Source organism: Cetorhinus maximus, chromosome 9 (genome assembly GCF_964194155.1).
Source record: "Cetorhinus maximus chromosome 9, sCetMax3.hap1.1, whole genome shotgun sequence".
Lineage (NCBI taxonomy): Eukaryota > Metazoa > Chordata > Chondrichthyes > Lamniformes > Cetorhinidae > Cetorhinus > Cetorhinus maximus.
The window spans coordinates 56,855,818-56,999,996 of NC_135887.1; the positions used below are offsets into that span (position 1 = coordinate 56,855,818).

Sequence of the window (144,179 nt, forward strand, 5' to 3'; positions counted from 1 at the left end):
TTTGCTGAACCATGGAGCATTTGGACTGCACACTTTGTACAATCTCCTCGCCAACACTGGCCATGTAGCAATCACTGCTGGAGGCGCTCATAGCCCCTTGCAACCTCAGCATCCTGGTTTGGGCCAGTGTCCCCCATGTCGCAGGTTGAAAGGGCAGCCATGCAGCTGTTGTGGGGAATTTTCAGTCAGGGAACATGGTTCCTTGGCTGTGTGGCGGTCCCCCCGACATTAGCTGGACGGAAAGGTGCTCGGACCCCTGCTGCTCATGAGCCAACCTGGGTCAGTTGAGAACAAAGGTAATAGGCTGAGCTAGTTAATAATGTAAATCTGTGTAAGATAGGTACATATGTTGACATGGGTTGTATGTGTATTTTGTGTGTTTAAAATAATTGGAATAACTGGGCATTGTGAACACCCATAACCTTATTACAGGAGGGCAGTTAAAGAGAGATGGATGTCTGTAAGTAGACAATAGTAGACTATGAATATTCATCAAAGTTCACCTCCGTTCGTGAACAGGCTATCAATAGTTATCAGAGTTTACCTCCGGCTGCATTGTAACATGAACTTGACTGTGTACAATCGTTAATATGAAATGGGAAGCAATCTCCACGTATTGCTTACTATCTTCACTGTATTGTTAGCCACAGCAATGAATTAAACTGTCTTATTATAAAAACTTGTATTCGTTAGATGTGACTCTGGTGTAGTCCACATCTCTCGTTGCAGCGATAATAAAATCAACTGTGTCTTCGCCTCCAGCCGGGGTCTCGTAGCTTTCTCTTGTTTTCTCTTGGCCACACTAATTCGACAGGAAGCCCTCAGCAAATTAACAAACCCAAAGAAGTGTAACTAAGAAATCCCCCAACAAATTGGCGTAGTCGGCAGGATTGTCCAGTTCCTGGTGAAGGCCTCGAGTGTCGTCTGGACCGAACTAACGGTGAGTACTCACTACCGTCAGTATCGGACAGAAGCATAAGAGGGACGGGAGCCGGCGATTTAAAGTCCTGTGTGACAGAACAAAAATCTGGACTGGATGTGGAGGCACAGGGGATTTGGCGCGTGCAAGAGGAACCAATTGGGGTGCGCTGGTTTTGCCAGTTGGGGCAGTTCGCTGCCTGTTTACCAGTGGGTGCTATGGGGGGTATAACCGTAGTGCAGTAACCACGGCTGGGAAGGGGAAACTTTACCTGAGGAAACCTGTACAAGAAGGACGGGTTGCATCTAAACTGGAGGGGCACCAATATCCTGGCTGCGAGGTTTGTTCGTGTCACTCAGGAGGGTTTAAACTAGTATGGCAGCGGGGTGGGAACCAGAGCAATAGGGTCAGCAATAAATGACTGGGAACTAGTGAATGTGGCCAGTAGGACTAAGAGGAAGAGCAGGCAGGGAGAAATTACTGAACATAGTGGGACCGGGGGTTTGAAATACATTTGTTTCAATGTGAGAAGTATAACTGGCAAGGCAGATGAGCTTAGAGCTTGGGTTAGTACTTGGGACTATGATGTTATTGCTATTACAGAGACTTGGCTGAAGGATGGACAGGATTGGCAGATAAACGTTCCAGGATTTAGATGTTTCAGGCAGGATAGAGAGGGATGTAGAAGAGGTGGGGGAGTTGCACTGCTGGTTAAGGAGAATATCACAGCTGTACGACAGGAGGACACTTCGGAGGGCTCATGCAGCGAGGCAATATGGGTAGAGCTCTGGAATAGGAAGGGTGCAGTTACAATGTTGGGAGTTTACTGTGGGCCTCCCAGTTGCCGGCGGGAGATTGAGGAACAGTTATGTAGGCAGATTTTGGAAAGATGTAAAAGCAATAGGGTTGTTGTGGTGGGTGATTTTAACTTTCGCTATATTGACTGGGAATCACTTAGTGCTAGGGATTTGGATGGTGCAGAATTTGTAAGGTGCATCCAGGAGGGCTTTCTGAGACAATATGTAGATAGTCCAACTAGGGAAGGGGCAATACTGGACCTGGTATTAGGAAATGAACCCAGCCAGGTGGTCGAAGTTTCAGTAGGAGAGCATTTCGGTAAAAGTGACTATAATTCAGTAAGTTTCAAGGTACTGGTGGATAAAGATAACAGCAGTCCTCGGGTTAAGGCGCTTAATTGGGGGAAGTCTAATTATAACAATATTAGGCAGGAACTGAGGAATCTAGACTGGAGGCGGATGTTTGAGGGCAAATCAACAACTGACATGTGGGGGGCTTTCAAACGTCAGTTGATAAGAATTCAGGACCGGCAGGTTCCTGCTAGGATGAAGGATAAGCATGGCAAGTTTCAGGAACCTTGGATAACGAAGGATATTGTGAGATTAGTCAAAAAGAAAAGGGAAGCATTCGTAAGGGCTAGAAGGCTGGGAACAGATGAAGCCCGTGGACAATATAAAGAATGTAGGAAGAAACTTAAGCAAGGAGTCAGGAGGGCTAAAAGGGGTCATGAAAAGTCATTGGCAACCAGGATTAAGGATAATCCCAAGGCCTTTTATACATATGTAAAAAGCAAGAGGGTAGCCAGGGAAAGGGTAGGTCCACTCAGGGACAGAGGTAGGAATCTGTGTGTGCAGCCAGAAGAAATGGAAGAGATACTAAATGAGTACTTCTCATCAATATTCACCAAAGAGAAGGACTTAGCGGTCGATTTGTCTAGGTAAGAGTGTGTAGACAGCCTGGATCATGTTGAGATCAAAAAAGAGGAGGTGTTAGGCATCTTGAAGAATATTAAGGTGGATAAGCCCCCAGGGCCAGATGGGATCTACCCCAGAGTACTGAGGGAGGCAAGGGAGGAGATTGCTGGGGCCTTGACAGAAATCTTTGTATCCTCACTGGCTACGGGTGAGGTCCCAGAGGACTGGAGAATGGCCAATGTTGTTCCATTGCTTAAGAAGGGTAGCAGAGATAATCCAGGAAATTACAGGCCGGTGAGCCTTACATCAGTGGTAGGGATATTATTGGAGAAAATTCTTCATGACAGGATTTACCACCATTTGGAAGCAAATGGGCATATTAGTGAGAGGCAGCATGGTTTTGTGAAGGGGAGGCCGTGTCTCACTAACTTGATCGAGTTTTTCGAGGAAGTGACAAAGGTGATCGATGATGGAAGGGCAGTGGATGTTATCTACATGGATTTTAGTAAGGCCTTTGACAAGGTCCCTCATGGCAGACTGGTACAGAAGGTAAAGTCGCATAGGATCAGAGGTGAGCTGGCAAGATGGATACAGAATTGGCTTGGTCATAGAAGACAGAGGGTAGCAGTGGAAGGGTGCTTTTCTGTATGGAGAGCTGTGATGAGTGGTGTTCCACAGGGATCAGTGCTGGGAACTTTGCTGTTTGTAGTATACGTAAATGATTTGGAAGAAAATGTAACTGGGCTAATTAGTAAGTTTGCAGATGACACTAAGGTTGGAGGAATTGCAGATAATGAAGAGGATTGTCAAAGGATACAACGGGATATAGATCGGTTGGAGACTTGGGCGGAGAAATGGCAGATGGAGTTTAATCCGGACAAATGCGAAATGGCAGATGGAGCTAAATCCGGACAAATGCGAGGTAATGCATTTTGGAAGGTCTAATACAGGTAGGAATTATACAGTAAATGGCAGAAACCTTAAGTGCATTGACGGGCAGAGGGATCTGGGTGTACAGGTCCACAGGTCACTGAAAGTGGCAACGCAGGTGGATAAGGTAGTCAGGAAGGCATATGGCATGCTTGCCTTCATTGGCAGGGGTATTGAGTATAAAAGCTGGGAAGTATTGCTGCAGCTGTATAGAACCTTGGTTAGGCCACACTTGGAATATTGCATGCACTTCTGGTCGCCACATTACCAGAAGGATATGGAGGCGTTGGAGAGGGTGCAGAGGAGGTTTACCAGGATGCTGCCTGGTCTGGAGGTTATTAGCTATGAGGAGAGGTTGGAGAAACTTGGATTGTTCTCACTAGAGCGATGGAGATTGAGGGGCAACTTGAAAGAAGTTTATAAAATTATGAGCGGCATGGACAGAGTAGATAGTCAGAAGCTTTTTCCCAGGGCGGAAGAGTCAATTACTAGGGGACATAGATTTAAGGTGAGAGGAGAAAACTTTAGAGGAGATGTGCGGGGCAAGTTTTTTACACAGAGGGTAGTGAGTGTCTGGAATTCACTACCAGAGGAGGTGGTGGAAGCAGGTACGATAGTGGGGTTTAAGAGGCAGCTTGACAAATACATGAATAGGATGGGAATAGAGGGATATGGACCAGGAAGTGCAAAATGTTTTAGTTTGACAGGCAATATGATCGGTGCAGGCTTGGAGGGCCGAAGGGCCTGTTCCTGTGCTGTACTTTGTTCTTTGTTCTTTGAAAGCTGCAGTGCTGAGGCTTAGGCAAGCGAGTGTAGCAGACGGAGGGTTAGTCTGCGGGATGCAGTGTGCTACGGGAGCGTCTGTGGTCTTTTAGCACAGTAACCGAATCACTGCGGAACACGGGATGTCTGACGAGACCTCGAGAAGGGCGGTTCGCTGTCCGGGAATGAATTGGGGACTGTCAGGCTTCTTAACCAAACATATTGGGGATAAATACGCTAAATTAATAGAGAAAATGTTACAGGGCGGCTGGGACCCCGAGGGCCCCAGTTCGTCACAAAGAGAGTGGGTGGGAGCAGCAAAGAAGGAAGAGTGATTTAAAGGCGCTAAGTCATCTTAGTGCACAAATGTGTAGAGGGGAAAGAATTGGAGGCGGCCCGAGCTCACCTTGAGAGTGTGCGGGACCCTTAGGTCCCAAACCACCTCCCGCCTACAGCGAGGCATCTGCACACCCCCCTCCCCCGCCCCCGTTCTCAGAACAGGGCCATAGATACTTTAGTGGGGATGCCTTCGATATGGCCCCGCTGAGAACATCTATGGCAGCGGGACCTAATGGAGCCACTGCCCATAAATACCAGGCCTTTCCAACACTGGAAAAACAAACTGTCTTGAAAGACCTCCCTGCCCTAAAAGAGAAACATGCCAATGTTTCTGGACTAAATTAAAGGAATTGTACGACATGATTGGGCTCCATGAAAGGGATGTACACCTCCCTGTCTGGGCGAAATGTCCCAAGCGCACATGGGACGGGCTAGCGGACAATTTTAAGAACGGGACGTGGACACCCAACATTAATGCTGCCCCAGACGCAAGGAGCAGATAATGACTTTAGGCAGGCAGCTGAGGCAAGGTTAGGAAAACCAGCACCCAACTGGAATTCTATAAAGATAAAAACAAAAAGCTAAAAGCTACTGCGGATGCTGGAAATCCAAAACAAAATAAAAACAGAATTACCTGGAAAAACTCAGCAAGTCTGGCAGCATCGGCGGAGAAGAAATCAGTCAACGTTTCGAGCCCTCATGGCCCTTCAGCAGAACTGAAGCATAGTTTCAACAAGGGAGAAATATAAATTGGTTTAAGGTGGGTGGGGGGGAAGAGTCACATTGAGGGTGTGGTGTGAGCAGATAATCAAAAGATGTCAGAGACAAAAGGGTCAAAGAGGTGTTGAAGGTGGTGGTCTTTGTCTGAGAAAAGTGCTAATTAAGAATGCAAGACAGGATATTCAAAGTACAGCTCTAGTGGGGGTGGGGTGGAAAGACTAAAGGTTTTAGTTTTAGATTTAAAAATAATGGAAATAGGTGGGGAAAGAAGAAACTATATAAATTATTGAAAAAAAAGGCGGGTGGGGGGGGAAAAGAAACGGGGTGGGGATGGGGGGAGGGGGGTTTAAGATCTAAAGTTGTTGAATTCAATATTCAGCCCAGAAGGCTGTAAAGTGCCTAGTCGGAAGATGAGGTGCTGTTCCTCCAGTTTGCGTTGGGCTTCACTGGAACAATGCAGCAAGCCAAGGACAGACATGTGGGCAAGAGAACAGGGTGGAGTGTTAAAATGGCAAGCGACAGGGAGGTTTGGGTCTTTCTTGCGGACAGACCGCAGGTGTTCCGCAAAACGGTCGCCCAGTTTGCGTTTGGTCTCTCCAATGTAGAGGAGACCGCATTGGGAGCAACGAATGCAGTAGACTAAGTTAGGGGAAATGCAAGTGAAATGCTGCTTCACTTGAAAGGAGTGTTTGGGCCCTTGGGCCCTCCTCACCGTCCAAGGGCCCAAACACTCCTTTCAAGTGAAGCAGCATTTCACTTGCATTTCCCCTAACTTAGTCTACTGCATTCGTTGCTCCCAATGCGGTCTCCTCTACATTGGAGAGCCCAAACGCAAACTGGAGGAACAGCACCTCATCTTCCGACTAGGCACTTTACAGCCTTCCGGACTGAATATTGAATTCAACAACTTTAGATCTTAAACCCCCCTCCCCCCATCCCCACCCCGTTTCTTTTCCCCCCCCACCCGGAATTCTATAAAGCTGGTTAAGGGGGAGAATAGACACGAGTACGGCGAACGACTATGGGCCCGGTACCGGGAGTATTCAGGACAGGATAACCCCCCCCCCCCCCCCCCCCCCAAAGGATGATTCCCCATTTTTGAAAATCCTCAAAGATGGGCTCTCCAAAAAACACCAGGATATTTTAGCAATGGGGGTCGTTGTAGCGGACACCTACGAGGCCCCGCTAAACTGGTCTTGTCAGGTGGACAATGACACCCAGGTTCCCCCCCCCACCCCCCGAACATTCTGCACAGCTGGCAGTGTGGGCTGTGAGACATGGCACAATCGGGTGTTACAATTGCCAGGGCATGGGCCCCTGCGCCCGGCGATTGTGGGACATGGGGTGGAGGGGTAAAGGGGGGAAGCAAAGGAGCTGAACTCCCGGAGGGAACTAGAAAAGCTCCCCAGGGAAGAATGACTCCAGGCCATTCAGCCCCTCGCGAATGAATGATGGTTCGCGGCCCCCTTTAAACAGGACTCCTGAATGTACGTACCCGCAGTGCGAGGGGGCCACCATTGCAACGTACTCCTGTTCACCGGGGCGTCCGTGTCCCTTCCGGACCTTCCTTTGCCCGTAACCCCCACTACAGCGACTATTGAGGGGGTCGGGCGGGGGTGGGTTTATGGTAACGCACCTCAGCGAGGTCGTGTCCCTGGAAATCGCACAGGTAGAAGTGCCCGTCCAGCTCTGGGTCACAAACCGAGGGGAGGGAGCGAATCCTCGGTATTGACTTGCTACAACGGTTGGGAGGAGCTGGTACATCCCCAGCTGATCTGGTCCCACCTGATAACATGCCATAGGCCTATACCCGGGCATGTTCACCGCCTCCATAGGCAGGGAAAGCCGACCCGCGGGCACTGTTCAATTACTAATGCGGGACTGGGGAAGTTATCCCCGTCCATGGACCAATGTGTTCCCTACATACGGAGGTTTGGGCAGCCTGACTGCGGGAGGGTCCAGATCCCACCCCTGATCATCCCGGGACCGCTGCACAAACCCTCCCGCCAGTGCCCCACACATGCAGAGGCCATGGTTGTGGTGAGGGGGGTTGTGAAAGGTCTCCAAGCAGGCGGCATAGTGCGGGAGGCTGCAACCAACTCCCCAGCTTGGCCGGCCCGCAAACCGGACGGGTCCAACTGGTTGACCATCGATTATACCGCCCTCAATAGGGTCAACCCCCCCACCGAATCCACCCCATCGTCACCAGCCCAGCGACCATATTAAACAACCTCAAACCACAACACAGGGTCTTTACTGCCCTGGGTATTGCGAATGGTTCCTGGTCCCTCCCGCCGGCTGAGAGCTGCCAAGATAAATCGGCTTTTACCGTGGGTGGCGGTCAGGGCACCCGGACACGGCGGACATGGCGGTCAGGACACCCGGACACGGCGGACACGGCGGACAGGGCACCCGGACACGGCGGACACGGCGGACAGGGCACCCGGACACGGCGGACACGGCGGACAGGGCACCCGGACACGGCGGACACGGCGGTCAGGACACCCGGACACGGCGGACAGGACACCCGGACACGGCGGTCAGGACACCCGGACACGGCGGACAGGACACCCGGACACGGCGGTCAGGGCACCCGGACACGGCGGACACGGCGGTCAGGACACCCGGACATGGCGGACACGGCGGTCAGGACACCCGGACACGGCGGACAGGACACCCGGACACGGCGGACAGGACACCCGGACACGGCGGTCAGGACACCCGGACACGGCGGTCAGGACACCCGGACACGGCGGTCAGGGCACCCGGACACGGCGGACACGGCGGTCAGGACACCCGGACATGGCGGACACGGCGGTCAGGACACCCGGACACGGCGGACAGGACACCCGGACACGGCGGTCAGGACACCCGGACACGGCGGACAGGACACCCGGACACGGCAGTCAGGGCACCCGGACACGGCGGTCAGGGCACCCGGACACGGCGGACACGGCGGTCAGGACACCCGGACACGGCGGACACGGCGGTCAGGACACCCGGACACGGCGGACAGGACACCCGGACACGGCGGTCAGGACACCCGGACACGGCGGACAGGACACCCGGACACGGCGGTCAGGACACCCGGACACGGCGGTCAGGGCACCCGGACACGGCGGACACGGCGGTCAGGACACCCGGACACGGCGGACACGGCGGACAGGGCACCCGGACACGGCGGACACGGCGGTCAGGACACCCGGACACGGCGGACACGGCGGTCAGGACACCCGGACACGGCGGACAGGACACCCGGACACGGCGGTCAGGACACCCGGACACGGCGGTCAGGGCACCCGGACACGGCGGTCAGGGCACCCGGACACGGCGGACACGGCGGTCAGGACACCCGGACACGGCGGACACGGCGGTCAGGACACCCGGACACGGCGGACACGGCGGTCAGGACACCCGGACACGGCGGACAGGACACCCGGACACGGCGGTCAGGACACCCGGACACGGCGGTCAGGGCACCCGGACACGGCGGACACGGCGGTCAGGACACCCGGACACGGCGGACACGGCGGACAGGGCACCCGGACACGGCGGACAGGGCACCCGGACACGGCGACCGCAGGGTTTTCACAACAGCCCTGCCATATTTCACCGGGAAATGCACAATACCCGAGACCTTCTGGACCCACGGCCGTTTCGGAGAACAGTCATTCAGTACTTAGACCACCTCCTCCTGGTGTCCGAGACGGACAGAGGGGGTGCCTGTGCCGGTGCCTGTGCTGGTACCGGTGCCGGTACCTGTGCCTGTGCCGGTACCTGTGCCTGTGCCGGTACCTGTGCCGGTACCGGTGCTGGTAGCGGTGCCGGTACCTGTGCCGGTGCTTGTGCCTGTGCCGGTGCTGGTACCTGTGCCAGTGCCGGTGCTGGTACCTGTGCCAGTGCCGGTGCCGGTACCTGTGCCGGTGCCTGTGCCGGTGCTGGTACCTGTGCCAGTGCCGGTGCCGGTACCTGTGCCGGTGCCTGTGCCGGTGCTGGTACCTGTGCCAGTGCCGGTGCCGGTACCTGTGCCAGTGCCTGTGCCGGTACCTTAGTCGCCCTCCTTGAACGCCTCGCGCTCGCCGGGTTTAAAGCGAACCCCACAAAAGCCCAGGTAGCACAAAGGGAGGCCCAGTGCTTGGGGCAGGTAATCTCGCAGGGCACTAAGGGTTTAGCTGTAAACCGGAGCGAAGCCATTGGCAACATGCCCCGACCGACTAACATCAGAGGAGTCCGCCAGGTAATGGGGTTCTTTAATTACTGTAGACACTTTATTCCCAACTTTTCCACCCTGGCGGCCCCTTTAAATGACCTTTTAAAGGTGGGGGGGGAAGCGTCACTAACACCCATTGTCTGGGACGGGGACCAAGAGCAGGTTTTCACCAAACTAAAAGCAGCGTTAATGTCCGCACCAGCCCCTGGGGCTGGCAAATTCATCTAAGCCCTTCCACCTCTATTGCCACCACGATGGCAACACCTACAACGCTGTAACTCTTTCGAGTACATTCACAGTTCTTGACTTTTTTTTTGTTCAAAGTCCTGGAGTGGGACATGAACCCACAACCTTCTGACTCAAAGGTGAGGGTGCTATGAACTGAGCCACAGCTGACACCTCCCTACAATGCTGTAGCTGCACAAACTCACAGCGACACCCTACAACCGGTCGCTTACTACTCAACCAAGCGATCCCTGGTTTCAATGGGGTTCAGTGACTGACTGGGAGCCCCAGACTGTGCAGCCTGGGCTGTTCAGGTAAGCGAGCCACAGGAATGACGGGCGAGGTCATACTACATAACCGCCACACTTTAGATCAGATGCTGAACACGGGCAAACTCCGCTCGATATCAAACATCAGGAGTAGCCAGTGGGAGACTGTCTTCTACCAAAGGACAGCTCCATTAAGATCATCCGTAAAACTGGACACAACTTAAACAAAGTCCTCCTCCTGTTGACCAGTAAGTGGGCGATGTGATGTACACCCTCTGTTTGAATTTACAGGTACCGGAGCAGCATGCCAACTGCGAACACCATCTCGGTCTTCATTCTCAGCATTGTAGCTCGGGGTCTACAGAGAGAGACCAGCGAACACCCAGCGGCTCGGGAAGATCACTGTGAGCGGGGATTCCGCCGACTATCTCCCGGATTGGGCATACATGGAAGGCCACTGGCCGGACAAGAGTGTAAAAGAAATGGTGACCTACAAACAGCAGCGGGAGCCGGAGATGGGTGGTTAGGGGTTAAGCCGGGGCGGGTGGGAGGACGTGTGACGGTGACATGCGATCCTGGGGACCGGCTGGTGCGAAGCGAATATAAGATCCCTGCAAATAGGTGGGTGTGGTCAGCCCCTAATGGTGAGGGGGTCAGTCACGGTCCAGAGTGCGATCCGGCCGTTGTTTACCGGCTTCCCAAGCTAACTGCGGTGCGGATGCGCTCGGGTGTCCTGCTCCTGGTGGGGGCAGCGCCTTTCGTCTACTTCTGGGGATGGGGAGGGAGATCGACCCCCACTCCCCCAGCCCGTAGCACAATACCATGGGTCCACCCTCACTACCCGGGACAAGACCCAGGACCCGAGAGCGGCTTGGTGCTGGGGGCAGCTGACAACGCCGTGTACTAAATGTACAGTATGAGGTCGTGCCGACCATAATTAATGTGGGGGATTTAGGAACACTCCGTGATTGCCCACCACCCAGACAGACCCTCTACCGCCCCATGGCACTCTGACCACCCAGCCAGACCCTCTACCGCCCCATGGCACATCTGACCACCCAGACAGACCCTCTACCGCCCCATGGCACTCTGACCACCCAGCCAGACCCTCTACCGCCCCATGGCACTCTGACCACCCAGCCAGACCCTCTACCGCCCCATGGCACTCTGACCACCCAGCCAGACCCTCTACCGTCCCATGGCACATCTGACCACCCAGCCAGACCCTCTACCGTCCCATGGCACATCTGACCACCCAGCCAGACCCTCTACCGCCCCATGGCACTCTGACCACCCAGACAGACCCTCTACCGCCCCATGGCACATCTGACCACCCAGCCAGACCCTCTACCGTCCCATGGCACTCTGACCACCCAGCCAGACCCTCTACCGCCCCATGGCACTCTGACCACCCAGCCAGACCCTCTACCGCCCCATGGCACATCTGACCACCCAGCCAGGCCCTCTACCGCCCCATGGCACATCTGACCACCCAGCCAGACCCTCTACCGCCCCATGGCACTCTGACCACCCAGCCAGACCCTCTACCGCCCCATGGCACTCTGACCACCCAGCCAGACCCTCTACCGTCCCATGGCACATCTGACCACCCAGCCAGACCCTCTACCGCCCCATGGCACTCTGACCACCCAGCCAGACCCTCTACCGCCCCATGGCACTCTGACCACCCAGCCAGACCCTCTACCGCCCCATGGCACTCTGACCACCCAGCCAGACCCTCTACCGCCCCATGGCACTCTGAACACCCAGCCAGACCCTCTACCGTCCCATGGCACTCTGACCACCCAGCCAGACCCTCTACCGTCCCATGGCACATCTGACCACCCAGCCAGACCCTCTACCGCCCCATGGCACTCTGACCACCCAGCCAGACCCTCTACCGCCCCATGGCACATCTGACCACCCAGCCAGACCCTCTACCGCCCCATGGCACTCTGACCACCCAGCCAGACCCTCTACCGCCCCATGGCACTCTGACCACCCAGCCAGACCCTCTACCGCCCCATGGCACATCTGACCACCCAGCCAGACCCTCTACCGCCCCATGGCACTCTGAACACCCAGCCAGACCCTCTACCGCCCCATGGCACATCTGACCACCCAGACAGACCCTCTACCGCCCCATGGCACTCTGACCACCCAGCCAGACCCTCTACCGCCCCATGGCACATCTGACCACCCAGCCAGGCCCTCTACCGCCCCATGGCACATCTGACCACCCAGCCAGACCCTCTACCGCCCCATGGCACTCTGACCACCCAGCCAGACCCTCTACCGCCCCATGGCACTCTGACCACCCAGCCAGACCCTCTACCGCCCCATGGCACTCTGACCACCCAGCCAGACCCTCTACCGCCCCATGGCACTCTGACCACCCAGCCAGACCCTCTACCGCCCCATGGCACTCTGACCACCCAGCCAGGCCCTCTACCGCCCCATGGCACTCTGACCACCCAGCCAGACCCTCTACCGCCCCATGGCACTCTGACCACCCAGCCAGACCCTCTACCGCCCCATGGCACTCTGACCACCCAGCCAGACCCTCTACCGCCCCATGGCACTCTGACCACCCAGCCAGACCCTCTACCGCCCCATGGCACTCTGACCACCCAGCCAGACCCTCTACCGCCCCATGGCACTCTGACCACCCAGCCAGGCCCTCTACCGCCCCATGGCACTCTGACCACCCAGCCAGACCCTCTACCGCCCCATGGCACTCTGACCACCCAGCCAGACCCTCTACCGCCCCATGGCACTCTGACCACCCAGCCAGACCCTCTACCGCCCCATGGCACTCTGACCACCCAGCCAGACCCTCTACCGCCCCATGGCACTCTGACCACCCAGCCAGACCCTCTACCGCCCCATGGCACATCTGACCAGGCAGACAGACCTTCACCCCTCACAGAAATCCCGACGGGCCCTGCCAGCGGCGGAAACGGTCAACACTGAACAACCTGCTGACTGGGGTCAACACTGGGACGTCGGTGGTTAATTCGCTAGACATAGGCACTGTCCCGACGGGCAGGACAAACTAAAATCAGGTCCTTCAGCGGCTTCACAGGGGCAAGGCAGCCGGATTGCCCAGACAGCCAGACAAGGAGGGGATCCGGATCTGGACCATACAGGGGCAGGCAGGCTAAGAGCCTGAATCAGCTGATTGATGGAGAAGGAGACAGTGAAAGGGACAGTCTGTCACAGTTTAGGTGCATGTGCCCCACAGTCAGTTGAAGACAGGGCTGGAGCAGATTAACCGGGGCTGGATTAGCCCTGAGACGGGTGGGACAGCCCCCTGGTACACTCGCCCCCTGCACCTTCAGGGGGTTGTCTCACACAGTCCCGGTGGTAGAAGGTGCCCGGTGAATGATAGCCTGGTGGTAGGGGTCATCCTAATGCTTCCAGCATGGGACTAATACGAGGGGAGACCCTACCCCCTGTATGAAGTGGAAAATATCGGAGTTTGACTGGATAAGGTTACTATTCGCTACCACCCCGCCCCAGCCGAAGCAATATTCAAGCAAGGGGTCTTGGTGAGGGTGAGCACCAAGGGGTGCTGCTGGTCTGGCACCCTGCTAGCATGCCCACACCCACTAACCCTCGCCGAACAAAGCCAGTGTGGATTAAACTGCATCACGGGGTGCACCGCGGAAATATCTCCGGCCGTGACCTCTCCCACCAGGGATGCCCACAAGGGAGGGGGCACCTACTGCGTGACAACGGGACAGCCCGTAACGCAGTGCGGAAGAGTGACCTGCCCCATGCATAATGGTCCCTTTGGTTCAGCCCACATGTACCCGCACGTATCGCATCAGCACATATTATAGAAATTCACCCGCGGAACAGACACTGTTGATGCCGCAGAAGCCTTTGCTGTCAGCATCTCCTGGTACCAGCATGATGTGCTGCCGCCCATCCCTCAAGTACCCGAGCAATTCAGAGATCTAGAAGCATTTAAAAGACAGCTTGACCAGACTCAGGGAAATTACTTCGGAAGCAGAAACCCTTAATAAAGACATTGCCAATGCGCTCCAGGTGGAGCCTTGGTACAAGGCTGTGTGGAACTGGGGGTTTAATGTTCAAATCCACCCGTGGCTTGGGATCATATCTCATTTATTGGTAGTGATTCAGCTAATGATTATACTAGCTTTGTGCATCACTGCATGTAAGAAGCAGCGACAGCGGCTGAGGCTGCAGGGGGCCCGAGTTCTGCACCATAAAACCATAGAACCATAGAAAAGTTACAGCGCAGAAGGAGGCCGTTCGGCCCATTTTGTCCATGTCAGCCCGAGGACACCCAGGTGCCCTTTCTAATCCCACCTTCCTGCACCCGGCCCATAGCCCTGCAGCTTACAGCACTTTAGGTGCAGATCCAGGTACTTTTTAAAAGAGTTTAAAGTTTCTGCCTCTACCATCAACTTGGGCAGCAAATTCCAACGCCCACTACCCTCTACGTAAAAAAGTTCTTCCTCATGTGCCCCCTACGCCTTTTGCCACTTATCTTGAATCTATGTCCCCTGGTTCTAGAATTCTCCATCAAGGGAAGCAATTTTATCCTGTCCACTCTATCTATTCCTCTCATAATTTTGTATGCCTTCTTTACAACCTTGTCTACATGAACTGCTGCCTTCAGGGACCTGTGTACTTGTACACCAAGATCTCTCACTTCATCTACCCCTCTTAGTATATTCCCATTTATTGTGTAACCCCTGTAACTGTTTGACCTCCCTAAATGTATGACTTCACACTTCTTTATGTTAAAATCCATCTGCCACTTTACAGCCCACTCCACCAACCCATCTATATGGTTTTGGAGATTATGGCTATCCTCTACACTATCCACTACTTGGCCAATCTTTGTGTCATCTGCAAATTTCCCAATCGTGCCCCCCATGTTCATGTCCAAATCATTAATATATAACACAAACAGCAAGGGTCCCAACACTGAGCCCTGTGGAACACTTGAGACAAATTTCCATTCGCAAGGGCATCCATCGACCATTACCCTATGTTTCCTGTTGCAAAGCCAACCTTTTATCCAGTTTGCCACGTTACCCTGAATCCCATGGACTTTTACTTTCCTGACCAATTTGCCATGTGGGACCTTGTCAAATACCAGGAGCGGAGGGCAATGATAGGTGAGACAGGTATATGAATTACCCAATGGGGGAACCGTGTGTCCCCCTATGGGCAACAGGAGGGATTGTTGTGGGGAATTTTCAGTCAGGGAACATAGTTCCTTGGCTGTGTGGTGGTCCCCCCTGCCATTAACTAGATGAATAGGTATGTAGGGACAACTCCTAGGTGCCGGTGCTCGGACCCCTGCTGCTCGTGAGCCAACCTGGGTCAGTTGAGAACAAAGGTAATAGGCTGAGCTAGTTAATAATGTAAATCTGTGTAAAATAGGGACAGACGTTGACATGGGTTGTATGTGTATTTTGTGTGTTTAAAATAATCAGAATCATCTGGGCATTGTGAACACCCATAATCTTGTTACAGGAGGGCAGTTAAAGAGAAATAGATGTCTGTAAGTAGGCAATAGTAGACTATCAGACTGGGTGACCGCTTTGCGGAACACCTTCGGTCTGTCCGCAAGCATGACCCAGACCTCCCTGTCGCTTGCCATTTCAACACACCACTCTGCTCTCATGCCCACATGTCCATCCTTGGCCTGCTGCAATGTTCCAGTGAAGCTCAACGCAAACTGGAGGAACAGCGCCTCATCTTCCGACTAGGCACTTTACAGTCTTCTGGATTTAATATTGAGTTCAACAATTTCAGATCATGAACTCTGTCCTCCATCCCCACCCCCTTTCTGATCCCCCTTTTTCCAATAATTTATAATTTTTTTACAACTATATTTTTTTCTTTTCCCTCCTATTTTAAAATTTATTTCAATCTATTGTTTCATCTCCACCTTTTAGCCCATTTCGATCCCTTCCCCCCACTTGACCCGCACTAGGGCCATCTGCCACTAGCTTGCTTCCCTTAATGTCACCATTAGCACATCTTTTAGATAATATCACCACCATCAACATCTCTTTGTCCTTTTGTCTATGACATCTTTGGCAGTCTCTTCTTGGCCTCCACATATCACTGGCCCTCTATCGAGCTCTCCTGTCCCACCCCCTTCTACCAGCATATATTTCATCTCATTTCTATATGTCTTAGTTCTGATGAAAGGTCATACGGACTCGAAACATTAACTGTATTCCTCTCCGCAGATGCTGTCAGACCTGCTGAGTTTTTCCAGGTATTTTTGTTTTTGTTCTAGATTTCCAGCATCCACAGTATTTTGCTTTTATTATAGTAGACTATCAATATTCATCGGAGTTCACCTCCGATCGGGAACAGGCTATCAATAGTTATCAGAGTTTACCTCTGGCTGCATTGTAACATGAACTTGATGGTGTGCAGTCATTAGTATGAAATGGGAAGCAATCTCCGCGTATTGTTTACTATCTTCACTGTATTGTTAGCCATAGCAATGAATGAAACTGCCTTACTATAAAAACTGGATACATGCTTGTATTCATTAGATGTGACTCTGGTGTAGTCCACATCTCTCGTTGCAACGATAATAAAATCAACTGTGCCTTCGCCTCCAGCCGGGGTCTTGTAGCTTTCTCTTGTTTTCTCTAGGCCACACTAATTCGACAGGAAGCCCTCAGCAAATTAATAGGCCCCAAGAAGTGTAATTGAGAAATCCCCCAACACAGCGCTCTCATCTCTGGCCATCTGAGGGGTGACCAGCACTCTCCGGTAAGCATTAAGGGGAGGTCATACTGAGCAAGGAAAGGTGCTAAGTACAGCCATGATAACCACGTCTCTCTCCCTTTCATGCTGCAGGAGGATCACGTCAGGATCATGGATCCTGGTGACCTAACTGTATGCCTGATGGTCTACAGAGATGGTAGAAGACGGGGGAGAGAGTGACTGAGACACCTGGCTGTGCAAAGGCAGGAGCAGCAACCACATGCTGTCCAGGAGCGACAGTGAGCCGTAGCTGGTTGGCGCCTAGCGACACTCAGGGTCTATAGACGCCACCTCCCATTCCTGCAGATGACTGAGAACCAGTGTCGCCGATGACTGCGCATATCTGCAGACCTGGTCACTCAAACCTGCCACTTACTGCAGGACTTGGCACCAAGGGGACATAGAGGGCATCCACTGCCAGTGGCTGTGAAAGTGACGGTGTGCTCAATTTCTATGCCAGCGGCTCCTTTCAGGGCTCCACAGGTGACCTTTGTGGGATTTCACAATCTGCCATCCACAAATGCTTCCATGAGGTCACGGATGCCATCTTCTCCATGGCACACAACTTTGTGCATTTTGCTCGGGACCAGGACAGCCAAGATACAAGGGCCATTGGATTCACCCTGATCTCGGGATTCCCACAGGTGCAGGGTGCGATTAACTGCACTCATTTGGCGCTCAGGTCTCTGTTGCTACACACGGTGAATTACATCAGTGGCAAGGGCTTCCACTCACTAAACGTTCAGCTGGTGTGCAAGCACCAGAAACACATCCTGTAGGTGTGTGCACGGGTCCAGGGAGTGTGCATGATGCCTACATCCTGAGTTGCTCGCAGGTCCCTGATGCCTTCCAGGGTCCACAGAAGCTGCAGGGTTGGCTCCTCGGGGACAAGGGCTACCTGCAGAGGCCGTGGCTGATGACACCCGTGCAGCAGCCTCAGACTGCAGCAGAGCGATGCTATAATGAGGCTCATGCTGCAGCTCACAACTTGGAGGAGCAGACCATTGGGATGCTGAAGATGCGGTTCTGGTGCCTGGACCGGTCTGGTGGAGCCCTGCAATACAGTCCACAGAGGGTGTCACACATCGTCATCATCTGCTGTGCCCTTTACAACCTGGCACTGCAACGGGGAGAGGAGCTGGCTGAAGAGGAGATGGAGGAGCTGCATGTCTCCTCTGATGAGGAGGACACTGACGGGGATGAGGGTGAGGGGGTCCTCGGTGGTGACGACGACGGGGATGAGGCTCTCGCACTGGCTAGATGGGGTAGGCGCACTCGGGAGACCCTCATAGCTGCCAGATTTGTGGAGGATGATGACGACATGCAGTGAGGTGTCCCATAGATCCTCACATTGCATCTGTGAACGTTTGACTCCAGTCTGGCTTATGGCAGCGCCAATACCCTCTGTGAGAATGCTCCTGTCATGGAGACGCAATGGAGGCCCTAATCATTGCTAGATTCCAGGAGGATGATGATGAAATGCAGTGAGGACACTCCATAGATCTTCACATTGCCTCTGAAAATGTCTGACTCCTGTTTGGCCGAGGGCAGCTCGCTTGCGCTCTGTGATCAGGGCCATCTCAGAGATGCAGTCATGAAACATAAGACATACCTGATGCTGTGCCCGCCTTCAGCACCTGAACCCTTCAGAAGCTGGTGCACAGCATCACTGGTCGCAGATGCTGGTGTGATGGGGGCCAACCTCACTGTAAAGGTGCTGAGAGCACACAGAGAGAATGAGAGAGAGAAGGCACTACTGCTGCGCAGGACAGGGAGGCCAGGAGGCAAAAGATTGTCGTTTTAACATCCTAGGTGGGTGTCTGGACTTTTGTTCAGTGCAGGTGCAGAGAACTGTGTGTTTTGTACGGGGAGGGCAGAAGATTTGTTCAAGAGACTTGGGGGGAGAAAGTGTGTGTGTGTTGTTTAACATCCTGCCACCACCACCCCACCCAACCCCTCCTTGCTTGAGACAGGTCCAAGCCCAGGTAGCTGGTGCTGCCTGGTCAAGAGGGACAGGGCTACCTCCTGTGTGCCAGGCAGTACCGGCTGCCTGGTGAAGAGGGACAGGGCTGACCCGTGTGCCAGGCAGTTCCGGCTGCCTGGTGAAGAGGGACAGGGCTGACCCGTGTGCCAGGCAGTACCGGCTGCCTGGTGAATAGGGACAGGGCTGACCCATGTGCCAGGCAGTTCCGGCTGCCTTGTGAAGAGGTACAGGGCTGACCCATGTGCCAGGCAGTTCTGGCTGCCTGGTGAATAGGGACAGGGCTGACCCATGTGCCAGGCAGTTCCGGCTGCCTGGTGAAGACATCACCTTGCCCCTACTGGAAGATCATCAAGGCCCCACCCACACTGCATTCCAATGAGAGACACCCACCTGCATCTTCCCCTTTCCCTCCTATGTCTCCCTGTCCTTTACCCCTCTCCCTCCTCTCCTCTCTGCTTGTTATCATCCCTGACGGGGAGGTTACATCATCTTTCCCCCTCTCCCTGGGGTGGGATATTAATACCAATATTTCTCAGGGTGGATGTGTCTCAGCCCCTATGGCTGCAACAGTGTTGCCTGTAGCCCGGTCTTCCTGGGCGATGGTGTAGGCGGTGCCAATGCCAGGGGCAAGGGCCAACTCTGAGGGCGGTGCCGTCGCCGAGGGCAGTGCCGTCGCTGGGAGGGACGGTGCTAACGCCAGGGGCAGGGCTCTCCAAGAAAACCTATGCGGGAGCAGCATCACCCTTCCGTCTCTTCACCACGTCCCTGGGCGTGAAGAGCTGCACCCACCCTGAAATGACGATCGTGGTGTGCGTCAGGGCTGTGGCCGGGCTTGTCGGCCCCTTAGCCATAGTGGCTGAAGGGTTCTCAAAATTCCCCCATTTTTCATATCATCAACAAGGATATGACTTTTGGACTTTTATGACAGAGGACCCAACTGCTGAGTTAAGTGTAGAACCCTGCAGACAGGAGGCTAGGACGAGAGGAGACAGAAATCGCATTCTTCCCTTTAAAACAATCAACCCAGAGAAAGACTTCATCTTACACAAAACGAAAGCCCATCAAAATCTTAAATAAATAATCACTACTAACTACTAAGGCAGGAAGGCCGCAATCAATGCAATTATGCGAACCCATCAATACTCCACATATACAATGGCTTTCAGTTCAAAACTAGTTACGGGGAAAGGAAGACAACCATAAACATCATGCGAGCCTATTAAAAACAACAAGACAACAATCATCTGGAGAAGCCCACCAAAATCAAACAAAGAACTAGCCTTGATTTGGTTTGAGATAAGAAATTCGAAAAAACAGTATAACTGGGCCACCAGTTACGAAAGGGAGCAGATCTGAAGGGTGAGCAGTTTTTGGAGTGGTTGAAGCAGAGTTTTAAGCAGGGAGCTGAGCCAAGTGGAGGAAGGAGATCTGGAGGTTTGCAGGCCCACAGGCAACATTCAGGCGAGGGGCACGGGGTGGCAGGCTCAACCGAAGATACAAAGACAACAAAGCCACAAGCGCAGCCCTCCACGAAGATCGACCACCCACAACCACGCCCTCGACCCAACTGAAGAACCTTCGCAGATTCCACAGACCAGGACCACGTGGGGACGGCAGGCCCTAGAGGACACAAAGAGTGTACCCCAAAACTGCAACCGGCTTACCTGGCTGGATTTTGAACTGTCAAGGAACCCTGGTTGGTGAGCATGATCCCTGACCTCTCCTAGTTCAATTCAGTTAGGTTTAGGGGGTAGGACAAGGGTAAGGGGATTAGTAGTGTGATTTTCCCTCGTTATGCCATGTGTTCCCCATTCTTAACTAAGTGTACTTTGTAGGTCTGTATAATCTCAGTGTAATCCTAATGTTATAAGTTCATTTGTGACTTCAATAAACCCAGTTTTTTTTTCTTGTACCAAAACCAGTTGTCTGCTGCACTTTGTCACAACCCCCAAATAAGTCCAAAGTCTAGAACCCAGGGAGTGGGAGCGATTCGGACTGCTCAGAAGTCAAAGGTGAAGCTGACACACACCACCACCCCCTACATGGCCACCTTGAAAATGGATGGCAAAGCCCTGAGCGGGCGGTGTTCCTGGCCCTGCAAAAGGGGCTCACTGTGGGCAGGAGTTTTCCGGCTGTGGACCCCCGCGCTGTCAGAAGGCGCAGAGAAAAACCGCCACCTGGGGGCAGCCCCAAGACTCCCCATACCCCCCAAAATGACCCTGAACATCAGATCCCTGAAGACACCGGCTCGGGGGAAACAGAAACATCCAGCCCCAGTGTTGTGTCCACGTGTGCTCCCGGGCCCGTGTGCGCCTCAGCGCCATGTGCTGGGCTTGGCGTCATCCCCACACGGGTTCCTGAGGCTGGCAGGGGTGGGGCGCATGACCCTGAACCGGTTGTCCTTTTAAAAATGGTGGACCTGCACAAACCCCAGAGGGCGGAGTGTCCGGGAGGGCTGGACGAGGCAGAGGGGGCCTCATAGATGGAGATCTCCCCAATCCCCAGCCTAACCTAGAAGAGACATCACCCCTCAGAGAGGGAGGACACCGACCGATGAGGTTGGATATGTCCCTTCCCCCAGTGAAGAGGTTGTGGCATCTCCTCCCTGTAAGTCCTTGCTCTGCCCCCGGAGGGGGGGCGGGGTGGGGGGGGGGGGTGGGGGTTGCCCAGTCACCCCTGTTTCCCCTGCTCCCTTGCTGCAGTCTCCTGAGCAGGGCCCCTCAGGGGTCGGTGAGGGTATCTCCCTTGTGGTGGTGCCCCATCCCGACCCACCTTATCCCATCTGGCCCACCAGGGGACTGCAGCAGCCCCTTTTTGGCCCCCATAACTGGGTCATTGGGGGGCGGTGATAAGAAGGCCTCCCTGCTCCATCATTCATCCTTTTGCAGCACTGGATAGCTATCCTCCTCTGCAGGGCATTTGTGCTGACCACCGCTGCCACAGCCTCGCAAGCCAGGTTGGTGACATTGCTGGCCATCCTGCGGCCAGAGTGGGGGTAGAGCAAATCCTGGCGGCCTCCATGGCATCCAGCAGTCGCTCGAGGGACCTGCCAATGAAGCAGGGGGCTGCAGTCTTTTTTCCTTTGCTGGCCATGTCTCCCGGGCAGCGGTGGTGAGCTGGTGACGATGAGCGCTTTGCTGGTGGCTGCCTTTTAAAGATGGTAGCTGGCATGATGCAACAGTGGGGTGATGGCAAGTAGGCGAATGAGAGCCCGCCCACCATGGAAACAGCGTGTTTCACAGGAGTGAATATATAATGAGGTGGGCTCAGGAAGATATGGCATGAAAATCCACCATTTTCATCGGTGGGCAGGACTCCATTTTACCTGCCCGCTAACGCACTGAGTGCAATTCTGGAAAAATTCAGCCCATTATCAAATGCCTTCTGGAAATCCAAGTACAGTACATCTATAGGCTCCCCTTTATCCACTGCGCATGTTACTCCTTCAAAAAACTCCAATAAATTGGTTAAACATGATTTTCCTTTCACATAACCATGCTAACTCCTCAGGATTGCCTTGAGCTCCTCCAAGTGCCCAGCTTTAGCTCTCTAATGACCGATTTTAATAACTTCCCCACAACAGACGTCAAGCTAACTGGCCTATAGTTTCCTATTTTCTGCCTCCCTCCCTTCTTGAATAGAGGGGTTATATTTTCTACTTTCCAGTCTGATGGAACCTTTCCAAAATCTAGTTAAATTTTGAAAATTAACACCATCGCATTGACTACTCATTAGCCATCTCTTTTAAGACTGCTACCAACAACTGCTTCTTGGCATCCCTGAGCCCCTCCTGCCAAGTCTCCAACAGACAACCACTGCTTACAGGCTTTTTGTTTCCCAACTGCTGGATTGCTATCATACAGTTTTCCTTCAGCTCCACTGAGCTGGTAAGTGCCCCAGGGCTTTCCCAAGCTCCAAATGTCCAACAGCGTTCGGAAGCTGAGAGGAACCAGACCTGCTTGGGAGCACCTCAGATTGAGAGCGGATAAATATAGGATGAGGCTTGGGGCTTCACTTACCTTTTGGAGATGAGGAACCGGACCTGCGTGGGAGCACCTTGAATCAGGAACCTACAGGAGCTGCGTTAGTTTGAAAAAAAAAATCTAACCGTGACATCACAGGAAAACGGTAATTTATTTGGAATTGGTTGGTGAGTAACTGTGGTTAGGGACGGTCTGCAAAAAGCTGAAATTTTTAAAAAATAGTAAAGGCTGCTACAAGAAATTACTTAAGTGACACAAGCAAAAGGCATGGCAGGGCAACTCAGCTATGTGGAATGCCCATCCTGTAACTAGTGGAAAATTGTGGGCACTTCCTGTGGCCTGGATGGCCATGTGTGCAGCAAGTGTCACCAGCTGCAGAAACTTGAACTCTGGGTTTCGGAACATGAGCAATGCCTGTAATCACTGTGGTGCATCTGCAAGGCGAGATCTACATGGGCAGCATGCTTAGGGAGGTCACTGATGCAATATGCCTTTAAGGGTATTAGCATAACATCACTGGGTAATGTGATCCAGTCTTAGTTTCACTTTTGCTTTGAACAGGGTGCACAGACACAGCTCTGGTGTCTTCAAGCTTTATATCTATGTATAATGGTTCTCATGTCCCCAGTTTTAATAATTTAACCCATCACATGTTTGCCCAATCCCTTATGAGCAAATGGTGTCTTGTGTCTTATACAGAAATAAACCCAAGGTATTATATCATTATAATAACATGGCATGGTGGCAGCGGTGGTAAGACAGGTGGCATTGATATTAGGTACAGGTACAACATGATGCACAGTTTTAGATCATGTTATATGGCATAAGAAAATTCTTGATGTTTTGCTCAGAATGTAACAAAGTTGCAGCATTGGAGAGTGTTGAAAACACAGTATGTTGACTGTGAAGAAAAGCTTCGGAAACCCAGTGCCAAGCCAGTGGGGGTAATCAGACAGATCCCTTGTAGTGAGATTGCAGTGCACTTCGGGATGGCCTGTCAGTCAGCGAGTGGGATAGTGTGTTAGGAAGACCAGCACCAGGTTAGCTCAATCGGGAAAGGCAAGTGACCAGTGTCTGGGCCGGATTGACAGTGAGTGAGGGAGAGTCAAACAAAAAAAAAAACCAAGTCATACTAATTGGGGCAGAGAAGGTTGCAATTATAATGGGCAGCTTCGGGAGGTGCTGAACAATAAATTGAATAAAAAGCAAGGACACCATTACTCTGTGGCGTGTTCCTGCCACAACTCATCTTCATGAGCAGAGCTTCGGAAAAGCGCGTGAAAGTGGCTATGGCAACACTCATTCCAGATACTAAAGGAGAAGGAAGGTCAAGGAGATATTGTCAGAATGTCCACAAAATTCCCCAGTTTGAATTGGGATGCAGCTGACCTACTATCCAATAGTAGGATTCAAAATGCTCAAATAACATACAGAACTATGATTTCTTGATTCAGGTGTGTCTGAACCAGACAAGCAAGCCAGAAAAATTTGCCTAGCAATTGGGAATGCACGGCTGAACATGTCAGGAACATGTTTCTTCCTTCCTATAAGAGCTAAAGGATTACCAAAAGATATGGATGACATTGGAAGACTGGTCCAGAATCAGGTTAAACTCACGTATTCATCAGCTTGAGTTCATGTCATTTTGACAACAGCCTGCAGAATCCATAGACCGCTTCACCAGCAGAGGCAGAGGAAAGGGTACGCGCTATGATTTTTCAAACGCAGAACTAGTAGATAGAATTGCTGAGTTGGTGATCACATCCACTCCCATAAAAGCAACCCAGAATGATCTGCAACACAAACTTAAAACGTATAGCATCAAAGAGCCACTCAAGGATGGATGTAAATTTGAAGTGATCCTCACAGGTCCACAAAGTTTACAGGTCCGAGGTACAACCCTAATTGTTGATGCGCTCACAAGAACAGCCAAACCTAGCAAGACATGTGAAAGGTGTTGACTTATGCAGGCATCAAGGAAATGCCCAGCTTTTCATCAATTCTGTAAGGCATGTGGCAGAAAGGGCTTATTGGCAGGGGCAGTGCCAATGCAAGAAGGATGGATCATTGACAGTATGCCTTGATCAACGACATTTAAACGCAGCTTTGAAATGTTGTCCTTTCAAATTACCCACATTAGAAGAGTTAAATCTGAGATTTGCAGGTACAAAATTCTTCTTGAATCTTGATGTCAAGCATGGCTACCGGTCAGGACACTGCAGAGAAGTTGCAAGAGCATAGTGCATTCCACATTCCATTCAGGTGATACTGTTTTCAATGAGTTTCTTTTGGGCTTTCTGTTAGGCAGGGTCTCTTTCAAGCTCACATGGACCACATTACATGCACTGGATACATCTGTATCCTAAATGACACAGCTGTTGTGGGGACAACAAAGCAAAAACATGACCATAATCTACACTTATTGATGCATAATGAAGAGTTGGTGTTCAACAGTCTGAAATGCAACATACATGTGCAGCAGATCAATTTCTTCAGTTCTATTTATTCCAGTGTTGTCATATGTCCTGATCCAAGTAAAATAGAGGATATTAAGGCTACTCCAATGCCTCAAGATAAGGACGATCTTTGAAGATGTCTAAGTCTCTTTAATTTCTTATCTCCATGAATTCAAAATTTTGCTCTTTTACTCTTCATTGCCACAGGAATTGTTGAGAAAGGATGTACCTTTCCTGTGGCAACAATACCTCTTCGAAGCACTGAAACAGGCATCATCAGAAGCATCGATATTGCAACTTTACAATCCTAGGGAGATAACTACCCTGGAGATAGATGCCTCACAGAAAGGTTTGGGAGAATGCATACTACAAAAAGGCAAAAATCTCCATCTGCAACACAATCCAGCTCCTCCAACATCGAGTGGAAAACATTAGCTTCAGAGACTGACCACAAACCACTGGAGATGATCTGACAAAAACCACTGACCAGTGCACCACTACAATTGCAACATCTCTTGATAAAAATCCAAGGTTACGACTGAGAAATTAGATACAAATCAGGTAGCTTGATCACATCAGATACACTTAGCAGATTGTCCAACCTAGCAAACACAGAAGATATATCCTTAGATCTATAAGTTGACTTCATTGACATGAAGATTTACTCCAAATTGATCTGTTAAATTTTACACAATGCAAATGCCAGCAGCTGAAAGAAGATTCTACCCTACAGAAACTGAAAAACCATCATTGAGGGGTGGTCTGCTTCAATTCAGCATGTCCACCAAAACGTGGGACCATTTTGGCATTATCAGGACGAGCTGAGCATCTCCCAGGGAGTCATATTTAAAGGCAGGCAGGTCATCACACCAGAATCTTTGTGACCTGACATTCTTCAACAACTTCATCACTCACACATGAGGATAGATCGGACGAGAAGACATGCAAAAGAGACAGTCTAATGGCCGGGTATGGGTTAATTCAAGGAATCTGGTTACTGCCATTCCTGGAAAAGACAGCATTTTACAAGGAAAGGTAAATAAGTAGTTTTAAAGAAGCTAGAAACCTCTTGACCCTGGTTGGGACAACAAATTCGCACCCAGCATCGCACAGAAAGTATGTGGCAACCAGCCAAAGTGACAAGGATTTGTTCAGAACCAAAGCCCTATGAAGTCATTACACATAAAGGCGCATCGATTAGGTGTAACTGAAGACAAATCAGGTCTATTCCAGCTCCTCAGCCACTGTGCAGTCCTATTGCATGCAGGACAAGATCACAAATGCAACAAGGAACAACATCCAAGAATGATGATGATAACCCCATGGATCACTGTGAGCAATTAAAGAAACCCCTAGACAAGGTTACCATCACAAGATCTGGGAGTACCAGCAGATTACCTTTACACTTTAGAGACTCATAGTTTCATCAGTCCTATATAGTTATGTAATGAACATGTATTGTAAATAGTTATACTTCTTTGGAAGAGGGATAGTATCTTGAAAAAGAAAGGGGGATGTCGTAATATGCCTTTAAGGAGTATTAGCATGGTATCACTAGGAGGAAAATGCCATGTGATCAGTCTTAGATTCACTTTTGCTTTGAGCGGAGCATACACACACAGCCCTGATGTCTTCAAGCTTTATATCTATGTATAAATGTTCTCATGTGCCTAGTCTTAATAAATGAAACTGCAACGTGTTTACCCAATCCCTTATGAATGATTCGTGCCTTCTGTCTTATACAGTAAATAAGTCCAAAGTATTATATCATATATTGTATTACATTATAGGGTGAGGTGGTGGCATAGTGGTGTTGTCAGTGGACTGGTAATGCAGAGATCCATGGTAATGCTCTCAGGATCTGGGTTCGAATCCCCCCACAGCAGATAGTGGAATTTGAATCCAATAAAAGTCTGGAATTAAAAGTCTAATGATGACCATGATTGTTGTAAAAACCCATGTAGTTCTCTAATGGAAGGAAATCTGCTGTCCTCACCTGGTCTGGCCTACATGTGACTCCAGTTACACAGTAATGCCTAGCAAACCACTCAGTTGTATCAAACCACTACAAACTCAATAAAAAGGAATGAAACTGGACAGACCATCCAGCATCAACCTAGGCACCAGAAATGGCAATGGAAAACCCAGCCCTTTAATCCTGCAAAGTCCTTCTAACTAACATCTGGGGCTTGTGCCAAAATGGGGAGAGCTGTCTCACAGACTAGTCAAGCAGCAGCCTGACATAGTCATCCTTACAGATAATGTCTCAGACATCACCATCCCTGGGTATGTCCTGTCCCACTCACAGGACAGGCCCAGCAGAGGTGGGGGCAGTGGGAGGGAATTGCCCTGGGGGTCCTCAACATTGACTCTGGCCCCCTTGAAGTCTCATGGCATCAGGCCAAACATGGGCAAGGAAACCTCCTGCTGCTTACCACATACCACCCTCCCTCAGCTGATGAATCAGTGCTCCTCCATGTTGAACACCACCTTAGAGGAAGTGCTGAGGGTGGCAAGGGCACAGAATGTATTCTGGGTGGGGGACTTCAATGTCCATCGGTACCACCACCACAGACCAATCTGGCCAAGTCCTAAAGGACATAGCTGTTAGACTGGGTCTGTGGCAGGTGGTGAGGGAAAAACATACTTATCCTCACCAACCTGCCTGCTGCAGGTGCATCTGTCCATGACAGTATCGGTAGGAGTGACCACTGCAGTCCTTATTGAGATGAAGACCTATCTTCACATTGAGGATTCCTTCCATCATGTTGTGTGGCACTACCACCATGTTAAATGGGATAGGTTTCAAACAGATCTAGCAACTCAAGTCTGGGCAACCATGAGACACTGTGGGCTATAACAGCAGCAGAATTGTACTTGAACACAATCTGTAACCTCATTGGCCAGCATACCCCCAACTCTACCATTACCACCAAGCCAGGGGATCAACCCTGGTTTAATGAAAAGTGCAGGAGGGTATGCCAGGAGCAGCACCAGGCATACCTAAAAATGAGGTGTCAACCTGGTGAAGCTATGACACAGGACTGCTTGCGTGCCAAACAGTATAAGCAGCAAGTGATAGACAGGGTTAAGTGATTCCACAACCAACGGATCAGATCTAAGCTCTGCAGTCCTGCCACATCCAATTGTGAATGGTGGTGGACAATTCAACTCGCTGGAGGAGGAGGCTCCACAAATGTCCCCAACCTCGATGATGGGGAAGCCCAGTGCATCAGTGCAAAAGATAAGGCTGAAGCATTTGCTCCAATCTTCAGCCAGAAGTGCTGTGTGGATGATCCATTTCAGCCTCCTCCGGAGGTCCCCAGCATCACAGATGCCAGTCTTCAGCCAATTCAGTTCACTCCACGTGATGTCAAGAAACAGCTGAAGGCACTGGATACTGCAAAGGCTATGGGCCCTGACAATATTCTGGCAATAGTACAGAAGACTTGTGCTCCAGAACTTGCAGAACCCCTAGCCAAGCTGTTCCAGTACAACTATAACACTGGCATCTACCTGGCTTTGTGGAAAATTGACCATGTATAACCTGTACACAAAAAGCAGGACAAATCCAACCCAGCCAATCAGTGTTGAAGGAAGGCTGGTAGGGATAAACCAGGGAACTATAGGCCAGTGAGTCTAACATCAATGGTATGGAAACTTTTGGAAAAATTCTGAGGGGCAGAATTAATCTCCACTTGGAAAGGCAAAGATTAATCAAGGATAGTCAGCATGGATTTGTCAGGGGAGATCATGTCTAACAAATTTGCTTGAATTTTTCTAGGAGGTGACTAGGTGTGTAGATGAGGGTAGTACAGTTGATGTAGTCTACATGGACTTTAGTAAGGCTTTTGACAAGGGAGGTTATAATGGAGCTGTGTAAAACGTTAGTTAGGCCACATCTGGAGAATTATATGCAGTTCTGGTCGCCACACTATAGGAAGGATGTGATTGCACTAGATTGGATGCAGAGGAGGTTCACTAAGATGTTGCCTGGGTTGGAAAGTTTCAGCTATGAAGAGAGATGAGGTAGGCTAGGGTTGTTTCCTTAGAGCAGAGAAGGCTGAGGGGGGTACCTAATTGAGGTGTACAATTATGAGGGACATAGATTGGGTAGACTGGAAGAAACTTTTCCCCTTAGTGGAGCAGTCAATAATCAGGGGGCATCGATTTAAGGTAAGGGGCCAAGAGATTTAGAGGGGATTTGGGGAAAAATGTTTTCACCCAGAGGGTGGGGGGTGTCTGGAATTTACTGCCTGGAAGGGTCATAGAGGCGGGAACCTTCACAACATTTAAGAAGTATTTAGATGAACACTTGAAATACCACAGCATACAGGGCTATGGGCCAAGTGCTGGAAAAGGGGATCAGAGTAAATAGGGGTTTGATGACCAAAGGGCCTCTTTCTGTGCTGTAAAACTCTATGACTCTGTTTGACGAGCCTGTTAGAGTTTTTTGAGGATGTTACTCGCAGAACAGATAAGGTGGATGTGGTGTATTTGGCTTTTCAGAAGGTTTTCGAGAAGGTCCGCACAGGGGGTTAGTGAACAGAATAAGAACACATGGGATGGAGGTAATATACTGTTATGGACTGAGGATTGGTTAATAGACAGAAAAGAGTAGAAATAAATGGATCATTCTCAGGTTGGCCGGCTGTTACTAGTTGGGTACTACAAGGATCAGTAATTGGGCCCCAGCTGTTCACAATATATATCAATGATTTGGATGTCAGGCACCAGTTGTAATATTTCCAAGTTTGTGGATGACACAAAACTAGGTGGTAAAGTAAATTGTGAGGAGGATGCAAAGAGACAGTTTTTATAGCCAGTTGTCCCCCTCAATTTCTTTTTTTTTGGCTGTTCATTGGTTGGTAAGTAACTGCTAGTTTGAACTACCTATTCTAAGTTGATATCAGATTAAAGGTGACTACTGGGGCCCAGGATCGGAGGCCTAACACTTCAGCTTCAACTCAGCAGAGAGAGCGAGTTCCAGTTGATTTTAAAAAGTGTATTTTGAATCTCTATTCTAACTTGCTTTCAGATTAAAGGTAAATAGGAGAAATATTTTACAGATTGATAAACAAAAGGCCAGTAGGAAATTTAAAAACAAATTGAAAAACTAGTTAAATAAAATAGAGATGCAGGGCCAGGTGATGTATTGTAGCTGCACAATGTGGGAGCTGGTGACCACATCTGTTGCAAATGTTGGCTGCTCGAGGAACTCTGGCTCAGAGTTGATGAGCTGGAGTCTGAGTTTCAGACACTGCGACACATCAGGGAGGGGGAGAGTTACCTGGATGCTGTGTTTCAGGGGGCAGTCACACGCCTTAGATTAACTACCTTAAATTCAGCCAGTGATCAGGGACAAGGGGGTGTGACTATGAGTGAGGCTGGTAGAGGGATCCAGGAAGTAGCACTGCAGGAGCCCCAGCCCTTATCCAACAGGTTCGAGATTCTTGCTCCCTGTGTGGATGAGAGCAGGGTCTGTAGGGAGGATGAGCAAACTGACCATAGCACCATGGGACAGGGAGCCATTCAAGTGGGAGGAGAAAAGAGAAATGTAGTTGTAATCGAGGATAGTATAGTTAGGGGGATAGATACTGTTCTCTGTAGCCAGGATCGAGAGTCCCGAAGGCTGTGTTGCCTACCTGGTGCCAGGGTTAAGGATATCTCATCTGGGCTGTAGAGGAACTTGGAATAGAAACATAGAAACTATGAGCAGGAGTAGGCCATTCGGCCCTTCGAGCCTGCTCCGCCATTCATTATGATCAAGGCTGATCATCCAACTCAATAGCCTGCTCCTGCTTTCTCCCTATACCTTTTGATCCCTTTTGCCCCAAGAGCTATATCTAACTCCTTCTTGAAAGCATACAATATTTTGGTCTCAACTACTTTCTGTGGTAACGAATTCCACAGGCTCATCACTCTCTGGGTGAAAAGATTTCTCCTCATCTTAGTTCTAAATGGTCTACCCCATACCCTCAGACTGTGACCCTTGGTTCTGGACTTACCCCACCATCGGGAACATCCTTCCTGCATCTATCCTGTCTAGTCCTGTTAGAGTTTTATAGGAATGGGAGGGGAAAGATCCAGTTGTTGTGGTCCACATAGGTACCAACGATATAGGTAGAACAAGGAAAGAGGTTCTGCTGAGGGAATACGAGCAGCTAGGGGCTAAATTATAAAGCAGAACCAAAAAGGTAATAATCTCCAGATTACTACCTGAGCCACGAGCTAATTGGCACAGGGTCAATAAGTTAAAGAGGTAAATGTGCGGCTCAAAGATTGGTGTGGGAGAAATGGATTTGAATTCATGGGACATTGGCACCAGCACTGGAGAAAGAGGGAGCTATTCCGTTCGGATGGGCTCCACTTGAATCATGCTGGGACCAGTGTCCTGGCAAATCGCATAACTAGCGTTGTAGATAGGGCTTTAAACTAAATAGTTGGGGGTGGTGGGGAGGGTTCAGTTGCATGGAAATATAAAAAATCAAAGTTTAAGGAGAGGGTAAGGGTGCAGGTTAGTGACGAGGCTGATTGTTACCAAAAAGTAAAAGGAAAGGGACAGAGTGTGTGAACGCCATATTGCACCAAAAAATCATATAAGAGTAGGGAAAATCGACAATAGGGCAAAATTAAAGGCTTTGTATCTGAATGCATGCAGCATCCGGAATAAAACTAATGAGTTAACAGCGCAAATAGCGATAAATAGATATGGTTTGGTAGCAATTACTGAGGCATGGTAACAGGGAGAACAGGTTTGGGAGTTGAATATCCAAGGGTACTCAGTGTTTCGGAAGGATAGGCAGGAAAGAAAAGGAGGTGGTGTAGCTTTGTTAGTAAAGGAAGAGATCAGGGCTATAGTGAGGAATAATATAGGCACTGGACAGCAAGACGTAGTCAGTCTGGGTAGAAATAAGAAATAGCAAGGGAAAGAAGTCCCTGGTGGGAGTAATCTATAGGTCCCCAAACAGTAGTTCAGCAGTAGGGCACAGTATAAGCCAGGAAATACTGGTAAGTACATAAGAAAGGCACGGCAATAATCATGAGTGATTCGCCGCCCCGCCCCGCCCCCCGCGCAGCCCCCGCGCCCCGCCCCCCGCGCAGCCCCCACGCCCCGCCCCCCACGCCCCGCCCCCCGCGCAGCCCCCGCCCCCCGCGCAGCCCCCGCGCCCCGCCCCCCGCGCCGCGCCCCGGGTTCGCTGGCGGCGCCTGCGCACTGAGGGTTGGAGGCTGCGCGTGGAATGTTGCTGGGGAGAGAAACTGGAATCTGGTTCCTGACCCTAACCGTCACCGTGAGCGTGTTGGTGAGGGAAGGGGGAGCGGATCCGGATCTGGAAGGTTAGAGAGAGGGAGGGGGGAGAGGAGGGGGGGGGGGAGGGGGGAGGAGGGGGGGGGGTGGAGAGAGGAGGGGGGAGGAGGGAGGGGGGAGGAGGGGGGGGGGTGGAGAGAGGAGGGGGGGGAGAGGAGGGGGGGGAGAGAAGGGGGGGGGGAGGGGGGGGGAGAGGAGGGGGGGGGAGAGAAGGGGGGGGGGAGGGGGAGGAGGGGGGGCGTGGAGGGGGAGGGGGGGGGTGGAGAGAGGAGGAGGGGGGAGAGGAGGGGGGGGGAGGGGGGAGGAGGGGGGGGTGGAGGGGGGAGGAGGGGGGGGGTGGAGGGGGGAGGAGGGGGGGGAGAGAGGAGGGGGGAGAGAGGAGGGGGGGGTGGAGGGGGGAGGAGGGGGGGGGTGGAGGGGGGAGGAGGGGGGGAGAGAGGAGGGGGGAGAGAGGAGGGGGGGGGAGAGGAGGGGGGAGGGGGGAGGGGGGGAGGGGGGAGGGGGGGAGGGGGGGGGGAGGGGGGGGAGGGAGAGGTGGGCGTAGGGGGATTCCCATCAGTGAGACTAAACTGATGCATAGCATTGCATTGCTGGGCTTATCTTTACTTTATCTTTACTTTATCGTTACTTTGTTGAACAAGTGTATTTACTTCCATGAGCCATAATGTTTTCTGTTCAGTGATAAAAACAAAAAACTACTGCGGATGCTGGAAATCACTGGAACAATGCAGCAAGCCAAGGACAGACTTGCCCACATGCAACAATACTATCACGCGCTTATATCCATTAGGCAATGTCTGTTTTATTGTCTTCCTTATCATTCTTATTGTTGCTTTCATATTTATAACTTGTGTTTCTGCCTTTTAGATCGTATAGTGGTGAAGCTGCCTGGTGGCCATGTTTCACATGGGCACTGCGGAAGCCGATGCCAGAGATGGAGAAGCTCCGATCCGAAAAGTGACTGTAAAACCATTTGCATTAAATCAGCATCCAGTCACCAACGCAGAATTTAGGTTAGACCAAAAAATGGTTGGCTTTAAAAGCTGTTGCTTTAAATAATTTCTAGATAAGTAATTATTGTTGTCTATTGTAGCAGCATTGTGTGGTTTGAGTGCTTGAACATGTTGGTGCTGCATGTGAGGATTAGTTTTTTCAGTCAAGTCAATCCCCCGATGATTGATCAAGGAAGCAAAAACAAAATACCACATTCCCGGCATCAGTTATGTGTTTTTGCACCTTCCCCCTTTGCATTGGTGTTTTTCCCTGTCTGCCGAAAGTGATAAGTTCGGGATGGAGCAGATACTGAAATGACAGATGTGTGACTGTTGTTAATGTGTTAACCCAGACAATGAGTGTCTTGGAGCGTCACAGCTGAACCTAAATCTTTCCTCATCCATCAGCCACAAGCACCTATTAGTAGCAGGGTTTGTGGGATAGTGGGTGCCCAGGCTGATCATTCAGTCCCGAATCCAGGGAATGAGGGTCAACCATGGCTCCACAATAAGAAGCAGCACAGATAGAAATTAAAATAGAGACCTTGTTGCCAACTAACTCCAACTTGAAAAAAATGAGCCACTGGGGGAAAAACGAAGCGGAATGTTGCTGTATGTTAGTGTCACGTTTACTGAGGAACAGCACAGCAGAATACCAGTGTGTGTTAGTGTCAGATTTACTGAGGAACAGCACAGCAGAATACCAGTGTGTGTTAGTGTCAGATTTACTGAGGAACAACACAGCAGAATACCAGTGTGTGTTAGTGTCACATTTACTGAGGAACAGCACAGCAGAATACCAGTGTGTGTTAGTGTCAGATTTACTGAGGAACAACACAGCAGAATACCAGTGTGTGTTAGTGTCACATTTACTGAGGAACAGCACAGCAGAATACCAGTGTGTGTTAGTGGTGATGTTGGGAATGGTATTAAACAGGAAATTATAGAGATGCATGCAATAAAGGAACATCTATAATTATGGGTGACTTTAATATTGGGCAAATCAAATTAGTAACAATACCGTAGGGGAGGAATTCCTGGAGTGTGTACGGGATGGTTTTCTGGACCAATACGTTGAGGAACCAACCAGAGAACAGGCCATCCTAGACTGGGTATTGTGTAATGAGAAAGGAATAATTGGCAATCTAGTTGTGCGAGGCCTCTTGGGGATGAGCGACCATAATATGATAGAATTCTTCATCAAGGTGGAGAGTGACGTAGTTGATTCTGAGACCAGGGTCCTGAACCTTAATAAAGGAAACTACGATGGTATGAGACGCGAGTTGGTTATGATGGATTGGGAAACGTTACTTCAATGGATGACGGTGGACAAACAATGTTTCTAGGTCACATTTACTGAGGAACAGCACAGCAGAATACCAGTGTGTGCTAATGATACATTTACTGAGGAATACACAACAGCATACCAGTGTGTGTTAGTGTCACATTTACTGAGGGATAGCAGAACAGAATACCGGTGTGTGTTAGTGTCACATTTACTGAGGAACAGCACAGCAGAATACCAGTGTGTGTTAGTGTCACGTTTACTGAGGGATAGCAGAACAGAATACCGGTGTGTGTTAGTGTCACATTTACTGAGGAACAGCACAGCAGAATACCAGTGTGTGTTAGTGTCACGTTTACTGAGGAACAGCACAGCAGAATACCAGTGTGTGTTAGTGTCACGTTTACTGAGGAACAGCACAGCAGAATACCAGTGTGTGTTAGTGTCACGTTTACTGAGGATAGCACTGCAGAATACCAGTGCGTGGTAGTGTTGTATTTTCTGGTGAATAGCACAGCATGATACCAGTGTGTGTTAGGGTCACATTATTTCATTTGACTTTTTCCAATATGTTTCAGAGAATTTATCAGATCGAAGAAGTACAAAACGGAAGCAGAGTCATTTGGTTGGAGTTTTGTATTTGAAGACTTTGTATCAGAAGAATTGAAAAGCAAAGTGACACGAAGAATTGAGGTACAATTACTTCTGTTTTCTGAAACTGGCCTTTAATATTGCACTTAAAAAGGAGAATGTTGTAAAGAGGTATCTCATTGTTTAAGGGAGTTGGATTAAGTGTGGGGGTGGGGTGGGGTGGGGTGGGGTAGGAATCTGCACAGAATCTGCCAGCTAAAGGAGTGATGACAGGTGATATTTCCTCAGTCGGACCCCGGTCTTTATTGATCAATATAAAGAATCTGGATGCACAAAACATTGAAAGCTAGTAATATTCATTGACAGTAGCAAGCTTGGATTGGGCAGTAGAGCCTGATGAAGCAGCCAAGGAGTTAAAGAAAGACCTTGATGATAAATGCATGTTGACTGAATTGTGGCAGATGAAATTCAATGTAGAAATTTGTAAAATATTGAAGGAAAAGCTGGGAACATACTACATGAATGGTATAAAGTTTAACAAGGGAAGAACCAGGAAGACATCTGGCCTTGATAATAGTCTCAACACTTAGCGTATCCAACTATTGCAGAGCTCGCATTCAGCAAAGGAAACCAAGTTCTCAACCACTGTTCCAATGCAGTGGAATGCAAACCTGAGACGTTTGTGCTGAAGCTGTACCGCAATGATTACTTCTGGCTATTGAACAGATATGTTATGAACAGATAGAATAGGCTGTACCTGATGCCTATTTCACGTTGAATCATGATTGAGCCCACTGGCTGCATTTGAAGAGAGGTAAATTCAAAGCTAATCTGTGGAGGCAGTGCTTCAGTGAGTGAGACATCGGTCTCTGGAACAGGTTCCTGAGAGAAATAGTGGAAGCAGGGGATGTTGATTTATTCAAATGCAAATTTGATAGATTTCTTTGAGAATGCAACATTTTGGGATACAGTTTATGAATATTTTTGGCCATGATGTGGTGAGTGAAGCTATGATTCTCAAAGTTCTCCGTCACTGGGAATTTTTCTTATCTTAGGGTTGGCCTGTTGTCGTCGCATTGTTGGAGATTGATTAGGCAGGAACTGCATTATCATTGTTTAATGCGACTACCAGGATGGTAGAATGTGACTTAGATGGACCTTGGTCTTTTCTCATCTAACAATGTCAGCTGTAATCATAGAATCATTGAATGGCTGCCTCCTGTGCTGCAACCACAGGTGGCCTGTCATCCATCTTGCTGCAAGAACAATTCAGCTACTCTCACACCAAGCCCTTTTCCCATAACCCTGCAAATTTTTATCTAGAAGTGTTTATCCAATTCCCTTCTGAAAGCCACAATTCTACCTGCCTTCACCACACTCTCAGATCCTAACCATTCGCTGCATAAAAAGTGTTTTCACGTTATCACCTTTGGTTTTTGACTCCTCTGCCAATGGGAACAGTTTCTCTTTATCTACTTTGTTTAGACCCTTCATGATTTTGAATACTTCTATCAAATCTGTCAAGCTTCTCTTCTCTCAGGAGAACAACTCCAGCTTCTCCGATCTATCCTCGTAATTGAAGTTCCTCATCCCTGGAACCATTCTCATAATCCTTTTCTACACCCTCTGTAATACCTTCAATGTCTTTCTAAAGTACAGTTCCTAGAATTGGACATAATACTTCAGTTGAGGCCAAACCAATGTTCTATAAAGGTTCATCATAACTTCCTTGCTTTTGTACTTTATACCTCGATTTATAAAGCCTAGGATCCCAAATGCCCTTTTAATCACTTGCTCAACTTGCCCTGTCACCTTCAACAATCTGTGCACATGTGCCCCCAAAGTGTCTCTTTTCCTGCATCTGATTTCAAATCCTACCCTTCAGTTTATATTTACTTTTCTCATTCTTCCTACCAAAAGGCAGCATTTCTCTATTAAATTTTATATGCCACATGTCCACTCATCCCACCTGCCTATTTTTAGCCTCTTGAAGTCTACCACTATCCTCTTCACAGTTGATAATACTTCAAAGTTTTGTGTCAACTGCAAATTTTGAAATTGTGCCTTGTCTAAGTCATTAATACAGATCAAGAAAAGCAGTGGCCCAAGTACCAACCCCTGGGGAACCCATTATACCTTCCTCCAGTTTGAAAACCAATTGTTCACCACTGCTCTTGTTTCCTGTCACTCAGCCACCTGTGTATCCATGCTGCCACTGTTCCTTTTATTCCATGGGCCTCAACCTTCCTGACAAGCCTGCTTTGTGGCACTTTACCAAACACCTTTTGGAAGTCCATGTACACCTCTTACCTTCAATATTGTTTGTTAAACATTATTTGTCTTTAACAAATCCATGCTGACTGTTCTTAATTAATACAACCTTGTCTAAGTGAATGTTAATTTAGTCCTGGATCATCATTTCTATAATCTTTCCCACCAGCTCGGTTAAACTGACTGGCCCGTAGCTGCTGGACTTTTCCTGAAAACCATATTCGAACATTTGCATTCCTCCGGTCCTCTGGCACAACCCGTTATATCTAAGCAGGATTGGAAGTTTATGACCAGCACCTATGTAATATCCACCCTTACATCCAAGGATGCTAAGGGAAGAATTCCATCCAGTCCTGGTGAATTATCAACTTTTAAGTACAGCCAGCCTTCCTAATACCTATAAGTTCACGATGACTTTGGCATCATTTTCTTCCTTGATAAAGACAGATGCAAAGTACACATTTAGTGTCTCAGCAATGCTCTCTGCCTCTAAAGATCTCCTTTTTTGGTCCCAAGTCCTCCTCTTACTACCTTTTACTATTTATATGCCTGTAGAAAACTTTTGAATTCCTCTTTATGTTACTTACCAGTCTCTTCTCATACACTCTTTTCTTTTCTTTCTGCTCTGAACTCTCCATATTCAGCCTGGTTCCTACTTGTATTATCAACCTGACATTGTCATGCATACCCTTTTTCTGCTTCATCTTACTCTCTATCTCTTTTGACATCCAGGGAGCTCTGGTTTTGGTTGCCCTACCTTTCCTGCTCATGGGGATGGATCTTAACTGTACCTGAACCATCTTCTCTTTAAAGGCAGCCCATTGTTCTGCTACAGTCTTACCTGCCAATCTTTGATTCCAGTTTACCCATGATAGGTCTGTTCTCAACCCACTTAAATTGGCTTTTTGCGAATTAAATATTTTCAAGTGTCGATTGCTCCTTGCCTTTTTGCATAGCTAATCTAAACTTAATGATAACAAGATCACTGTTCCCTAAATGTTCCCCTACTGGCACTTGATCCACCTCATTCCCAAGAATCAGGTCAAACAATGCAGTCCTCATTGGACTGGAAACATACTGATCTAGAAAACTGTCCTGCACACACTCAAGAAACTCTTGCCTATCCCAGTCTATATTCAAATAAAATCCTCTATTATCACTATTCTATAGTTTTTGCACATCTCTGTAATATCCTTGCAAATGTGTGAAGTAGTTTTCCCCCTGCTGCTTATTGATTTCAATATTGCTTGGGCTCTTTGTTGCCACACTCGGTCAAATGCTGCCTTGATGTCAAGGGCAGTCACTCTCATCTCACCTCTGGAATTCAGCTCTTTTGTTCACGTTTGGACTCCTGTAATAAGGTCAGAAGTCGAATGGCCCAGATGGAATCCAAACTGAGTGTCAGTGAGCAGGTTATTGCTGTGTAAGTGCTGTTTGATAGCACTGTTGATGACACCTTTCATCACTTTGCTGATGAATGAGAGTAGACTAATGGGGCAGTAAATGCCTGGATGGATTTGTTCTGCTTTTTGTAGGCAGACAATATTAGGGAAATCTTCCACATTGTCAGGTAGATTTCAGTGTTGTAGCTGTTTTAATAGTTAACATGAAACCCAGGATGGAAAGTTGGGCGGTCGGCATTTTAATCGGAATAAGGAAGTGGTTCTTGTGGACGAGTTCAGCTTGGAGAGGGCATGTGGGAGGAGAGGAGAGAAACTAAAGAAAGATGTTAGTTTAGGGCTATGGTTGGCGGGGTTCCTGGAGAAAATCTTGACTTCACTATATGGGTTAGGGAAACTGCAGAGGCAGCTGAATGAGTGGTCTCAGTCTTAGTGACAGTAGTCCATGAACTCCTCGCGTTCCTTGTTAAAGGTAAGACTGTAGGTGGCAGAAGAGAAGTATTTCTGGGATTGGCTGATAGTAAAGACGCTTTACTTGCTAAGATAACGCTGGAGTAGTGCTTGATATAGTCCAGCCAGATCTGTCAATGAATGGCTAAACCAGTTGTGATCCTTGGACTTAAGGCATAATAAATGAAATTCTAAATGTGGCGGGAGGAAGGAGGACCCGGAGACAGACAGCAGCACTGAAAAGAGCGGGAAATAGGGGGACCCGGAGACAGACAACAGCACCGAAAAGAGCGGGAAATAGGGGGACCTGGAGACAGACAACAGCACCGAAAAGAGCGGGAAATAGGGGGACCCGGAGACAGACAGCAGCACCGAAAAGAGCGGGAGAGAGGAGGACCCGGAGACGGACAGCAGCACCTAAAAGAGCGGGAGAGAGGAGGACCCGGAGATAGACAGCAGCATCGAAAAGAGTGGGAGAGGAGCACCTGGAGACTGACTGCAGCCTGAAGGGAAGAATTACCATAATATGATAACATTTTAGATTCAGTTTGAAAGTGATGTAGTTCTACCCAAAACTGGGATCTTAAATCTAAACAAAGGAAAGTACGAGGGTATGAGGGGAAAATTGGCTGTGGTAGATTGGGGGAAAAAAGGATGGTAGGCAGGCAATGACTAGCATTTCAAAAAAATTAATACATGGCTTCTGACAAAGTTACACTCCCTTGAGGCACAAAATCCCAGCAGGAAAGATGATCCAATCATGGCTAACGAGAAGTTAAAAATTGTTCTATCAAATCAAAGGAAGAGGTTTATAAAGTTACCAAAAAGGTAATAAGCCTGAAAAGTGGGAGCATTTTAGAATTCAGCAGAGGAGGATCGAGAATCAGATTCTAAATAAAAAGAGAAAATAAAATATGAAAGTAAACTGGCAAGAAACATAAAAATGGACTGTAAAAACCATGTTAAAAGGAAAAGATAAGCAAAGTCAAATTTGGGCCACTGCAGGCAGAGACAGGAGGATTTATAATGGAGGACAAAGGGAATTGCAGTGAAACTAAACAAATACCTTGTGTCTGTCTTTATGGAGGAAGATACAAAAAACCTGCCAGGAATACTAGAGAACTAAAGCACTAGTGAGAATGAGGAACTGAAAAAAATTAGAATTAGTAAAAAAGTAGTGCTGGAGAAATTAATGGGACTGAAATTGATAAATCCCCTGGACCTGATGACCTTCATCCCAGAGTGTTGAAAGAGGGGCTGCAGAGATAGTGGATACATTGGTGGCCATCTTCCAAGATTCTATAGATTTTGGAGTAGTTCCTGCAGGCTGGAAGGTAGCAACAGTAAGCCCACTATTTAACAAAGGAGGGAGAGAATAAAGGGGGAACTACAGACCTGTCAGTCTGACATCAATAGGGAAAATGCGAGAATCTATTATAAAGGTAACTAGACACTTCGAAAATAATGGTAGGATTGGGCAGAGTCAGCATGGATTTATGAATTGAAAACCATGTTTAACAAATCTGTTGGGGATTTTTTGAGGATGTAAATAGCAGAATAGATAAAGGAGATAAAGGGACCAGCGGATGTGGTGTATTTGGATTTTCACAAAGCTTTCAGTAAGGACCACTCAGGAGCTTAGTAAGCAAAATTAGAGTGAATCATATTCGGGGTAATACATTGGCATGGATTGAGAATTGGTTAATGGACAGAAAACAGTGGAAATAAATGGGTCATTTTCAGATTGGCAGGCTGTATGGAGTAGGGCACCGTAAGGATCAGTGCTTGGGCCCCAGCTATTTACAACCGAGATCAATGGTTTGGATGTGGGGACCAAATGCAATATTTCCAAGTTTGCTGATGACACAAAACTAGGTAGGGATGTGAGTTGTAAGGGGGATGCAAAGAGGCTTCAAGGAGATTTAGACAGGCTAAGTGAGTGGCAAGAACATGGCAGATGGAATATAATGCAGAAAAATGTGAAGTTATCCACTACAGAAACGTAGACCATTTCTTAAATGGTGAGAGGTTGGGAAGTGTTGATGTCAAAAGGGACTTGGGTGTCCTTGTTCATAATTTACTAAAAGCTAGCATGCAGATGCAGCAAGCAATTAGGAAGGCAAATTGTATTTTAGCTTTTATCGCAAGGGGATTTGAGCACAGGAGTGAAGATATCTAGCTGTAATTGTTTAGAGCCTTAGTGAGACCAGTTTTGGTCTCCTTATCTAAGGAAGGATATACTTGCTGTGGAAGGAATGCAATGAAAGTTCACCAGACTGATCCCTTGGATGGCAGTCCAATGAGGGGAGGTTGAGGAGACTAGGCCGACATTCTCTAGAATTTCGAAGAATGAGAGGTGATATATTGAAGCATACAAAATTCTAACAGGGGCTTGACAGGGTAGATGCAGAAAGGATCTTTCCCTTGGCTGGGTTGGGGGAGGGGTCTAGAACCAGGGGACACAGTCTCAGAATAAGAGGTAGACCATTTAGGACTGAGATGAGGAGGAATTTCTTCACTCTGAGTGTGATGAATCTTTGGTGGAGGCTTAGTCATTGAAATTCTAGATATTAAAGATAAAGGGATATGGGGATAGTGTGGGAAAATGGCATTGAGGTAGAAGATCAATAATGTTCTAGTTGAATGGCGGAGCAGGCTTGAGGGACTGAATACCCTACTCCTGTTCCTATTTCCTATGTTTCTAAACAGGCTGGGAGAGAGCAAGGGGACAAGAGCATCAAAGAACATAAGAACCCAAGAAAGCAAAGATGAGGAAGTGATTGTGCAGATCAGCAGCTGTGGAAGTATTGTGGTGCATGGAGAACCAAAGTCTAGACAGTTGGGAATTTGAAAGTGTGTTTGTAAGTGAATTGGGAGGGAGCTTTTTCCAGGAGAGGACGTAGATGGAAGTGGCGTTGGGAGGGTAGAGAGGGAAGTGTGAAAGTGAATGAGGAGTGATATGTTAGCCATGGCTCAGAGAAGTATCACACTCACTTCTGAGTTAGAAGCTTGTGGATTCAAGTCCCACTGCAGAGTCTTAAATACAAAAATTTCACTTGACGCTCCCAGTGCAGTACTGCAGGAAACCACTGTCAGAGGGTGGCATCTTTCAGATGAGAGCCCACCTTCATTGGTGGACATAAAGATCCCAGGGCACAATTCTGAAGAGCAATGGGAGAATTATGCCGGGGTCTTGACCAATATTTATTCCTGAATCAACGTTAGCAAAACAGATTTTCTGGCCATCATCGTGTTGCTGTTAGTGAGAGTCTGTTGTGTGCAAATTTTTAAAATTCATTCATGAGATGTGAGTGTCGTTGGCTAGGCCAGCATTTATTGCCCACCTCTAGTTGCCCTTGAGAAGGTGGTGGTGAGTTGCCTTCTTGAACTGCTGCAGTCCATGTGGTGTAGGTACAACCACAGTGCTGTTAAGAAGGGAGTTCTATGATTTTGACCCAGCGACAGTTAAGGAATGGCGATATATTTCCAAGTCAGGATGGTGAGTGACTTGGAGGGGAACTTCCAAGTGGTTATGTTCCCATGTGTCTGCTGCCCTTGTTGTTTTAGATGGTAATAGTCGTGAGTTTGGAAGGTGCTGTCTAAGGAGGTGAGTTCCTGCAGTGCATCTTGTAGATGGTATGACTGTGTGTCAGTGTTGGAGGGACTGAATGATTGTGGAAGGGGTGCCAATCAAATGGGCTGCTTTGTCCTGGATGGTGTCGAGCTTCTTGAGTGTTGTTGGAGCTGCACTCATCCAGGCAAGTGGAGAGCATTCCATCACACTCCTGATTTGTGCCTTGCACTTGCTGGATAGGCTTTGGGGAGCCAGGCGATGAGTTACTCGCTGCAGGATTCCAATTTTTTGACCTGTTCTCGTAGCCACAGTATTTATATGGCTAGTCCAGTCCAGCTTCTGTACAATGGTAACCCCCACGATGTTGATAGTGGTGGATTCAGTGGTGATAATGCCATTGAATGTCAAGGGGCAATGGGTAGATTCCCTCTTGTTGGAGATGGTCATTGCCTGGCACTTGCATGGTGTGAATGTTACTTGCCAGTTGTCAGCCCAAGCCTGGATATTGTCCAGGCCTTGCTGCGTTTGGACATGGGCTACTTCAGTATCTGAGGAGCTGTGAATGGTGCTGAACATTGTGCAATCATCAATGAACATCCCCACTTCTGACCTTGTGATGGTAGGAAGGTCATTGATGAAGCAGCTGAAGATGGTTGGGTTGAGGACACTACCCTGAGGGACTCCTGCAGTGACGCCCTGGAACTGAGATGATTGACCTCCAACAACCACAACCATCTTCCTTTGTGCTAGGTATGACTACAACCAGAGGAGAGATTTCCCCCTGATTCCCATTGACTCCAGTTTTGCTCGGGCTCTTTGATGCCACACTTGGGTCAAATGCTGCCTTGATGTCAAGGGGCAGTCGCTCTCACCTCACCTCTGGAGTTCAGCTCTTTTGTCCATGTTTGAACCAAAGCTGTAATGAGGTCAGGAGCTGAGTGGCCCTGGTGGAACCCAAACTGAGCATCAGTGATGTTAGAATCATGTCTCTCAAGGCTGAAGTTTTCTTTTACGAAATGGAAGGACATGGCATAATCTGGATGCTAACTTGGGATATTTTTAAAAAGGTCATAAGTTCACCTTGGAACTGTAAACAAGAAATCACCTGGCCTGTATGGTGCTTGAGAAGGTGCTTGTTTGTTTGTGTTGAACTGTAGAGAACTTTAATTAATGAAAAGCTGGGAGACAAAAAGGCAGTCACATGGCAGAGAGGAAAAAAACTTCAGTTGTGAGCCTGCTTGTTTGGAAGGCAGTCTTGTTGGAGTACAAGCTGAGAAAGGAAGGCTACTTTGACTGGCTCCCTCTCTCTACCTTGCCTAAAATTGTGTGTGGCTATCAACCTGTTGCCAGAGAACCCACATCTGAATGTAACCAGTCTGATTTGGACCTGCAAGCTGAGACCAGTGGTGGGAACTTCCAGGCATCCACACAAGAGAACTCCAGGCCGACAGTGTCGAGACCCTGCAGACTTCATCCTCTATTTTATAACGCTTATCTCTGCAGAGAGACCCTGTTTGTCCTGTGTGTGTGTCCATGTGTGTCTGTCTATGTCTGTGTGTGTGTGCGCGCGCTGGGGGAATTCTTTAGGAAGAGATAGATAGTTATACTTCCTGATTACAATTGTGTGTTAACCACTACTTGCAACTTGTTAAAAGAAGTTTAGTTTTAAAATAAATTAATCATTGAGTTTTTGAAAGAAGCCTGGTCAGAGTCTCTTTCATTCTGGGTACTAAAGGCATAGGTATTGGCAATTTCGGTGAGAATACTAAACATTTAAATTAATGGTACAGCCTGCTGAGTAGTGGGACTTGATAATTTGTGCACTCCTCCCGGACCATTCGTAGCAGTGAAATGATTATTGTTAAGCAAGTACTGCTTGATAGTGGCATTGATGACTTCTTCCATCACTCCACTGATGATCGTGAGTACACTGTTGGAGCAATAATTGGCTGGGTTGGATTTGTCCTGCTTTTTGTGTACAGGCCATACCTGGGCAATTTTCCTCGTTGCCGGTAGATGCCAGAGTTGTAGCTGTACTGGAACAGCTTGACTAGAGACGCAACATGTTCTGGAGCACAAGTCTTCAGTACTGTTGCCGGAATATTTTCAGGGCCCATAGCCTTTGCAGTATCTAGTGTCTTCAGCCATTTCTTGATATCACGTGAATATTCCGGCAACAGTACTGAAGACTTGTGCTCAGATTGGCTAAAGACTGGCACCTCTTATTCGTCATTTGTATAAACGACATTGATGACTATGTAGGGAGTAGGATTAGTAAGTTTGTGGATGACACAAAGTCTAGGGGTGGTTAACAGTGAGGTTGAGTGTCTTGGGCTACAGGAAGATATAGACGGGATGGTCAAATGGGCAGATAAGTGGCAGATGGAATTTAACCCTGAAAAGTGTGAGGTGATACACTTTGGAAGGAGTAATTTGACAAGGAAGTATTCAATGAACGGCATGACATTAGGAAGTTCTGAGGAACAAAGGGACCTTGGCATGTGTGTCCATAGATCTCTGAAGGCAGAGGGGCATGTTAGTGGGGTGGTGAAAAAGGCATATGGGACACTTGCCTTTATCAATCGAGGCATAGCTTACAAAAGTAGGGAGGTCATGTTGGAGTTGTATAGAACCTTAGTGAGGCCACAGCTGGAGTACTGTGTGCAGTTCTGGTCGCCGCATTATAGGAAGGATGTGATTTCACTGGAGGGGGTGCAGAGGAGATTCACCAGGATGTTGCCTGGGATGAAACATTTAAGTTATGAAGAGAGGTTGGATAGACTTGGGTTGTTTTCGTTGGAGCAGAGAAGACTGAGGGGCGACCTGATCAAGGTGTATAAGATTATGAGGGGCATGGGCAGTGTGGATAGGGAGCAGCTGTTCCCCTTAGTTGAAGGGTCAGTCACGAGGAGACATAAGTTCAAGGTGAGGGGCAGGAGGTTTGGTGGGGGGGGATGTGAGGAAGAACTTTTTTATCCAGAGGGTGGTGACGGTCTGGAATGCGCTGGCTGGGAGAGTGGTGGAGGTGGGTTGCCTCACATCCTTTAAAAAGTACCTGGATGAGCACTTGGCATGTCATAACATTCGAGGCTATGGGCCAAGTGCTGGTAAATGGGATTAAGTAGGTAGGTCAGGTGTTTCTCACGTGTCGGTGCAGACCCGATGGGCCGAAGGGCCTCTTCTGCACTGTGCTTCTGTGTTTCTTTGTAATCTGAGAATAAACATAGGACTTGGGAGCTAGAGGAGCCCATTCGGCCTTTCGAGCCTGCTCTACTATTCAGTAAGATCATGGTTGATCTGGTTGTGGACTCAGCTCCACTTTGTTTGCTCCCCATAACCCTTGACCCCCTTACCTAACAAAAATCTATCTAACTCAGCCTTGAATATATTCAGTGATCCAGCTGTCACTGATTTCTAGGGAAGAGAATTCCATACTCTAACGATCCTCTTGAATGAACAAAAATTTTCCCCATCGTTGTCTTTAAAGGGAGACCTCTTATTCTTAAACCATGTCCCTGAGTTCCAGTTTCCTCCACAAGAGGAAAATCCCAATATCCATCCTACCCAGTCCCCTCAACATCTTATACGTTTCACTAAGATCACACTCTTTCTTCTAAACTCCAATTGGTATAGGCCACCTGCTTAACCTTTCTTCATAAGATACCCCTCATCCCATGGATGTGTTGAATGAACTTTCTCTGAATTGCTTCTAAAGCAACTATATCTTTTTTTCAAATAAGGAGACCAAAACTGTACACAGTATTCCAGAACAAAATAAAAACAGAATTACCTGGAAAAACTCAGCAAGTCTGGCAGCATCGGTGGAGAAGAAATCAGTCAACGTTTCGAGCCCTCATGGCCCTTCAGCAGAACACCGATGCTGCCAGACTTGCTGAGTTTTTCCAGGTAATTCTGTTTTTATTTTGTTTTGGATTTCCAGCATCCGCAGTAGCTTTTAGCTTTTTGTTTTTATCACAGTATTCCAGATGTGGTCTCACCAATGCCCTACACAGCTGCAGTAAAGCTTCCCTACTTTTATATTCATTCCCCTTGCAGTAAACACCAACATTCCACTTGCCTTCCTAATCATTTGCTGCACCCGCATACAAACCTTTTGTGATTCATGTACCAGGATACCCAGATCCCTCTGTACCTCAAGAGTTCTGCAATCGCTCTCCATTTAACCAGCATACTGCCTTTACCTGCCAAAATGGACAAGTTCACATTTACCTACTTTATACTTCATCTGCCAAATCTTTGCCCACTCACTTAACCTGTCTATATCCCTTTGCAGACTCTCTACCTCTTGACAACTTAATCTCCTACCTATCTTAATGTCATCAGCAAATTTAGCTACCGTATATTTGGTCCCTTCATCCAAATCATTGATATAGATCATAAAGAGTTGCGGCCCCAGCACTGATTCCTGTGGCACACCACCAGTTGCAGCTTGTCAACCTGAAAAGACCCACTTATCCCTACACTCTGCTTCCTGTCAGCTAGCAAATCCTATATCCATGCTAATCTCCTATACCCCCTTACACCGTGTGCTCTTATCTTGCGTAGTAACCTTTGATGTGGAAACAACAATTGAAATGTGCTGTGCGGGCAAGTTCATTTTATGTGTTGTTCTCACTCCATCGATCACTATAGGACCACAAAAAGTAGGGTCAAGGGTGGGGTGAATAAAAGCTTGTTACAAAACTCAGCAGGTCAGGCAGCATCTGTGGAAAGAGAAACAGTGTTAAATTTCAGGTCGATGACCTTTCATTAGAGCTGTATATCTGTTTCCTCTCACTCTGCAATTGTGTATCATCTTGGCTGCTGTAGTACTGAGTCCTTATTACTGTGTGATTGGAAGTCAATGTTTGCGAGCACACACTTTCTAGTGAAAATTTTGATTGCCCTCGACAACACGTTGATAACATTTATATTATATGCAATGTTTTTGAAAGTGGGAAATATTCATGAACTTTGAAATCCAGAGTAAAGTTGACTAATGCTGCAGTGAAATGTCAAAAATTATATTTTTATGCACTGTAACATTATTTGGAAGAATGACTTGCTGACATATTGTTGTTTCAGTCTGCTCCTTGGTGGCTACCTATTGAAAGAGCATTTTGGAGACAGGTGAGTCTTATAGAATGAAAGACTAGTTTTTTTTTGCATTTTGTTTCACAGCTGTATACTTAAAGAAAAGTAAAATATATGTAATGAATATTTTGTTGTCAGGCATCTAAGAAAGAGTAACTTCTGTTCATGGCTGGGTTGTAGACCTTAATGTTACTCTGATGTTCAACGAACTGTCAATGTCAATGTACAAGACCGGCATCTCCAAACACATCAAATTCATCCTAGTACCTTCATTTAAAAGCAAAGTGTTTTGTTCCCTATTGATGAATCCATTTGGAATGAAATGCAAAGGATTTTTGAGGTCTAAAGGACAATTTCCTGATGAATATTGGAAATGAGGCATATGTTATATATTCTAATCTAGATAGCAGAGATTTTTGTTACACACCCATATATTTGAAATTGTTTACTATATTTATATGAATTCATAATGTAAACAGTTATTGCATTACCTACCGATATATTGTCTGATTGTCAAACCATTGGGTTTGATGCTTAATTAAATTTAAATTTCTGATCACTTGGCAAGTTTTTTGACCATGACCCTGAAACTCCTGGGGTAGGGGAACAAGATGTATGCTGACAGAGCAAACCCGAGAGAGTGGGGGGGGCGGTGACTGACAGAGCAAATCCAAGGGGTGGGGGGCGTGGGGACTAGCAGAACAAACCCGAGGGGGAGGGGGCGGCACAGAGAAAGCCTGAGAGGGAGGGGTGCACACTGTCAACCCGGGGACGGGTGGGGCCAACACTAGCAGAGGAAACCTGAGGGCGAGGGTGAGCACTGGCAGAGTAAACCCGAGGGCGAGGGTGAACACTGGCGGAGCAAACCCGAGGGCGAGGGTGAACACTGGCGGAGCAAACCCGAGGGCGAGGGTGAACACTGGCAGAGCAAACCCCAGGGCGAGGGTGAACACTGGCAGAGCAAACCCGAGGGCGAGGGTGAGCACTGGCAGAGCAAACCCGAGGGCGAGGGTGAACACTGGCAGAGCAAACCCGAGGGCGAGGGTGAACACTGGCAGAGCAAACCCGAGGGCGAGGGTGAACACTGGCAGAGCAAACCCGAGGGCGAGGGTGAACACTGGCAGAGCAAACCCGAGGGCGAGGGTGAACACTGGCAGCGCAAACCCGAGGGCGAGGGTGAACACTGGCAGAGCAAACCCGAGGGCGAGGGTGAACACTGGCAGAGCAAACCCGAGGGCGAGGGTGAACACTGGCAGAGCAAACCCGAGGGCGAGGGTGAACACTGGCAGAGCAAACCCGAGGGCGAGGGTGAACACTGGCAGAGCAAACCCGAGGGCGAGGGTGAACACTGGCAGAGCAAACCCGAGGGCGAGGGTGAACACTGGCAGAGCAAACCCGAGGGCGAGGGTGAACACTGGCAGCGCAAACCCGAGGGCGAGGGTGAACACTGGCACAGCAAACCCGAGGGCGAGGGTGAACACTGGCAGGTGGTCTGGAGTGTGAGGTGGAAGGCAGCCAGAGTGGAGCCCAGATGGACCGGAGCAGAGCGCGCGACAGGAGACTGTGTGAGGGAGCGAGAGCACTGACCTCTCTCTCCTCATGGGTGGGTAGCGGAGAGGGAATGTTAGGTGAGAGGGGGAGAGGGAGTGAGCTCGAGACGGGGAGAGGGGGAGAGGGACAGAGCGCGAGATTGGGAGAGGGGGAGAGGGACAGAGCGCGAGATTGGGAGAGGGGGAGAGGAACAGAGCACGAGACGGGGAGAGGGGGAGAGGGACGGGGCGCGAGACGGGGAGGGGGACGGGGCGCGAGACGGGACGGGGCGCGGGACGGGGAGGGGGACGGGGCGCGGGACGGGGAGGGGGACGGGGGGACAGGGCGCGAGACGGGGAGAGGGACGGGGGGACAGGGCGCGAGACGGGGAGAGGGACGGGGGGACAGGGCGCGAGGCGGGGAGAGGGACGGGAGGACATGGCGCGAGACGGGGAGAGGGACGGGGGGACAGGGCGCGAGGCGGGGAGAGGGACGGGGGGACAGGGCGCGAGGCGGGGAGAGGGACGGGGGGACAGGGCGCGAGGCGGGGAGAGGGACGGGGGGACAGGGCGCGAGGCGGGGAGAGGGTCGGGGGGACAGGGCGCGAGGCGGGGAGAGGGACGGGGGGACAGGGCGCGAGGCGGGGAGAGGGACGGGGGGACAGGGCGCGAGGCGGGGAGAGGGACGGGGGTACAGGGCGCGAGGCGGGGTGAGGGACGGGGGGACAGGGCGCGAGGCGGGGAGAGGGACGGGGGGACAGGGCGCGAGGCGGGGAGAGGGACGGGGGGACAGGGCGCGAGGCGGGGAGAGGGACGGGGGGGACGGCGCGAGGCGGGAAGGGGGACGGGGACAGGGCGCGAGACGGGGAGGGGGACGGGGACAGGGCGCGAAACGGGGACGGGGACGGCGCGAGACGGGGAGGGGGGAGGGGGAGAAGAGCGAGTGTGTGTGAAGGGGGTGCGAGAGGGAGGGGGAGAAGAGCGAGTCTGTGTGGGGGGGCGAGAGGGAAGGGGAGAAGAGCGTGTGTGTGTGAAGGGGGTGCGAGAGGGAGGGGGAGAAGAGCGAGTGTGTGTGAAGGGGTGCGAGAAGGAGGGGGAGAAGAGCGAGTGTGTGTGAAGGGGTGCGAGAAGGAGGGAGAGAAGAGCAAGTGTGTGTGAGGGGGGGCGAGACTGAGGGTGAGAAGAGCAAGTGTGTGTGAAGGGGGGCGAGAGGTTGAGTGAGAGTGAGGGGTGAGAAGGCGCGTGTGTGTGAGTGGCGCGTGTGCGCATAAGTCCAGCTCATTATCAGGGTTCTCAATCACCCTCACCCTCACTCACCTACACGCACTCATCCACTCTGACAGCGGGTGAGAGTGAATGAGTGAGCACCTGGCTTGGGAGTGAGCCGGGCAAACACACACACCTTATCGCTCTCTAATATACGTCTTTATTTATAACTCATTGCCTGTTTTCTCAGCTGGTTGTTTCTTTTCACACCACAGTTTGTTTAAAAAAAATCATGTTCAATATTGTGGCAAACTTTATCTTTCTGAAATTTGCTCATTGGCCCCTTAAGTGAGAAAAAAGTTGAAATGTGGCCCCTCCCCCCATGCGAAAAGGTTGGACAAGCCTCCCTTAAACCTTGGAAACACTCAGCTTGTCTAACAGCATCTATGGAGAGAAAAACAGTGTTAACGTTTCAAGTCCATACGACCCTTCTTCAGACTTGAAACATTAACTCTGTTTTTCTCTCCACAGATGCTGATAGACCTGCTGAGTTTTTCCAGCATTTTCTGTTTTTGTTTCAGATTTCCAGCATCTGCGGTATTTGGCTTTTATCTGACTTAAACCTTGCCTTCCTGCCCTCTCCATCCTTAACCTGTAGCAGCAAGTGCAAGGCACTCATGGACTTCTTTGTCACTAAGATTGAGATCATTTGATCAGCTGCCTCTGCTGGTTTTCTCCCTTCCACTTGACCCAAGGCCAATCTTCCTCTTGTGCTTCCCTTCCGACCTAGCCCGAAGTCATAATTTCCTCTAGTTTCTCTTCCTTCCTGCCCTCTCTGAGCTTGTCTTGTCCATGAGACTCACCTCTTGTTCCCTCGACCCAATTCCCACTAAACTGATCACCCAACTTTCCGTCCTCGTCCTGATGTTGTAAACGGTTTCTCTTTTTGGATGTTGCCCCGTTCTCCTCTAAGTCGTCCATCATCTTTTCCCCAAAATCCCTTGACCCGCATTGTCTTTGAAAATTATTGTCCCATCCCCAACCTCACTTTCCTCTCCCAAATCCTTGAACACATTGTCACCTTCAAAAATCTGTTCCCACCTTTCCCAGAACTCCATGTTTGAATGCTCAATCAGGTTTCTGTCCCTGCCACTGTACCGAAACGGCTCTTATCAAAGTCAGAGGTGAGATCCTATGTGAGTGTGACAAAGGCCCATCTCAACCTGTCTACAGCCTTTCAACGGTTGACCACACCAAACGCCTCCAATGCATCTCCATTTTCATCCAGTTGGATTGGACTGCTTTCAGCTGGTTCCATCCTTACCTATATAATTGTAACACGACGATCACTTGAAATTACTTCTCTTCCTGCTCCTGCACTGTTTAACTCTGGTGTTCTGGAAGGATCTATCCTTGGCCCCCTCCTACTTCTTTTGCTCCTGCTATTTTTCATCTACATGCCACTCCTCGATGACATCATCTGAAAGCACAACTTTACATTGTATGCTTATGGCACTGAGCTCTACCTCCTCTTTCAACTCCTATACTTTTGCTAAATTATCAGACTGCTTATCTGAGACACAGTACTGGATAAGCAGAAATATTCTCAATTAAATATTGGGAAGACTGAAGCAATTGTTTTCAGTCCCTACTCCAACTCCATTCCCTAGCTTTCAACTCCATCCTTTTCCCTGGGAATAGTCTGAGATTAAATCGGCCTGTTCGCACCCTTGATGTCACATTTGACCCCAGGCTGAGCTTACAACCTCATTCGTGCCATCACTAGGATAGCCTATTTCCATCTCCATATGAACAAGGAGCAGGAGTAGGCCATTCCGCCCCTTAAGCATGCTCATGGCTCATCTGACAGTAACCTGAAATCTGCATCCTGCCTACCCCTGATAACCTATCACCCCATTGCTTACCAAGAGTCTATCCATCTCTGCCTTAAAAATATCCAAAGACTCTGCTTCTACCACCTTTTCAGGAAGAGAGTTCCAAAGACTCATGACCCTCTGAGTGAAAAAATTTCACCTCACCTTTGTTTTAAATGGGCGACCCCTTATTTTTAAACAGTGACCTCTAGTTCTAACTTCTCTCACAAGAGGAAACGCCCTCTCCAAATCCACCCTGTAAAGATCCCACAAAGATCTTATATATTTCAATCAAGTTGCCTCTTACTCTTCTAAACTCCAGTGGATACAAGCGTAGTCCGTCCAACCTCTCCTCATAAGACAACCCACCCATCCCAGGTATTAGTCTGGTAAACCTTCTCTGAACAACTTCCAATATATTTACATCCTTCCTTAAATAAGGTGACCACTACTGTACACAATACTCCAAATGTGGTCTCACTAGTGCCCTGTACAATTGAAGCATAACTTCTCTACTTTTGTAATCAATTCCCCTCGCAATAAATGATAACATCTATTAGCTTTCCTAATTACTTGCTGTACCTGCATACTAGTCTTTTGTGATTCATGCACTAGCACACCCAGATCCCTCTGCACCTCGGAGCTCTGCAATCTCACCATTTAGATAATATGCTCCTCTTTTATTCTTCCTGCCAAAATAGACAATTTCACATTTTCCCCATCTGTCAGATCTTTGCCCACTCACTAAAACTATCTATATATTTTTGTAGCCTCCTTATGTCCTCTTCACAACTTACTTTTCTACCTATCTTTGTGTCATCAGCAAATTTGGCAACCTCCCATCCATCCCTTCATCCAAGTCATTTATATAAATTGTAACAGTTGAGGTCCCAGCACTGCTTCCTGTGGCATACCACTCGTTACATCTTGCCAACCTGAAAAAGACCCATTTGTGCCTACTCTCTGCTTCCTGTTAGCCAGCCAATCTTCTATCCATGCCAATATGTTATCCCCTACACCAGGAGTTTTTATTTCCACAATAACTTTTGATGTGGCATTTTGTCAAATGCCTACTGGAAATATAAGTATAGTACATCCACCGGTTCCCCTTTATCTACAGCACATCTTTCTTCCTCAAAGAACTCCAAACAGTTGGTTAAACACGATTTCCCTTTCATAAAACCATGTTGACTCTGCCCTGATGACCTTGAGCTTATCCAAGTGCCCTGCTATAACTTCTTTAATAATAGCTTCTAACATTTTCCCTGTGACAGATGTTAAGCTAACTGGCCTGTAGTTTCCCACTTTCTGTCTCCCTCCCTTTTTCAATAATGGAGTTACGTTTGCTATCTTCTAATCTAATGGGACCTTCCCCGAATCTAGGGAATTTAGGAAAATTAAAATCAGTGCATCAACTATCTCACTAGACACTTCTTTTAAGACCCCAGGATGAAATCCATCACGCCCAGGCACTTATCAGTCTGCAGTTCCAACAATTTACTCAGAACCACTTCTCTGGTAATTGTGATTTTCCTGACTTCCTCCCTCCCTCCCTTCCATTTCCTGGTTTATAGCTGCTTCTGGGATGTTGCTTACATCCTCTATAGTGAAAACTGATGCAAAATACCTGTTCAATTCATCTGCCATCTTCTTGTTTTATATTATCCATAACATTATTTCATTATATTGCCCAACTTCACCCCTATCTCAGCTCATCTGCTGCTGAAACCATCTTCCATGGCTTTGTTACCTCTAGACTTGACTGTTCCAAACTATTCCTGGTTGGTGTCCCACATTCTGTAATGTCTGTAAAACTTGAAGTTATCCAAAACCCTGGTGCTTGTGTCTTAACTGTGCATGCTGACCCTTTGAAATCCAAACAACTCCTTCATTTATATAAAGATGCAAATTTCCCTCACACCTTATATGCTCAGACAGCCTCCAAGTTTACTCATTAGCATTTCAAGTACCCTTCTCCACCTAACTTCTTTTGATAATTTCAAGCTTGCAGTCTATCTAATTCCAATGTAATTAAATCATGCAGACAGAACCATCTACACTCACACTCATAATCTACTTTACAGTAAACACAAATAATATTATGAAAATTATTATACATCCGTAAGTTGTTGTCGCAGTCTTTGGCTGGGTCAGGTGGTGATTTGAAATAGCAGCAAGCTATTGAGGAAATTGTTCATGTTTTCGGAGGGGTACTCTAGTTAGACTGAAAATAGACCCCAGCCCCCACCAATTATCTCCCCTGGGATGTGGACAGGGTCTGAACAGCAGCCTAGCATATCTAAACTGACTCAATTATAAATAGTTACTCATTTCACATCGTGTCAATGTCACAGACTATGCAAACTAGAAATACCAGAGCAGTCGTTGTTGAAGGGCGCGGGAGGAATTTTCCTGGAGAATCAGAGGCAGGCAGGATGTCAGATTTGTGTCAAACTGTGGGCAGGAGGAAGCAGACTAAGCATTTCCCGTTCCACTTCCCTCACCCCGCCAGAAATCATAAAATCCAGCCCTGTGTTACAGATGAAGGATATTTAATGGGTACCAGTAAAAAATGTCAACGGCTGCTGCCTTACCATCTCCCAGCCATACCATTGTATACGGAATTCTTGGAGACAGAGGTCTCAAATGGGTCTCAAGGTCTCAGCCTTGCAGTGGGCCTCGCTGTACTGAGCTCTGGAATCTGAATTGGATGGTGAATGCTGAAGTAATGAGCGGGATCCAAACCTGGAGGTGTTCCCAATGCTCTCAACGAAGTTGTCTATTATTATCATCTTAAGCACTGACTTGCTCATGGAATGAATTTTAAGATTGACAACAGTTCACCCATTTGTACACATCAGACTGTTTTGAATCAAGCAGCTGGTGGTGAAAGTCAGCTTCAGAAACGTAGAGCAAGTGTTAGCACATGTGAGCCTTGCACACTATTTCCTGCTGCCACCCATGCTGAGTAGAGGTTGGACACTTGTTACAAGAAGGGAGAGTTGAGAACACTTACTATGATGCAGCTCTGGCAGTGACCTGCTTTATCAGGTACCACAAGTTACCCAAGGGAGGGAATGGGTCAACCTGAGATTTCTCTGTACCCTTGGTTAACCTTAGCTGCTCCACCTCTGTGTACTTAGAGGGGTTGCTTGCTGTATTCTGGTTGTTCTTCATTAAAAATTGTTAGGTTTAGATTTTCAGCACACACAAATAACCAACTGTAACACAATGGTGGTTTTGGGATGTGCAATTAGACATTACAATTTTAATATTTAACAGATTTTGTGATTTTACAGGATGTTCATAAATTGAAAGCTTAATTTGCAACTAAACCATGTGAATAATCAAACTATATTATGATTGCTTTAAGCCAGCAGGCCCTGGCTCTGGAATTAAAGGGAAACTGCAGTACCCAGTGGTGCAGGTGAGCTGGATTGATGCCAAAGCCTTCTGTGAGTGGAAGGGGATGCGATTGCCCACTGAGGAAGAGTGGGAGTTTGCTGCTCGAGGGGGTCTGGAAGGTATGATCGCACGCCATTAACATTGTTGTTACGTGGAGTTTCAGTTCATAATTTTTTCAGATACATCAGTGATCAGATGACAATGTTGAAATGCATATCTTTATGTTCAGCTAATTATGATAATTCAGATCATGGAATCATACAGCACTGGAGACTACCATTTGGCCCAAGCACTATCGAATTAGATCCACTGCCCTACGTTTCTCAGCTGCCCTGCAAAGTTCACCATTTCAGGTACTAATAAGGAGGTGGTATCGGATAGGCTGCCTGTACTTAATGCTGATGAGGCACCAGGACCAGATGAGATGCTGAGGGGGTGTGTGGAAATTACAGAGGCATTGGTCATCATTTTCCAGCCTTCCTTGGACTTGGGGGTGGTGCCAGAGGACAGGAGAATTGCAGTGTTACACCCTCGTTCAAAAAGTTATAAAGATAAGCTCAGCAACTATGGGCCAGACAGTTTAACCTGAGTGGTAGGGAGGCTTCTAAAAATGAAAATTTGGGACAAAATTAGAAGTCACTTGGGAAAATGTGGAAAGTCAATATGGATTTGTTAAGGGCAAATCATGTTTAACTAATTTGCTGGAGTTTTTTGTTGAGGTAGCAGAGAGGGTTGATGAGGGTAATGTTGTTGATGTGTGTACAAAAACTTACAGAAGGCATTTGATAAAGTACCACACAACAGATTTGTGAGCAAAGTTATAGCTCAAGGAATAAAAGAGGCAGTAGCAACATGAATACGAAATTGGCTGAGTGACAGGAAACAACGAGTAGTAGTCAATGGGTGTTTTTTGGAGTGGAGGAATGTTTGTAGTGGAGTTCCCCAGGAGTTAGTGTTGGGACCCCTGCTGCTCTTGATATATATTACTGACCTAAACCTTGGTGTATAGGGCACAGTTTCAAAATTTGTGGATGATGCAAAACATGCAACAATGAGTTCACTTGCTAACCAATCAGCACTCTCTTCTCATGCTGTATAAATTGTTGTTCCCTTTACAATTGGTATTCTTGAGAATCTGTCCTGTTGAGTGCCAGACAGCATGCCTCTTTTTTTTCAGCAAAACTCAAGTTCTGTACTACCAAATGACTAATCATAACAGTTACAGAAATTATGATATGGTTACATAATAGATTACAAAAGTAGGGAGATCATGTTGGAGTTGTATAGAACCTTGGTGAGGCCACAGCTGGAGTACTGTGTGCAGTTCTGGTCGCCACATTATAGGAAGGATGTGATTTCACTGGACGGGGTGCAGAGGAGATTCACCAGGATGTTGCCTGGGATGAAACATTTAAGTTATGAAGAGAGGTTGGATAGACTTGGGTTGTTTTCGTTGGAGCAGAGAAGACTGAGGGGCGACCTGATTGAGGTGTTCAAGATTATGAGGGACATGGACAGTGTGGATAGGGAGCAGCTGTTCCCCTTAGTTGAAGGGTCAGTCACAAGGGAGCATAAGTTCAAGGTGAGGGGCAGGAGGTTTAGGGGGGGATGTGAGGAAAAGCTTTTTTACCCAGAGGGTGGTGACGGTCTGGAATGCACAGCCTGGGAGGGCGGTGGAGACGGGTTGCCTCACATCCTTTAAAAAGTACCTGGACGAGCACTTGGCACATCATAACATTCAAGGCTATGGGCTAAGTGCTGGTAAATGGGATTAGGTAGGTAGGTCAGGTGTTTCTCACGTGTCGGTGCAGACTCGATGGGCCGAAGGGCCTCTTGTGCACTGTGAGATTCTGTGATTCTGTTACAGCACAGAAGGAAACCCTTCAGCCTGTCATTTTTTGTGCTGGCCCTCTGATGGATCATATCACCAGTGCCATTCCTCTGTCTTACCTGTAGCCCTGCAAATTTTTCCTTTTCAATTAATGATCCAATTCGCTTTTTAAAGCCTCAATTGAACCTGCATCCAACACTTTCAGGTACTCTTGGAAGCCCTTGAAATACTTTTGAAGTGTAGACACTGTTGTAATATTGGAAATGCAGCAGCTAATTTACACACAGGCTCCCACAAACAGCAATGGGATAATGATCAGATAATCTGTTTTTGTGATGTTGATTTTAAAATTCTCATCCTTGTTTTCAGGTTCCTCTGGCCAAGCCCTCTTCTTATCCCTATAATCTCCTCTAGCCCTACAACCCTCCGAGATATCTGGACTCCTCTAATTCTGGCCTCCTCTAATTCTGGCCTCCTGTGCATTCCCAATTATAACTGCTTCATTAGTGGTCATGCCCTCAGTTTCCTTGCTCCGAAGCACTGGATTTCCCTCCCTACACCTGTCCACCTTGCTTTTCTCCTTTTGACTTAGCTGGCTTGGTGTCATACTTTGTTTTATAATGCTCTTGTGAAGTGCTTTGGGAGACTTCATTACATTAAAGGTGCTATATAAATATAAGTTGTTGTTGATTGAGGGATAATATTGATCGAGAAACTGTGGAAATTTACCTGCTCTTGTTTGAAATAATATCATGGGATCTTTTACGTCCATTGACAGGGCAGATGGGCCCTCGCTTTAATTTTTTTTCTGGATGACAACACCTCTGACAGTGCAGCACCCCCTCAGTACTGCACCGGGGTGTCGGCCTTGTCCTCGGGTGGGACGTGAACACATAACCTTCTGTCTTAGAGGCAAGAGTGCTTCCTGCTGAGCCATGACTGAGAGCCTAGTCTGCGAATGTTGAAGGCATCCCAACTAATTTTAATCCCTTTCTCTGTCACCATCCGTGACACCCACTTTCATGCAAGTGTGATACCTGGACTATGTTCCAGTGCTGCAATAGAGTCAGTTACCCGCACTGCATTCCAAATGCTTTTTATCCCCGTTATCCATCCTAACTCTTTGTAAACTGGGATGTTTAGCTCCCAACCTGCTTTAGATTAAGCTATGTTACTTCTAATGCTACTTTACCAAATCCTCAAAGTGAGGTGGTCCACCTAGATCACCAATTTTATTCATAGTACACAAAACATCCTCTGTTTTACAATCTCATTCCTTTAAGACATTCCTCCTCCTGATCTGTTTTTCTACTATCTACATTTTCTTTCCAATTCAACCTGTAACAATCCCCTCCTCCTACCTAGCCTCCTACCTGCTCCACCTTCCTCTCTCTTTCATGACATTCTTCCTTTCCCCTCTGCCCTTGCCCTATTCTACCTCCTCGCTACACCCCACCTACAAACCCCCAGCGTCCTCCTAACCCCACTTCATTTGAAGAGTATAATTGGCCTGGACTCCCCATGCATAGTTTCACAAGGGACTGATATGTATGCATAATTCTCAATTACATTTTAATAAGTAGGGAGGGAAAGTTAGTTTCTTTTTTACTGGTTCCAGAGAGATTTTCCCAGCAACAGAAAATGCCACCCACTATTGATCTCAGGATTTGTCTATTATAGCTCGACAAGATCAGCAGCAACGCCTTATGGTCTAATTGGGGCCATAATAGTGACCACTGGTAGGTTAACCAATTGTCCACCAACAGCACAATAATTTTACATGAAACTGCTTGGCATAGCCAGTCTGTGTGGAGTCTATCCTCCACGTGAGCAGCTGCCCAGATCTCAAATGCTGAACTGTTTCCATATCGTTCATCTCTCCCTTTCCTTCAACCTTGGACTGCACTATGTAACATCCTCTCCTGATAAAACTGTGTAGCAACAAGGAACTCCTGTTAGTTTTACTCTATAATTTAAAATATTTTTTCTCCTTTCTGCTTTCAGGTAGAATATATCCTTGGGGAAACAAGTTTCAGCCAAATCGCACAAACCTCTGGCAGGTAGTGTGTTTTAAACAATTTTGATTGTAGTGGGCAAGTGCATTTTATGACCTGTAGCATATCAAGCTTCGAAGATTATTGAGCAAAGCTATAGGTGCAGACAGATAGAACACCAGCTTCTTTCCTGAAGTTGGGGCTCCAGCAGCGTCCAGTCCCTTAGCCAAGCTGCTATTTGTTCTATATGGGTCGAGGTGATGAGCAATATCAAGCTACCTGATTGAGGAGAGGATCACAGCTGACCTCAATCCTGTGCATGCATTTCCCAAGGGCATTGTTGGATATCCTCCTGGAGTGTGAACCCCGGTTGATTTTTTTGCTCTCCTCTCAAGAATAGTGAAGCCAATCGTAGCACCCAGCACATCAGCTAACTATACAGATTGGAATCCACAGCAAGCTGTGCATTTCCTTTGAGTGACCAGGAGAGTGGGTGAAAAGGGGACCCGGAGGCAGTAACTACCACCTAGTAGAACGAGTGAAAAGAGGACCCTGAGACAGTAACCACCACCTCGCAGAGCGGGTGAAAACAGGATCCTGAGGCAGTAACCACCACCTAGAAGAGCTATCCAATCCAGTCCAATCTGTGTCTCCAGAGTGATGTGGCCATGTCCTGAGAGTGAGAGAGGCCAAATTGGGCCAGCACAGGAAAACAGGTAAGTGATTGGTTGGTGAATATTTTGCATATTTGTCTTTAAAACTCATGTAATTTATTAGTAATTGTAAGGTTTTATTAGATGTAGCAAGGTTGTTGGGAGTAGCAGTGTTTATTAATTATAAATTGATGAAGAATAAATGAATTAATAATAAACATGATAGAGCAGATGACATGTTGTGACTACAGAATGTAGGACTCCCTGGATTCCTCGGTGATCCAGGACAAACATGTCTGCAGTAAGTGCCTGTGGCTTGAGGAGCTTTGAGTCATTGAGCTGGAGGCCGAGCTGCAGACACTGCAATGCATCAGGGAGGGGAAAAGTTACCTGGACACTTTGTACCAGGAGGCAGTCACATCCCTTAGGATAGGGTTTTCTGATTTAATCAGTGATCAGGGACAGGATGGTATGACTGCAAATGAGGCAGGAATGGGGACCCAGAAAGTAGAAGTGCAGGAGCATTAGCCTTGGCAATTGTCCAACAGGTTCAAGATTCTTGCAGTGTATGGATGAAAGTAGTGGTTGCAGGGTTGATGAGCAAACTGACCATGCCACCATGGTCTAAGAAATTATTCAAGCAGGGAGAGTTAATAGGAATGTAGTGGTAGTTGGGAACAATATAGTCAGGGGTATAGACACAGTTCTCTGCAGCTGAGAGCCGGAGTCCAGATGGCTGTGTTGCCTGCCCGGTGCAGGATTCAGGACCTTTGCTCTGGGCTGGAGAGGAACTTGCAGTGGGAGGGAGAGGATGCAGTGGTTGTGGTCCACATAGGCACCAAAGACATAGGTAGAACTAGGAAAGAGGTTCTGCTGTGGGAGTATGAGAAGCTCGGAGCTAAATTAAAAGGCAGAATCTCAAAGGTAATAATCTCTGGATTACTACCTGAGCTACGAGCAAATTGGCATAGGGTGAATCAGGTTAGAAAGCTGAATGCGTGGCTCAAAGATTGATGTGGGAGAAATAGGTTTCGATTCATGGGGCATTGACATCAGTACTGGGGAAAGTGGGAGCTGTATCATTGGGATTGTTTTCACCTGAACCTTGCTGGGACTAGTATTCTGGCTAGTCATATAACTGGGGCAGTAGAGAGGGCTTTAAACTAAATAGTGGAGGTAAGGGATCAAGTTTGAGAAGATGTGATAAATTAAATAGAGAAGACGAGGCAAAAGAGTAAGGTAGTAATAAGGGAAATGACAAGCAGAGCATGGCAGAAAGAGGCAGAGTGTTCAAACCTAAGAGTGCACCAGCAGACAAGGCTAGAAGTTACAAATAAAGTAAAGGGACAGAACCATCTGCACGTGGCATGCACAACAAAACAGATGAATTGACAGCACAAATAGAAATAAATATGTATGATCTGATAGCCTGAGAAATGGCTGCAGGATGACAAAGACGGACCTGAATATTCAAGGGTACATGACATTTAGGAAGGGCAGGAAGCTCGGGAAAGGCGGAGGGGTAGCTCTGTTAATTAAGGTTGACATTGGTGCAATAGAGAGAGAGAGAGAGAGAGAGAGAGATGACCTTAGTTCTGGAAATCAAGATGTAGAATCAGTTTGGGCAGAGATGAGGAATAGTGAAGGTAAGAAGTATTTTATAGACCCCCGAACAGTAACCATACTGTCGGACAGGGTATACAGGAAGAAATAACGAGGGCTTGTGAGAAAGGTATGGCGATAATCATGAGTGATTTTAATCTACATATTCATTGGACAAATTCAGACTTGCAATGGTAAACTAGATAATGAGTTATTGGGAGAATTTCTTGGCAGCACATTCTAGCACCAGCCTGACAGCACCAGATCCGGTAACATGCAATGAGACATGATGAATTAATCTCAGAGTGAAGGTGTCCCTAGGTAGCAGTGATCATAATAGGATTGAATTTCACATTCAGTTTGAGGGAGAAAGGAGTGGATTTAAGACTAGTGTGTTAAATTTAAATAAGGGCAATTATGAGGGCATGAAGACAGAGCTGGTTAAAGTGAACTGGGAAATTAGGTTAAGGGATACAAAAACAGAAAATGCTGGAAAAACGCAGGCCTGGCAGCATCTGTGGCGAGAGAAACATTTAACATTTTGAGTCCATCCGACTTCTTCAGAGCTAAAGAGAAGTAGAAATGTGATGGATTTTGTACTGTTTGAGGGTATGGGTCAGATACTGCAAAATGAAAGGCCAGGGATAGGTGGGACCTCAGTGTGGTGAAAAAGGATAAAAAATAAATTTTAAAAAATGAATAGATAAATAAAAATGAAGCAATAATTGGACTAAAAAATGGGTAAAGATGGAGCAGAGAGTTCATGGTCTGAAGTTGTTGACTTCACTCGTAAGTCTGGAAGGCTGTGAAGTACCTAATCGGAAGATGAGGTGCTGTTCCTCCAGTTTGCGTTGGGTTTCACTGGAACATTGCTTTTATTGATTGCACAATGTTCAGCACTGTTTGCGACTCCTCAGATACTGAAACCATCCATTTTCAAATGCAACAATACCTGGACAGTATCCAGGCTTGGGCTGACAAGTGGCAAGTAACATTCGTGCCACACAAGAGCCAGGCAATGACCATTTCCAACAAGAGATAATCTAACCAGAGAGAAATTAGAGTACCAGAGAAAGCTAGCGAGAAAAATAAAAGCTGTAAGAGTTTCTATAGGTATTTAAAAAGGAAGAGAGTAGAGTAAAGCGAGCATTGGTCCCCTGGAGAGTGAGAATGGGGAACTAATAATGGAAAATAAGGAAATGGATGAAATAAACAGATATTTTGCATCTGTCTCCACTGTAGAGGATGCAAATAACGTCTCAGAAATAATTGCACATCAGGTGGTGAAAGGGAGGGAGGAACTTAAAACAATTACAATCGCCAAGGAAAGGGTACTGAGAAAATTATTAGAACTAGAAGCTAACAACTGCCCAGGTCCTGATGGACTTCATCCTAGGGTTTTAAAAGAAGTGGCTGTTGAAATAGTAGATGTGTTGGTTTTAATTTTCCGAAATTCCCTAGATTCAAGAAAATAGTGAATGTGATTCCTCTATTCAAGAAAGGAAGGAAACAGAAAGTTGAAAACTATAGGCCAGTTAGCTTAACACCTATCGTAGGGAAATTGCTGGAATCTATTAAGGAGGTGATAGCGGAGCACTTAGAAAGTCTCAATATGCTCAAGCAGAGTCAACATGGTTTTGTGAAAGAGAAACCATGTTTAACTAACTTTTTGGGTTGTTTGAGGAAGTGACAAGCAACGTGGATGAAGGGGAACCTATTGATTTGCTGTACTTAGATTTCTAGAAGGCATTTGACAAGGTGCCACATCAAAGGTTCCTATGCAAAATAAGAGCTTATGGTACAGGAGGTAACATATAAGCATGGATAGAGGATTGGTTAGGTAACAGGAAGTGTAGTGTAGGGATAAATGGGTCTTTTTCAGGTTGACAAGATGTGATGAGTGAAGTGCATCAAGGATCAGTGCTGGGGCCTCAACTATTTACAATTTATATCACTGACTTCGATGAAGGGACTGAATGTATGGTTGCTAACTTTGCTGATGACACAAAGATAGATAAAAAAGTAAGTTGTGAAGAGGTAATAAGGAGTTTGCAAAGGGACATAGGTTAAGTGAGTGGGAAAGAAATGGGCAGATGGAGTATAATGCAGGAAAGTGTGAACTTGTCCACTTTGGCAGGAAGAATTGAAAATTAGCGTATTATTTAAATAGAGAGGGACTGCAGAACTCTGAGATACAGAGGGATCAGGGTGTGAATCAGGAAAAGTTAGTATGCAGGTACAGCAAGTGATTAGGAAGGAAAATTGAATAATGTTGTTTATTGCAAGGGGAATGGAATATAAAATTAGGGCTGTTTTGCTACAGTTGTACAGGGCATTGGTGAGACCACATCTAGAATACAGTGTACAGTTTTGGTCTCCTTATTTAAGAAAGTATGTAAATGCGTTCGAAGCAGATCAGATAAGGTTGATACCTGGGCTGGTGGCGAAGGGTCATCTTATGATGAAAGGTTAGACAGGCTGGGCCTGTATCCATTGGAATTGTATCCATTGTTCTGTTGAAGGGTCATGAGGACTCGAAACGTCAACTGTACTCTTCTCCGCCGATGCTGCCAGACCTGAGTTTTTCCAGGTATTTTTTATTTTTTGTTTTCCATTGGAATTTAGAAGATTGAGAGGTGACCTTATTGAAACATATAAGATCTTGAGGGACTTGACAGGGTGGATGCTGAAAGGATGTTTCCCCTTGTGGGAGAGACTAGAACTAGGGGACACAGTTTAAAAATAAGGGGTCTCCCATTTAAGATGAAGATGAGACACAGTTTTTTCTCTCAGAAGGTTATGAATCCTTGGAACTCTTCCTCCAAGATTGGCGGAGGCAGTGTCAATGAATATTTTTAAGGCAGAGGTAGATAGATTCTTGACTAAGAAGGGAGTCAAAGGTTATTAGGGATAGACAGAATGCGGAGCTGAGGCCACAATCGGATCAACCATGATCTTCTTGAATGGTGGAGCAGGCTTAAGGGGCCGCATAGCCTACTCCTCCTAATTTGTAATGTCTGACATTAATAGTCGCTTGGTAGTACAGAACTTGAGTATTGCTGAAAAACAGAGACATGCTGTTGAATCTTTTCATCTTGCATTCATCAGGACAGATATATGAATGCCAAATTTCAAGGGGAACGGCAGTTTATCTTGCATGAGAAAAGAGGTGCTGATTGGTTGGCAAGTTGGCTCTGAATGGTCGCGATGTTGGACCTGCCCTCTGCAGGCAAAAGGAATATGTCCTGACGTTGCACCTTTTTTGAATAAACAAAAGACAATAGCTCCCTTGTGCATTTGCCATGGTAATGTCTCAACCAATCAGAGCCGACTTACTATCAATCAGTATTCCTTTTATCATGCAGTATAAATTGTTGTTCCCTTTGAAATTTGGTACTCTTGTGTCTATCCTGGTGAGTGCAAGACAAAAAGCTTGACAGCTTGTCTCTTTTTTCAACAATGTAATTTCTATATATACCTAATGAAGTCTTGACTTGATGAATACACAGCAGACATTCGATTTCTAATTGCAAAGCTGTAACAATTGAAAATGTGGCTTCAGAGGCATCAAAATTGCAAGGCACCCACTTCAGAGAGCTCATGTTTCAGGACAAAGAATTACTGATAGACTGAATAAGCACTATTTTGATTATCTGCCAAACATTCAACTGATTGAACATGAAAACTGTTTGATCCAGCCAGTGACTGCCACTTAGGTATAGGATGCACCCTGAAACTGTTCAATATATTTTCAAAGGAACTATTGTTAAACTGGGCAAAGAAATTGCTTCAATGTTTTGTGAACATCATTTAAGCTGTCAACTTGATATTTTGTTCTCTCGCAAGCTGCCCAGCTTGACCACAATGCTTCTTAAAACCCATATGCCCAGAGTTAGTCACAAAGCACGTGAACTACTACTGCTCTGCTTTGACAATTACTCCATATCTTTTCTTCCCTAACCCAGTCTCCCCTCAGTTTCAGCTATGTCTCCCTCCCTTCAAACTTTGATCTTCTAATCTTCATAATAGTCTTAGTTGGTTGTTGTTTCTGTCCCTCTTGATAGGTTCAGTGCCTCTATTTGTTCTGGTTAGGCATCCTCACTTTGCCTTCCAAGTTGCAGTTTTGTCCCAATTGTATTCTTAGCTTTGGAAGTTTTCTCCTCTTGCCCCATTCCTTTGGGCTTAGATTCTCCAATCTCCTTCTCATCCCCCTTTTTATCATCTCCCAAAAGTCTTTCTACCTCACTTTTATTACATTGTTATCCATGCATATTTCCACCTAGTCTCACCATACTGATCTTGCCCTTGAAGCCTGCCACCTTTTCTTTGATCGTTTCCAAAAATCATCATCTTTCATGGGATTGATCATCGCTGGGAAGGCCGGCATTTATTGTTCATCCTGATTGCTCTTTGGAAAGTTATGGTAAGCCGCTGCCTTGAACAACTGCAGTCCATCTGGTGTAGGTGCAGCCGTGGTACTGTTACGATGAGTGTTCCAGGTTTTGGCGCAGTGACAGCGAAGGAACGGCGATATAGCTGCAAGTCAGAGTGGTGTGTGACATGGAGGAGAACTTCCCATGTATTTGCTGCCTGTGGGAGTGGTTACGGGTTTAGAAGGTGCTATTGAAGAAGGCATGGTGAGTGGCTGCAGTGTTATCGTGTAGATGATACACATTGCTGCCACTGTGTGCCAGTGAATTTTTATGATGGTGGATAGGGTATTTATCAAGTGGGCTGCTTTGTCCTGGATGGTGTTGTGCTACTTGAGTGTTGTTGGAGCTTCGCTCATCCAGGCAAGTGGAGAGTATTCCTTGGATGTGGTGGACAGGTTTTGGGGAGTCAGAAGGTGAGTTACTTGCCGCAGAATTCCCAGCCTCTGACCTGCTCTTGTAGCCGTATGTATGTATGGCTAATCCAGTTCAGTTCCTGGCCAATGGTTAAACCCCGCCCCCCCCAAGATGTGATCATAGGGGATCCAGAGATGATAACGCCATTGAACATCAAGGGGAAATGGCTAGATTCTCTCTTGTTGGAGATGTCATTGCCTGGCACTTGTGTGGCGCAATTGTTACTTGCCACTCATCAACCTAAGCCTGAATGTTGTCCAGGTCTAACTGCAAATGGAGGTGGATTGTTTCTATTCGAAGAGTTATGAGTGGTACTGAATATTGTGCAATCATCATCAAACATCCCAACATCTGACCTTACGATGGAGTAGCTGAAGATGTTTGGGCCTAGGATACTACCTGAGGAAATCCTTCATCGCTGTTGTGGGGCTGAGATTATTGGCCTCAAACAAGTAAAGTCATTTTACTTTGTGCTAGGTATGACTCCAATCAATGGAGAATTTTCCCACAATTCCCACTTAATTTTGCTAGGGCTCCTTGATGTCAAGGGCAGTCAATTGCACCTCATCTCTTGAATTCAGATTTTTTTTTGTCCATGTTTGGACATAGGTGATAATGAAGTCTGGGGCTTTGCTGCCCTGATAGAACCCAGAAATATAAAAACCGACAGTAAGAGTTTTTATATATATTTAAAAAAGAAAAGAGTTAACAAAGTGAGCGTTGGTCCTTTAGAAAGTGAGTCTGGAGAATTGATAATGGAAAACAAGGAGATGGCAGATGAATTGAACAGGTATTTTGCATCAGTTTTCACTATAGAGGATACAAGTAACATCCCGGAAACAGCTATATACCAGGAAATGGAAGTGGGGAAGGAAGTCAGGAAAATTACAATCACCAGAGAAGCGGCACTGAGTAAATTGTTGGAGCTGCGGGCTGTCAAGAGCCTGGCTGCTGATGGACTTCACCTTGGGGTCTTAAAAGAAGTATCTAGTGAGATAGTTGATGCATTGGTTTTAATTTTCCTAAACACCCTAGAATCGGGGAATGTTCCATTAGATTGGCAGATAGCAAATGTAACTCCATTATTCAAAAAGGGTGGGAGACCGAAAGCGGGAAACTACAGGCCAGTTAGCTTAACGTTTTCCCTGTGACAGATGTTAGAAGCTATTATTAAAGAAGTTATAGCAGGGCTCTTGGATAAGCTCAAGGTCATCAGGGCAGAGTCAACATGGTTTTATGAAAGCGAAATCATGTTTAACCAACTTAATGGAGTTCTTTGAGGAAAAGAGGAATAAGAATATCCCCATCTCCTGAACCATTAACAACACATCCAGACAATCACCCGGGTGTGGAACAAGCTATTAGATGCAATCACTTTGGACACTGGACCCTGGCTGAGAAAGTGAACTCTACCAGCCATAATCTAAAGATGTCTAAATGATGGACCTGGAATCAACTTATGTCCATGTTTGGGTAACTGGTCAGTTTGTGAGGGGAGATCATGTGATGAACCAACTAACACTCTTTTGTAGTTTTAAGAAACTACATTTCTCTAAGCCAGTGAGAACAGAAGGAGGAGGCCAGTTTTGCATGCGTGTGCGTGCACGCTCTTCAATGTATAAGCATGTGAGAGCTGGAGAGTTTTGAAAAATTTTTATTTAGATGAGGTATTAAGTACAACAGACCAGTCTGAATGGCTGCCTCCTGTACTCTAAATAACTATGACTCTAATAAATACTATTCTCTTTTAAAGCTTACAAAAAAATCTGTGTGTGCCTTTTACAGTCACAGCACTTAAACAGTTAAACACTCACTGAAATAGCAAGCGTACTCTTGACCGCAGCAAGTTTGTTTAGCAAGCGAGGAATGGGTAAAGTGGGGAGCTATTCTACCTCCTCACCTGACTGTAATAGAAGAAATTTCCCCTCATCTCAGTCTTAAATGATCGTTTCCTTTTCCTGAGACTGTACCCTATGTTTTAGATTCCCAAGTCAGGGAGATAATTTTTACCCTCTCAAGCCCCTTCAGAATCTTGTATGTTTCAATGAGATGACCTCTCATTCTTCTAAACTCCAGATAATATAGGGCCAATTTACTCAGCCTCTCGCCACAGGACAACCCTTTCATTCCAGGGACCAATCTAGTGAACCTTTGCTGTACAGCCTCCAAAGCAATTATATCCTTTCTTAAATATCGAGACCAAAATTGCACACAATTGCCCCGTTTATGCCTACTCTTTAATTCCTGTGTGGTTTCACCATAGCGCTGTACAATTGTAGCGAGACTTCTTAATTCTTGTACTCCAATCCCCTTGTAATAAAGTTAAGATGCCATTTGCCTTCTGAATTATTTGTTGTACCTGCATGCTAATTTTGTGCAAGTACATCCAAGTTCCTCTGAACATCTGTATTTACAAGTCACACGCCTTTAAAAAAATTCTGCTTTTCTATTCCAACAACCAAAGTGAAAAACCTCTCACTTCCCCACATTAAACTCCATCTTGTTGCCCACTCACTTAACCTGTCTGTATCTCTACAGCCTCTCTGTGTCCTCCTCACAGCTTACATTTCCACCTAGCTTTGTATTGTCAGCAAACTTGGATACATTGGTCTGAGTAATTTATTTGATGTAACTAGCTGAGGCCCTAACAGTGATCCTTGCAGCGCTCCACTAGTCATAGCCTGCCAATTTGAAAATGGGTCATTTTCAAATTGGCCGTCTTTCTTTCCTGGGCCCTAATGAATCCTCTACCCGTGTTCATATATCACCCCTTATCTTGCCCATTAATCTTTTGTGTGGCACCTTATCGAATTCTTTTTCGAATTCCAAGTATACCATATCCACTGGTCCTGCTTTATCTACGCTGCTCTGATAAATTTGTCAAACATGATTTGCCTTTTGTAAAACCATGTTGACTTTGTATGATTATACTATGATTTTCTAAGTGTATTGTTAAGACTTGCTGATGACTGATGTCAGGCTAAGTGGCCTGTCGTTCCCTGTTTTCTCTCTCTTTCTTGAATAGTGGTGTTACATTTGCCAATTTTCAATCTGCTGGGACTAATCCAGAATCTAGGGAATTTTGGAAAGTTATTGTCAGCATATTGACTATCTCTGTAGCTATTTTTTTCGAACATTAGAATGTAGGCCATCAGGTCCTGGGGATTTGTTGGATTTTAATCCCTTAGTTTTCCCTAGTACTTTTTCTCTGATTTTAATTTCCTCACTCTTTTTAGTACCTAGGTTACTCTTTATTCCTGGTATACAACTTGTGTCTTCTACTGTGAAGACAGACAAATATTTATTCAATGTCTTTGCCATTTCTTCCTTCCCCATAATTTTTTCTGTTTCTGCTTCTAAGGGACCAGTGTTTACTTTAGTTACTCTCTTCCTTTTTATATACTTGTAAAAGCTCTTACAATCTTATTTTATGTTCCTGTCTAATTTGCTGCTGCTGAAGGCCCACAGAGCCTCATATTCATTCTCATATTCCGTTTTTCCCCTTTTTATTTTGGTGGCCCTTTGGTTTCTAAAACACTTCCGATCCTCAGACTTGCTACTATTGTTTGTAATATTTTAAGCCTTTTCTTTTAATCTAATAGTTCTTTAGCTTCCTGAGTAAACCATGACTGGATCTTTCTCGCTGAGTTTTTGCTTCTCAATAGATTATTTTTGTTGAACGTTTTGAATTGTTTGTTTAATTGTTTCCCATTGTTTATTTACTGCCATGCCTTTTGGTCCATTTACCCACTCAACCTTAGCCAGCTCTCTCCTCATACTTATGTAATTGGCTTTAAGATTCTTGTCTGCCCATACTGACACTATCTGATCTTCTGAGCCAAGATCCTTTTTCACTAATGTCTTTATGTTACCTTTTACTATCAGGGCTACCCCACCTCCTTTGCCATTCTGCCTGTCTTTTTGAAATGTTGTGTACCCTAGAATATTTATTTCCCAAACTTGGTCACCATCACTTATCCCTATTTATGCCTCTACTTCATCTATCTTATTGTGGATGCTTCTTGCATCTGTCCCAGATAAAGAGCCTTTTAATTTTATTTTTTTAAACTATTGTTCCCTGCGTAGACATTACTCGATGATGCACAATTATTGTTAAACTCTGTCCCTTCCTTCCCATTCTGCTTATCTTCACTTGCACCACTACACTGATCTGTTGCCTCAACTTTTCCTTTTGGATTTCTAAATCTTCCTTCACTCTTCCCTCCCCTCCCTCTGATTGTTTAAAGCCCGATCCACAGATCTAGTTGTATGATTCGATAGGCCACTGCTCTCGGCTCAATTTAAGTGGAGTCCACCCCAACAGAACATCTCTCTCTGCCCTGAGTGCTGGTGCCCCATGAATCAAAACCCCTTCTTCCCACACCACTCTTTAAGCCATGCATTTAATTCTGTAATTTGCTTGATCACTACTAATCAGTTGGTATGTGGCTCAGGGAACAATCCAGACATTATTTCCTTTGCAATTTTGAGGTTTAATTTGGACCCTAACACACTCAGCAGAATGTCATTCCTAGTTCTATCCATGTCTTTGGTTCCTACATGGACCACAACAACTGGATCCTTCCCCTCCCACTCCAAGTTCGTCTCCAGCCGAGAGGGGATGTCCTTAACCATAGTACCAGTCAGGCAACACAACCTTCGGAGCTCCCTGTCACGGCTACAGAGAACAGTATCTATCCCTCCTGAATATACTGCCCGCTATCACTACCATTGGTTGGTTGTGGGATCACTTAGCTCTGTATAGAATGCTGCTCCCAGTGTTTAGCATGCAAGTAGTCCTGTGTTACAGCTTCACCAGGTTGACATCTCATTTTTGGTATGCCTGGTGCTGTTCCTGGCATGCGATCCTGCACTCTTCATTGAACCCAGTTGGTCTTCTGGCTTGCTGGTGGTGGTAGAGTGGGGGATATGAACATAAGAAATAGGAACAGGAGTAGACCATTCGGCCCCTCGAGCCTGCTCCGCCATTCAATAAGATCATGACTGATCTTGTGTTTCGACTTCCACATTCCCATCTGACCCTGATAACCTTTGATTCCCTTGCCTAACAAGAATCTATCTATCTCTGCCTTAAAAATATTCAATGACCCCGCCTCCACCACCTTCTGAGGCAGAGAATTCCAAAAAAGTTGCACAACCCTCAGAGAAAAAAATTCTCCCCATCTCTGTCCTAAAAGGGCAACCCCTAATTTTCAAACAGTGCCCCCTAGTTCTGGACTCACCCACAAGAGGAAACATCCTTTTGACCTCCACCTTGTCAAGGCCATTCAGGATCTTGTATACTTCAATCAAATCACCCCTACCTCTTCTAAACTCCAGTGGAAACAAGCCCAGTCTGTCTAGCCTTTCCTCATAAGGCAACCCACTCATTCCAGGTATCAATCCAGTAAACCTTCTCTGAACCTTTAAATAAGGAGACCAAAACTGCATAGAATGTTCGAGGTGTGGTCTCACCAATACCCTGTATAACTAAAGCATAACATCCTTACTTTTATGCTCAATTCCTCTCGTAGTAAAGGATAGCATCCCATTAGCCTTCATAATTACTTCCTTTTAATCCTTTAATAATGCTGTACCTGCATACTAACTTTGTGACTCGTACTCGAACGCCTAGATCCCTCTGCACCTCAGAATTATGCAGCTGTTCTCCTTTTAAGTAATATTCTGCTTTTTTGTGCTGCCTGCCAAAGTGAACAAGTTCACATTTTCCCATATTAAACTCCATTTGCCAGATCTTTGCCCACTCACTCAACCTATCTGTATCCATCTGTAACCTCCTCATGTCCTCTTCACAATATACTTTCCTACTTATCTTTGTGTCATCTGCAAATTTAGTTACCATGTCTTCACTCCCCTCATCTAAGTCATTGATGTAAATTGTAAAAAGTTGAGGCCCCAGTACAGACCCCTTTAGGATGCTACACCCTGCCAATCAGAAAAAGACCCATCTGTGCATACCCTGTGCATTTTGCCAGCCAGCCAATCTTCTATCCATGCTAATATGTTACCCACTATACCATGTGCTTTTATTTTCCGTAAGAACTCGTTGATGTGGCACCTTATCAAATACCTTCTGAAAATCCAAGTACAGTACGCCTACAGGCTACCCTTTATCCACTGCGCGTGTTACTCCTTCAAAAAACTCTAATAAATTGGTTAAACATGATTTTCCGTTCACAAAACCGTGCTGACTCTTCCCAATTGCCTTGAGCTCTTCCAAGTGCCCAGCTATAACCTCCTTAACGATCGATTCTAATAACTTCCCCATGACAGACGTCAAGCTAACTGGCCTATAGTTTCCTGTTTTCTGCCTCCCTCCCTTCTTGAATAGAGGGGTTTGCTACTTTCCAGTCTGATGGAACCTTTCCAGATTCTAGCGAATTTCAGCAAATTAGTACTAGCGCATCGACTACTCATTAGCCACCTCTTTTTCAGACCCTAGGATGTAGTCCATTGGGACCTGGACACTTGCCAGCCTGCAGCTCCATCTATTTACTCAGTACCATTTTTCTAGTGATTTCAATTTCACAAAGTTCCTTTCTCCTTTCACCTCCTAATTTGTGGCTATTACTGGAATGTTTTTTGTATTGTTTATGGTGAACACAGAAGCAAAATATTTGTTCATTTCTTCTACCATTTCCTCATCATCTTCTATTAACTCCCCACTGTCACACTCTAGAGGACCAACACTCGCTTTACTTACTCTTTTCCTTTTTAAATACCTGTAGAAACTCTTGCTATCCGTTTATACATTTTTAGCTAGCTTCCTCTCATACTCTAATTTCTTTCTCCTGATTAACCTTTTAGTCATTTTCTGCCATTCTTTATATTCTGTCCAATCATCTGTCCTGCCACTCATCTTTGCGGAGTTGTATGCTTTTTCCTTAAGTTTGATGCTTTCCTTAACATCTCTAGTTAAGCATGGATGGTGAGTCCATGCCCCTTAGAATTTTTCTTTATAGTAGGAATGTACTTATTCTGAATACTCTGAAATATCCCCTTAAATGTTAATCTTAAAAATAGCCTCAAGGCTATGGGCCAGGTGCTGGTAAATGGGATTAGGTAGGTAGGTCAGGTGTTTCTCACGTGTTGGTGCAGACTTGATGGGCCAAAGGGCCTCTTCTGCACTGTGTGATTCTGTGAAATGTCTGCCACTGCTTCTCTATTGATCTATCCTCGCCTAGTCTTCCAGTTCACTTAAGCTAGCTCAGCTTTCATCCCCATAGTTGCCCTTATTTAAGTTTAAGATACTAGTCTTAGACCCACTCTTCTCTCTTTGAGATTGGAGGTAAAATTCAATCATATTGTAGTTGCTGCTACCTAGGGGTGCCTTTTCTGTGAGGTTATTAATTAATCCTGTCACATTACACAATACCAAATCTAATATAACTTGCCCTCTAGTTGGTTCCAGAACATGCTGCTCTAAGAAACTATCTCAAAAGTATTCTAAGAACTCCTCACTCAGGCTACTACTGCTAATCTGATTTTTCCAGTTTGTATAGATTAAAATCACCGTTTATTATTTATTGCCGTCCCTTTATCACAAGCACACAATATCTTCTCTTGACTACTTTGTTCTACACTGTGGCTGCTGTTAGGGGGCCTGTAGACCACTCCCACTAATGACTATTTCTCCCTACTATTCCTCATCTCCACCCAAAGCGATTCTACATCTTCATCTCCCGAACCAAGGTCATCTCTAACTATTGCACCAATGCCCTCTTTGATTAACAGTGCTACCCCTCCACCTTTACCTAGCTTCCTATTCTTCTTGAATGTCATGTACCCTTCAATATTAAGGACCCAATCATTGTTGTTCTGCAGCCACCTCTCCGTAATTGCTATCCAATCATATTTATTTACTTCAATGTGGACCATCAATTCATTTACTTTGTTATGAATGCTACGTGCATTCAGAAAGAGAGCCTTCAGTTTTGTCTTTTTGTTACCTTTGTAACATCTAGTCTTGGCTGTTGATGTAGGTTTAGGTTTCTTAGGTTTTTTCTCTCTGTCCCTTCCTGCCATTCTCTGACCCTCACTTCTCATATTACTATTTTGCTCTCCTGTCTTGACTCTACACCTTGAATTGCTACCTCTACCCAAGCTTGATCCTTCAACCCGCCTTATCATCCTTCCTGAAGTATGGTGCCCGGAATTGGACGCTGTACTCTAGCTGAGACCTCACCTGTGTTTTTATAGAAGTTTAGCAAAACTTCTTGATTTTTGTACTCCAGGGCAGGATTTTTTAAATGATGGGGTTTCCTGACCCGCCATCCAGATAGTTGGCAGGGTATGCATCCCCACTGATACCGCTTGTCCCACAGCCAATTAACATTCTGTGCGGTGTTAATTGGCTAAGGATGAGACTTTTATCCCCATTTGGGGAGGAAGTCCCGCCTTAGAGCTGCCAGCCAATCAGATGACTGATAGCTTTGTAGTCCCAGCAGCACCAAATTCAACCGGTGGCCACTCCTGAGACTAAACTAGTCCTCAAAGAAGAAGAGCTAATACAGGCTGGACTGAAGGTAAGTCTGCAGTATCGCAAGCCTGGGTGGCAGGCCCTAGCGAGGGGAGTAGAAGGGGTTGGGGGACTGGGTTTGAGAGGCTGGGGTGGAGGGAGGGTTAAAGGGGGTATGACCTTGGGTGGGGCTGCCTTCTCCGTTGGACACGGGACCACCCAGTGGAGGTACCCCAGCCCCCTTGCCTGAAACCGGCCTGTTTCTGTTCACCTTTAACATTGCACCACTTAGTTCATATTGCTTTTACTCATCCTTCCAAAATGTATCACATCACAACTCTCTGACTTAAATTTAATCTGTCACATGTCTACCTATTTTACTAGTCTTTCTAAGTCCTTCTGAGGTGTCCTACTGTCCTACTCACTGTTTACTACAATTCCAAATTTACTGCTATGTGCAGACTTTGAAATGATGCTCTGTATACCCAAATCCAGGTCATTAATATATATCACAAAGAGCAATGATCCTAACATAGGCACCAGTGATGAGGGGACACCAGTGTATGCTTCCTTCCAGCCTAAAAAGAGAATTGTTCACCACTTCGCTCTGCTTTCTGACTTGTAGCTGTTTTTTTATCTATGCTGCAAAATCTATTTAACCCATGTGGGATTCAATTTTACCAATAAGTTCATTATGTGGCACTTTATCAAACACGTTTTGCAAGTCCTAATACTCAACATCAGCCAAACTGTACTCAATCTTCTCTGTTACTTCCTCAAAGAACTCATCAAGTTCTGTCAGAGGAAATTGAAACAGGGTCTAAGAAGGGCAAAGAGAGTATGAGAAAATATTAGCAGTTAAGAGGAAAGGAACAAAAAATCCTTTAAAAACAGAAAATGTGAAAGGAAAGTTAAAGGACTAGTAGGACTGATTTGGGGCAAAAATGAAAATCTTTTGGAGGCAGTGAACATTACTGAAGTATGGAATGAGTAGTTTGCATCTGAATGAGTACTTGACAAAAGAAAATTAAGATATTGTCACAGTAGAGGAGGGGTGAAGATATTGGATAGGCCAAAAATAGAAAGGATCAGAAAGTTTGGGGATAATCTAAACATAGCAACTTACTAAATAGTGAGCAGGATAATAACAAGAGTTCAGGTGGATATAGACTGGCTGGTGAAATTGGCTGACACGTGGCAGGTGCAATTAATGTGGATATGTTTGAAGTGTTGCACTTTGGGAGAAACAACAAAGGTCATTGGTACTATTTTGAGGGATTGCAAGAGAACAGGGACCTTGGGCATATTCACAAATCCATGAAGGTGGAAGGCAAATTGTTAAGGTGGCTAAGAAATTGTATGGGGCACTTAGCTTTGTAAATAGGAGCATTGAATACAAAACCATGGAAGTCATGCTGAACCTTTACACTTAACTATTAGGCCTCAGCTGGGAGTATTGTCCACACTTCAGAAAGGATGTCAAGACCTTGGAGAGGGTAGAGAAGAGGTTTTACCAAGATGATTCCAGAGATGAGTGGCTTCAGTTATGTGGGTGGATTGGAGAAGTAGTGATTGTGCTCCTTAGAGCTGAGAAGGTAAAGGGGAAACCTAATAATTCAAAATTGAGGGATTTTAAAGAGCAAATCTGGAGAAACTATTTCTTCTTGCAAGTGGGTGATGACCATTGGTCATGGATTTGTAATAATTGGCAAAATAACATGATGAGAAGTTTTCTCAGTCTGCTATTATATATCAGGAAAGTATTACCGATAAGAATGACAGAATCAGATAGGAATTTTCAAAAGGCAGTTAGACTTCTATTTGAAGAGGACTAACTTGCAGGGTTATGTGAATGAAGCTGGTGTATGAGTCTAATCTGGCCAGATCTTTCAAAGAATGGCCTTCATCTGTGCTATAAGATTCTAAGTTTGTCAGACACATTTCACAATAAACATGGCTGTCATTTATTTACCCGTGATTTTCCAAGAGTAAATACATTTTTTCCTTTAAGAGTTTCTCCACTACCAACGTTAGGTTGCCTGTCCTGTCATTACTAGATTTAATCACTCTCCCTTTTTTAAATGATACAACATTAGCAATTCTCCAGTCCTCTGGCAACACCCCCTAAGGAGGTTTAGGAGATTGTGTCCGGACCTTCTGCAATTTCCAGCCTTACTTCTCCCGATAACCTGTGATGCATCCCTTCAAGACCTGTGGCTTTTCTACTTTGAGGACTGTTAACCTTTTAAGTCCCTGCTCTTTATTTATTTTTGTCATATCCAGTTTCTCTATCACTACCTCCTTTGCTGTTAGTGACAGCATCCTCTTCTGTAGTGAAGAGAGACACAAAGTATTCACTTTGCACCTCAGCCATGTCCTCTGCCTTCACAAGATTTTGTTTTTAGTCTCTATTCATTCCCATCCTTCCCTTGACTACCCTTTTACTATTTATATGTTTAGTAAAGACTTGTATTCCTTTTTGTTACCCACCAATCTGTTCTCATTATGGTGTACAGTATGTTGTTTCTTGATATGTCTTTCACAGGGAAAATTTCCAGATCAGGACACAGCAGAAGATGGTTATCATGGTGTATCTCCTGTAAATGCATTTCCACCGCAGAATAACTATGGTAAGAACCTACCACCACAGCCTTTGCGTTCGCAGCACAGTGCTACCCATCTCAGACACCTTAAAATACAGCAAAAAAATTGCTTCCACCAAACCATTGATCTCTTCCAGCTTTCCCACCTTGGCTTATTGCTTATTTTATCCATTTCATTGTTTTCTTCCCTTGCGACAGCCTATCCCCTACCCCATTACCCTTGCTGACAACCATGAGACATTTTGTAAATGAAATATAGGTTATTGTTGTAACTGCATTGTTTCTGAGCAGGTTTATAATGCAGTTCCACTTTGCACACAGAGGGTAACTTGCCCAGCGGTTATAATGGGTATTTTCATATGGAAAGTGAGATCACAGGGTTTAGAATTTAATGATGCCAGAAAATGAAGAATTGATCTAACTGAAAAATACTCATTTCTGTGATCATCAGTGGCAGATTTATTGAAAGATGGATCATTGAGATTGAACTTGTTATTTGCACTGAAGCTGTGGTTTGTGCTCTTTGTTCAGGCCTCTATGACATGCTGGGAAATGTATGGGAATGGACAGACACTGAATACTCTCCACCAGGCCTCTCTGTAAAGGCTGATGCTCAGAAAATGTATGTCCTGCGTGGATCCTCCTGGATTGACAGTGCAGATGGATTGTTCAATCATAAAGCACGGGTTACCAGCAGGTAAAGCTCAGTATTCATTGCAATTTCTCTGTTGCCATTTATTTTGTTTTTTTGGTTTCTTGTTTTCTACCCTCCTTTTTCATGCCAAGTCATGCAATCACAGAATGGTAACTGCACAGAAGGAAGCCATTCAACCTGTCAAGTCTGTGCTGGCTCTCAAGAGTAACTCAGCAAACCCTATTCCCCTTCCTTTTTCCTGTAGTTCTGCAATATTTTTTCTCCTGGACTCTTCTCCAACTCGCTTTTGAAAACTGCGATTGAACCTGCCCTCCACAAACTGTCAGGCAGTGAATTCCTGATCCTAACCGGGTACTGCATGGAAAACGTTTTTCCTCATGTCATCATTGGTTCTTTTGCCAGTCACTTTAAAACAGTGTCTCTGGCTCTTGACCCTTCTGCCAATGGGAACAATTTCTCTCCATCTGCTCTGTCTAGACCGCTCATTATTTTGAAAATTTGTGTTAAATCTCCTCTTAACCTTTTCTTCTCCAATTTATACATATAACTGAATTCCATCATCCCAGAAACCATTCCTATAATTTTTTCTGCACCCTCTCTAAAGCCTTCACATCCTTCCTAAAGTGCAGTGCCCAGAATTGTAAATAAGTTGAGGCCGAAACAATGTTTTATAAAGGTTGCTTTTGTACTCTATTTTAAGAATTTTAGCCCAGAATTGTACATGCCTTATCAACTGCTTTCTCAACCTGCCCTGCTATCTTCAAAGATTTGTGCACTTATATCTTAGGCCTCTCTGTTCCTGCACCCCTTTAGAATTGTGCCCTTTAGGTTCTTTTGTCTCTCCTCGTTCTTCATACCAAATACTTCCCTGTATTAAAATTCATCTGCCATATGTTTGCCCATTCCACCACTCTGTTTGCCATCTTGGAGTTTATCACTATCCTCCTCATGGTTCAGAATACTTCCATGTTTTGTGTCATCTTCAGATTTTGAAATTGTGTCCTCAAGTCTAGGTCACTAATTCTTCATGAGTTCTCTGCCTGAAGACGGGTGCGACCCACAGTGCCGCAGTCTCTACCATGGGTCGGGCAAGGAAGCAGGACCTCAAATTTGCCCAGCCAGAACGGGGATTGAACAAGCTGTTGGCATCAATTTGATCCACATCGGCCGTCAAGCTAACTGAGCCAACTGGCCCCTCAAGGAGTCAGAGTTTCTGTGGCAACATACGCTTTTACATGCATGCTGTAGCCTGAAGCTATGGATGGTGATGATAGAGGTTCCAATTTCTTTCAGTCATATGACTTACCAGGATTCTCCTCCTCTCTTACCGCCTGCCATTGCTTACGTTGGAAGGATTTAGAAGTTGATACTCAACCTGTTTGGCCATGTTATGAACACACCTTCTTTGGCCATCAAGTCCTTGAATGGCATTTGAGCCAGGAACTTCTGGCTCAGGCAGGGATGCTACCCACTGCACCACAAGACCGCCTAGGCCGTTAATATAGATCAAGAGAAGCGTGTACTGGCCCCTGGGGATCTCCACTGCCTCCAGTCCGAAAAACAGCCATTCATTACTACTCTATTTCCTGGCACTCAGCCAACTTTGTATCCATGTTGCTAACGTCCCTTTAATTCTATTGACTTCAACTTGCTGACACGTCTGTTATGTGACATATTATCAAATGCCTTTTAGAAGTCCATGTACTCCACATCAACTGCATTACATTCATCAACCATCTCTGATGTCTCATCAAGAACTCAAGGAAGTTAACTAAACATGATTTGCCTTGAACAAATCCATGTTGGCTTTCCTGGATTAAACGTCCCTTTAATTCTATTGACTTCAACTTGCTGACACGTCTGTTATGTGACATATTATCAAATGCCTTTTAGAAGTCCATGTACTCCACATCAACTGCATTACATTCATCAACCATCTCTGATGTCTCATCAAGAACTCAAGGAAGTTAACTAAACATGATTTGCCTTGAACAAATCCATGTTGGCTTTCCTGGATTAAACCACACTTGTCCAAATGATGGCTAATTTTGTCCCGGATTATTTTTTCTAAAAGCTTCCCCATGACCAAGGTTAAACTGACTGACCTGTCGTCATTTGGCTTATCCTTACAAACTTTTTGAACAAGGGTGTAATATTTGCAATTCTCCAGTCCTCTAACCATAAGACATAGGAGCAGAGGTAGTCCATTTGGACCAGCGCGTCTGCTCCGCCATTCAATGAGATCATGGCTGATCTGATAATCCTCAACTCCACTTTCCTGCCTTTTCCCACCAAACCTTGATTCCCTTACTGATTAAAAATCTGTCTATCTCAGCCTTGAATATACTTAACGACCCAGCCTCTACAGCCCTCTGTGATAACAAATTCCACAGATTGACTACCCTCTGAGAGAAGAAATTCCTCCTCATCTCTGTCTTAAATGGGCAGCCCCTCACTTTGAGATTATGCCCTCTGGTCCTAGACTCTCCCACAAGGGGAAACAACCTCTCAGCATCTACCCTGTCAAGCCCCCTAAGAATCTTTTATGTTTCAATAAGGTCGCCTCTCATTCTACTAAACTCCAATGAGTACAGGCCCAACCTACCCAACCTCTCCTCATAAGAAAATCCCTCCATACCTGGGATCAACCTAGTGAACCTCCTCTGGACTACCTCCAATGCCAGTATATATTTCCTTAGATAAGGGGACCAAAGCTGTTCACAGTATTCTAGGTATGGTCTAACGAGTGCCTTGTATAGTTTTAGCTAGACTTTCCTATTTTTATACTCCTTTGAAATAAAGCCCAACATTCCATTTGCCTTACCTAGTACCTTCCGGATTTGTATGCTAGCTTTTTGGGATTCATGCACGAGGAGCCCCAAATCCTTCTGTGCTGTAGCTTTCTTCAGTCTTTCTCCATTTAAGTAATATTCATCTCCTTCATTCTTCATGCCAAAGTGCATAATCTCACATTTTCCCACATATTCCATCTGCCAAGTTTTTTGCCCACTCACTTAACCTGTCTATATCCCTCTGTAGACTATTTGTCATCCTCACCACTTGCCTTTCCGCCTGTTTTTATGTCATCTGTGAACTTGGCGATAGTACATTAATTTCCCTCATCCAAGTCATTAATAAAATAATTGTGGCACCAGTACTGATCGTTGTGGCACTCCACTAGTTACAGGTTGCCATCCTGAAAATGGCCTCCCATATCCCAACTCTGTCTTCTGTTGGTTAGTCAGTTCTCTATCCATGCTAATGTACTACCCCCAACACCATGGGCTCTTATCTTATTAAGTAGCCTTTTGTGTGGTACCTTATTGAACGCCTTTTAGAAATCCAAATATATTACGGTTCCCCTTTATCTATCCTGCTTGTTACCTCCTCAAAAGAATTCTAATAAATTTGTCAGGCATGATTTCCCCTTCATGAAGCCATCCTGACTCTGCTTGATTATATTATGCATTTCTAAATGCATTTCTAAATGCATATTTAGACAAATTTTAAGCTAACTGGCCTATAGTTACCTGTTTTTTGTCTCCTTCCCTTTTTGAATACATTGGCAGTTTTCCAATCCTCTGGGGCTTTTCCAGAATCTAAGGATTCTTGGAAGATTACTGCCAGTGCATCCACTATCTCTGCAGCTATTTCCTTTAATATCCTAAGATGTAATCCATCATATCCAGGTGACTTATCAGCTTTTAGCCTCATTAGCTTCCCTAGTACTTTTTCTCTAGTGATAGTTATTGTATTTATTTCCTCTCCCCTTTTGCCCCATGATTATTTAGCATTTTTAGTATGCTATTAGTGTCTTCAGCCGTGAAGACTGATGCAAAGTATTTATTCAACTCCTCTGGCATTTCCTGGTTCCCCATTATTATTTCCCCAGCCTCATTCTCTAAGGGGCCTATGTTCATTTTGGTGCCTCTCTTTTTATATATTTAAAGAAGCTCTTACTGTCCATTTTTATATTACTTGCTAGTTTACCCTCAAAGTTTATTTTCTCCCTCTTTATTATTTTTTTGGATATCTTCTGTTGGTTTTTTAAAACTTTCCCAATCCTCTGGCTTGCCACTGATCTTTGCCACGTAGCATCCTTACTTTTATATTCAATTCTTCTTGGAATAAAGGATAGCATTCCATTTGCTGCCTTAATCACTTGATGTGCCTGCATACTAACTTTTTGTGATTCATGCACTAGAGCACCTAGATCCCTCTGCACCACTGAATACGAGAATACTGTGAACAGTTTTGGTCCCCTTATCTAAGGAAAGATATACTGGCATTGGAGGCAGTCCAGAGGAGGTTCACTAGGTTGATCCTGGGGATGGAGGGATTTTCTTATGAGGAGAGGTTGAGTAAGTTGGGCCTGTACTCATTGGAGTTTAGTAGAATGAGAGGTGATCTTATTGAAACATAAGAATCCATTTAAGTAATACTCTGCTTTTTTATCCTCCCTGCCAAAGTGAACAACTTCACATTTTCCCACATTATACTCCACCTGCCAGATTTTTGCCCACTCACTCAACCTATCTGTATCCATCTACAACTCCTTATGTCCTCTTCACAACATAGTTTCTTTGCTATCTTTGTGTCATCTGCAAATTTAGCTACCATGCCTTCACTCCCTTCATCTAAGTCATTGATATGAATTGTAAAAAGTTGAGGCCCCAGCACAGATTCCTGCAGGACTCCACTTGTCACATCCTGCCAATCAGAAAATGACCCATTTATGCATACTTTGTTTTCTGCCAGTTAGCCGATCTTCTATCCATGCTAATATGTTACCTCCTACACCATGAGCTTTTATTTTCTGCGATAATCTTTGATGTGGCACCTTATCAAATGCCTTCTGGAAATCCAAGTACAGCACACCTACAGGCTCCCCTTTATCCACAATGCATGTTACTCCTTTAAAGAACTCCAATAAATTATTAAACATGATTTCCCTTTCACAAAACCATGCTGACTCTGCCCAATTACCTTGAGTTTTTCTAAGTGGCCCAGCTATAACCTCCTTAATGATCGATTCTAGCACCTTCTCCACGACAGATGTCAAGCTAACTGGTCTATAGTTTCCTGTTTTCTGCCTCCCTTGAATAGAGGGGTTATATTTGCTACTTTCCAGTCTGATGGAACCTTTCCAGAATCTAGTGGATTTTGGGAAAATTGGCACCAATGCATCTATTATCGCATTAGCCACCTCTTTTAAGACCCTCGGATGAAGTCCATCAGGACCCGGAGACTTGTCAGCCCGCAACTCCATCTGTTTGATCAGTAAGACTTCCCAAGCAATTGTAATGTCACCAAATTCTCAGTATCACAGAATCTCACAGTGCAGAAGAGGCCCTTCGGCCCATCGAGTCTGCACCGACACATGAGAAACACCTGATCCACCTACATAATCCTATTTACCAGCATTCGGCCCATTGCCTTGAATGTTATGATGTGCCAAGTGCTTATCCAGGTACTTTTTAAAGGATGTGAGGCAACCTGCCTCTGTCTTCTGTCTTCTGGAACAAAGTGACCTGGTATTCCTCCCTTCCTTAGGTTGCACAGTGTCTGCAGTTCGGCTTCCAGATCAATAACCCTGACCTGGAATTAGACTAGCTGCCTGCACTTTCTGCAGACATATTTGTTCCGGATCATCTTGGCATCCCACAGCTGCAACATAACACCTGTCCTGCTATTGTTAAGTATGTTATTAAGTTAATTTAATTAGTTTCTTACAATTCCAGTGAATATTGCAATTTACAGTGCTCACTAAGTGCTCGTACCACCCACAAATAAAACTAAAGGTTATATGATTCTTAATTGCAACAGTTTGTGTTTTAGGTATTTATTTTAACACTTTTAACTATTTTATGTTATATTTATTTTTATTTTCTAGTTTTAGTTCTTTTTATTTGTAGATCTACCTTAATTCTGGTGTGCTAATTTGGCTATTAACATACTGTCCCTTACACCAAGCACTTACCGGCCAATCAACTTACTAGTTTCTTGTAATGTTGCAATTTTACAAAAAAACTTAGTTTCTTCAGCAGCTGGGATGCCGCTCCCATCTCCCAGTTGCCTCTGTTCAGCTCCCAGGTAGGAAAGGCCGCGCTCCGATTACCAGGTTCTATTTATGCCGCTCCCGATTGCCTCTGTTCAGCTCCCAGGTAAGAAAGCAAGCCAATCAAGTGGGTTGCTTTGTCCTGGAATGTGTTGAGCATCGAGTTTTGTTGGAGCTGCACTCATCCAGGTAAGTGGGGAGTAATCCATCACACTCCTGGCTTGTGCCTTGTAGATGGTGGACAGGAGTCAGGAGGTAGGTTCCTCTCCACAGAATTCCCAGTCTTGGACCTGCTCTTGTGTTAGAGAAACTCCCAAACCTGGTATTGAAGAAGACACTGAGACTTGGATGCTTTTGGTAGAGACTGTCTATTGCGAAGTTTACTTCTCCACTCTAACACAATCCCCATCCAAGCTGGCTGACTCTTTATATGTACTTCTGAGTATAATTAATTAATCGATACCCAACGCCTGTTCACCCTATTATGTTAAACTACTGGATATTTAATATCCATCAACAGAACCCATTAGATACGAACAGATTGCCCTCTTTGCTTTAAATTAAATTCGTATGAAAAAAAACAAAAAATACATGTTATCTTATTATAAAATCAATCTTTAACATTCTCCATGCTCTCCCCCCCCATTCTTGAAAACAAAAATTTTAACATGTAAATTTCATGTTCTCATAATCCATTATAACATGCCTTCCCTCTTCAAGGATTTCTTACAATTTCTTTGGATAAGCAGTCCTTTTTGTGAAACAATCAGACAACTGGTGACTTGATTCGACTCATTTTATTTTGGAAATCTCCTTCCTTTCCAATATTTCTTTTATACTTGGGAGATCAATCCACAACCTCTTTTCGGTAACAGTCTGTCGAATGGACATTGTGCCAGTGTAAACGGTTATCTATATAGCGTTCTATAGGCACATTTTTCCCTGGTTGCCCCTTATATAGGAGTTACTTTAAAATACTCAAGTTGCTTTTAACTGCTCTTTATTTTCTTTGATTCCCAGGCTAATGGACAACATTTATTGCTTCTTCCCATATAAAAATATATGTTGTACTCAAATAATCATTGGGAAGGTTAGTATGAGGCATCACTGAAAATAACTAATTGCATCCCTTGTGGGTCTCCCAGGTCTGAAAACCTGAGCGTACATTCTTCTTAACTTAATTTCTTCAATGTCTTATTTGCTTTTGGCGCTTCCCCAACAATAGTGTATTTCAGCATGGTGCTTAATTCTAATATATCACAGCACAGTCTTGTTTGTGTGCATAATCAGTTCAATTGCCCCGTGAAGCCTCTTAATTGCTCTGCTTTTTCCTTGGATGTAAAGTCTTCCTTTTGTGAGGATCTGGCCCGATTTATCTGGGAACCTATTAACATTCTCTCGATAAGACTGCTGAGATAGGGCTATTACCAACTTGGTCTGCCTAATGTCCAACCCTTTATACCTAAAAGCACCAGAAGCCTGGCATCCAATTTTGAATTCCTTCATAATTTTACCTATCTCAAATGTCACAGATTCCCACCCCTCCTTCCCCCCAACCCAGAAAATCATCTACATGCAATAAGAGAATGCCTGCTAGTTTTCCTAAATGGTTTCAATAAAAAATTGCTGGATCTTTTAGAAGATCTTGAAGACAGCCAGCTTTTAGTAGGACTAACTGAAAAATATCATACCCTGGATGCATCGTTTAGCCTGTAAGCACACTTGTTCATCTTCCATAATTTCCCCTCTATATCTCCAGCTTCTTTTGGAAGCTTTACGAATTTTTATTAAAAATTCATTCACGAGATGTGGGCTTCGCTGGCTAGGCCAGCATTTATTGCTCATCCCTAGTTGCCCCTGAGAAGGTGGTGGTGAGCTGCCTTCTTGAACTGCTGCAGTCCATGTGCTGTTAGGAAGGGAATACTTCTTTGAAATTGTTCCCCTTGCAAAAATGCTTCTTTGACGTCAATGGATTTACATTCTCATGAGTATGTCATTAACAGTGCTAGGAACATCCTCAAACATACTTTTCCTGCTGTTGGGGAGCATACTGTAACTTCCTGGTCACACAATTATTCCTCAAATCTCAGAGCTGCAAGCCTAGCTTTAGGTTTACACATACCATTGGGGAGTGCTTTCTCTGTACATACCCATCAATGGGACAACACTGGTTTTCCTTTGTCCAGCATCTCTGTAAATACCAAATTCTTTCCAACTGTCAAGTTATTTTTGTTTTGCCTGATTTATGGTCTAACTTATTAATAGTCCTATCATCAGGGTTCCTACTTTTTGTGTCGCTCCTCACCTGTTCTTTGGTTCTTGCTCTTGTTACACTACGTCCCCTACTAGATCTTCTGTCCGTATCTGGATTATTACTGCTCGATCTGTCCTTCCTACAACTGGACCTCCTTTCACAAGCTCTTGATCTTTTCCTTGGGCTGTGGTCATCAGTACATCCACTGTCTGAACTTATGCTACATTTCCTGGCTTTCCACATTTTCACTTCCCCTGCTAATCCGTAGATCTAATATCCTGCCTCCTGTCCTGTATGTTCAGCCAGTTTTTGAATTTCCCTGTGGCCTTTCCTGCCCTTTCTACGGTGGATTCCTTCCACTCACTAGCCCCATCTGGCATATATGCTACCCTAGTTCCAACTTTCGGTAATTGAGTTTTTGATAAATGGCCCTGTCCTGATCTTCAATATCACTTGGTCTACTCTCAGCCTGTTTTCTGTCACAACCTGTTGTTCGTACCGGTCCAGCATATACATGTATGAGGTGCCTGGTGCATCTTCAGTTTCCATCCTCTGTTCAGGTTCCGTCAATGTGTAATTGGTGCCAGTAAGCCACGTGGAATACTCTTAACAGTTTGGTTACCGTGTTGCAAGATTATCGTTTTGTCATCGGTGCCTATACCCTTTCCTGGGTCTCTCCATTCTTTCTGCCTTTCTCTTTTATAATAAGCCATATCCTTGGGCTTAAGATTAATTTCTGACACCCTGATTCGATACTTCAAAGCTCTCCTGATTTTTCTGAAATCCCCACCCTTAACAAATGCATAGCATTCAAATGTTCTGCAAAAATTGAACCAATGGTAATTCCCTCCAAAGCCGGGGAATGGTCCTATATTATTGAAGGTATCTTCGGATTCCTGCCGTAAACTAACTGATAGGGCTATAGCCCCCAACCTCCTAGAGCGTGTTTTTTGGCACATACTGCCCAAGCTAGAGCAGTTGTCAATTTACAATTCGATTGGTCAGCTAAAATTTTTCCGGAGCATTTTGTCAATCATGGCGTGATTTCTCTCTCATAACCCATTGCTAAAAGGACTTTCTGCTGCTTGTGTGCATTGCTACGCTATTCAAATTTTCTCTCTCACTCCTGAATTTACCATTGGCAAATTCTCCTCCATTGTCCGTTAAGAATTAAGTTGGTGCTCCCAGCCCCGTTCCTATACATCTTTCCATTATTTTATTACTTTTTTGTCTTTACTAAAAATTGCTATTGAAGACCAAATCTAGTCATTACATCTTTAAAATGTAGAAGAAAAATACTTTTTTCTTTATCCCATACTTTGAGGTCCATCGCTACAGTTTCATTAAAGTCTCTCGACAGTGTAAGACTTACTACTGCTCACGATGCTGATCTCCTGTACTTTTTATAAATATCACGTTTTTCATTAATATCTTCGACAAGTCTAGTGTATTCCTCACTCAGTACCCCTGCATCCTTTAACAGAATCTTCAACCTATCGCCAGAGGGATCTGCAAATTGACAATGTAGTAAGGTAATAATTTACAGCTTCTCCTTTAAATCCCTATTGCCAGATGCCATTAATCCCTCATTAACATTCTTTCTAGAGATGATAGGCCTTAAAGGAATATAATAACATCCCAGTTGTGTAAATTGTAAATCTGCAGATCTGCCAAGAATGATTGCTTTATCATGGTCCATGCCCAACTTCATTTGGGTCTTTTTCATTGAACGCTTACTTAACAGTAGAGGTGTTTCACTTGATACAACATCAGTACTGATAAAGTGATTCACCCCTGCTATTTTACACAGAGTTACTATTCTTTTTAATGTTTCCAATATGTTATCATCACTGAAACAAGTAGAACTGTCATATTCTTTGACTTTACTTCGGTCTCCCTTGCTTAAAGAATTTGTATAATATTTTAGCCAGTCCACTCCACATACCATGGAGGTCCACCTACTATCTAAAACCATGCAACTGAATTAATCTGCGACTGGGACACTCATTACCGGACTGAAGCTTCTGGTGATCAATACGATTCCTTCTGACTGGTTAGTATCGTCCTCCTTGCATTCTGTACCTTCCGTCTCATGTGTTGTCTCAAGAACCCGGTTTTTCATTTTTGGGCAACTCAGCGCATAATGATACTTAGTCGTATTTGAAGCACCTGTTGACCAGTCATATGGACTCGAAACGTTAACTCTGTTTCTCTCTCCAGAGATGTTGTCCGACCTGAGTTTTTCCAGCATTTTCTGTTTTTATTTCAGATTTCCAGCATCTGCAGCATTTTGCTTTTACCTGTTGACCACCCTTTGGTTATTCCTGAGGTTCATCCTTCCATAATTGCCCAACTCCTGCAGCTGGCTATAGCTCCCAAAAGGGTCTCTGTCCTTGTACTTTTGTTTGTACAGACGTTTTGGCCTGATATTAGAACGGTCTCAAAATGCTGCTAGTGTTGTATCCTCTATCTTTGGTGTCAGTGCTGAAGAGACATTTGTGCCATAAAAGCAGCCAGAAATAAATGTTTCCCCAGAACTTTTTTTTTTAAGTCTTCGGAATTTGATCCATAAGCATTTCTTTCTCTTTGAATCTAACCCCTGTTAAAACCAAGAACCTATCCATGTTTGATGTCCGAGCACAACCCAATAAAGGCAAGTACTGATTTAGGAATTTCCAAGTGGAATCACTGCAATCTTGTATACAGTTGGTTCAACTCCATGATGTTTTCTTCTATGGAAGAATTATGCATTTTTCTAAATTTATCAAAGCTCGACCAAGCTTCATAGGCATTCAATAAGTCACCTTTCATATAAATTTTATCCATGAATTTTGAGTGTGTCCAAATCTTCATTGTTCAGTTCCTGAGTGTCTATTTCCGAGAACACTTTGTGGTGGGTCTTGCTCCTGGCAGGAAGCAAAAGTGCCAGAACGATCCCTTGCTTTCTTTTCAATAGAGACATAACCAATGTCCATGCTTCGACATCATTTTTCCATTGATCATAAGGTTCCATGTCACAAAACAGTGGTGGAAAATCCTATCCTGCCACCTTATACCTCATTTTAGTCATCTTTCTTCAAAGAGTCTCCAATTACAGTATTCTCTCTCAAAAAGCAACTCCAATTCTAACCTTCTGTCTGGAAGTACATCTACCTCCAGTCTTCAGGCAACCATCCTCTGCTACTAATGTTCGAGAAACTCCCACGCCTGGTTCTGAAGAAGACACTGAAACTTGGATGCTTTTGGTAGAGACTGTTTATTGCAGAGCTTGCTTCCCCACTCTAACACAATGCCCACCCAGTGCTGGCTAACTCTTCTTTATATACACTTCTGAGTATAATTAACTAATCAATACCCAACACCTGTTCACCTTTATTACCTTAAATTAGTGGGTTCTTAACATCCATCAACAGAATCTATTGGATACTAACATCCTGTAGCCACAGTATTCATACGGTCGGTCCAGTTCAATTTCTGATAAATAGTAACCCCCAGGATGTTGATAGTGGGGATCCAATGATGGCAATACCACTGAATGTTAAGGGGAGATGGTTAGATTCTCTCTTGTTGGAGATGGTCATTGCTGACACTTGCTGCAGTGCATCTTGTAGATGGTACACACTGCTGCAGCTGGGTGCCAGTAATGGAGGGACTGAATGTTTAAGGTGGCGGATTAGGTGTCAGTCAAGTGAACTGCTTTGTCCAGGATGGTGTCGCGCTTTGAGTGCTGTTGGAGCTGCAGTCATCCAGTCAAGTGGAGAGTATTTCATCATACTCTTGACGAGTCTTTTAATGGTCATATGGCACAATGTTATTCTGCCCATCGAATCCATGCTGGCTGTCTGTACAGTAATTTGATCAGTCCAATTCCCCCTGCTTTATCATCGGAGCTCTGCAAGTTTATTTCCCTCAAGAGTCCCTTGTATTTCCCTTCTGCATCTCTTGCCCAGAACCTTAAATCTGTGTCTCCTAGCCTTTGTATCAGCAACTAATGCAAACAGCTTTTCTTTTCTCTACCTTATCTAAACCTGTCATAACCTTGCACACCTCTATCTGATCGCCCTTCACTTTCTTTTGCTCCAAGGAGAACAACTCCAAATATTCCAGCCTAACCTTGTAGCTGAAACCCCTTATCCCTCATCCCTGAAACCATTCTGGGGAGTCTCCTGAAGGACCCTCTCACCCTTCCTTAAAGTGTAGTGACCAGAACTGGATGCAGTACTCTAGTTGTGGCCTAAACAGAGCTTTATAATGGTTCAACATAGCTACTCTGCGTTTGCAATCAATGGTCTGGATTTTCATTTGCCAACAGGAACAAGATGTGGGTGTGATTTGAAAATCAGGTTCCTGGAAGGTGTCCCTTGATCCTGCCACCTTGGGAAGGCAATGCACTTTTCAACAGTGAGGGAGGAGTGGCTGGAACCCACCCGCCTCCAGTTAGCTGGTTGTTAAACTTGTTGTTGGAGCTCATTAAAAGACCTCACTGGGCCAGTTTGGAACTTTCATTGTCAGGCATGGGCAAAACACTGTTTGGAGCACATCACAGTGAACCTGGTGTGCACGCAGAGGGGAGGCATCGGGGCTAAAGGAGACACTGGTCAACGCACATAAAAGGTGGACAATCACACTCAACCAGTGGCACAGAGTTGCTATTGCTGGTGCTGAGAGGCTTGCATTTGGGTTGGAGTCCAGAGAGGGATGTCAGGTTGGCATGACCTGGGCAGCAGAGGTTGGCAGAGGGAAGCCCTGTTAAACAAACCACCGGCAGCTGAGGGAGCATTGATGGGAACAGGCTCCTAACATCAGGCAGAGCAGAGAGGAAGAGCCTCAGCAGATGCATCCTCCAAGTCAGGAGGAAGCCAAAGGATCACAGAGAAGAGTTATAAGGAGAAGGTGGCACAACCTATGACATTGGGTGTACCGCCTACGAGTCAGCTACCTGCAGATGACAGAATACCAGTGCTGAAGGACGCTGTGCCTATCCAGGCAGCTGGTCTCTCACATTTATGCTCTGGTTCAAAATGACCTGTTGCCTCTTGGCACTCATGACAGTCCTCTACCTGTCAAGGTTACAGTCTCCCTGAATTTGTTTGCATCTGCCTTGTTCCAGCTGTGGACCCGGATGGCATTTTGGCAGGCAGGTCATGGATACCCTATTCCAGTGGGCGAGAGAATACATCCATTTTGACACAGATGGACCAGTGCAGGCACAGAGGGCACTTGGCCTTTGCCACCATTGATAGATCCAGATGGTCTGCGATCACAGGAAGCATATATTGCAGGCTTGTGTTCAGTTTCCAGGCATGTGTCATGATTCCTTTATCCTGTGAGAGCCCTGAGTGCTGCACCACTTCAGCCCAACATCCGGACTCCTCTTCTGGTGGATAAAGTTATCCCCTGAGGTGATAGCTCCTGACACCTGTCTAGTACCCAGACAAAGGGCAGTGAGTGCTGCAACCAGAGCAATCTACTTATATCAGCCTATATTGAGCAGACCATTGGCATCTTGATATGCTTCTATTGCCTTGACTGGATGGTGCTCTCCTCCAGTACGAGCCAGCCAAGGTGTTCCGTGTTGTTGTCTGCCGCACGTTCCACAGTATGATAATTCAGAGAGGCCTGGAGCTGGATGAGGAGGAGGGACCAATACACCACTCTTCCTCAGAGAATTGGTGGGAAGGAGAGAGAAGAGGAGGATGAAGGGAGCGGTCGAGAGAAGCCTTAACGCCCAGGCTTTGAATGGAGACCATCGCCCCTGCTGCTGTCTCTGGTCAGCTGTGCAGGTGGAAATGCCTTGGAAATACAGGAGATGGTGCAGTAGTGGAAAGGTCACTTAACTGATAATTCAGATGCCCAGACTAATGATCTGGAGGCACGGTTTCAAATCTGACCGTGATAGCTGGTAGTATTTAAATTCAGTTAATTAATACAAATCTGGAATTGAGAGCTAGTCTTAGTAATGGTGACTGTGAAACTCATCAATCGTCATAAAAACCCATCAGGCTCACTAATGACCTTTAGAGAAGAAATTTACTGCCCTTACCCTGGTCCCATACCAGGTCTCACCCAACCACAATAATGTGGTTGATGCTTAACTGCCCTCTGAAATGGCTTAGCAAGCCACTCACTCGTACCAAACCACTCCAGAAAAATCAAAGCAGATGGGCTGCAGCAGTTAAAACAGGTGGCTCACTACAACCTTCTCAGGAGCAATTATGGATGGGCAATAAATGCTGGCCTTGCCTGTAATGCCCACATCCCATGAAAGAATAAAAAAGTGAGTTACATGCTGCAGAATTCCCAACTTCTGACCTTTCTAGTAACTATTCTCCTGCCCATTGTGAACAGTATCATAGGGGATTTCAGCAGCCCAATGTATCTTGGCAAGTTCCCAGTATCAATAGAAACGATCCATGCAAACCTCCTGCCACTAGAGGTACTGCCATACCCATACTGGTGTCTTCCCTTATAAACCTGGAAATAAGAACTTATAACGTAAATAAAAAAAATAAGGCCAGATTTCTATGATTGACAGCAATACTGATCATTTACAAAGAGTGAGAAGTCTGCTGCTATCCCTTCAATGAGAAACTCAAAGAGAATGAGTGTATGAAACCACCTTTAGTAGCCAGGCTGTCTTTAATCTTTGTTAACCCAATGTCTCCAGGAAGATAAAGACAAAATCCATTGGGTATTGTTGGAACAGTGAAATATGGCTGAGTAAGGATCATATTCAAAAATAAAGGGGTTGAACGTGGAAGGGAGGAGTGCAGATTGAAAGGGAGTGGGTGAGAGGGCTCCAGAGCAACAAAGAACAGATCCCATTTCTCGTGTCTTTAACAATCTCAGGAAATTCCAACTGCTTCACAGCCCACGAAGTACTTTTGAAGTGTAGTCACTTTGAACATGGTTAAATATGGCAGACAATTTGCAAGTTGCAAGGTTCCACAGACAACAATGTGATAATGACCAGATAATTTGTTTTTGATGTTGGTTGAGGGATAAATTTGGCCACGAGACTGGGGATAACTCCTCTGCTCTTCAAAACAATGACATTTGATGTTTTTTATACACCTGATTGGTTAAACGGAGGAGTGAGGTTTGAACCCTTGACCATCTGACTCAGGCAAGTGTGTGGACGCTGACACCTGGCATTGAACTTGCTGGCATTCTTTTCCCGCCACCTCCTCATTGGCTGCCCAGTTGGCTTCCTGCTCCCTGGGGGACAGAGGATGTGTCTCCTCCTCTCCACTTCCTGCACCAAGGCTTCTGCAACAGCATCTGAGAAAGTTGCCAGTTCTCTCACAGCTTCTATGTTTTTAATGGCAAGTAGCATAATAGTTTTTCCAGCCAGACATACCCCCTTTTAAGAGGTTTTGACTGCCTTTAAATAGCGCTGTGTCCTCCAACTATCTGAGTCTTCCAGGAAGGGGTGCAGCCAATGATTAGTGTGGGTAGCAATAAGTGAGCAATATGGGTTTGAGATGTGACCGCCACTAGCTCACGTGCAGCAGCCTGTAAGATATCTTTCAGGCCCTGTTTTGTGTTAAACCCCACATGTGCTCAGCCATGTCGAACAAATTAAAGATACTGCGCATTGCAAAAACTGCCTACTCATAACAAGAAAATTTTAAAGAGAACATTGATCTGCAGTTCAATCAACAAGCATAGGTTAACCACAGCCAGCAGTTGATTGTGCTCAGTGACCCAAACTACACTTAAATTATATCAAACATTGAAATGAAGAAAAGCAGAGAGCTAATTTGCTGTTCTTGACTCTAGGATGGGAAACACTCCAGACTCGGCTTCTGATAACCTGGGCTTTCGATGTGCTACAAGCAAAGTTCCATCACAGCAAAACCAAAAAAGGAAAATTAAGACTGAACTCTAAAAAAAAAACACTTAAGGAACGGTAATAATTTTGAAGAATGTGAAGCAAGATCCATGGGCCAGAATAATTAAGCATGGTATACAGCTTGATTATATTTCTGCTAATGTGACATTACCCTTTTTAAATCTTAAATAGTAGACTAAAATTGAAGATTATTTCACAGAACAGAGCTTTAATGTATTGAAGGTTATAAATGTTTTAATATTTGGGGAAAAGCAATGTTAAACAGAAACTAAATTTGCATTGTTGACGACCCAAAAGATCATCTGCTTTGGAAGCTATTAGATTAGAATTTAATTCTAATATTAATTCTGATTTGTTTGACGTGGAGAAGGTTATCTGCTGTTAAACAGCTTTGAGGTACAATGATAACCCAGTGAATGTAATCCTAGTGCAGCCCTCTGTGCAGCAATCCGCGAGCTTCACAGATTTGGCGAAAATAGGCATTGGCTCTGAATACCTTTTTCCATGTGAGATGAGCAGACTCACTGACAGCAGTGGCGGTGGTGAACTTGGGTGGAGACTGCAGTCAGCAAGGAGTTAAAGTGGGGGAGTGAGCCTCCAATGAAATCTCCCACAACAAAGCAACATCTACAAAACAGCTATAGTGACTTGTCAACCAGAAAAAGTGATTGGTGAGTAGCTGGTAAGTGGATAACAGTCTAGAAAATAAAGCCCAGGCAGGGGACGTCAACCTGTGGAATCCACATCGTGTGCCATGTGGGAAATCCTGGATACTTTTCATGGGCTGGACAACCACATGTGCAGGAAGTGTCATCATTTAGAGCAGCTCAGGTACTGGGTTTCTGAGAACTTTGTGGATAGCACGTTTCTGGATGTCGTCACCTTGCAGATTAAGGGTATGCAGGCAGAGAGGGAATGGGTGACCACAAGGCAATCAAGGCAGTGCATCTCACTCTCCAATCAGTATTCAGTTCTGGGACTGGGGGGAAGTGGGACTTGTACAGACTGGACAGGTTGCACCACAACAGGGCCAGGTCCAAATCCAACCTGGCCAATTGCCACCTCATCAGTCCACTTTCGATCATCAGTAAAGTAATGGAAGGGGTTATCAACAGTGCTATCAAGTGGCACTTGCTTAGCAATAACCTGCTCACTGATGCCCAGTTTGAGTTCTGCCAGGGCCACTCAGCTCCTGACCTTATTACAGCCTTGGTTCAAACATGGACAAAAGAGCTGAACTCCAGAGGTAAGGTGAAACTGACTGCCCTTGACATCAAGGCAGCATTTAACAGAGTGTGGCATCAAGGAGCCCGAGCAAAACTGGAGTTAATGGGAATCAGGGGAAAACTCTCCGCTGGTTGGAGTCGTACCTAGCACAAAAGAAGATGGCTGTGGTTGTTGGTGGTCAGTCATCTCAGCTTCAGGACGTTACTGCAGGAGTTCCTGAGGGTAGTGTCTTCACCTGCTTCATCAATGACCTTCCTTCCATTATAAGGTCAGAAGTGGGGATGTGCACTGATTATTGCACAATGTTCAGCACCATTCACGACTCCTCAGATACAGAAGCAGTCCATGTCCAAATGCAACAAGACCTGGACAATATGCAGATTTGGGTTGACAAGTGGCATGTAACATTTGCACCACACAAGTATAAGGCAACAAGAGAGAATCCAAACATCGGCCCTTGATGTTCAATGGCATTACTAATACTGAATCCCCCACTATCAACATACCATTGACCAGAAACTGAACGGGACTCGCCATATAAATACTGTGGCTTCAAGAGCAGGTCAGAGGCTTGGAATAACATGACGAGTAACCCACCTCCTGACTCCCCAAAGCCTGTCCACTATCCGCAAGGCACAAGTCAGGAGTGTGATGGAATACTCCCCACTTGCCTGGATGAGTGCAGCTCCACAACTCAAGAAGCTTGACACCATCCAGGACAAAGCAGCCCACTTGATTTGCACCACACCACAAACATTCACTCCTCCACCGATGCACAGTAGCAGTAGTGTGTACCATCTACAAAACGCACTGCAGGAATTCACCAAGGCTCCATCGATAGCACTTTCCAACCACACGACCACTACCATCTAGAAGGACAAAGGCAGCAGATAGGTGGGAACAGAAAGAAGCATATAGAGCTCCAAACAGTCAGAGAGATGGAATCATATAGAGCTCCAAACAGTCAGAGAGCTGAAATCAGAAAGAGCTCCAAATAGTCAGAGAGATGGAATCATATAGAGCTGCAAACAGTCAGAGAGATGGAATCATATAGAGCTCCAGACAGTCCGAGAGATGGAATCATATAGAGCTCCAAACAGTCAGAGAGATGTAATCGTACAAGGCTCCAAACAGTCAGAGAGATGGAATCATATAGAGCTCCAAACAATCAGAGAGATGAAATCAGAAAGAGCTCCAAATAGTCAGAGAGATGGAATCATATAGAGCTCCAAACAGTCAGAGAGATGGAATCATATAGAGCTCCAAATAGTCAGAGAGATGGAATCATATAGAGCTCCAAACAATCAGTGAGAAGGAATCATATCGAGCTCGAAACGGACAGATGGAATCATATCAACCTCAAAACAGTCAGATGGGAGCATATACAGCTCCAAACAGACAGGGAGGTATGAGCATGGAGAGCTGCAAACAGAGAGAGAGATCGAAGCAGAGAGATCTCCGAACAGTCAGAGAGATGGAATCATATAGAGCTCCAAACAGTCAGAGAAATGGAATCATGTGGAACTGCAAATGGTCAGAGAGACAAAATCAGAAAGAGCTCCAAAGAGTCCAAGAGATGGAATCATATAGAGCTCCAAACAGTCAGAGAGATTGGATCATATGAAGCACCAAAAAGTCAGAGAGATGGAATTATATAGAGCTCCAAACAGTCAGAGAAATGGAATCATATAGAGCTCCAAACAGACAGAGAGATTGGATCATATAGAGCTACAGTCAGTGATGCAATCATTTAGAACTCCAAAGAGTCAGAGAGATGGAATCATATGAAGCACCAAACAGTGAGAGAGATGGAATTATATAGAGCTCCAAATAGTCAGAGAGATGGAAGCAGATAGAGCTCCAAACAGTCAGAGAGATGGAATCATATGGAGCTCCAAACAGTCAGAGAGATGGAAAGAAATAGAGCTCCAGTCATAGAGATGGAACCATGTGGAGCTCCAAAGAGATTGAATCATTTAGAGCTCCAAACAGGCATATGGAGCTCCAGTCGGAGAGATGGAATCATATAGAGCTCCAAACAGTCAGAGAGATGGAATCATATAGAGATCCAAAGAGTCAGATAGATGGAATCATAGAGCTCCAAACAATCAGTGAGATGAAATCATATCGAGCTCCAAACAGGCAGAGAGATGGAATCATATAGAGCTCCAAACAAACAGTGAGAAGGAATCATATCGAGCTCGAAACAGCCAGAGAGATGGAATCATATCAACCTCAAAACAGTCAGATGGGAGCATATACAGCTCCAAACAGACAGGGAGGTATGAGCATGGAGAGCTGCAAACAGTGAGAGAGATCGAAGCAGAGAGATCTCCGAACAGTCAGAGAGATGGAATCATATAGAGCTCCAAACAGTCAGAGAAATGGAATCATGTGGAACTGCAAATGGTCAGAGAGACAAAATCAGAAAGAGCTCCAAAGAGTCCAAGAGATGGAATCATATAGAGCTCCAAACAGTCAGAGATGGAATCAAATAGAGCTCCAAACAGTCGGAGAGATGGAATCATATAGAGACCCAAAGAGTCAGAGAGATGGAATCATAGAGCTCCAAACAATCAGTGAGATGAAATCATATCGAGCTCCAAACAGGCAGAGAGATGGAATCATATACAGCTCCAAACAGTCAGAGAGATGGAATCATATGGAGCTCCAAACAGTCAGAGAGATGAAATCAGAAAGAGCTCCAAACAGTCAGAGAGATGGAATCATATAGAGCTACAGTCAGTGATGCAATCATTTAGAACTCCAAAGAGTCAGAGAGATGGAATCATATGAAGCACCAAACAGTCAGAGAGATGGAATCATATAGAGATCCAAACAGTCAGAGAGATGGAATCATAGAGCTCCAAACAATCAGTGAGATGGAATCATATCGAGCTCCAAACAGTCAGAGTGATGGAATCATATAGAGCTCCAAACAGTCAGAGAGATGGAATCATATCGAGCTCCAAACAGTCAGAGACAATGGATCATTTAGTGCTCCAAACAGTCATTAGAGATGGAATCATATGGAGATCCGAACAGTCAGAGAGATGGAATCATATAGACCTCTAAACAGACAGGGAGATGGAATCATATAGAGATTCAAACAGTCAAGAGAGATGAAATCATATAGAGCTCGAGACAGTCCGAGAGATGGAATCATATCGACCTCAAAACAGTCAGATGGGAGCATATAGAGCTCCAATCAGACAGAGAGGTATAAGCATGGAGAGCTGCAAATAGCGAGAGAGATCAAAGCAGAGAGATCTCCATATAGTGAGAGAGATGGAATCATAGAGATCTCCGAAGTCAGAGAGATGGAATCATATAGAGCTCCAGTCAGAGAGATGGAATCATTTTGTGCTCCTAACAGTTGGAGAGATGGAATCATATAGAGATCCACACGATCAGAGAGATGCAATCATGTAGAGATCCACATGGTCAGAGAGATGCAATCATATAGAGCTCCAAACAGTCAGATAGAAGTATACAGAGCTCCAAGCAGACAGAGAGGTATAAGCCTGGAGAGCTACAAACAGGGAGATGGAATCATATAGAGCTCCAAACAGTCAGAGATAGTATATAGAGCTCCAAACAGTCAAGAGAGATGGAATCATATGGAGCTCCAACCAGTCAGTGAGATGGAATCCTAGAGCTCCAAACAGTCAGTGAGATGGAATCATATAGAACTCCACACAGTGAGAGAGTTGGAATCATATAGATCTCAAAACAGATCGATGGGAGCATATCGAGCTCCAAACAGGCAGAGAGGTATAAGCATGGAGAGCTCCAAACAGTCAGAGAGATCGAGGTATAGAGAGCTCCAAACAGTCAGAGAGATGGAATCATATAGAGCTCCAAACAGTCAGAGAGATGGAGTCATATCGAGCTCCAAACAGTCAGAGAGATGGAAAGAAATAGAGCTCCAAACAGTCAGAGAGATGGAATCATATAGAGGTCCAAACATTGAGAGACAATGGATCATTTAGAGCTCCAAACAGTCATAAGAGATGGAATCATATGGAGATCCGAACAGTCAGAGAGATGGAATTATTTGGAGCTCCTGACAGTCAGAGAGATGGAATCATATAGTGCTCCAGACAGTCAGAGAGATGGAATCATATAGAGCTCCAAACAGTCAGAGAAATGGAATCATATCGAACTGCAAATGGTCAGAGAGACAAAATCAGAAAGAGCTCCAAAGAGTCCGAGAGTTCGAATCATATAGAGCCCTAGTCAGATAGAAGGAAACATTTTGTGCTCCTAACAGTAGGAGAGCTGGAATCATATAGAGATCCACACGATCAGAGTGATGCAATCATATAGAGATCCACACGGTCAGAGAGATGGAATCATATAGAGCTCCAAACAGTCAGATAGATGTATACAGAGCTCCAAGCAGACAGAGAGGTATAAGCCTGGAGAGCTACAAACAGTCAGAGAGATGGAATCATATAGTGCTCCAGACAGTCGGAGAGATGGAATCATATAGAGCTCCAAACAGTCAGTGAGACGAAATCAGAAAGAGCTCCAAAGAGTCCGAGAGATGGAATCATATAGAGCTCCAAACAGTCAGAGGGATGGATTCATATAGAACTCCAAACAGTCAGAGAGATTGGATCATATAGAGCTGCAGTCTGTGATGCAATCATTTAGAACACCAAACAGTCAGAGAGATGTAATCATATAAAGCACCAAACAGTCAGAGAGATGGAATCATATAGAGATTCAAACAGTCAGAGAGATGGAATCATATAGAGCTCCAAACAGTCAGAGAGATGGAATCATATAGAGCTCCAAACAGTCAGAGCGATGGAGTCATATCGAGCTCCAAACAGTCAGAGAGATGGAATCATATAGAGGTCCAAACATTGAGAGACAATGGATCATTTAGTGCTCCAAACAGTCATTAGAGATGGAATCATATGGAGATCCGAACAGTCAGAGAGATGGAATTATTTGGAGCTCCTGACAGTCAGAGAGATGGAATCATATAGTGCTCCAGACAGTCAGAGAGATGGAATCAGAAAGAGCTCCAGTCAGAAAAATGGAATCATATCGAACTGCCAATGGTCAAAGAGACAAAATCAGAAAGAGCTCCAAAGAGTCCGAGAGATGGAATCATATAGAGCTCCAAACAGTCAGAGAGATGGATTCATATAGAACTCCAAACAGTCAGAGAGATTGGATCATATAGAGCTACAGTCTGTGATGCACTCATTTAGAACTCCAAAGAGTCAGAGAGATGGAATCATATAGAGGTGCAAACAGTCAGAGAGATGGAATTATATAGAGATCCACACGGTCAGAGAGATGGAATCATATAGAGCTACAGTCAGTGATGCAATCATTTAGAACACCAAACAGTCAGAGAGATGTAATCATATAAAGCACCAGTCAGAGAGATGGAATCATATAGAGATTCAAACAGTCAGAGAGATGGAATCATAGAGCTCCAAACAATCAGTGAGGTGGAATCATATCGAGCACCAAACAGTCAGAGAGATGGAATCATATTGACCTCAAAACAGTCAGATGGGAGCATATTGAGCTCCAAACAAACAGAGAGGTATAAGCATGGCGAGCTGCAAATAGTGAGAGAGATCGAAGCTGAGAGATCTCCGTATAGGGAGAGAGATGGAATCATAGAGATCTCCGAAGTCGGAGAGATGGAATCCTATAGATCTCCAGTCAGAGAGAAGGAATCATTTTGTGCTCCTAACAGTCGGAGAGTTGGAATCATATAGAGATCCACACGATCAGAGAGTTTCAATCATATAGAGATCCACACGGTCAGAGAGATGCAATCATATAGAGCTCCAAACAGTCAGAGATGGTATATAGAGCTCCAAACAGTCAAGAGGGATGGAATCATATGGAGCTCCAACCAGTCAGTGAGATGGAATCCTAGAGCTCCAAACAGTCAGTGAGATGGAATCATATAGAGCTCCAAACAGTCAGAGAGATGGAATCATTTCGAGCTCCACACAGTGAGAGAGTTGGAATCATATAGATTTCAAAACAGTCAGATGGGAGCATATCGAGCTCCAAACAGACAGAGAGGTATAAGCATGGAGAGCTCCAAACAGTCAGAGAGATGGAATCATATAGAGCTCCAAACAGTCAGAGAGATGGAATCATATAGAGCTCCAAACATTCAGAGAGATGGAGTCATATCGAGCTCCAAACAGCCAGAGATATGGAAAGAAATAGAGCTCCAAATAGTCAGAGAGATGGAATCATATAGAGGTCCAAACATTGAGAGACAATGGATCATTTAGTGCTCCAAACAGTCATTAGAGATGGAATCATATGGAGATCCGAACAGTCAGAGAGATGGAATTATTTGGAGCTCCTGACAGTCAGAGAGATGGAATCATATAGTGCTCCAGACAGTCAGAGGGATGGAATCATATAGAGCTCCAAACAGTCAGAGATGGAATCATATAGAGCTCCAAACAGTCAGAGAGAAGGAATCATTTCATACTCCAAACAGTAGGAGAGATGGAATCATATAGAGCTCCAAACAGTCGGAGAGATGGAATCATATAGAGACCCAAAGAGTCAGAGAGATGGAATCATAGAGCTCCAAACAATCAGTGAGATGAAATCATATCGAGCTCCAAACAGGCAGAGAGATGGAATCATATACAGCTCCAAACAGTCAGAGAGATGGAATCATATAGAGCTCCAAACAGTCAGAGAGATGAAATCAGAAATAGCTCCAAACAGTCAGAGAGATGGAATCATATAGAGCTACAGTCAGTGATGCAATCATTTAGAACTCCAAAGAGTCAGAGAGATGGAATCATATGAAGCACCAAACAGTCAGAGAGATGGAATCATATAGAGATCCAAACAGTCAGAGAGATGGAATCATAGAGCTCCAAACAATCAGTGAGATGGAATCATATCGAGCTCCAAACAGTCAGAGTGATGGAATCATATAGAGCTCCAAACAGTCAGAGAGATGGAATCATATCGAGCTCCAAACAGTCAGAGACAATGGATCATTTAGTGCTCCAAACAGTCATTAGAGATGGAATCATATGGAGATCCGAACAGTCAGAGAGATGGAATCATATAGACCTCTAAACAGACAGGGAGATGGAATCATATAGAGATCCAAACAGTCAAGAGAGATGAAATCAGAAAGAGTTCCAAACCGTCAGAGATGGAATCATATAGAGCTCCAAACAGTCATAGAGATGGAATCGTATAAGCTCCAAACAGTCAGAGTTGGAATCATATAGAGCTCCAAACAGCCAGAGAGATGAAATCATATAGAGCTCGAGACAGTCCGAGAGATGGAATCATATCGACCTCAAAACAGTCAGATGGGAGCATATAGAGCTCCAATCAGACAGAGAGGTATAAGCATGGAGAGCTGCAAATAGCGAGAGAGATCAAAGCAGAGAGATCTCCATATAGTGAGAGAGATGGAATCATAGAGATCTCCGAAGTCAGAGAGATGGAATCATATAGAGCTCCAGTCAGAGAGATGGAATCATTTTGTGCTCCTAACAGTTGGAGAGATGGAATCATATAGAGATCCACACGATCAGAGAGATGCAATCTTGTAGAGATCCACATGGTCAGAGAGATGCAATCATATAGAGCTCCAAACAGTCAGATAGAAGTATACAGAGCTCCAAGCAGACAGAGAGGTATAAGCCTGGAGAGCTACAAACAGGGAGATGGAATCATATAGAGCTCCAAACAGTCAGAGATAGTATATAGAGCTCCAAACAGTCAAGAGAGATGGAATCATATGGAGCTCCAACCAGTCAGTGAGATGGAATCCTAGAGCTCCAAACAGTCAGTGAGATGGAATCATATAGAGCTCCACACAGTGAGAGAGTTGGAATCATATAGATCTCAAAACAGATCGATGGGAGCATATCGAGCTCCAAACAGGCAGAGAGGTATAAGCATGGAGAGCTCCAAACAGTCAGAGAGATCGAGGTATAGAGAGCTCCAAACAGTCAGAGAGATGGAATCATATAGAGCTCCAAACAGTCAGAGAGATGGAGTCATATCGAGCTCCAAACAGTCAGAGAGATGGAAAGAAATAGAGCTCCAAACAGTCAGAGAGATGGAATCATATAGAGGTCCAAACATTGAGAGACAATGGATCATTTAGAGCTCCAAACAGTCATAAGAGATGGAATCATATGGAGATCCGAACAGTCAGAGAGATGGAATTATTTGGAGCTCCTGACAGTCAGAGAGATGGAATCATATAGTGCTCCAGACAGTCAGAGAGATGGAATCATATAGAGCTCCAAACAGTCAGAGAAATGGAATCATATCGAACTGCAAATGGTCAGAGAGACAAAATCAGAAAGAGCTCCAAAGAGTCCGAGAGTTCGAATCATATAGAGCTCCAGTCAGATAGAAGGAAACATTTTGTGCTCCTAACAGTAGGAGAGCTGGAATCATATAGAGATCCACACGATCAGAGTGATGCAATCATATAGAGATCCACACGGTCAGAGAGATGGAATCATATAGAGCTCCAAACAGTCAGATAGATGTATACAGAGCTCCAAGCAGACAGAGAGGTATAAGCCTGGAGAGCTACAAACAGTCAGAGAGATGGAATCATATAGTGCTCCAGACAGTCGGAGAGATGGAATCATATAGAGCTCCAAACAGTCAGAGAGATGGAATCATATAAAGCACCAAACAGTCAGAGAGATGGAATCACATAGAGATCCAAACAGTCAGTGAGATGGAATCATATCGAGCTCCAAACAGTCAGAGAGATCGAGGCATAGAGAGCTCCAAACAGTCAGAGAGATGGAATCATATAGAGCTCCAAACAGTCAGAGAGATGGAATCATATAGAGCTCCAAACAGTCGGAGAGATGGAGTCATATCGAGCTCCAAACAGTCAGAGAGATGGTAAGAAATAGAGCTCCAAACAGTCAGAGAGATGGAATCATATAGAGGTCCAAACACTCAGAGACAATGGATCATTTAGTGCTCCACACAGTCATTAGAGATGGAATCATATGGAGATCCGAACAGTCAGAGAGATGGAATTATTTGGAGCTCCTGACAGTCAGAGAGATGGAATCATATAGTGCCCCAAAGAGTCCGAGAGATGGAATCATATAGAGCTCCAAACAGTCAGAGAGATGGAATCATATAGATCTCCAAACAGTCAGAGAGATTGGATCATATAGAGCTACAGTCAGTGATGCAATCGTTTAGAACTCCAAAGAGTCAGAGAGATGGAATCATATGAAGCACCAAACAGTGAGAGAGATGGAATTATATAGAGCTCCAAATAGTCAAAGAGATGGAAGCAGATAGAGCTCCAAACAGTCAGAGAAATGGAATCATATGGAGCTCCAAACAGTCAGAGAGATGGAAAGAAATAGAGCTCCAGTCATCGAGATGGAACGATGTGGAGCTCCAAAGAGATTGAACCATTTAGAGCTCCAAACAGTCATATGGAGCTCCAGTCGGAGAGATGGAATCATATAGAGCTCCAAACAGTCAGAGAGATGGAATCATATAGAGCTCCAAACAGTCAGAGAGAAGGAATCATTTCATTCTCCAAACAGTCGGAGAGATGGAATCATATAGAGCTCCAAACCATCGGAGAGATGGAATCATATAAAGATCCAAACAGAGAGAGATGGAATCATAGAGCTCCAAACAATCAGATGAAATCATATCGAGCTCCAAACAGTCAGAGAGATGGAATCATATCGACCTCAAAACAGTCAGATGGGAGCATATAGACCTCCAAACAGAAAGAGAGGTATAAGCATGGAGAGCTGCAAACAGTGAGAGAGGTCGAAGCAGAGAGAGCTCCAAATAGTGAGAGAGATGGAATCATAGAGATCTCCGAACAGCCAGAGATGGTACCATATAGAGCTCCAAACAGTCACAGAGATGGAATCATATACAGCTCCAAACCGTCAGAGAGATGGAATCATATAGAGCTCCAAACAGTCAGTGAGACGAAATCAGAAAGAGCTCCAAACAGTCCGAGAGATGGAATGATATAGAACTCCAAACAGTCAGAGAGATGGAATCATATAGAGGTCCAAACATTCAGAGACAATGGATCATTTAGTGCTCCACACAGTCATTAGAGATGGAATCATATGGAGATCCGAACAGTCAGAGAGATGGAATTATTTGGAGCTCCTGACAGTCAGAGAGATGGAATCATATCGACCTCAAAACAGTCAGATGGGAGCATATAGAGCTCAAATCAGACAGAGAGGTATAAGCATGGAGAGCTGCAAACAGTGAGAGAGATCGAAGCAGAGAGATCTCCCTATAGTGAGAGAGATGGAATCATAGAGATCTCCGAAGTCAGAGAGATGGAATCCTATAGATCTCCAGTCAGAGAGAAGGAATCATTTTGTGCTCCTAACAGTCGGAGAGATGGAATCATATAGAGATCCACACGATCAGAGAGTTTCAATCATATAGAGATCCACACGGTCAGAGAGATGCAATCATATAGAGCTCCAAACAGTCAGAGATGGTATATAGAGCTCCAAACAGTCAAGAGGGATGGAATCATATGGAGCTCCAACCAGTCAGTGAGATGGAATCCTAGAGCTCCAAACAGTCAGTGAGATGGAATCATATAGAGCTCCAAACAGTCAGAGAGATGGAATCATTTCGAGCTCCACACAGTGAGAGAGTTGGAATCATATAGATTTCAAAACAGTCAGATGGGAGCATATCGAGCTCCAAACAGACAGAGAGGTATAAGCATGGAGAGCTCCAAACAGTCAGAGAGATGGAATCATATAGAGCTCCAAACAGTCAGAGAGATGGAATCATATAGAGCTCCAAACATTCAGAGAGATGGAGTCATATCGAGCTCCAAACAGCCAGAGATATGGAAAGAAATAGAGCTCCAAATAGTCAGAGAGATGGAATCATATAGAGGTCCAAACATTGAGAGACAATGGATCATTTAGTGCTCCAAACAGTCATTAGAGATGGAATCATATGGAGATCCGAACAGTCAGAGAGATGGAATTATTTGGAGCTCCTGACAGTCAGAGAGATGGAATCATATAGTGCTCCAGACAGTCAGAGAGATGGAATCATATAGAGCTCCAAACAGTCAGAGAAATGGAATCATATCGAACTGCCAATGGTCAAAGAGACAAAATCAGAAAGAGCTCCAAAGAGTCCGAGAGATGGAATCATATAGAGCTCCAAACAGTCAGAGAGATGGATTCATATAGAACTCCAAACAGTCAGAGAGATTGGATCATATAGAGCTACAGTCTGTGATGCAATCATTTAGAACTCCAAAGAGTCAGAGAGATGGAATCATATGAAGCACCAAACAGTCAGAGAGATGGAATTATATAGAGCTCCAAATTGTCAGTGAGCTGGAAGCTGATAGAGCTCCAAACAGTCAGAGAGATGGAATCATATAGAGGTACAGTCAGTGATGCAATCATTTAGAACTCCAAAGAGTCAGAGAGATGGAATGATATGAAGCTCCAAACAATCAGTGAGATGAAATCATATAGAGCTCCAAACAGACAGAGAGGTATAAGCATGGAGAGCTGCAAACAGTGAGAGAGATTGAAGCAGATAGAGCTCCAAATAGTGAGAGAGATGGAATCATAGAGATCTCCGAACAGGCAGAGATGGTACCATATAGAGCTCCAAACGGTCACAGAGATGGAATCATATACAGCTCCAAACCGCCAGAGAGATGGAATCATATAGAGCTCCAAACAATCAGTGAGACGAAATCAGAAAGAGCTCCAAACAGTCCGAGAGATGGAATTATATAGAGCTCGAAACAGTCGGAGAGATGGAATCATATAGAGCTGCAAACAGTCAGAGAGATGGAATCATATAGAGCTACTGTCAGTGCTCCAATCATTTAGAAGTCCACACAGTCAGAGAGATGGAATCATATAAAGCACCAAACAGTCGGAGAGATTGAATCATATAGAGATCCAAACAGTCAGAGAGATGGAATCATAGAGCTCCAAACAATCAGTGAGATGGAATCATATCGAGCTCCAAACAGTCAGAGAGATGGAATCATATCGACCCCAAAACAGTCAGATGGAATGATATAGAGCTACAAACAGTCAGTGATGCAATCATTTAGAACTCCAAAGAGTCAGAGAGATGGAATCATATGAAGCACCAAACAGTGAGAGAGATGGAATTATATAGAGCTCCAAATAGTCAGAGAGATGGAAGCAGATAGAGCTCCAAACAGTCAGAGAGATGGAATCATATAGAGCTGCAAACAGTCAGAGAGATGGAATCATATGGAGCTACGGTCAGTGATGCAATCATTTAGATCTCCAAACAGTCAGAGAGATGGAATCATATAAAGCACCAAACAGTCAGAGAGATGGAATCACATAGAGATCCAAACAGTCAGAGAGATTGGATCATATAGAGCTACAGTCAGTGATGCAATCATTTAGTGCTCCAAATAGTCAGAGAGATGGAAGCAGATAGAGCTCCAAACAGTCAGAGAAATGGAATCATATGGAGCTCCAAACAGTCAGAGAGATGGAAAGAAATAGAGCTCCAGTCATCGAGATGGAACGATGTGGAGCTCCAAAGAGATTGAACCATTTAGAGCTCCAAACAGTCATATGGAGCTCCAGTCGGAGAGATGGAATCATATAGAGCTCCAAACAGTCAGAGAGATGGAATCATATAGAGCTCCAAACAGTCAGAGAGAAGGAATCATTTCATTCTCCAAACAGTCGGAGAGATGGAATCATATAGAGCTCCAAACAGAGAGAGATGGAATCATAGAGCTCCAAACAATCAGTGAGATGAAATCATATCGAGCTCCAAACAGTCAGAGAGATGGAATCATATCGACCTCAAAACAGTCAGATGGGAGCATATAGAGCTCCAAACAGACAGAGAGGTATAAGCATGGAGAGCTGCAAACAGTGAGAGAGATCGAAGCAGAGAGAGCTCCAAATAGTGAGAGAGATGGAATCATATAGATCTCCAAACAGCCAGAGATGGTACCATATAGAGCTCCAAACAGTCACAGAGATGGAATCATATACAGCTCCAAACCGTCAGAGAGATGGAATCATATAGAGCTCTAAACAGTCAGTGAGACGAAATCAGAAAGAGCTCCAAACAGTCCGAGAGATGGAATTATATAGAGCTCCAAACAGTCAGAGAGATGGAATCATATAGAGGTCCAAACATTCAGAGACAATGGATCATTTAGTGCTCCACACAGTCATTAGAGATGGAATCTTATGGAGATCCGAGCAGTCAGAGAGATGGAATTATTTGGAGCTCCTGACAGTCAGAGAGATGGAATCATATAGTGCTCCAGACAGTCAGAGAGATGGAATCATACAGCGCTCCAAACAGTCAGAGAAATGGAATCATATCGAAATGCAAATGGTCAGAGAGACAAAATCAGAAAGAGCTCCAAAGAGTCCGAGAGATGGAATCATACAGAGCTCCAAACAGTCAGAGAGATGGAATCATATAGATCCCCAAACAGTCAGAGAGATTGGATCATATAGAGCTACAGTCAGTGATGCAATCATTTAGAACTCCAAAGAGTCAGAGAGATGGAATCATATGAAGCACCAAACTGTCAGAGAGATGGAATTATATAGAGCTCCAAATAGTCAGAGAGATGGAAGCAGATAAAGCTCCAAACAGTCAGACACATGGAATCATATGGAGCTCCAAACAGTCAGAGAGATGGAAAGAAATAGAGCCTCAGTCATAGAGATGGAACCATGTTGAGCTCCAAAGAGATTGAATCATTTAGAGCTCCGAACAGTCATATGGAGCTCCAGTCGGAGAGATGGAATCATATAGACCACGAAACTGTCAGAGAGATGGAATCATATAGAGCTCCAAACAGTCGGAGAGATGGAATCATATAGAGATCCAAACCGAGAGAGATGGAATCATAGAGCTCCAAACAATCAGTGAGATGAAATCATATCGAGCTCCAAACAGTCAGAGAGATGGAATCATATCGAGCTCCAAACAGTCAGATGGGAGCATATAGAGCTCCAAACAGACAGAGAGGCATAAGCATGGAGAGCTGCAAACAGTGAGAGAGATCGAAGCCGAGAGAGCTCAAAATAGTGAGAGAGATGGAATCATAGAGATCCCCGAACAGCCAGAGATGGAATCATATAGAGCTCCAAACAGTCAGTGAGACGAAATCAGAAAGAGCTCCAAACAGTGCGAGAGATGGAATTATATTGAGCTCCAAACAGTTTGATAGATGGAATCATATAGAGCTACAGTCAGTGATGCAATCATATAGAACTCCACACAGTCAGAGAGATGGAATCATATAAAGCACCAAACAGTCGGAGAGTTTGAATCATATAGAGATCCAAACAGTCAGAGAGATGGAATCATAGAGCTCCAAACAATCAAGTGAGATGGAATCATATCGAGCTCCAAACAGTCAGAGAGATGGAATCATATCGACCCCAAAACAGTCAGATGGAATCATATAGAGCTCCAAACAGTCAGAGAGATGGAGTCATATCGAGCTCCAAACAGTCAGAGAGATGGAAAGAAATAGAGCTCCTAACAGTCAGAGAGATGGAATCATATAGAGGTCCAAACATTCAGAGACAATGGATCATTTAGTGCTCCAAACAGTCGTTAGAGATGGAATCATATGGAGATCCGAACAGTCAGAGAGACGGAATTATTTGGAGCTCCTGACAGTCAGAGAGATGGAATCATATAGTGCACCAGACAGTCAGAGAGATGGAATTATACAGCGCTCCAAACAGTCAGAGAAATGGAATCATATCGAACTGCAAATGGTCAGAGAGACAAAATCGGAAAGAGCTCCAAAGAGTCCGAGAGATGGAATCGTACAGAGCTCGAAACAGTCAGAGAGTTGGAATCATATAGATCTCCAAACAGTCAGAGAGATTGGATCATATAGAGCTACAGTCAGTGATGCAATCATTTAGAACTCCAAAGAGTCAGAGAGATGGAATTATTTGGAACTCCTGACAGTCAGGGAGATGGAATCATATAGAGCTCCAAAAAGTCAGAGAGATGGAATCATATAGAGATCCACAAGGTCAGAGAGATGGAATCATATAGAGATCCACACGGTCAGAGAGATGGAATCATATAGAGCTCCAAAGAGTCAGAGAGATTGAATCATATAGAGCTCCAAACAATCAGAGAGATGGAATTATATAGAGCTCCAAACAGGCAGAGAGATGGAATCATTTTGTGCTCCAGACAATCAGAGAGATGGATTCGTATAGAGCTCCAAACAGGCAGAGAGATGGAATCATTTTGGGCTACGGACAGTCAGAGAGATAGAATCATGTAGAGCTGCAAACAGTCAGAGAGATGGAATGATGTAGAGCTGCAAACAGTCAGAGAGATGGAATCATATAGAGATCCACACGGTCAGAGAGATGGAATCATATAGAGCTCCAAACAGTCAGAGAGATGGAATACTATGGAAGTCCAAACAGTCAGAGAGATGGAAAGAAATAGAGCTCCAGTCATCGAGATGGAACGATGTGGAGCTCCAAAGAGATTGAACCATTTAGAGCTCCAAACAGTCATATGGAGCTCCAGTCGGAGAGATGGAATCATATAGAGCTCCAAACAGTCAGAGAGATGGAATCACATAGAGATCCAAACAGTCAGAGAGATTGGATCATATAGAGCTACAGTCAGTGATGCAATCATTTAGAGCTCCAAATAGTCAGAGAGATGGAAGCAGATAGAGCTCCAAACAGTCAGAGAAATGGAATCATATGGAGCTCCAAACAGTCAGAGAGATGGAAAGAAATAGAGCTCCAGTCATCGAGATGGAACGATGTGGAGCTCCAAAGAGATTGAACCATTTAGAGCTCCAAACAGTCATATGGAGCTCCAGTCGGAGAGATGGAATCATATAGAGCTCCAAACAGTCAGAGAGATGGAATCATATAGAGCTCCAAACAGTCAGAGAGAAGGAATCATTTCATTCTCCAAACAGTCGGAGAGATGGAATCATATAGAGCTCCAAACAGAGAGAGATGGAATCATAGAGCTCCAAACAATCAGTGAGATGAAATCATATCGAGCTCCAAACAGTCAGAGAGATGGAATCATATCGAGCTCCAAACAGTCTGAGAGATGGAATCGTATAAAGCTCCAGTCAGAGAGATGGAAGCAGTTAGAGCTCCAAACAGTCAGAGAGATGGAATCATATGGAAGTCCAAACAGTCAGAGAGATGGAATCATATGGAGCTCCAAACAGTCAGAGATGGTATATAGAGCTCCAAACAGTCTAGAGAGATGGAATCAGAAAGAGCTCCAAACAGTCAGAGAGATGGAATCATATAGAGCTCGAAACAGTCATTAGAAATGGAATCACACGGAGATCCAAACAGTCAGAGAGATGGAATTATTCAGAGCCCGAGACAGTCAGAGGGATGGAGTCAGATAGAGCTGCAAACAGTCAGGGAGATGTACTCGTATAAGGTTCCAAACAGTCAGAGAGATGGAATCATACAGAGCTCCAAACAGTCAGAGAGATGAAATCAGAAAGAGCTCCAAATAGAGAGATGGAATCATATAGAGCTCCAGACAGTCAGAGAGATGGAAACATAGAGATCTCCGAACAGCCAGAGATGGAATCATATAGAGCTCCAAACAGTCAGAGAGATGGAATCATATAGAGCTCCATTCAGTGAGATGAAATCAGAAAGAGCTGCAAACAGTCAGAGAGATGGAATCATATAGAGCTCCAAACAGTCAGATGGGAGCATATAGATCTGGAAACTGACAGAGAAGGCTGGAGAGCATGGAGAGCGGCAAACAATGAGAGAGATCGATGCAGAGACAGCTCCAAATAGTGAGAGAGATTGAATCATAGAGAGCTCCAAACAATCAGAGATGGAATCATATAAAATTCCAATTAGTCAGAGACAATGGTTCATTTAGAGCTGCAAACAGTCATTAGAAGTGGAATCATATGGAAATCCAAACTGTCAGAGAGATGGAATTATTTAGAGCTCGAGACAGTCAGAGAAATGGAATCATATAGTGCTCCAAACAGTCAGGGAGATGTAATCGTTTAAGACTCCAAACATTCAGGGGGATGGGATCATATAGAGCTCCAAACAGTCAGAGAGATGAAATCAGAAAGAGCTCCAAATAGTCAGAGAGATGGAATCATATAGAGCTCCATACAGTCAGAGAGATGGAATCATATAGAGTTCCAAACAGTCAGAGAGAAGTAATCATTTTGTGCTCCAAGCAGTTGGAGAGATGGAATCATATGGAGCTCCGAACAATCAAAGATGGAATCATATCGAGCTCAAAACAGTCAGAGAGATGGAATCATATAGAGATCCAATCAGTCAGAGAGATGGAAGCATATAGAACTCCAGTCAGGGAGATGGAATCATATCGAGCTCCAAACAGTCAGAGAGATGAAATAATTTAGAATTGCAAACAGTCAGAGAGATGGAATCATATAGAGCTCCAAACAGTTTGAGAGATGGAATCATATGGAACTCCAAACAATCAGAGAGATGGAATCATATGGAGCTCCAAACAGTCAGAGAGATGGAAAGAAATCGTGCTCCAAACAGTCAGAGAGAATGGATCATTTAGAGCTCCAAACAGTCATTTGAGATGGAATCATTTGGAGATACGATCAGTCAGAGAGATGGAATTATTTGGAACTCCAGACAGTCAGAGAGATGGAATCATATAGAGCTCCAAACAGTCAGAGAGATTGAATCATATAGAGATCCACACGGTCAGTGAGATGGAATCATATAGAGCTCCAAACAGTCAAGAGTGTTGGAATCATATAGAGCACCAAACTGGCAGAGAGATGGAATCATTTTGTGCTCCAGACAATCAGAGAGCTGGAATCATATAGAGCTCCAAACAGCCAGAGAGAAGGAATCAGAAAGAGTTCCAAATAGCCAGTGAGATGGAATCATATAGAGCTCCGGACAGTCAGAGAGATGGAATCATAGAGATCTCCGAACAGCCAGAGATGGAATCATATAGAGCTCCAAACAGTCAGAGAGATGGAATCATATAGAGCTCCAGTCAGTGAGATGAAATCAGAAAGAGCTGCAAACAGTCAGAGAGATGGAATCATATAGAGCTCCAAACAGTCAGATGGGAGCATATAGATCTGGAAACCGACAGTGAAGGCTGGAGAGCATGGAGAGCGGCAAACAATGAGAGAGATCGATGCAGAGACAGCTGCAAATAGTGAGAGAGATTGAATCATAGAGAGCTCCAAACAATCAGAGATGGAATCATATCAAGCTCAAAACAGTCAGAGAGATGGAATCATATAGAGATCCAATCAGTCAGAGAGATGGAATCATATCGAGCTCCAAACAGTCAGAGAGATGGAATCATATGGAGCTCCAAACAGTCGGAGAGATGAAATCATTTAGAACTGCAAACAGTCAGAGAGATGGAATCATATAGAGCTCCAAACAGTTTGAGAGATGGAATCGTATGGAACTCCAAACAATCAGAGTGGTGGAATCATATGCAGCTCCAAACATTCTGAGAGATGGAATCGTATAGAGCTCCAAACAGTCAGAGAGATGGAATCATGTAGAGCTGCAAACAGTCTGAGAGATGGAAAGATATAGAGCTCCAAACAGTCAGAGACAATGGATCATTAAGAGCTCCAAACAGTCAATAGAGATGGAATCACTGGAGATCCGAACAGTCAGAGAGATGGAATTATTTGGAACTCCAGACAGTCAGAGAGATGGAATCATATAGAGCTCCAAACCGACTGAGAGATGGAATCATATAGAGATCCACACGGTCAGAGAGATGGAATCATATAGAGCTCCAAACAGTCAGAGAGATTGAATCATATAGAGCTCCAAACAATCAGAGAGATGGAATTATATAGAGCTCCAAACAGGCAGAGAGATGGAATCATTTTGTGTTCCAGGGAATCAGAGAGATGGAATCATATAGAGCTCCAAACAGGCAGAGAGATGGAATCATTTTGGGCTACGGACAGTCAGAGAGATGGAATCATATAGAGCTCCTAACAGTCTGAGAGATGGAATCATATAGAGCTCCTAACAGTCTGAGAGATGGAATCATATAGAGCTCCAAACAGTCAGAGAGATGGAATCATATAGAGCTCCAAACAGTCAGAGATGGAATCATATAGAGACCCACACGGTCAGAGAGATTCAATCATATAGAGCTCCAAACAGTGAGATCGAAGTATACAGAGCTCCAAGGAGACAGAGAAGTATAAGCCTGGAGAGCTACAAACAGTCAGAGAGATGGAATCATATAGAGCTCCAAACAGTCAGAGATGGGATATAGAGCTCCAAACCGTCAAGAGAGATGGAATCATTTCGAGCTGCAAACAGTCGGAGAGATGGAAGCAGATAGAGCTCCAAACAGACAGAGAGATGGAATCATATGGAAGTCCAAACAGTCAGAGAGATGGAATCATATGGAGCTCCAAACAGTCAGAGATGGAATGATATAAAGTTCCAATTATTCAGAGACAATGGATCATTTAGAGCTCCAAACAATCATTAGAAATGGAATCATATGGAGATCCAAACAGTCAGAGAGATGGAATTACTTAGAGCTCGAGGCAGTCAGAGAGATGGAATCAGATAGAACTCCAAACAGTCAGAGAGATGGAATCATACAGAGCTCCAAACAGTCATAGAGATGAAATCATAGAGATTTCCGAACAGCCAGAGATGGAATCATATAGAGCTCTAAACAGTCAGAGAGATGGAATCAGATAGAGCTCCAGTCAGAGAGATGAAATGAGAAGGAGTTGCAAACAGTCAGAGAGATGGAATCATATAGAGCTCCAAACAGTCAGATAGAAGTGTACAGAGCTCCAAGCAGACAGAGAGGTATAAGCCTGGAGAGCTACAAACAGTCAGAGAGATGGAATCATATAGAGCTCCAGTCAGAGATGGGATATAGAGCTTCAAACTGTGAAGAGAGATGGAATCATTTCGAGCTGCAAACAGTCAGAGAGATGGAATCATGTAGAGTTGCAAACAGTCTGAGAGATGGAATCGTATAGAGCTCCAGTCAGAGAGATGGAAGCAGTTTGAGCTCCAAACAGTCAGAGAGATGGAATCATATGGAAGTCCAAACAGTCAGAGAGATGGAATCATATGGAGCTCCAAACATTCAGAGATGGAATCATATAAAGTTCCAATTAGTCAGAGACAATGGATCATTTAGAACTCCAAACAGTCATTGGAAATGGAATCATATGGAGATCCAAACAGTCAGAGAGATGGAATTATTTAGAGCTCGAGACACTCCTAGAGATGGAATCAGATAGAGCTCCAGACAGTCAGAGAGATGGAATCATATAGAGCTCCTAACTGTCAGAGAGATGGAATCATGTAGAGCTGCAAACAATCAGAGAGATGGAATCATATGGAGCTCCAAACAGTCAGAGAGATGGACAGAAATAGAGCTCCAAACAGTCTGAGACAATGGATCATTTAGAGCTCCAAACAGTCATTAGAAATGGAATCATATAGAGCTCCAAACTGTCAGAGAGGTGGAATCATGTAGAGCTGCAATGTGTCCGAGAGATGGAATTGTATAAAGCTCCAGTCAGAGAGATGGAAGCAGATTGAGCTCCAAACAGTCAGAGAGATGGAATCATATGGAAGTCCAAACAGTCAGAGATGGAATCATATAAAATTCCAATTAGTCAGAGACAATGGTTCATTGAGAGCTGCAAACAGTCATTAGAAGTGGAATCATATGGAAATCCAAACTGTCAGAGAGATGGAATTATTTAGAGCTCGAGACAGTCAGAGAAATGGAATCATATAGTGCTCCAAACAGTCAGGGAGATGTAATCGTTTAAGGCTCCAAACATTCAGGGGGATGGGATCATATAGAGCTCCAAACAGTCAGAGAGATGAAATCAGAAAGAGCTCCAAATAGTCAGAGAGAAGTAATCATTTTGTGCTCCAAGCAGTCGGAGAGATGGAATCATGTAGAGCTCCGACCAATCAGTGATGGAATCATATCGAGCTCAAAACAGTCAGAGAGATGGAATCATATAGAGATCCAATCAGTCAGAGAGATGGAATCATATAGAGTTCCAGTCAGAGAGATGGAATCATATCTAGTTCCAAACAGTCAGAGAGATGAAATCATATAGAGCTCCAAACAGTTTGAGAGATGGAATCATATGGAACTCCAAACAATCAGAGAGATGGAATCATATGGAGCTTCAAACAGTCACAGAGATGGAAAGAAATAGAGCTCCAAACACTCAGAGACAATGGATCATTTAGAGCTCAAAACAGTCATTAGAGATGGAATCATATGGAGATCCGAACAGTCAGAGAGATGGAATTATTTGGAACTCCTGACAGTCAGAGAGATGGAATCATATAGAGCTCCAAACAGACTGAGAGATGGAATCATATAGAGATCCACACGGTCAGAGAGATGGAATCATATAGAGCTCCGAACAGTCAGAGAGATTGAATCATATAGAGCTCCAAACAATCAGAGAGATGGAATTATGTAGAGCTCCTAACTGGCAGAGAGATGGAATCATTTTGTGCTCCAGACAATCAGAGAGATGGAATCATATAGAGCTGCAAACAGGTAGGGAGTTGGTATCATTTTGTGCTACGGACAGTCAGAGAGATGGAATCATGTAGAGCTCCTAACAGTCGGAGAGATGGAATCATATAGAGCTTGAAACAGTCAGAGAGGTGGAATCATATAGAGTTCCAAACAGTCGTAGAGATGGAATCATATAGAGCTCCAAACAGTCAGAGAGATGGAATCATATTGAGCTCCAAACAGTCAGAGATGGAATCATATAGAGACCCACACGGTCAGAGAGATGCAATCATATAGAGCTCCAAACAGTGAGATAGAAGTATACAGAGCGCCAAGGAGACAGAGAAGTATAACTCTGGAGAGCTACAAACAGTCAGAGAGATGGAATCATATAGAGCTCCAAACAGTCAGAGATGGTATATAGAGCTCCAAAGAGTCAAGAGAGATGGAATCATTTCGAGCTGCAAACAGCCAGAGAGATTGGAATCATATAGAGCTCCAAACAGTCAGAGAGATGGAATCATGTAGAGCTGCAAACAGTCAGAGAGATGGAATCATATAGAGATCCACACGGTCAGAGAGATGGAATCATATAGAGCTCCAAACAGTCAGAGAGATTGAATACTATGGAAGTCCAAACAGTCAGAGAGATGGAATCATATGGAGCTCCAAACAGTCAGAGATGGAATCATATAGAGTTCCAGTTAGTCAGAGACAATGGATCATTTAGAGCTCCAAACAGTCATTAGAAATGGAATCAGATAGAGCTCCAAACAGTCAGAGAGATGTAATCGTATAAGGCTCCAAACAGTCAGAGAGATGGAATCATATAGAGCTCCAAACAGTCAGAGAGATGGAATCATATAGAGCTCCAAACAGTCAGATGGGAGCATATAGGGCTGCAAACCGACAGAGAGGTCTGGGGAGCATGGAGAGCTGCAAACAGTGAGAGACATCGAAGCAGAGACAGCTCCAAATAGTGAGAGAGATGGAATCATATAGAGCTCCAAACAGTCAGATGGGAGCATATAGGGCTGCAAACCGACAGAGAGGTCTGGGGAGCATGGAGAGCTGCAAACAGTGAGAGACATTGAAGCAGAGACAGCTCCAAATAGTTAGAGAGATGGAATCATATAGAGCTCCGAACAATCAGAGATGGAATCATATGGAGCTCCAAACAGTCAGAGAGATGGAATCATATAGAGATCCAATCAGTCAGAGAGATGGAATCATATCGAGGTCCAATCAGTTTGAGAGATGGAATCGTATGGAAGTCCAAACAATCAGAGAGATGGAATCATATGGAGCTCCAAACAGTCAGAGAGATGGAATCATATAGAGCTCCAAACAGTCAGAGAGATGGAATCATGTAGAGCTGCAAACAGTCTGAGAGATGGAATCATATGGAAGTCCAAACAATCAGAGAGATGGAATCATATAGAGCTCCAAACAGTCAGAGAGATGGAATCATATAGAGCTCCAAACAGTCAGAGATGGAATCATATAGAGACCCACACGGTCAGAGAGATGCAATCATATAGAGCTCCAAACAGTGAGATAGAAGTATACAGAGCGCCAAGGAGGCAGAGAAGTATAACTCTGGAGAGCTACAAACAGTCAGAGAGATGGAATCATATAGAGCTCCAAACAGTCAGAGATGGTATATAGAGCTCCAAAGAGTCAAGAGAGATGGAATCATTTCGAGCTGCAAACAGCCAGAGAGATTGGAATCATATAGAGCTCCAAACAGTCAGAGAGATGGAATCATGTAGAGCTGCAAACAGTCAGAGAGATGGAATCATATAGAGATCCACACGGTCAGAGAGATGGAATCATATAGAGCTCCAAACAGTCAGAGAGATTGAATACTATGGAAGTCCAAACAGTCAGAGAGATGGAATCATATGGAGCTCCAAACAGTCAGAGATGGAATCATATAGAGTTCCAGTTAGTCAGAGACAATGGATCATTTAGAGCTCCAAACAGTCATTAGAAATGGAATCAGATAGAGCTCCAAACAGTCAGAGAGATGTAATCGTATAAGGCTCCAAACAGTCAGAGAGATGGAATCATATAGAGCTCCAAACAGTCAGAGAGATGGAATCATATAGAGCTCCAAACAGTCAGATGGGAGCATATAGGGCTGCAAACCGACAGAGAGGTCTGGGGAGCATGGAGAGCTGCAAACAGTGAGAGACATCGAAGCAGAGACAGCTCCAAATAGTGAGAGAGATGGAATCATATAGAGCTCCAAACAGTCAGATGGGAGCATATAGGGCTGCAAACCGACAGAGAGGTCTGGGGAGCATGGAGAGCTGCAAACAGTGAGAGACATTGAAGCAGAGACAGCTCCAAATAGTTAGAGAGATGGAATCATATAGAGCTCCGAACAATCAGAGATGGAATCATATGGAGCTCCAAACAGTCAGAGAGATGGAATCATATAGAGATCCAATCAGTCAGAGAGATGGAATCATATCGAGGTCCAATCAGTTTGAGAGATGGAATCGTATGGAAGTCCAAACAATCAGAGAGATGGAATCATATGGAGCTCCAAACAGTCAGAGAGATGGAATCATATAGAGCTCCAAACAGTCAGAGAGATGGAATCATGTAGAGCTGCAAACAGTCTGAGAGATGGAATCATATGGAAGTCCAAACAATCAGAGAGATGGAATCATATGGAGGTCCAAACAATCAGAGAGATGGAGAGAAATAGAGCTCCAAACAGTCTGAGACAATGGATCATTTAGAGCTCCAAACAGTCATTAGAGATGGAATCATATAGAGCTCCAAACCGTCAGAGAGATGGAATCATGTAGAGCTGCAATGTGTCCGAGAGATGGAATTGTATAAAGCTCCAGTCAGAGAGATGGAAGCAGATAGAGCTCCAAACAGTCAGAGAGATGGAATCATATGGAAGTCCAAACAGTCAGAGATGGAATCATATAAAATCCAATTAGTCAGAGACAATGGTTCATTTAGAGCTCCAAACAGTCATTAGAAGTGGAATCATATGGAAATCCAAACTGTCAGAGAGATGGAATTATTTAGAGCTCGAGACAGTCAGAGAAATGGAATCATATAGTGCTCCAAACAGTCAGGGAGATGTAATCGTTTAAGGCTCCAAACATTCAGGGGGATGGAATCATATAGAGCTCCAAACAGTCAGATGGGAGCATATAGGGCTGCAAACCGACAGAGAGGTCTGGGGAGCATGGAGAGCTGCAAACAGTGAGAGACATTGAAGCAGAGACAGCTCCAAATAGTGAGAGAAATGGAATCATATAGAGCTCCGAACAATCAGAGATGGAATCATATCGAGCTCCAAACAGTCAGAGAGATGGAATCATATAGAGATCCAATCAGTCAGAGAGATGGAATCATATCGAGCTCCAATCAGTTTGAGAGATGGAATCGTATGGAAGTCCAAACAATCAGAGAGATGGAATCATATGGAGCTCCAAACAGTCAGAGAGATGGAATCATATAGAGCTCCAAACAGTCAGAGAGATGGAATCATGTAGAGCTGCAAGCAGTCTGAGAGATGGAATCATATGGAAGTCCAATCAATCAGAGAGATGGAATCATATGGAGGTCCAAACAGTCAGAGAGATGGACAGAAATAGAGCTCCAAACAGTCTGAGACAATGGATCATTTAGAGCTCCAAACAGTCATTAGAGACGGAATCATATAGTGCTCCAAACTGTCAGAGAGATGGAATCATGTAGAGCTGCAATGTGTCCGAGAGATGGAATTGTATAAAGCTCCAGTCAGAGAGATGGAAGCAGATAGATCTCCAAACAGTCAGAGAGATGGAATCATATGGAAGTCCAAACAGTCAGAGATGGAATCATATAAAATTCCAATTAGTCAGAGACAATGGTTCATTGAGAGCTGCAAACAGTCATTAGAAGTGGAATCATATGGAAATCCAAACTGTCAGAGAGATGGAATTATTTAGAGCTCGAGACAGTCAGAGAAATGGAATCATATAGTGCTCCAAACAGTCAGGGAGATGTAATCGTTTAAGGCTCCAAACATTCAGGGGGATGGAATCATATAGAGCTCCAAACAGTCAGAGAGATGAAATCAGAAAGAGCTCCAAATAGTCAGAGAGATGGAATCATATAGAGCTCCATACAGTCAGAGAGATGGAATCATATAGAGTTCCAAACAGTCAGAGAGCAGGAATCATTTTGTGCTCCAAGCAGTTGGAGAGATGGAATCATATGGAGCTCCGAACAATCAAAGATGGAATCATATCGAGCTCAAAACAGTCAGAGAGATGGAATCATATAGAGATCCAATCAGTCAGGGAGATGGAATCATATCGAGCTCCAAACAGTCAGAGAGAACAAATCATTTAGAATTGCAAACAGTCAGAGAGATGGATTCATATAGAGCTCCAAACAGTTTGAGAGATGGAATCATATGGAACTCCAAACAATCAGAGAGATGGAATCATATGGAGCTCCAAACAGTCAGAGAGATGGAAAGAAATAGAGCTCCAAACAGTCAGAGAGAATGGATCATTTAGAGCTCCAAACAGTCATTTGAGATGGAATCATTTAGAGATCCGATCAGTCAGAGAGATGGAATTATTTGGAACTCCTGACAGTCAGAGAGATGGAATCATATAGAGCTCCAAACAGTCAGAGAGATTGAATCATATAGAGATCCACACGGTCAGTGAGATGGAATCATATAGAGCTCCAAACAGTCAAGAGTGTTGGAATCATATAGAGCACCAAACTGGCATAGAGATGGAATCATATAAAGTTCCAATTAGTCAGAGACAATGGATCGTTTAGAGCTCCAAACAGTCATTGGAAATGGAATCATATGGAGACCCAAACAGTCAGAGAGATGGAATTATTTAGAGCTCAAGACACTCAGAGAGATGGAATCATATCGAGCTCCAAAGAGACAGAGAGATGGAATCAGATAGAGCTCCAAACAGTCAGGAGATGTAATCCTATAAGGCTCCAAACAGTCAGAGAGATGGAATCATATAGAGCTCCAAACAGTCAGAGAGATGAAATCAGAAAGAGCTCCAAACAGTCAGAGAGATGGAATCATATGGAGCTCCAAACAGTCAGAGATGGAATCATATAAAGTTCCAATTAGTCAGAGACAATGGATCATTTAGAGCTCCAAAAAGTGATTGGAAATGGAATCATATGGAGATCCAAACAGTCAGAGTGATGGAATTATTTAGAGCTCGAGACACTCCTAGAGATGGAATCAGATAGAGCTCCAGACAGTCAGAGAGATTGAATCATGTAGAGCTCCAAACAGTCGGAGAGATGGAATCATATAGATCTGCAGACAGTCAGAGAGATGGAATCATATAGAGTTCCAAACAGTCAGAGATAAGGAATCATTTTGTGCTCCAAGCTGTCAGAGAGATGGAATCATATAGAGTTCCAGTCAGAGAGATGGAATCATATCGAGTTCCAAACAGTCAGAGAGATGAAATCATATAGAGCTCCAAACAGTTTGAGAGATGGAATCATATGGAACTCCAAAAAATCAGAGAGATGGAATCATATGGAGCTCCAAACAGTCAGAGAGATGGAATGAAATAGAGCTCCAAACACTTAGAGAGAATGGATCATTTAGAGCTCCAAACAGTCATTAGAGATGGAATCATATGGAGATCCGAACAGACAGAGAGATGGAATTATTTGGAACTCCTGACAGTCAGGGAGATGGAATCATATAGAGCTCCAAACATTCAGAGAGAAGGAATCGTATAGAGCTCCAAACAGTCAGAGAGATGGAATCATGTAGAGCTGCAAACAGTCTGAGAGATGGAAAGATATAGAGCTCCAAACAATCAGAGACAATGGATCATTAAGAGCTCCAAACAGTCAATAGAGATGGAATCATATGGAGATCCGAACAGTCAGAGAGATGGAATTATTTGGAACTCCTGACAGTCAGAGAGATGGAATCATATAGAGCTCCAAACCGACTGAGAGATGGAATCATATAGAGATCCACACGGTCAGAGAGATGGAATCATATAGAGCTCCAAACAGTCAGAGAGATTGAATCATATAGAGCTCCAAACAATCAGAGAGATGGAATTATATAGAGCTCCAAACAGGCAGAGAGATGGAATCATTTTGTGCTCCAGAGAATCAGAGAGATGGAATCATATAGAGCTCCAAACAGGCAGAGAGATGGAATCATTTTGGGCTACGGACAGTCAGAGAGATGGAATCATATAGAGCTCCTAACAGTCGGAGAGATGGAATCATATAGAGCTCCAAACAGTCAGAGAGATGGAATCATATAGAGCTCCAAACAGTGAGATCGAAGTATACAGAGCTCCAAGGAGACAGAGAAGTATAAGCCTGGAGAGCTACAAACAGTCAGAGAGATGGAATCATATAGAGCTCCAAACAGTCAGAGATGGTATATAGAGGTCCAAACCGTCAAGAGAGATGGAATCATTTCGAGCTCCAAACAGTCAGAGAGATTGAATCATATAGAGCTCCAAACAATCAGAGAGATGGAATTATGTAGAGCTCCTAACTGGCAGAGAGATGGAATCATTTTGTGCTCCAGACAATCAGAGAGATGGAATCATATAGAGCTCCAAACAGTCGGAGAGATGGAATCATATAGAGCTCCAAACAGTCAGAGAGATGGAATCATATAGAGCTCCAAACAGTGAGATCGAAGTATACAGAGCTCCAAGGAGACAGAGAAGTATAAGCCTGGAGAGCTACAAACAGTCAGAGAGATGGAATCATATAGAGCTCCAAACAGTCAGAGATGGTATATAGAGGTCCAAACCGTCAAGAGAGATGGAATCATTTCGAGCTCCAAACAGTCAGAGAGATTGAATCATATAGAGCTCCAAACAATCAGAGAGATGGAATTATGTAGAGCTCCTAACTGGCAGAGAGATGGAATCATTTTGTGCTCCAGACAATCAGAGAGATGGAATCATATAGAGCTCCAAACAGTCGGAGAGATGGAATCATATAGAGCTCCAAACAGTCAGAGAGATGGAATCATATAGAGCTCCAAACAGTGAGATCGAAGTATACAGAGCTCCAAGGAGACAGAGAAGTATAAGCCTGGAGAGCTACAAACAGTCAGAGAGATGGAATCATATAGAGCTCCAAACAGTCAGAGATGGTATATAGAGCTCCAAACCGTCAAGAGAGATGGAATCATTTAGAGCTCCAAACAGTCAGAGAGATTGAATCATATAGAGCTCCAAACAATCAGAGAGATGGAATTATGTAGAGCTCCTAACTGGCAGAGAGATGGAATCATTTTGTGCTCCAGACAATCAGAGAGATGGAATCATATAGAGCTCCAAACAGGTAGGGAGTTGGTATCATTTTGTGCTACGGACAGTCAGAGAGATGGAATCATATAGAGCTCCTAACAGTCAGAGAGATGGAATCATATAGAGTTCCAAACAGTCGTAGAGATGGAATCATATAGAGCTCCAAACAGTCAGAGAGATGGAATCATATAGAGCTCCAAACAGTCAGAGATGGAATCATATAGAGACCCACACGGTCAGAGAGATGCAATCATATAGAGCTCCAAACAGTGAGATAGAAGTATACAGAGCTCCAAGGAGAAAGAGAAGTATAAGCCTGGAGAGCTGCAAACAGTCAGAGAGATGGAATCATATAGAGCTCCAAACAGTCAGAGATGGTATATAGAGCTCCAAACCGTCAAGAGAGATGGAATCATTTCGAGCTGCAAACAGTCAGAGAGATGGAATCATATAGAGCTCCAAACAGTCAGAGAGATGGAATCATGTAGAGCTGCAAACAGTCAGAGAGATGGAATCATATAGAGATCCACACGGTCAGAGTGATGGAATCATATAGAGCTCCAAACAGTCAGAGAGATGGAATACTATGGAAGTCCAAACTGTCAGAGAGATGGAATCATATGGAGCTCCCAACAGTCAGAGATGGAATCATATAGAGTTCCAATTAGTCAGAGACAATGGATCATTTAGAGCTCCAAACAGTCATTGGAAATGGAATCATATGGAGATCCAAACAGTCAGAGAGATGGAATTATTTAGAGCTCGAGACAGTCAGAGAGATGGAATCAGACAGAGCTCCAAACAGTCAGGGAGATGTAATCGTATAAGGCTCCAAACAGTCGGAGAGATGGAATCATATAGAGCTCCAAACAGTCAGAGGGATGAAATCAGAAAGTGCTCCAAATTGTCAGTGAGATGGAATCATATGGAGCTCCAAACAGTCAGAGATGGAATCATATAAAGTTCCAATTAGTCAGAGACAATGGATCATTTAGAGCTCCAAACAGTCATTGGAAATGGAATCATATGGAGACCCAAACAGTCAGAGAGATGGAATTATTTAGAGCTCAAGACACTCAGAGAGATGGAATCATATCGAGCTCCAAAGAGACAGAGAGATGGAATCAGATAGAGCTCCAAACAGTCAGGAGATGTAATCCTATAAGGCTCCAAACAGTCAGAGAGATGGAATCAGATAGAGCTCCAGACAGTCAGAGAGATTGAATCATGTAGAGCTCCAAACAGTCAGAGAGATGGAATCATATAGATCTGCAGACAGTCAGAGAGATGGAATCATATAGAGTTCCAAACAGTCAGAGATATGGAATCATTTTGTGCTCCAAGCTGTCAGAGAGATGGAATCATATAGAGTTCCAGTCAGAGAGATGGAATCATATCGAGTTCCAAACAGTCAGAGAGATGAAATCATATAGAGCTCCAAACAGTTTGAGAGATGGAATCATATGGAACTCCAAAAAATCAGAGAGATGGTATCATATGGAGCTCCAAACAGTCAGAGAGATGGAATGAAATAGAGCTCTAAACACTTAGAGAGAATGGATCATTTATAGCTCCAAACAGTCATTAGAGATGGAATCATATGGAGATCCGAACAGACAGAGAGATGGAATTATTTGGAACTCCTGACAGTCAGGGAGATGGAATCATATAGAGCTCCAAAAAGTCAGAGAGATGGAATCATATAGAGATCCACAAGGTCAGAGAGATGGAATCATATAGAGATCCACACGGTCAGAGAGATGGAATCATATAGAGCTCCAAACAATCAGAGAGATGGAATTATATAGAGCTCCAAACAGGCAGAGAGATGGAATCATTTTGTGCTCCAGCCAATCAGAGAGATGGATTCGTATAGATCTCCAAACAGGTAGAGAGATGGAATCATTTTGGGCTACGGACAGTCAGAGAGATGGAATCATGTAGAGCTGCAAACAGTCAGAGAGATGGAATGATGTAGAGCTGCAGTCAGAGAGATGGAATCATATAGAGATCCACACGGTCAGAGAGATGGAATCATATTGAGCTCCAAACAGGCAGAGAGATGGAATCATTTTGGGCTACGGACAGTCAGAGAGATGGAATCATATAGAGCTCCTAACAGTCGGAGAGATGGAATCATATAGAGCTCCAAACAGTCAGAGAGATGGAATCATATAGAGCTCCAAACAGTGAGATCGAAGTATACAGAGCTCCAAGGAGACAGAGAAGTATAAGCCTGGAGAGCTACAAACAGTCAGAGAGATGGAATCATATAGAGCTCCAAACAGTCAGAGATGGTATATAGAGGTCCAAACCGTCAAGAGAGATGGAATCATTTCGAGCTCCAAACAGTCAGAGAGATTGAATCATATAGAGCTCCAAACAATCAGAGAGATGGAATTATGTAGAGCTCCTAACTGGCAGAGAGATGGAATCATTTTGTGCTCCAGACAATCAGAGAGATGGAATCATATAGAGCTCCAAACAGTCGGAGAGATGGAATCATATAGAGCTCCAAACAGTCAGAGAGATGGAATCATATAGAGCTCCAAACAGTGAGATCGAAGTATACAGAGCTCCAAGGAGACAGAGAAGTATAAGCCTGGAGAGCTACAAACAGTCAGAGAGATGGAATCATATAGAGCTCCAAACAGTCAGAGATGGTATATAGAGGTCCAAACCGTCAAGAGAGATGGAATCATTTCGAGCTCCAAACAGTCAGAGAGATTGAATCATATAGAGCTCCAAACAATCAGAGAGATGGAATTATGTAGAGCTCCTAACTGGCAGAGAGATGGAATCATTTTGTGCTCCAGACAATCAGAGAGATGGAATCATATAGAGCTCCAAACAGTCGGAGAGATGGAATCATATAGAGCTCCAAACAGTCAGAGAGATGGAATCATATAGAGCTCCAAACAGTGAGATCGAAGTATACAGAGCTCCAAGGAGACAGAGAAGTATAAGCCTGGAGAGCTACAAACAGTCAGAGAGATGGAATCATATAGAGCTCCAAACAGTCAGAGATGGTATATAGAGCTCCAAACCGTCAAGAGAGATGGAATCATTTCGAGCTCCAAACAGTCAGAGAGATTGAATCATATAGAGCTCCAAACAATCAGAGAGATGGAATTATGTAGAGCTCCTAACTGGCAGAGAGATGGAATCATTTTGTGCTCCAGACAATCAGAGAGATGGAATCATATAGAGCTCCAAACAGGTAGGGAGTTGGTATCATTTTGTGCTACGGACAGTCAGAGAGATGGAATCATATAGAGCTCCTAACAGTCAGAGAGATGGAATCATATAGAGTTCCAAACAGTCGTAGAGATGGAATCATATAGAGCTCCAAACAGTCAGAGAGATGGAATCATATAGAGCTCCAAACAGTCAGAGATGGAATCATATAGAGACCCACACGGTCAGAGAGATGCAATCATATAGAGCTCCAAACAGTGAGATAGAAGTATACAGAGCTCCAAGGAGAAAGAGAAGTATAAGCCTGGAGAGCTGCAAACAGTCAGAGAGATGGAATCATATAGAGCTCCAAACAGTCAGAGATGGTATATAGAGCTCCAAACCGTCAAGAGAGATGGAATCATTTCGAGCTGCAAACAGTCAGAGAGATGGAATCATATAGAGCTCCAAACAGTCAGAGAGATGGAATCATGTAGAGCTGCAAACAGTCAGAGAGATGGAATCATATAGAGATCCACACGGTCAGAGTGATGGAATCATATAGAGCTCCAAACAGTCAGAGAGATGGAATACTATGGAAGTCCAAACTGTCAGAGAGATGGAATCATATGGAGCTCCCAACAGTCAGAGATGGAATCATATAGAGTTCCAATTAGTCAGAGACAATGGATCATTTAGAGCTCCAAACAGTCATTGGAAATGGAATCATATGGAGATCCAAACAGTCAGAGAGATGGAATTATTTAGAGCTCGAGACAGTCAGAGAGATGGAATCAGACAGAGCTCCAAACAGTCAGGGAGATGTAATCGTATAAGGCTCCAAACAGTCGGAGAGATGGAATCATATAGAGCTCCAAACAGTCAGAGGGATGAAATCAGAAAGTGCTCCAAATTGTCAGTGAGATGGAATCATATGGAGCTCCAAACAGTCAGAGATGGAATCATATAAAGTTCCAATTAGTCAGAGACAATGGATCATTTAGAGCTCCAAACAGTCATTGGAAATGGAATCATATGGAGACCCAAACAGTCAGAGAGATGGAATTATTTAGAGCTCAAGACACTCAGAGAGATGGAATCATATCGAGCTCCAAAGAGACAGAGAGATGGAATCAGATAGAGCTCCAAACAGTCAGGAGATGTAATCCTATAAGGCTCCAAACAGTCAGAGAGATGGAATCAGATAGAGCTCCAGACAGTCAGAGAGATTGAATCATGTAGAGCTCCAAACAGTCAGAGAGATGGAATCATATAGATCTGCAGACAGTCAGAGAGATGGAATCATATAGAGTTCCAAACAGTCAGAGATATGGAATCATTTTGTGCTCCAAGCTGTCAGAGAGATGGAATCATATAGAGTTCCAGTCAGAGAGATGGAATCATATCGAGTTCCAAACAGTCAGAGAGATGAAATCATATAGAGCTCCAAACAGTTTGAGAGATGGAATCATATGGAACTCCAAAAAATCAGAGAGATGGTATCATATGGAGCTCCAAACAGTCAGAGAGATGGAATGAAATAGAGCTCTAAACACTTAGAGAGAATGGATCATTTATAGCTCCAAACAGTCATTAGAGATGGAATCATATGGAGATCCGAACAGACAGAGAGATGGAATTATTTGGAACTCCTGACAGTCAGGGAGATGGAATCATATAGAGCTCCAAAAAGTCAGAGAGATGGAATCATATAGAGATCCACAAGGTCAGAGAGATGGAATCATATAGAGATCCACACGGTCAGAGAGATGGAATCATATAGAGCTCCAAACAATCAGAGAGATGGAATTATATAGAGCTCCAAACAGGCAGAGAGATGGAATCATTTTGTGCTCCAGCCAATCAGAGAGATGGATTCGTATAGATCTCCAAACAGGTAGAGAGATGGAATCATTTTGGGCTACGGACAGTCAGAGAGATGGAATCATGTAGAGCTGCAAACAGTCAGAGAGATGGAATGATGTAGAGCTGCAGTCAGAGAGATGGAATCATATAGAGATCCACACGGTCAGAGAGATGGAATCATATTGAGCTCCAAACAGTCAGAGAGATGGAATACTATGGAAGTCCAAACAGTCAGAGAGATGGAATCATATGGAGCTCCAAACAGTCAGAGATGGAATCATATAGAGTTCCAATTAGTCAGAGACAATGGATCATTTAGAGCTCCAAACAGTCATTAGAAATGGAATCATATGGAGATCCAAACAGTCAGAGAGATGGAATTATTTAGAGCTCGAGACAGTCAGAGAGATGGAATCAGATAGAGCTCCAAACAGTCAGGGAGATGTAATCGTATAAGGCTGCAAACAGTCAGAGAGATGGAATCAGATAGAGCTCCAAACAGTCAGAGAGATGAAATCAGAAAGAGCTCCAAATAGTCAGTGAGATGGAATCATATAGAGCTGCAGACAGTCAGAGAGATGGAATCATAGAGATCTCCGAACAGCCAGAGATGGAATCATATAGAGCTCCAGTCAGTGAAATGAAATCAGAAAGAGCTGCAAACAGTCAGAGAGATGTAATCATATAGAGCTCCCAACAGTCAGATGGGAGCATATAGAGCTGGAAACCGACAGAGAAGGCTGGAGAACATGGAGAGCGGCAAACAATGAGAGAGATCGATGCAGAGACAGCTCCAAATAGTGAGAGAGATTGAATCAAAGAGAGCTCCGAACAATCAGAGATGGAATCATATCGAGCTCAAAACAGTCAGAGAGATGGAATCATATAGAGATCCAATCAGTCAGAGAGATGGAATCATTTAGAACTGCAAACAGTCAGAGAGATGGAATCATATAGAGCTCCAAACAGTTTGAGAGATGGAATCGTATGGAACTCCAAACAATCAGAGAGATGGAATCACATGGCGCTCCAAACAGTCAGAGAGATGGAACCATATAGAACTCCAAACAGTCAGAGAGATGGAATCATGTAGAGCTGCAAACAGTCTGAGAGATGGAAAGATATAGAGCTCCAAACAGTCAGAGACAATGGATCATTAAGAGCTCCAAACAGTCATTAGAGATGGAATCATATGGAGGTCCGAACAGTCAGAGAGATGGAATTATTTGGAACTCCTGACAGTCAGAGAGATGGAATCATATAGAGCTCCAAACAGACTGAGAGATGGAATCATATAGAGATCCACACGGTCAGAGAGATGGAATCATATAGAGCTCCAAACAGTCAGAGAGATTGAATCATATAGAGCTCCAAACAATCAGAGAGATGGAATTATATAGAGCTCCAAACAGGCAGAGAGATGGAATCATTTTGTGCTCCAGAGAATCAGAGAGATGGAATCATATAGAGCTCCAAACAGGCAGAGAGATGGAATCATTTTGGGCTACGGACAGTCAGAGAGATGGAATCATATAGAGCTCCTAACAGTCGGAGAGATGGAATCATATAGAGCTCGAAACAGTCAGAGATGGAATCATATAGAGACCCACACGGTCAGAGAGATGCAATCATATAGAGCTCCAAACAGTGAGATAGAAGTATACAGAGCTCCAAGGAGACAGAGAAGTATAAGCCTGGAGAGCTACAAACATTCAGAGAGATGGAATCATATAGAGCTCCAAACAGTCAGAGATGGTATATAGAGCTCCAAACCGTCAAGAGAGATGGAATCATTTCGAGCTGCAAACAGTCAGAGAGATGGAATCATATAGAGCTCCAAACAGTCAGAGAGATGGAATCATATAGAGATCCACACGGTCAGAGTGATGGAATCATATAGAGCTCCAAACAGTCAGAGAGATGGAATACTATGGAAGTCCAAACTGTCAGAGAGATGGAATCATATGGAGCTCCCAACAGTCAGAGATGGAATCATATAGAGTTCCAATTAGTCAGAGACAATGGAACATTTAGAGCTCCAAACAGTCATTGGAAATGGAATCATATGGAGATCCAAACAGTCAGAGAGATGGAATTATTTAGAGCTCGAGACAGTCAGAGAGATGGAATCAGATAGAGCTCCAAACAGTCAGGGAGATGTAATCGTATAAGGCTGCAAACAGTCGGAGAGATGGAATCAGATAGAGCTCCAAACAGTCAGAGAGATGAAATCAGAAAGTGCTCCAAATAGTCAGTGAGATGGAATCATATAGAGCTGCAGACAGTCATAGAGATGGAATCATAGAGATCTCCGAACAGCCAGAGATGGAATCATATAGAGCTCCAGTCAGTGAAATGAAATCAGAAAGAGCTGCAAACAGTCAGAGAGATGTAATCATATAGAGCTCCCAACAGTCAGATGGGAGCATATAGAGCTGGAAACCGACAGAGAAGGCTGGAGAGCATGGAGAGCGGCAAACAATGAGAGAGATCGATGCAGAGACAGCTCCAAATAGTGAGAGAGATTGAATCAAAGAGAGCTCCGAACAATCAGAGATGGAATCATATCGAGCTCAAAACAGTCAGAGAGATGGAATCATATAGAGATCCAATCAGTCAGAGAGATGGAATCATATAGAGCTCCAAACAGTCAGAGAGATGGAATCATATGGAGCTCCAAACAGTCAGAGAGATGAAATCATTTAGAACTGCAAACAGTCAGAGAGATGGAATCATATAGAGCTCCAAACAGTTTGAGAGATGGAATCGTATGGAACTCCAAACAATCAGAGAGATGGAATCACATGGCGCTCCAAACAGTCAGAGAGATGGAACCATATAGAGCTCCAAACAGTCAGAGAGATGGAATCATGTAGAGCTGCAAACAGTCTGAGAGATGGAAAGATATAGAGCTCCAAACAGTCAGAGACAATGGATCATTAAGAGCTCCAAACAGTCATTAGAGATGGAATCATATGGAGATCCGAACAGTCAGAGAGATGGAATTATTTGGAACTCCTGACAGTCAGAGAGATGGAATCATATAGAGCTCCAAACAGACTGAGAGATGGAATCATATAGAGATCCACACGGTCAGAGAGATGGAATCATATAGAGCTCCAATCAGTCAGAGAGATGGAATTATATAGAGCTCCAAACAGGCAGAGAGATGGAATCATTTTGTGCTCCAGAGAATCAGAGAGATGGAATCATATAGAGCTCCAAACAGGCAGAGAGATGGAATCATTTTGGGCTACGGACAGTCAGAGAGATGGAATCATATAGAGCTCCTAACAGTCGGAGAGATGGAATCATATAGAGCTCCAAACAGTCAGAGAGATGTAATCATATAGAGCTCCAAACAGTCAGAGATGGAATCATATAGAGACCCACACGGTCAGAGAGATGCAATCATATAGAGCTCCAAACAGTGAGATAGAAGTATACAGAGCTCCAAGGAGACAGAGAAGTATAAGCCTGGAGAGCTACAAACAGTCAGAGAGATGGAATCATATAGAGCTCCAAACAGTCAGAGATGGTATATAGAGCTCCAAACCGTCAAGAGAGATGGAATCATTTCGAGCTGCAAACAGTCAGAGAGATGGAATCATATAGAGCTCCAAACAGTCAGAGAGATGGAATCATGTAGAGCTGCAAACAGTCAGAGAGATGGAATACTATGGAAGTCCAAACTGTCAGAGAGATGGAATCATATGGACCTCCCAACAGTCAGAGATGGAAACATATAGAGTTCCAATTAGTCAGAGACAATGGATCATTTAGAGCTCCAAACAGTCATTGGAAATGGAATCATATGGAGATCCAAACAGTCAGAGAGATGGAATCAGATAGAGCTCCAAAAAGTCAGAGAGAAGGAATCATTTTGTGCACCAAACAGTCGGAAAGATGGAATCATATAGAGCACCAAACAGTCAGAGAGATGGCATTATATTGACCTCAAAACAGTCTGATGGGAGCATAATAAAAACAGAATTACCTGGAAAAACTCAGCAAGTCTGGCAGCATCGGCGGAGAAGAAATCAGTCAACGTTTCGAGCCCTCATGGCCCTTCAGCAGAACTGAAGCATAGTTTCAACAAGGGAGAAATATAAATTGGTTTAAGGTGGGTGGGGGGGAAGAGACACATTGAGGGTGTGGTGTCAGCAGATAATCAAAAGATGTCAGAGACAAAAGGGTCAAAGAGGTGTTGAAGGTGGTGGTCTTTGTCTGAGAAAAGTGCTAATTAAGAATGCAAGACAGGATATTCAAAGTACAGCTCTAGTGGGGGTGGGGTGGAAAGACTAACGATTTTAGTTTTAGATTTAAAAATAATGGAAATAGGTGGGGAAAGAAGAATCTATATAAATTATTGAAAAAAAAGGCGGGTGGGGGGTGGAAAGAAACGGGGTGGGGATGGGGGGAGGGGGAGTTTAAGATCTAAAGTTGTTGAATTCAATATTCAGCCCAGAAGGCTGTAAAGTGCCTAGTCGGAAGATGAGGTGCTGTTCCTCCAGTTTGCGTTGGGCTTCACTGGAACAATGCAGCAAGCCAAGGACAGACATGTGGGCAAGAGAACAGGGTGGAGTGTTAAAATGGCAAGCGACAGGGAGGTTTGGGTCTTTCTTGCGGACAGACCGCAGGTGTTCCGCAAAACGGTCGCCCAGTTTGCGTTTGGTCTCTCCAATGTAGAGGAGACCGCATTGGGAGCAACGAATGCAGTAGACTAAGTTAGGGGAAATGCAAGTGAAATGCTGCTTCACTTGAAAGGAGTGTTTGGGCCCTTGGACGGTGAGGAGAGAGGAAGTGAAGGGGCAGGTGTTGCATCTTCTGCGTGGGCATGGGGAGGTGCCATAAGTGGGGGTTGAGGAGTAGGGGGTGATGGAGGAGTGGACCAGGGTGTCCCGGAGGGAACGATCCCTATGGAATGCTGTCAAGGGGGGTGAAGGGAAGATGTGTTTGGTGGTGGCATCATGCTGGAGTTGGCGGAAATGGCGGAGGATGATCCTTTGAATGCGGAGGCTGGTGGGGTGATAAGTGAGGACAAGGGGGACCCTATCATGTTTCTGGGAAGGAGGAGAAGGCGTGAGGGAGGATGCGCGGGATATGGGCCGGACACGGTTGAGGGCCCTGTCAACGACCGTGGATGGAAAACCTCGGTTAAGGAAGAAGGAGGACATGTCCGAGGAGCTGTTTTTGAAGGTAGCGTCATCAGAACAGATGCGACGGAGGCGAAGGAACTGAGAGAATGGGATGGAGTCTTTACAGGAAGCGGGGTGTGAGGAGCTGTAGTCGAGGTAGCTGTGGGAGTCGGTAGGCTTGTAATGGATATTGGTGGACAGTCTATCATCAGAAATTGAGACAGAGAGGTCAAGGAAGGGAAGAGAAGTGTCAGAGATGGACCATGTGAAGATGATGGAGGGGTGGAGATTGGAAGCAAAATTAATAAATTTTTCCAGGTCCCGACGAGAGCATGAAGCAGCACCGAAGTAATCATCGATGTACCGGAGAAAGAGTTGTGGGAGGGGGCCGGAGTAGGACTGGAACAAGGAATGTTCCACATACCCCATAAAGAGACAGGCATAGCTGGGGCCCATGCGGGTACCCATAGCCACACCTTTTATTTGGAGGAAGTGAGAGGAGTTAAAGGAGAAATTGTTCAGTGTGAGAACAAGTTCAGCCAGACGGAGGAGAGTAGTGGTGGATGGGGATTGTTGGGGCCTCTGTTCAAGGAAGAAGCTAAGGGCCCTCAGACCATCCTGGTGGGGGATGGAGGTGTAGAGGGATTGGACATCCATGGTGAAGAGGAAGCGGTTGGGGCCAGGGAACTGGAAATTGTTGATGTGACGTAAGGTGTCAGAGGAATCACGGATGTAGGTGGGAAGGGACTGGACAAGGGGAGAGAGAAGGGAGTCAAGATAACGAGAAATGAGTTCCGTGGGGCAGGAACAGGCTGACACGATCGGTCTGCCAGGACAGTTCTGTTTGTGGATTTTGGGTAGGAGGTAGAAGCGGGCCGTCCGAGGTTGGGCGACTATCAAGTTGGAAGCTGTGGGAGGAAGATCTCCAGAGGAGATGAGGTCAGTGACAGTCCTGGAAACAATGGCTTGATGTTCTGTGGTGGGGTCATGGTCCAGGGAGAGGTAGGAGGAAACGTCTGCGAGTTGACGCTCAGCCTCCGCGAGGTAGAGGTCAGTGCGCCAGACAACAACAGTACCACCCTTGTCAGCGGGTTTGATGACAATGTTGGGGTTGGACCTGAGAGAACGGAGTGCAGTGAGTTCAGAGAGAGACAGATTAGAATGGGTGAGAGGAGCAGAGAAATTGAGACGGCTAATGTCACGCCGACAGTTCTCAATGAAAAGATCAAGAGAAGGTAAGAATCCAGAGGGAGGGGTCCAAGTGGAGGGAGAATATTGGAGGTGGGTAAAAGGATCCGTTGAACGGGGAGAGGACTCCTGCCCAAAGAAGTGAGCACGGAGACGAAGACGGCGGAAGAAGAGTTCAACATCATGCCGAGCCCGAAATTCATTGAGATGAGGGCGTAAGGGTATGAAACTAAGTCCTTTGCTGAGCACTGAACGTTCAGCATCGGAGAGGGGAAGGTCAGGGGGTATAGTGAATACGCGGCTGGGGCTGGGATTGGAAGATGGGGTGAGGACGGAGGGACAAGCAGGGGTGGAGGGTCCCCGATGGGTGTTGGAGTCGATGAGTTGTTGGAGCTTGCGTTCCTTAGCACTTGAGAGAAAGAGAAAAAGTTTCTTGTTGAGGCGACGGATGAGGCGAAGAATAAAATGAAACTGGGGGCACGCGCAGCTTTGAAAAAGGGTGCGGCGGTGCTGCTGGAGGGAGAGGTCAAGTGTGTTCATATGGCGGCGCATGGCACTGAGTGTGGATCTCAGAATGCGACGGGAACAGCAGTCCGAGAAACGTTTTATGTCCCGGAGATACCTGTAATCCTGGGTGGGTTCGAAACAAGAGGGATGGAATTTCAGTTGAAATCCACGTGGGGTGAGTCGGAGACGGAGACAGTCACTGAGAAAGGAGATATGGCTGTGAAAGCGGGTTTTAGTAAACACCTTGTCAAACACCAGGAGAGAAATGGAAAGCAATGAAGGTGAGCAGGGCAGAAGAGACAGTCAGAAATCCTGTCGGAGGACAGAACCATACTTCTTCCAAGAGGGCATTTTTTTGAAGAGAGGTGGCAGTCAATCAAACACAAAGATAAAAACAAAAAGCTAAAAGCTACTGCGGATGGGAGCATGTAGATCTCCAAACAGACAGGGAGGTATAAGCATGGAGAGCTACAAACAGTGAGAGAGATCTAAGCATTGAGAGCTCCAAATAGTGAGAGAGATGGAATCATATACAGCTCCAGACAGTCAGAGAGATGGAATCATAGAAATCTCCAAACAGCCAGAGATGGAATCATATAGAGGTCCAAACAGTCAGAGAGATGGAATCATATAGAGCTCCAGTCAGAGAGATGAAATCAGAAAGAGCTGCAAACAGTCAGAGAGGTGGAATCATATAGAGCTCCAAACAGTCAGATGGGAGCATACAGAGCTACAAATAGACAGAGAGGTCTGCAGAGCATGGAGAGCTGCAAACAGTGGAAGATATCGAAGCAGAGAGAGCTCCAAATAGTGAGAGAGATGGAGCTCCGAACAATCAGAGATGGAATCATATCGAGCTCAAAACAGTCAGAGAGATGAAATCATTTAGAACTGCAAACAGTCAGAGAGATGGAATCATATAGAGCTCCAAACAGTTTGAGAGATGGAATCATATGGAACTCCAAACAATCAGAGAGGTGGAATCATATGGAGCTCCAAACAGTCAGAGAGATGGAAAGAAATAGAGCTCCAAACAGTCAGAGACAATGGATCATTTAGAGTTCCAAACAGTCATTAGAGATGGAATCATATGCAGATCCGAACAGTCAGAGAGATGGAATTATTTGGAACTCCTGACAGTCAGAGAGATGGAATCATATAGAGCACCCTACAGTCAGAGAGATGGAATCATGTAGAGCTGTAAACAGACTGAGAGATGGAATCGTATAAAGCTCCAGTCAGAGAGATGGAATCATATGGAACTCCAAACAATCAGAGAGGTGGAATCATATGGAGCTCCAAACAGTCAGAGAGATGGAAAGCAATAAAGCTCCAAACAGTCAGAGACAATGGGTCATTTAGAGCTCCAAACAGTCATTAGAGATGGAATCATATGGAGCTCCTAACAGTCAGAGAGAGGGAATCATGTAAACCTCCAAACAGTCAGAGAGGTGGAATCATATAGAGCTCCAAACAGTCAGGGAGATGGAATCATGTTGAGCTCCAAGGAGTCAAGAGAGATGGAATGATTTCAAGTTCCAAACAGTTGGAGAAATGGCATCTTATAGAGCTGGAAACAGTCAAGAGAGATGGAATCAGATAGAGCTCCAAAAAGTCAGAGAGAAGGAATCATTTTGTGCACCAAACACTCGGAAAGATGGAATCATATAGAGCTCCAAACAGTCAGAGAGATGGCATCATATTGACCTCCAAACAGTCAGATGGGAGCATATAGAGCTCCAAACAGACAGAGAGGTATAAGCATGGAGAGCTACAAACAGTGAGAGAGATCGAAGCATAGAGAGCTCCAAATAGTGAGAGAGATGGAATCATAGAGATCTCCGAAAAGTCAGAGGGATGGAATCATATAGACCTCCAAACAGTCACAGAGATGGAATCATATAGAGCTCCTAACAGTCACAGAGATGGAATCATATAGAGCTCCAAACAGTCAGAGGTGGAATCATATAGAGCTCCTAACAGTCAGAGAGATGGAATCATGTTAACCTCCAAACAGTCGGAGATATGCAATCATATAGAGCTCCACACAGTCAGAGAGATGGAAACATATAGAGCTCGCAACAGTCAGACGGGAGCATATAGATCTCCAAACAGACAGAGATGTATAAGCATGGAGAGCTACAAACAGTGAGAGAAATCGAAGCATAGAGAGCTCCAAATAGTGAGAGAGATGGAATCATATACAGCTCCAAAGAGTCAAGAGAGATGGAATGATTTCGAGTTCCAATCAGTCGGAGAGATGGCATCTTATAGAGCTCGATACAGTCAGAGAGATGGAATCAGATAGAGCTCCAAACAGTCAGAGAGAAGAAATCATTTTGTGCTCCAAACAGTCGGAGAGATGGAATCACATAGAGCTCCAAACAGTCAGAGAGATGCAATCATATTGACCTCAAAACAGTCAGAGAGACGAAATCAGAAAGAACTCCAAACAGTCAGAGTGATGGAATCATATACAGCTCCAAAAAGTCAGAGTGATGCAATCATTTATAATTGCAAACAGTCAGAGAGATGGAATCATACAGAGATCCAAACAGTCAGAGTGATGGAATCATGTGTAGCTGCAAACAGTCTGAGAGATGGAATTGTATAAAGCTCCAGTCAGAGAGATGGAAGCAGATAGAGCTCTAAACAGTCAGAGATATCAAAGCATATAGACCTCCAAACACTCAGAGAGATGGAATTAAATATAGAGGACCAGTCAGAGATGGAATCATATAGAGCTCCAAACAGTCAGAGAGATGGAATCATATACACCTCTAAACAGTCAGAGATATCAAAGCATATAGACCTCCAAACACTCAGAGAGGTGGAATTAAATTTAGAGGACCAAACAGTCAGAGATGAAATCATATGGAGCTCCTAACAGTCAGAGAGATGGAATTATAGATCTCCAAATAATCAGTGAGATGGAATCATATCGAGCTCCAAACAGTCAGAGAGATGGAATCATAATTGACCTCAAATCAGTCAGGTGGGAGCATATAAAGCTCCAAACAGACAGAGAGGTATAAGCATGGAGAGCTGCAAACAGTGAGAGTGATCGAAGCAGAGAGAGCTCCAAATAGTGAGAGAGATGGAATCATAGAGATCTCCGAACAGCCAGAGATGGAACTATATAGAGTTCCAAACAGTCACAGAGATGGAATCATATACAGCTCCAAACAGTCAGTGAGATGGAATCATACAGAGCTCCAAACAGTCAGAGACATGAAATCATATAGAGCTCCAAACAGTCAGTCAAATGGAATCATAGAGCTCCAAACAGTCCGAGAGATGAAATCAGAAAGAGCTGCAAACAGTCAGAGAGATGGAATCATATAGAGCTACAAACAGTCAGTGAGATGGAATCATATAAAGCTCCAAACAGTCAGAGAGATGGAATTATATAGAGCTCCAAGTAGTCAGAGAGATGGAATCATATGGAGCTCCAAACAGTCAGCGAGATGGAAAGAAATAGAGCTCCAGTCAGAGAGATGGAACCATGTGGAGCTCCAGAGAAATTGAATCACTTAGAGCTCCAAACAGTCATATGGTGCTCCAGTCAGAGTGATGGAATCATATAGAGCTCCAGTCAGAGAGAAGGAATCATTTTGTGCTCCAAACAGTCGGAGAGATGGAATCATTTTCTGCTCCAAACAGCCGGAGAGATGGAATTATATAGAGCTCCAAACAGTCAGAGAGATGGAATCATATAGAGCTCCAAACAGTCAGAGAGATGGAATCATAGAGATCTCCGAACAGCCAGAGATGGAACCATAGAGAGCTCCAAACAGTCACAGAGATGGAATCATAGAGCTCCAAACAATCAGTGAGATGGAATCACATAGAGCTCCAAACAGTCAGAGAGATGGAATTATAGTGCTCCAAACAATCAGTGAGATGGAATCATATCGAGCTCCAAACAGTCGGAGAGATGGAATCATATTGACCTCAAATCAGTCAGATGGGAGCATATAGAGCTCCAAACAGACAGAGAGGTATTAGCCTGGAGAGCTGCAAACAGTGAGAGAGATCGAAGCAGAGAGAGCTCCGAACAGCCAGAGATGGAATCATATAGAGCTCCAAACAGTCAGATGGGAGCATATAGAGCTCCAAACATACAGAGAGGTCTGGAGAGCATGGAGAGCTGCAAACAGCGAGAGAGATCGAAGCAGTGAGAGCTCCAAAAAGTGAGAGAGATGGAATCATATAGAGCTCCGAACAATCAGAGATGGAATCATATAGAGCTCCAAACAGTCAGAGAGATGGAATCATATAGAGATCCAAACAGTCAGAGAGATGGAATCATATAGAGGTCCAAACAGTCAGAGAGATGGAACCATATCGAGCTCCAAACAGTCAGGGAGATGAAATCATTTAGAACTGCAAACAGTCAGAGAGATGGAATCATATGGAGCTCCAAACAGTCAGAGAGATGGAAAGAAATAGAGCTCCAAACAGTCAGAGAGATGGAATCATATAGAGGTCCAAACATTCAGAGACAATGGATCATTTAGAGCTCCAAACAGTCATTAGAGTTGGAATCATATGGAGATCCGAACAGTCAGAGAGATGGAAGATTTTTGGAACTCCTGAAAGTCAGAGAGATGGAATCATATAGAGCTCCAAACAGTTAGAGAGATGGAATCATATAGAGATCCACACAGTCAGAGAGATGGAATCATATAGAGCTCCTAACAGTCAGAGAGATGGAATCATAAAGAGATCCACACGGTCAGAGAGATGGAATCATATAGAGATCCACATGGTCAGAGAGATGGAATCATATAGAGCTCCAAACAGGCAGAGAGATGGAATCATTTTGTGCTCCAGACAGTCAGAGAGATGGAATCATATAGAGCTCCAAACAGGCAGAGAGATGGAATCATTTTGTCTTACAGACAGTCAGAGCGATGGAATCATATAGAGCTCCAGTCAGCCAGAGAGATGGAATCATATAGAGCTCCAAACAGTCAGAGAGATGGAATCATTTTGTGCTCCAGACAGTCAGAGAGATGGAATCATATAGAGCTCCAAACAGGCAGAGAGATGGAATCATTTTGTCTTACAGACAGTCAGAGAGATGGAATCATATAGAGCTCCAATCAGCCAGAGGGAAGGAATCCTATTGTGCTCCTAACAGTCGGAGAGATGGAATCACATAGAGCTCCAAACAGTCAGAGAGATGGAATCATATAGAGCTCCAAACTGTCAGAGATGGTATCATATAGAGATCCAAACAGTCAGAGAAATGGAATCATAGATCTCCAAACAATCAGTGAGATGGAAACATATCGAGCTCGAAACAGTCAGAGAGATAGAATCATATCGAACTCAAAACAGTCAGATGGGAGCATATACAGCTCCAAACAGACGGGGAGGTATAAGCATGGAGAGCTGCAAACAGTGAGAGAGATCGAAGCAGGGAGAGCTCCAAATAGTGAGAGAGATCGAATCATAGAGATCTCCGAACAGTCAGAGATGGAATCATATAGAGGTCCAAACAGTCAGCGAGATGGAATCATATAGAGCTCCAAACAGTCAGAGAGATGGAATCATATAGAGCTCCAAACAGTCAGAGACATGGAATCATATGGAGCTCCAAACAGTCAGAGAGATGGAATAATATAGAGCTCCAAACAGTCCGAAAGATGGAATCATATAGAGCTCCAAACAGTCAGAGAGATGGAATTATATAGAGCTCCAAACAGTCAGAGCGATGAAATCAGAAAGAGCTGCAAACAGTCAGAGAGATGGAATCATATAGAGCTACAGTCAGTGATGCAATCATTTAGAACTCCAAACATTCAGAGAGATGGAATCATATAAAGCACCAAACAGTCAGAGAGATGGAATTATATATAGCTCCAAATAGTCAGAGAGATGGAAGCAGATAGAGCTCCAAACAGTCAGTCAAATGGAATCATAGAGCTCCAAACAGTCCAAGAGATGAAATCAGAAAGAGCTGCAAACAGTCAGAGAGATGGAATCATATGGAGCTACAAACAGTCAGTGAGATGGAATCATATAAAGCTCCAAACAGTCAGAGAGATGGAATTATATAGAGCTCCAAGTAGTCAGAGAGATGGAATCATATGGAGCTCCAAACAGTCATCGAGATGGAAAGAAATAGAGCTCCAGTCAGAGAGATGGTACCATGTGGAGCTCCAGAGAAATTGAATCACTTAGAGCTCCAAACAGTCATATGGTGCTCCAGTCAGAGTGATGGAATCATATAGAGCTCCAGTCAGAGAGAAGGAATCATTTTGTGCTCCAAACAGTCGGAGAGATGGAATCATTTTCTGCTCCAAACAGTCGGAGAGATGGAATTATATAGAGCTCCAAACAGTCAGAGAGATGGAATCATATAGAGCTCCAAACAGTCAGAGAGATGGAATCATAGAGATCTCCGAACAGCCAGAGATGGAACCATAGAGAGCTCCAAACAGTCACAGAGATGGAATCATATACAGCTCCAAACAGTCAGCGAGATGGAATCATATAGAGATCCAAACAGTCAGAGAGATGGAATCATATAGAGATGCAGTCAGAGAGATGGAATCATAGAGCTCCAAACAATCAGTGAGATGGAATCCTATCGAGCTCCAAACAGTCGGAGAGATGGAATCATATTTACCTCAAATCAGTCAGATGGGAGCATATAGAGCTCGAAACAGACGGAGAGGTATTAGCCTGGAGAGCTGCAAACAGTGAGAGAGATCGAAGCAGAGAGAGCACCAAATAGTGAGAGAGATGGAATCATAGAGATCTCCGAGCAGTCAGAGATGGAATCATATAGGGCTCTAAACAGTCAGATGGGAGCATATAGAGCTCCAAATAGTCAGAGTGATGCAATCAGTCAGAGAGATGGAATCATATAGAGCTCCAAACAGTCAGAGAGATGGAATCATGTATAGCTGCAAACAGTCAGAGAGGTGGAATTGTATAAAGCTCCAGTCAGAGAGATGGAATTATATAGAGCTCCAAACAGTCAGCGAGATGGAAAGAAATAGAGGTCCAGTCAGAGAGATGGAAGAATGTGGAGCTCCAGAGAGATTGAATCATT

General features: G+C 45.0%; 1 protein-coding gene across 1 annotated transcript; it reads left to right on the top strand.

The window, feature by feature from the left end:
* Positions 1–32,491: 32,491 nt before the first annotated feature.
* Positions 32,492–95,381, top strand: sumf2 (sulfatase modifying factor 2). The gene is given in 10 exon segments (XM_078548770.1): positions 32,492–32,621; positions 33,460–33,488; positions 33,490–33,605; positions 35,448–35,562; positions 48,241–48,285; positions 56,232–56,382; positions 60,099–60,154; positions 78,215–78,299; positions 78,804–78,969; positions 95,022–95,381. Coding segments are annotated over 10 exon segments (969 nt in total). The 5' UTR covers positions 32,492–32,524; the 3' UTR covers positions 95,131–95,381.
* Positions 95,382–144,179: the final 48,798 nt, after the last annotated feature.